General features: G+C 38.0%; 4 protein-coding genes across 10 annotated transcripts in view; all 4 read left to right on the forward strand.

Annotated features, from left to right (window-relative positions):
• Positions 1–9,945, forward strand: part of jam3b (junctional adhesion molecule 3b) — a 34,531-nt gene extending 24,586 nt beyond the window's left edge. Inside the window, exons 2-9 of the mRNA XM_046868395.1 lie at positions 1,836–1,904; positions 2,004–2,117; positions 2,213–2,365; positions 4,328–4,530; positions 5,516–5,615; positions 5,747–5,876; positions 7,438–7,492; positions 7,578–9,945. Coding sequence (XP_046724351.1) covers positions 1,836–1,904; positions 2,004–2,117; positions 2,213–2,365; positions 4,328–4,530; positions 5,516–5,615; positions 5,747–5,876; positions 7,438–7,492; positions 7,578–7,613 — 860 coding nt within the window. The 3' untranslated portion in view covers positions 7,614–9,945. The remainder of the gene's footprint in view (positions 1–1,835; positions 1,905–2,003; positions 2,118–2,212; positions 2,366–4,327; positions 4,531–5,515; positions 5,616–5,746; positions 5,877–7,437; positions 7,493–7,577) is intronic.
• Positions 9,946–17,182: 7,237 nt separating this feature from the next.
• On the forward strand, positions 17,183–27,464 carry zgc:171740 (uncharacterized protein LOC795694 homolog). Its single transcript, XM_046868330.1, has 6 exons — positions 17,183–17,236; positions 18,675–18,839; positions 20,089–20,541; positions 20,738–20,948; positions 23,655–23,684; positions 23,791–27,464. The coding sequence occupies exons 1-6, from the start codon at positions 17,183–17,185 to the stop codon at positions 23,973–23,975; spliced, it is 1,098 nt and encodes a 365-aa protein (XP_046724286.1). The 3' UTR covers positions 23,976–27,464.
• Positions 27,465–31,933: 4,469 nt separating this feature from the next.
• On the forward strand, positions 31,934–69,858 carry dixdc1b (DIX domain containing 1b). Of its 6 annotated transcripts, none has more exons than XM_046867892.1 (22): positions 31,934–32,147; positions 33,029–33,068; positions 46,076–46,205; positions 47,055–47,180; positions 47,272–47,524; positions 49,346–49,462; positions 61,235–61,332; positions 61,413–61,558; positions 61,979–62,062; positions 62,469–62,522; positions 62,769–62,819; positions 63,108–63,212; positions 63,311–63,364; positions 63,764–63,856; positions 63,948–64,019; positions 64,102–64,176; positions 64,404–64,565; positions 64,689–64,755; positions 65,118–65,226; positions 65,769–65,877; positions 66,148–66,227; positions 67,236–69,858. In XM_046867892.1, exons 2-22 carry the CDS (start codon positions 33,039–33,041, stop codon positions 67,240–67,242), a joined length of 2,022 nt encoding a protein of 673 aa, XP_046723848.1. In that variant the 5' UTR covers positions 31,934–32,147; positions 33,029–33,038; the 3' UTR covers positions 67,243–69,858. The 6 variants fall into 6 exon arrangements, with proteins under 6 accessions (XP_046723848.1, XP_046723850.1, XP_046723852.1 ...); XM_046867894.1 differs by having other exon boundaries at positions 31,940–32,079; XM_046867896.1 differs by lacking the exons at positions 31,934–32,147; positions 33,029–33,068 and adding an exon at positions 34,348–34,454.
• A 2,899-nt stretch (positions 69,859–72,757) lies between these two features.
• On the forward strand, positions 72,758–108,361 carry ddx10 (DEAD (Asp-Glu-Ala-Asp) box polypeptide 10). Of its 2 annotated transcripts, none has more exons than XM_046868255.1 (18): positions 72,758–73,034; positions 75,389–75,449; positions 75,548–75,678; positions 75,775–75,933; positions 76,391–76,511; positions 76,672–76,861; positions 77,393–77,519; positions 77,736–77,898; positions 78,944–79,028; positions 81,903–82,004; positions 84,273–84,360; positions 84,849–84,937; positions 85,753–86,131; positions 89,612–89,719; positions 90,119–90,286; positions 93,448–93,504; positions 102,856–103,025; positions 107,924–108,361. In XM_046868255.1, exons 1-18 carry the CDS (start codon positions 72,858–72,860, stop codon positions 108,120–108,122), a joined length of 2,574 nt encoding a protein of 857 aa, XP_046724211.1. In that variant the 5' UTR covers positions 72,758–72,857; the 3' UTR covers positions 108,123–108,361. The 2 variants fall into 2 exon arrangements, with proteins under 2 accessions (XP_046724211.1, XP_046724212.1); XM_046868256.1 differs by having other exon boundaries at positions 107,927–108,361.
• Positions 108,362–112,857: the final 4,496 nt, after the last annotated feature.

A 112,857-nucleotide genomic window follows, 5' to 3' on the forward strand; every position in this document is an offset into this window, starting at 1 on the left:
ACAAGGAAGAAAACACACTGGTGTCGTGGTATAGTTTAATGAAGTGCTATTGTGTGTATTTGTTTGCTAACTTCAGACAGTAGCACTGGATCAGGTGATCAGTTCGCTCGCGAAGTAGCGATGGATTCAATTAAACCGGTGCGAACAAAACACTAAATCTTAAAGCAGCAAATAACAACAGCAGTTAAATGATTCTATTTTTAGACACTGTTTTGGTTTTCGGGGGGAACGCTTATGCACTTGTGCATCAGTGCATATTCTTTTCTTTCTTTTTATCAAGCTTGTTAGCTACATTTCTCTGTTCCATTCCCTTTTCATTGTCTACAACTGATTATATATTCTGGATGCTTCAATCTTCACGAATGAAAAAAATGTGTTGGTTTTTTTTATTATATTTTATATAGGGTTTTTTTAGGCATGAAAAATGTCGATTTACACAAATTGCTTCGCCTTGCATACTCAAATGCTTTTTATTCTTTTTTTTTTTTTTTTTGCATGCAATAAAAAATATATTTTTTGATCTGATTAATCATTAAAAAAATATAAATAATTGCCCGATTAATCGATTATCAAAATAATCGTCAGTTGCAGCCCTATATTATTATTATTATTATTTATATTATTATATGGAATAATATCAATAATTTGCTGTATTATGATTACAAATGAGACCAACAAGCAACAGCCAATCGGCTTTCTGGTATTGATGTGACTCTCTCTTGAATTGTACCACAGATGAAAAAAATATATATTTTACCTATAGGGAAGTACAAGTTTAGCGATTGGAAACATGTATTGAGGGTTTGGGTAAGGCCAGTTGCTAACAACGGATTTGTGTGTGTGTTTTTGATGTTGTAAAACAGGTTCAAGCCTCGGTATCGCCAAGCTGCCAATCTCGGGGTGCTTGAGCAAGGCCTGTAAGGGGCGCTGTTTTACGTCGCTGGGATTTCACTGTGAACGAATTCCACAGTGCTGTAATGCACTTTTTATTTTTAAGCTCTAGTTGGCATAATACTGCTACTGTAGCCTGATGACAAAATGAAATAGAAAATCTTTGAAGTCAGTGTTAGCATAGCAGCATTTGGGCTAATAAAAACCTGGGCATTTGGATACTAAATAAAAAAAATTTGAGCTTCAAACAAACAAAATAAACTGAGATTTACAGTAGTGCCATACAGTGGATCTGGCAACGGTTTTATTTTTCTCCTTCTGTCCCATATCCAACTTCTGTTTGCATATAAATGAGGTTCAGATTGGGGGGGGACTAAGAATGCTAGGCAGCTCCTTTTTTAGAATCTCATTTAATTCTTTAAACACCGAAGGAAATGTAGCAGAAGCACAACAAACACCACATTAGAAACCGTAACACTAATAGAACGAAGACTTAGCAGCGGATTAATAACATACATTTAGGTGCACTCACAAAGTGATTTTCTTTCTTTAAGCAGGCAGATTTGACACTCACGTGTAAAGGTATCTGATAACGCGATCAGGTCACGTGGCCTCAAGTACAGTCAACATGGTTTGAACCAAAAGTTGACATGTTTGTCAGAGTTAAACTAAAAATGGCCTGTAACAGATCTGGCAGCAGGACACAGAGATGTAAAGAATGTGTGAGGGTGGGGTGCAGGCTCTTAGCATTGGGGGCTGAGCGTTAATTAAGTTTCAGGAATTTTCTGGACGAGTCAACCAAGTACATACGTCTTGGATAGCACTAAGCTCCAGTGATGGCAGCCTGAATGATTTCGCCTCCCATGTGCACATGACCTTGTGTTATAGAGTAAAAGTGGACCTTACAGTGTTGTGAATTTCTCCTTTTCTCTTTTTCATTGCAGGCTATGCCAGCATCCTTGCAGTGGTACTGAAAAGTGCGAATACTTCACCACGGGCCAATGAGTTTGAATGTAAGCAAGATTTGTTCTGCAAATGAATGGTTTTACGATGTTGAGGCGTTTTGTTCAAATGCACAGACTTTCTTTTTTCTTTGTCGTTTCTTTGTGCAGCAATTGAACTGTCCTGTCTGATAGAGTCGATCGCCACGACTGGTCCCAGGATTGAATGGAAGAAGATTAGGAATGGGAAAACCAGTTATGTCTATTTTAAAAACAAAGTATCAGGTGAGTCCCTGATGTTTCAGTATAATTGTTATTGTTATGCACATGAAGTTCCAGTCCATCAAAATGTACTGAAAAATGGCTTTTGTTTTCATCAGGCGACTTGGAGAACAGAGCACAGATTCGCGAGCCGGCAACTTTAGTCATTCTGAACGCGACAAGGCAAGACACTGCGTCGTACCGCTGTGAAGTCACAGCCCATGATGACCTCAAAAACTTCGATGAGATTGTGATCGAACTCGCCATCCGAGGTGACACACTTCACCATCATTCACACACCAACTAGACCAGTGTGTTAAAGGGCGGTTCAGTGCAAATTCACAGAATCCACTGAAATTATCCACTGAAGCACTTTTTAAAAGGGATACATTTTTAGGGCCTTGAGCAGAAAGTAAATGTGATGAAAAGATGATGAAAAGCATTTTTCATAGTCGTGTGTTAGGATCAGGCACAAGCATCACACTATTTGTGTTTTTGCTGTTTCAGAAGCCCAATTTTAGCTCTGAGTCTCTCTCCTTTTTATCTGCAGCACCAGACACTGAAACAGAGCACACAGAATAATCTCATCAGTTACAGGTGTGATTCATACCCTCGTTTCACTCAGCTCCACCAGCCGCTTGCGAACCGGCACTCATCCACGCACCCACTGCCATATATATATTACCAGGATATTTTAACTAAAAACCTGATGGCCTCTGCCAGAAAGCTGAAGATGGGTCGTCATTGGGTCTTTCAGCAGGATAATGATCCAAAACATGTGGCAAAATCTACACAAAAGTGGTTCAGCAGTCACAAACTCAAGGTCCTCCCATGGCCATCTCAGTCCCCAGACCTCAACCCAATCGAAAACCTGTGGGGCGAGCTAAAGAGAAGAGTGCATAAGAGAGGACCCAGGACACTGGATGATCTAGAAAGATTGTGCAAAGAAGAATGGTCAAAAATCCCTTTCTCAGTGTTCTCCAATCTTGTGAAATGTTATAGGAGGAGATTAAGTGCTGTCTTGTTGGCAAAAGGAGGTTGTACAAAGTATTAACATCAGGGTGCCAATAATTGTGGCACACATGATTTCAAGTTTTTTTTTTCTAAATGTGTGATTTTTTTACCACCAAAGTAATGTACTTAAATAAAAGGTTGGATTTTTCTCTTTTTTGCATTTGGGTTCTATGTTGTTTTAAAAAAAAGTCCATGACCACATCTTAAACAGGGGTGCCAATAATTGTGGAGGGCACTGTATATATATATATATATATATATATATATATATATATATATATATATATATATATATATATATTTTCAAGTTACAAAGGGGTCATTGAAACGCTCATCACCATCATAAGTCCGGGACGTACATTGTCGTAACATTGTCGTACACTGTCATTAGAGTGCAAGTGGTCTCGCTATGAAAGGATGACAAAAAAGGATAGCAAGCCATCTTTCAGGGCCTCCTAGGACATTAATTGTCCCATTAATCTCCCTCCAAAATCTCAAGTGACTGCATGAGAGAGAGAGGCATTGATAGCATCTAGACATTCCAGTCTAACAAAACTTTATTGTCCATGAGATATGCCTGATATTTGACAAAATTCTTGATCAAACAAAGTTGTTTTTGAACTACATTTCAAGGGAAAAGGGAAAAACTCTTTCATAGAAAACCAGTATCTTTTGTTCGAGGCAGAATTTGGCCATTTTTATAACCTTAATGCACCTATAAAAGGGCAGTTCATATCAAAGAGCCACACAGTAACTGTTATTAAATGTAATGTGTAATATTTAAATTTGTTTACATTATATATGTAATTTATCGTAGTGCATTTTATAGCAAGGCCTCATGTCAGCCCTCGAAAAACGTTTCTCTACTGTAATTGCTTGAATCTCCACCACTAGCATTTAATGGGACGATGTTTGCTTTCTCAGAAAAGATGTTGTTAGCATTCGTCGAGCTGCGCTGCTGTAAGTTGAGCTCAGGCACACTACCCTTCCAGCCGTTGCTGCACATTTGAGGATGCTTTCTGGCCTGCCTCAGGCTCGGGCGTGTCCATGGCTAAATAGGGGAAATTCTGAAAGTGCATCTGAGTTTAATCAGACTTCTAAAAGGGGAAAGCGCTCAACGCATGGCCTTAATGCTGATAGATCAGACTTCTCACACTCTTCATTTAATTTAAGGTTGCAGATTGTGTGTCTGACTTGGTTATTTGCTTCCTGTTTTGCAGTAAAGCCAGTGGCTCCTCGTTGCTCCGTGCCTGCGTCTGTGCCAGTTGGGAAGTCAGCCGAGCTGACGTGTGTGGAGGACGAGGGCTTCCCCAAGTCCCAATACCAGTGGTTTCGCAACAAAGAGGAGATTCCCATGGACCCCAAGAGCAGCCCTAAGTTCTTCAACTCATCCTATGTGCTGAACAGCGAAACCGGCGTGCTGGTGAGCACTGGGAGGAATGGGAGAAGGGATATTTTAGGGAGCCAGTTGATGTGTGATGGCTCCAGCCATGAAGGGAATCTGCTTTAGTCACTTGCACTTTCCGCAGTGCCACACTCTGCCATTCACACTTGGTGGCCCAGCCCGGTCACTCAACCTTCCCAGTGCCCTTTAAATCCGGTCCTGGCTGTCAAAATCCTACATTGTCCATTGGAGGACAGCGAGCGTGCTGGGCATGACTGAGGGTCGATTTACATGTGCAGAATTTAGTCTGTTTAAATTGGTAAGGTTTTTTTTTTTAATCTGTGCAGTTTGTTCAGGCAGGTGTCACACTCGAGTGTAGCCCAAAACAACTGGCCTGAGACCATCCTCCGATTGCACTGGGAACACAGTTCAGCCATCTGCAGTAGATGAACTAAATGTGTGCACTGCATTATGGGTTGTAGATGACAGTTCTTGACATGAGAGCTGCTAATCTGACATATGATATGAGCCAGACAGAGCTGGAGTGCTGTAGATGTGCAATATGTTTTGAAAACCTTAGTGAAATAACACAAAGGGGCTGGATACAATTCACAAAATATCTGGTTTTAATTTGTTTATTTGTATTGCTTAATTTATTTCCAGCTCATTGTTCTGTGTGCTTAGTTGTGCTTGCCAAAGATTTTCATAGATTTGCATAGCTTTTGTCCAGTTTGAAAGAGTTACCATTCCAGCACCTATCAGTACATACCTCAGTTATATATATATAAGCAACTTGCTGTTGGTTAGGTTTCAAATGATGAGACCCCCAAAATTTCTGAGCCGCAAGTTTTGAATCTGGGATTATTGGGGGTTGACTGTTTATTATAGAGTACTGAAGAATGGGGCTGTAATTACAATATTCTGTGTTTGAATATTAACATATTTATATTAATCAGAATATGTGAGCCCTTTATACCCCATTAATAGCCAGGTAATGAAAGATGTGTTATTTATCATCCTGCAGAAATTCAGTTCCGTGAAAAAAGAGGATGCCGGGCAGTACTATTGCAGAGCCCGGAATGAGGCAGGAGTCGCAGAGTGCAACCCGCAGACGATGGAAGTCTGTAAGTCATCGTCTCACCAGACTTATGCCTTATTCTCATGTCATAACTGAATCACAGTTGGTGTAAATGATGGTGTACATTTTCCGCTTAACTGCCACATACCCACATGCTGATTGTCTTGTTATTTCCAGATGACCTGAACATTGTTGGCATCGTTCTGGGTGTACTGGTGGTTGTGCTGGTGCTGTTGTGCATAGTAGTGGGCATCTGCTGCGCATACAGGAGGGGTCTCTTTGCCACTGAGAAGCAAACGGGAAGCAAGTAAGTAACAAAGGAAGAGAGTCTTTCCTGCTGATTTCATCCTGAGTCACAGACAAATCCCACAGCTGTTTATTGCTCTTTGACTCCGTTTTATAAATCAGGTCTGATTTTGTCCTGTTTCCGAAAGCATTTACACACTCAGCTGTTTTACAAGGAGAGAGCAGGACAGGATGAGAATCACAAACATATCAGTGTGATAAGTAAATGAACTCATCTACGTATCCAAGATTTGGCAGATTTGGCTCTTATCCTGCACTACAGCAACGAGGTAGTGCAAACACGAAGCTGCTGGAAGTCAGTTTTAATAAGAGCTGGCAAATTTGGATTGTTGTAGGTGTTTTTTTCCCGAATAAAAGAAACATTGTCCTCTCTGTTCCTATCAAGTTTTTTGGTAGCATCCAAATACTTAGCATACTCATTTGCATGTTCATTTCTGCTCACAGCTGCCGTGCAGCTGCTGTGTCAGTGATGTTCGCTCTTCAGTCACGAGTTTTTCCCAAAACAGAACAGCGTCAGTGTTTTCACGATTCTATTTCCATACATCAGATCTGCCAAACAGCAGATGTAGAGCAAGCATTGATTTTGTCTTTCTGACATTACTATGTATAGTGATGCAGTGTATAGCATCTATACCCAAGCATTTCCTTTCAGAATTTTTATTTTCAGTGCGAAAACATCTCGTGATCAGGTGGATGGTTTTATATATGATCTTTAGCTGTAACAAGAGACATCATGGAAACCATCAGTAAACTAAAAATAGGAATGTAAGCTGAGTGGCACAAGGCAAAAAAAAAAACATGCTGCATGAGCACAACATTATAGATGTGCTTTGTTGCTTCCTTGGGAAATAAAATCGTTAGATACTTACGAGACATTAACAAGCTGAGGGCAAGACAGGAGATTGATGTCAGTGCATATATGAATTTGTACCTCTACAGGTTTCAAAAACAACAGTTTTTTTTTTTTTATCACGGAAAACTATTTACCAACTCAATTTGAATCACATTATTTACAGTAAAAAATATCTTTTTTTAGGTTGTATACAATGTTTTTTTGTAAATGAGTATAGTGCTTTTAGTTTCCGCTCCATGCTTTCAGAAATATTTGGAATCTAAAGACACTCAGACATGGAGATGTAGAACTTCAGATCACATGTAACGCTCAGCAAGAGTCTGTAAAGCTGAAGAGAGACTGTTGTGTAAAAGTAGAATAATACTTTTCAAAATGATAAAAAGCTTGGAACATTTATTACAAGCCATCAGTCATTACTACGTTCCACACTGAACCCTATGACACACAGTTTGCGAAAATACACATGGAATCCAGCTGTCAGTGGTAGATTGTTTTAATAGGTGTTAGACACAGTAGTGTACCATGGAGTACTGTGGGGCCGTCATCCCCTCCTAAACCCTTTCCAGCACATCATGAGGGCTGAACTTCCACAGAAACTCAGAAACTCCACCCACAGAAACCTATACACTCCTTGATAGGAGAAGAGTATAACAGAAAAAAAACCCTGTCTACAACTACAACTCTTTTTGTTTGTTTGTTTTTGGTCTAGTTACAAAGCACCAGGAAAGCCCGATGGAGTCGATTACATCCGAACAGATGATGAGGTGAACCTGATTAATTATTTCCGAACACATTACAATGTAGGATCCCTCTCGCACCATTTGCTCACTGTGACCTCCTCTGTTTCAGGGCGATTTCAAACACAAATCATCTTTTGTCATCTAAAGCCGAGGGCGAGACGAGGAGACACCCCGAAACACATTGGATTCATTAGCGCAGAACCTTGCAGATAATGAGGGACAACCACACACAAACACACAGAGGAAAAAGACTCTTGGCCGTGCCAGGACGTGGTTCGCGGATCACGTAGATCTCAGCACATTTCACTGCAACACAATTCGTATTTGCCAAAGCGGGCAAAAGTCTCGTTTCCGCCTAGAAGCATTAATCTCCATAAGACCACTGATTTTTTTTCCCACTTTAAACCAACTGACCCATTTCTCCACTCTGCTTTCTTTTTAGTCACAGCTTCATAACCGTTTTGCTTTAAATCGCTTGTATAACTTTTGTTTTGTACCGGCTAATTGTGTCAGAATATTATTTTTTTTTGATAGAATATATTTTGAAATGCTTTAGAGGTTTACTTAAAAAAAAAAAAGTGTAAATTACTAACATGGAAGCCAGTATATTTTTTATAGACCAATTTGATTTGAACGTAGATAATCACTTTTGAACAGTTTGCAGTTTTCCGTCAATAAATCATCTCTAAATTTCTAATTACGATCTCATTTTGAGTTTGAAATCAGAACCAGATTTAGAGGGGGGGGCGGGGTGCTGGGATGAGCACATTTTTTTGTAAGATCCCATTACAAAATTCATTAATTAGATTCATTACAGATTACATTATTAAATACATAATGCATTAATTAAAGCACATGCCAAATGAAAATGCCCCAGGGAAAAAAACTCAACCTGCTGCCTTGATTCATACAGCTGGGATGAAGTTCTGAAATATCGAACAGCCTTAGATTACGATACCCTTGTGTTGCTATATATATATATATATATACTGTATATATAGTCAAAAATAAATAAATAATTTGATTAGGGACTGAGAAAGGAGCAAGCCTGATCGTAGAAGACTGTCAACATTTTTTGAGCACACCCTAATCCAGAGTTAATCCGGCACATTTGTGAAATTTTGTGTCATATAGGATGATAACATTGTCAAAGGTCTTACCTACTTAATTTACTGTTACAGGCTTAATAGTTGTTTTTATAGGGTTCCATGTTGGTTTTTGTAGATAGTCTTAGAGAGCAACCTTTTCTTTTTTTTTTTTTTTGTAAGCCAGGAAAAACACTGTAAACAGCCCGAGCTGCGTATCCTTGAGTTTAAGTGTCCTTGCTGATCATGTATATAGTGTCCAGGTAGTATTCTTATTTTCATTTTTGGTCTTTTACATTTTGAGAAGTAGTTTCAATATTTTTTTAATAAAACAGGGTTTTTGTGTTTGGCTAACAATGGTTTTATGCTGACTCATTTTGTACCTAAAAAAAACTACAATTCTAGATTAAACGAGGCAAATATGACACTCTTTTCACAATTTCAGGTGAAGTAATCATGTGAGAGAGAGGATCTGCCTTTACGGGCCGCATTCGATTCCAGTATGAGAATGACCTACAATTCACACAAAAAATGTCAGGTTTATATCCTAAGTACAATCGCAGCGAATACAGCCAGATGTGGTTCACAAGTACCGGAAACCATTTTGTATTTTAGTTTCTTTTCGTTTTTCTTGCCGTATTTGAGTTGATTACTTGCTCTGAGAAACGTTCTAATCATTCCTCTTGAGTGCCTTGCAGTGTGGACGTAGAATAAAAATAATGTTTATTGTGTTCTAAATAAATAGTGACTTGTTATATACTGTGACATCTACTTGGACACATCACTGTTCAAACTGACTGATTTTCTAATCAATTTTATAACATTTGTATAAATCACTACAGGTGTTTGAGAGGAATGATAGGTTGTTCTGATATACAGCACATATCCAATTTTTTATTTGTAAATAGAATTGAATTTTGTTGTGTGCTGATTTAATGACAACCTTTTTTTTTTTGTCAGTGAAGTTGAAAAAGCTTGGATATTGTATTAGAGCCGAAATATAGAGTGAATTGGTGTTCCAAGAAGACACTATTATTTCCACAAGCATTTGGTAAAGGCAGTTTAAAAAACGTGTATTACATTCGAAAGGTGTTTAACGCAGTGTTGAGCTGATAACAGGAAGTGCGCGAGGTGAGATTATGTTTATATGGTGTACAAAGCTTAACCACGTACTAACCGAATAAGGACATTTCCTTCACTCTTTGTAATTTTCTGCTCCAAGTTTACAACAGAGGAGATTGAATTGTCTGTTGAAGTTGGATTTACATATTGTGCCCTTTTCAGTGCTGAAACACAATGTTCATCTCGCATTGATTTTAGGTTGATACGACTCCTGTGTGAATTTTTGAATTGTAGCTTACGTTTGTAATGAATAAAACTGACTTCTTTCAATTTGTTGTTGTTCTTATTTTCTGGTGGACTGAATTACAAAAAACATCGATTTACATTTATGTCGATGTTTATGTACTAGGAATGTGCATGTCCGTACCTGAGGCTGATGCGATTCACACCTCAGACATACATTAAAGAAACGTGAAGCAGCTACCGATGCGATGGGATTCGATTTACCCCTATTATGATGCAGTGTGATCCGATTTAGATTTAATTCAACACAATTTGATTAAATGCAACTGAAAAAAATATGATGCTATGCAATTTAATATGGTACAGATAGTTTCATTTTATTTCTTTGGTTCAGACAGACAGCAAATCATAATTCACTTAAGTGCCTTCTGATTTCTAAAGCATAGCGCTTTCACAAATACGCCTTTGTAGTGTAAGAAAGAATAAATAAAGCCAGATCTTCTTTTTCCATTCTGTCTCCAGGAAGATGCAGCTCTACCTCTGCCATGTTAATCTATATTCTTTGTGACTCTCAGGACACGCCTCAGTCTCCGTAGTGTTGTGATACATCATATTCACATAGCAGCAGTGTTGCTGAGAAAAAGATTAAGAAACTACATACAGTATAAAATATCGGCCACAAATTATTGGTCACTTTGTAAATATTAAAAGTATAGCGCATCTTCGAATCACTTTCTTTCGGCTTCTCCTGTTAGGGGTCGCCACAGCGGACCATCCGCATGTTTGATTTAGCACGTTTTTACGCTGGATGCCCTTCCTAATGCAACCCTCCCTATTTATCCGGGCTTGGGAGCGGCACTAAGGCTTGTGCAACCCTAATGGCTGGGGTTGGTTCCCTGACCGGGGATCGAACCTGGGCCGCAGCGGGCCACTAGACCACCAGGGGACTTTCTTATATAGCGCATCTTTAAATAATTATATAAAAAGAAATCTTTGCATCTTTTTTAAATGGATGCATCACATTGTTTATTTTTTATGCCGATGCGACTGTGTGAATCCTTTGTGAAACAAAGTTTGCGTATTTCAGCATCTGGTGTTCTGAACTTTTCATGCACATCACTTGATCTGAATGTTGAGAAAAGACAACAAGCATCCCCTGAGTGAGACTTCTGCTGTCAGAGATTCTTTGTTGTCAGAGGAAAGTATCCACGATGGTACAGAAAGACAAAAACACAAGAACTTTTTAGGACCATGGTGAGCAGAAAAGCATCTCAAAGCAACACAGTTTAATAAACCACAGAAGACCACATCATTTAAAATTGAAGATTTTTCCAGTCTTAAAAAATATTTTTGGTTTATATTTTGTCAAATAGAACCAAATAAATCAAAATGAAACCGTCCCACACACATCTCTGTTTTAGATCCACTGTCCGCTATACGGGAATATTATGATTGATGTTGCTGAAATTAAAGAAATTCCGCTTGTGTGTTCCAGCACTTCTGGAGACATAGTCCTGGGGGTCATTTTTTATGTAGAACTTCCGGTTTAGGCCACAACTAGATGAGGTTTAACTTCAGGAAATATATAAGAAAATTCAGAAAATGTAAGTGATAAATTTACAGTTGCAGATGATGGCATGGTGTTACACCCCTAATAACTACAGAAAGGATTGCGTGTTACTATCTGGTATCAACATCTACCTCATAGCTCTAATTAAATATTGAGTTTTTACTACAATAGAATAAATCAGGGTTGCATGATGGTTCACGGGAGAGCATTCCCAGCTCACAGCTTCAGTTTGATACTAGCTTGGATTGCTGTCTCTGTGGACTTGCTCAGGGTTCTTTATTTTCCTCCCATTTCCAAGAAACATGCCAGTAGGTGGATTAACTATGTAAAGTTGTTGTTAGGTGTGCATGTGTGTGCACAACGCCCTGCAATAGACTAGTGTCCCATCTTTAGAAGGGTGCGTCCAGTGTTCTCAGAAGAAGATCCAGTATGAGTCTGATGAGTGATTGATTTTAACCAAATCATTCATCTAATCAAGAATTTCCTTATGTTAACTCTCAAAGTTTGATCTACATCAGAATAAATGTACAGACCTGGGCATAAATATGGGGCATGGCCATAATGGCACAGTATTAAGTTTGAATAATCTTTAAAATTTTATGTAATTGTAATTTAAATAATGCACAAAATGAGCAAAAATAAATAAATTACTGACTGTGCTGTCAAAAGCAGTGAAATTCATGTAGAGTATATATTGTACTTATATTTAAAGTTGAAATCATGATTGATTTAATCATATATAAATCTATCAATAAATCTCGTTTTTCTGGAGACAAACTCTCTGTCCACAAGTTTATCGGTGAAGTTTTAAAGTGTAAAAAAAATCAACGGCAAACACTTTCTCATGCTAATTTCATTGGTGGACAGTAATGAAATATTTGTAATTAATTACTGCACTTAAGCAGCTTGTTCCCGTATCTGTACATTACTTAAGCAAATTTAATTTGGGAAACTTTAAAGCTCTTACTTTTTACTTAACTACGTTTTGTGAAATTCATTATTCCTTTTTATTTGGGTCGAAAAATGTAACTGGTCAAAGCCACCAATCAGTGTTGAGAGCTTGCTCTGTTTTGAACTGGTTTTGATTGGCGCTTGATGGTATTTACTTATCACCAACATACAGTTCAACATCAGTACAACAGCAAGCAGAACATTTTGAGAGGAATAAATGATGGAAGAAACTCCTGACTCGGACTCGCCACATCACTCATGGCCTCATTTGTGTGATTTTTTAAGTAGTTAAAAACAAGGTTTTGGGCTCATGATCATTTTAATAGATATCAATCAGTGTTTGACTCATTAATATCATTCTATTTATAGACTGGTGTCCTAAGAGTAACATTAGAGTCTTTTCACATATTAAGAAGGAGTCTTGGGGCAAAAATGATTATAGGACACTTTTTGGACATAATAAATCTTAGTACTTTGGATACTTAATACGTACATTTGAAGGCAAATACTTTTGTATTTTTACTCGAGTGAAGATTTAAATGGAGCACTTTTACTTTGAGTAAAATTTTACCTACTTTAACTCAAGTACATGGTTTATGTACTTCATTCACCACTGGGTAATTTACATGTTATGTTGAATTCTTGTTTATTTCCTGGCCAATGATTTATTGTTCAGACCATTCATAGTTCATATATTTCACCATACTGGGTTTGGCCCATTTGTTTGCTCAGGAATGTAATGAATTTGACCACTGACCATTGGTCACTGAGAGGAAGAGTGTAATGGACTGTTATAAAAGCCTACACGCTGAGTCTATATTAGTCTTGATGCTGCCTTGCCTTTTTCTTGCCGACAAATGTTAGCTCAAGTGTAGCTCCAGGGCCTTATTTGACCACAGGAATGCTGCATAGATTCCATCACACGGTCAAACTGCAAGCATGCAACAGCACCTGCGTCACTACAAAACACAATTGTTTAAATGTGGATGGATGTGACTCATGAGGAAACCGCTAAAGAAAGAGAGAGAATTATGTACATACACTTCCAAAAGAAAAGGGTCTGTCCAGGTGTTATGAGGCACCAGTTTTACCCTCCTTTAATAATAATGTAAGGGGAATCAGCACAACATTTAGAAGCAGTCTGCATGGTCAGAAGGAATTGAGGCCTTGCAGCTGCCTCATGGTCGACTCAGCTGGACACTGCTGTCTCGTTTATAGAGTCTCTCTAGTTCTTTATCAACATCTGCAAGCTGGACTCCAGGTCAGGTCCCAGTTGCCTGTCTTTCCCTTTCAGTGGCGCAATTCTGTGTGCCAGACAGACCAAACCGCCAACATCCAACAGCAGCAGCCAGCTGGATTTGCTCTCTCTGGGTAATTTCATTAGCTTGCTATCTCCAGAGAGAGAGCAGCACGTGCAAAAGCTTTGAAGGAACCTCTGAGGTTATTAACCTCTGCCTTTTTGACCTCCCATGAGCCAAAGCATTGGGTTACTTTTTAAACAACAATGGCTGGGGATCATAGATTTTTGACTGCTATTAACTAGTGAATTTATTTCACTTTCCTCGCTTGTGAGTCTCTGACAGACGAAGAAATATCATCAACCTGGGTTGCAGAGGTTTAATAGGATTTTAGCAAAAAGAAGATCTAAAAAACCAGCCTAAACTTTTTTTGTTAATTGTAAAAGGGAATTTTATATATATAAATATTGTTAGAAATGGTTTATAAAAAGCAACCATTCTATTTAAAGACTATTTTAAATGAATTTACTGTTGCCATGATTGAAATCAAGTAAACTTAAAATATATAATATATATATAATGTATAAGGCAAGGCAACTACAGCAGTAAATGTCTATAAAGTCCAATTTAGTGTCACTCATATCTAGTCTCTGTTTATTCTCTAAAGTTTAAGAGCAAACAGCACACCCTGGTGGTGATAAACACACAGTCAACTAGAGCAGGGGTCTTCAACGTTTTTCCGGTCAAGGACACCTTATGCGATAGAGACATGGAAAGGCGCTTCACTTTTTCCACATTTTATGTTACAGCATTATTCCAAAATAGATTAAATTCATAATTTTCCTCAAAATTCTACAAGCAATGCCAAATAACGACAGAAAAAAGTGTGTTTGAAAAAAACAAAGATCACGTATCACATAGCCTCTGCTCAATACTTTGTTGAAGCTCCTTTGGCACCAGTTACAGCCACAAGTCTTTTTGAGTATTACACTATTTATATATATATATATATATATATATATATATATATACACACACACACACACACACACACACACACACACACACACACACGCACTTCTGCCCCTCTTGTAAATAAATCTTGTTTTTTTTTTTTTATTGTTTAATGTTTAATGTTTCATATTGCTGTAGTTTGCTGGAGTCTCAATTTAGAATTTCATTGTGCAAACTGTCTTTGACATAAAACTTAATACTTGAAACTCAATGTAGCCCTATGACATGTGGTTCTACTTGGCCAGGTGATTGTTGAATGAAAGCCTGTGCTATACATTATATTAATGAAATCTTCTGTCATGTTATGCTTGTTTGAATTCAATTATTCAATATCGAAATCTCCACATACTGTATAAACATAATCTTTTGTAATGTTTTTGAAAAATAAACATTTTTTTCTGTTCATTCAGATACACATCCGTGTCCTTCATTCGTCTTCCCTGTTTCAACAGCTCGATTTCTTCTGCTTTCTGTTAGTAAAGCGAATGATTATGGTTGGTTTATCTGTTTCATATCTCCGTAGGACAGAATGACCCGCCTCAATGTTTCTCCTGTCCAACTCAATCCCCTTTGAATGAAAGAGATAGCGTCTCGTTTTCTTAACAACACAGTTTGGGGAAAAAACACATATGAGTGAAAGAGTCAGGTGTCACAAATCATTTGTCCATATAGTGTATATGTGCTTTGTTGTTTGTTTTTTTTACATTCTTTTCCAGATTTGGTTCACTTTTTTCACTCTTCTGTGAAGGCTTTCCACTGGATTTTTGGGGTGTAGCTGTGGTGATTAGAGCTTGTTACTGAGGCCAGACACTGATATCAGGTGCCATCTGCATTGCACTATATTTAATCTAGATAGCTGTTTGCTTTGAACATTGTGAACCAACTGTGACACACATATGGGTGTGATAGTCAGGTGACCACACACTTTTAAACATTTAGTGTAATTATATGCAGTGAAATGCAGTTTTAAGATTTAGTTTTTGCCATCATATAAGACTATCTTCAACTCACTAGCCACAGCACACATATGTTAATCCTTATAGAACAATATACACTGAGACTGAAGTATACATTCAGGAGACAAAATTCAACAAGTTGCATAATGTTTTACAGATTTACCAACTTTCCTTTTCTTTAAATTATAAAAAGCTATTTGTTCCTTTTATAAAACTAGTGGTTTCCATAAATGAGTACATGCAGAAAAAGTTAGAATAGAAGCTAGATAGAAACAGATCGAAGATATAATACAGATCGATGTGCTTTCCTTTTCTTTAAATAATAAAAAGTATATCATTGCAATTTGTAAAAATAGTGTTATGGTACAGACAAACATTGGAGAATTTTCAGAAATCGATGCAAAAAGTAAGAATAAATGATGAATAGAAATAGATAGAAAATAGAATACAGATTTATGTATTTTCTTTATTTAATACAAAATACAGTTTTCATATTTATAAAAAAAAAATAGAATGTTACCGTAGAATTTTTTTAGAAATACAGGCAAGACAGAAGATAACTACTAGGAGAAAAAGGGAAAGAAAAAAAGAATAGTTTACTTGTAATAAACCCTGGTTGATCAGGGGTTAAGTATTTCACTGTATTTCCATCACCTTGTTATTTCATGTCTGTCCAGTAGGTGGCAGTGTTCTCACACATCAAGGCACGAAACCTCGTTCTCTGTCGCGGGAACTAGTGACCACGAGCCGCTGTCCGAGTGCTCTCATTTCATAACGCTCTATTTAATATACATTCAAAGCAAATACCCTGTAATACAGAACATGCGATACACCTGGAACGGAAGAACGAGATGACTGGCACTGAAACGAGTTGCACATCGGCTTTTCGGTAAGACATTTATTTCATTTAGCATCACACGAGCTAGCTAAGTCATTGTAGCGCAGCCGGCTGGTTGCGGCATTACTAAGGCCGAGTCCTAAACCGCTCTTTGATGGTTATGTAGGGGACTAGATAGGGCGCAGAGAAGTCATTATATTATAAATTATGTAGTGCGCCTAGGTAGGGAGTATAAAGTCATGTAGGATACAGCCGAATAATTTATTCGATGGGAAATTCGCTGCGTATCATTTGTGTTATTTAATCATAATATTAATAATAATAATAACAGAAAGAAAATATTTAATAATTTTAAACATATTTTTCTTTCTAATGTCTCTCTGGCTGGTTTTATATTTGATAAATATGATAAATATTACACATCTTGATACCAGTAAGCGAATTAGCCCATACATCTGGATATTATATGGTCCAGATGTGCATAATTATTATATCTATATATTTGTGTATGCGTGTGTGTATGTGTGTGTGTGTGTGTGTGTGATAGGAATAATATAATATATGGAATAATATAATATATATGTATTCCTTTAAGGAGCACACAGGTGTAATAAAGTGGATCTGAGCTTATACACTTTATACTGGTCTGTATATGACATAAGCTGTAATAAACCCTGAGCTGATTTATGAGGGGGAAAAGTGTCTCCTACCCTCAGGAGTGTAAAACTGCCCCAGCTGTCTCACTCTAACTGTAGCTATGAGCAGTGTAAATGCAGCAGTACCCAGTCCAGGGTGTGTACACACAACACAAGTTAGTGGAGACTCCAGTGCCAAGACCACCTCATCTCTAACAAGTCCAAAAAAAGGATTCTGTTGGCTTAGACACAGATAGTGATAATATCTTTTACAGAAACAACATGAATAATAATAATAATAATAATAATAATAATAATAATAATAATAAATAGTATTAATACTACTACCACCACTACTACTAATAATAATAATAATTCAAAAAAGATAATGGCATTACTATTATTAATAGTAGTAATAATAATAAGCAGTAGAAAAAAATGTATAAAACCAATAAGAATAAAAATGATAATGGCATTACTACCAATACTACTATTACTATTACCATCGCTACTAATAATTAAAAAGATAATATTGTTACTTTTACTACTACTACTATAATAATAATTAATTAATAATTAATAATGTTATTAATATTGATATTAATATTGTGGATTATGTCTGTTATGGGTTTTTTTTTTTGTATGATTGTTTGTTTGTTTACACTGCATTGTCTGTGTTTATGGACCATGTGTGTCCTTCATAAAGTAAAAAAAAATAAAAAATTATAATTCTACTAGCACTACTACTTCTAATAATAAAAGTGATAATGGCATTACCATTACTGCTACTGTTGGTTATACTGATAATAATAAAAAAAAATAATAATAATAATAATAATAATAATTCTATCAATACTACTAGCATTATTACTAATAAAAATGATAATGGCATTACTACTGCTACTACTACTACTAATAACAACAACGATATTACTATTACTATTTTACTATGTTACATAAATAGTTTATTATTTTATAGGAAATAAAACTAATATAAATATTACTTTGTTATCCAAAAACATTTTTAATTTTAATTTGTCAAAAGTTTTTATTTTAAAATATGAAACATTTTTCTGTTGTTATTTAATATCTGGACAACATTTACAGTATGGGGTGGCTTTTGTGGGTTTTTTTGGTTGCTGTGAAACATGTTTTAAATGATATCTGCACTGAAACTTCAATTGACATAAAAGAAATCTTAAATCATTACATTGAAATTGTGGATACGTGCAGAAACTCTGCGATGTTACAGTAGATTGCATAAAAAGCCTGAAAATCATGTAAATCAAACATTATAATATTGAAATATGAAACTGTTTTGTGGATAAAGACAGAACAGGATAAGCAGTGTGATGAGAGATCTAATGCAGGATATAGCCAAAGCCAGAAAAAAGCTGTAAAAGCTGTTTAATGATTGTTTTTATATTTTATTCTGCTTCAGTCAGTCAGAATCAGAATATTAATTTCTACTGTGGTGAAATTGGTTAAAATATACACGTTGTGTTGTTATACCAAGCTCTAGCAGATCTGGCATCTCTGTGTGTGTTTTGTGTGTGTGTATGGTTTTCTATAGTTTTTTCTCTGTTTCTGATTGGTCAGGAAGCAGTGTGAGAGCCTGATGTTGATGTAACTGGCTCTGTGTGGAAAACGACCGCCACCGTGGAAGAAACCAGCAGCACATGGCACCAGGCCTACACAAACTCGGGCTTCAGCCCAGCTCCATCGTCACCCGAACACTTGTGCAGGGCCTGCGGAGGCCAGGTCGACTCGGCAAGCAGGGTGAACCAGACACACATGCATATACACACACACACACACACACACACACACACACACACACACACACATTATCATATTTAGTGTTGTATGAATAATGAAAGGCAGTTAATTACCAAAAGTCAGAGGTAAAACTGTTTCTTTATATATGCAACGTTTTCCTCATGCAGTTTCTTTTTAATAAGACAATAGATTTTAAATGTTTGCAGCTGCTATAACGCAAGTGAAAACTGAAAGTAACATGTTTATATATATATATATATATATATATATATATATATATATATAGCTGAAATACTAGTAAAAGATCAGCGTTAGAACATTCTCATTCATACAACAGAGCACCTGTGGGGTTAAGGGCCTTGCTCAGGGGCCCAGCAGTGGCTGCTTGGTGTAGCTGGGATTTCAACTTTCGATCATTGAAGCCAAAGTCCATTGTCTTAACCACTGAGCTACCAGTAACTCTGTCATGTGGGCCACATCGATTCATGTGATGTGATTCACTCTGTCATGTGGCCATCAATTATCTACTTATTATCTATTCACCACCATATTGTTAAAAATAATATTTTTTCAATTTCCTTTTCCTGGGTATTCCTCAAGTAAACAAGAATGGCACAGTGCTGACTTTAAGATGCACAACAGTAACAGTGCAGTGTGGCTTGTATGGGAAGTGGAGCTCAATTGTTAAGTCTTTGAGTTACTGATCAGAAGGTTAAGGGTTTAAGTCACAGCGTTTCCAAGCTACCACTGTTGGGCCGTTGAGCACAGACATTAACCTTCTCTTCCTTTGACACAGCAGTGCTTTAGGGGGGCTGTATCTTACTAACATGGTGGGATATGTGAGGCAAGAATTTCACTGTATTGTCATTTGTGACAAGTAAAAGCCTTACTTCTTTTCTTGTTCTATTATTGACATGTTTGAATCTGTTTTACACTTTTAGGGTTAGGGATGTAATTAACCGGTGAATCTTTCCGAGCATTGCACAGCAGAGGCTTGTTTTTGTTTAGAGAGCTTTTGTGGCAATATTCTTGCAAATATTATGAATAATTACATCGGAAATTGCAGTGAGAAGTGTGTAATAATTGCGACACACCCGGAACAGGTCTCAGATGAGTCCGGAAAGTAAAGTGCTGCATTGCAGGTAGCGAAGAGGCCGTCGAATATCATCCGATCCGATTATGGTAATTAGCGGCTCAGCATATCGGCAGGCTTCAACTGATCACTGATGTCATGGTTCTTCTGATACAGAATGTGTGTGTAGACTGCAAGAAGCACTTCTGCAGCCGCTGCTGGGTGGAGCCCGAGCTCAGGCCGGCGCTGTGCCAGACGTGTCGGCGCTTCCTCGGCACTCGGTTCGAGCGGAGCCAGCTGATGGGGCTGAAAGTGAAGGAGCTGCGAGACTACCTGCACCTGCATGACATTCCGACTCACATGTGCCGCGAGAAGGAAGAGTTGGTGGAGCTCGTGCTGGACCAAAACACACCCAGCAGCAGCAGCAACAGTCGGAGCAGCAGCAGCAGCAGTAACGGTTGCAGCAACTCAGCGCCTCCGCCAGCTGCTTCAGATGTCCCACAGTCCCACACACCTTTATCCCAGGCAGCCGAGGAGCCAGGGTCTCTTACAGAGGAGGACGAAGAGGAAGAAGAGGAGGAGGAGGGAGAAGATGAGGATGAAGATGACGACGATGACGACGATGATGAGGTGAAAGCGTTTGCCGAACACCAAGTTCCTTTTATTGTCTTATTAAGTATCAAACGTTTTATACTTGTTTATAAAGTAGGTGTAAGATAACAGGACGTAGCAAACGTAGCTTTACGTATAAAGGGATACAATTGTATGAAGAATAATAAATAAAATCAGCTGATCGTAATAAACATCAAGCGTTTGTGTGTGTTAGTCAACAGACAGCAGGGAGACGTTGGTGCACAGTCGCAGGGCGTCTCTGTCCGATCTGAGGAGCGTGGAGGACGTTGAGGGTCTTACAGTGCGCCAGCTGAAGGAAATCCTGGCACGCAACTTTGTGAACTTTCAAGGCTGCTGTGAGAAGTGGGAGCTGATGGAAAGAGTTACACGTCTCTTTAATGACCAGAAAGATCTCCACAACCTGGGTAAGTCACTCCACATCAACACGATATCATATCCCTCACACACTGCAGCTTTAGCTTTGGTTTGTATCTTTGTCTATCTATATCCTTTTTTTTGTCATTTTTTTTATAGATTCAATTAGAATCATTTCAGAATGATTTGGGAAGTAATTAATAACTATTAACCACAAAATAAAATATATATCCAGATCCACACGTGATCTACACATAATAAAAATTAATTAATCAACAGAAATATAATCTATTCCTATTAACCAGCCATGGATAGACTGTTTCAAACATAATGATTAATAAAACACTAACGATGGCTAAACTGTAATATTTCATAACACACCACAGACAAATAAATCATTATTGTATCAGGTTCATTTTTTCACCTTTGCTATTTTCTACTGTGACCACATTTTAGATGCTCACAGGGTGACTTCAGCATACAGTATACAGTGCATAATATAAACACAAATTGACCACACCTGACTATCAGACCCATACAGTATATGGATGTTCTGTAATCTTAGCTGCTATGAAGTTGGAAGCACACAGCTGTAGGGGCAGGGGTCCCCAAACTACAGCCCACGGGCTGAATACAGCCAGACCCTCCGAACAATGCCAGAGACATAGTTAGAAAATGTTATTTAAATATGTTTTATCATATCTGTATTTAATAATAAAGTTGGCTTTCAAACTAAAATGTTTAGTTATCGTGGCACCGATAGCTGATGGCGGGAACTGCTGCAAAAATCCAAACCGATAGTTTTTCCGGCTTCCGGTCCGCTGTCATTACAAGAGCGGCCTCTAGAGACGAATTACTGACACCACGTGCTGTTTGTTTTTACACGTGAGACGGCACGCTGCATGGAGAGCAGGGCTGCTGCTATCGAATATTTTAAGATTATTCCATAGATTAATCAAGTAATTGGTTAAAAAGTACTTTTTCTTTATTAAACAGCAATACTAAATAGAGAGAAAATGAGACTTTTTAATGACACTCCTTAAAATGAACAAGTAATTTGTTTTTCTTATTAGAAAAATGTACATTTTTATGGCTGAAATTGCTTACAAGAATATCTGTGAAAACTAAACCCATTTAGTACATTTTCATTGGCCATATTACATCAAAATACAAATACATTGTAGGTCACATAGATTATTCTCACTGGTTTATTTAATAAATCTCGCACAGTATCACAATGTGGTTTTCTTGTCTCCAGAAAATTGTGTTTTCCACGCGTCAATTTTCAGCTAAATCCATGTATTAATCACCAGCTTTACAAACGTGCTTCACTACCTGCACCGAGGAGGGACTTTTTAATTTCTTAAAAAAAACGCAAACTGCACTGTACGCTGTTTTCTTTATGTTTTAGTTTAAAATTATCCCAAACCTTTTGAAACTTTTCTTAAACTTTCTGGCATTTTCTTTGGCCTGAATCTTTTCCTTGCCTCTCGTTGTTTTTCCCTGTTCCTCCATTATTTTCATTCTGAGGCGTCTTCTGTGTTCCCTGTCCAGAGCGCTACAGAGTTTAGCGGTGGTACATCAGTAATAATGATATGGGGGTAACAAAGTGCTCCATGTTTAGTTAAATGGACTAAACGAAACAGGGAAATAATTTACCTTGATTAATTTTTGTAATTGAATTATTTGAGTTAATTGAGAAATCGTTACAGCCCTAATGAAGCGCACGTTATTATATTTGTTTTATAATTTATGAATATATAATAATATTTATTAATTTATATATTCATATTCATTTCCTTTAGCACATTTCCCTGATTTAGTACTGTATATTTGTAAGAAAGTTCAGAACTATTTTATATGACGTGTTATGTTTGCTTGCTTGTTTGTTTGTTTTTTGTTCAGTATTCATTTGAAAAACTATCGGTTGAATAATTGGTTATCTGCGGGTGCGATCCAACCCAGCTATCAGTATCGGTAAATCTACTATTCTACTATTATCAGCATTGCCTAATTATCTGTTAGATTCACCCACCAACCATATGCATATACATGCATATATAAGTAAAAAAATGTCATTATGATAGTAATAATTCTCTTTTGATAGGCTCTGTATCTCTTAAAAAGTAATGCTTGTTTGTTTGTACGGTGCAGAACAAAATAATAATCTAATCTAGCATTAGGACGCATAATAAATACATTTCAAATCGTAGTAAAATCTCCACAGTAATACTGGTAGTCACGCTGGCCCATGTAATTTACTCTTACAGAACGACCTGAACCCCCCTTTAAAGAAAGGAATAATTATGTGGCCCTCACAGAAAAAAAGTATGGGGACCCCTGCTTTACAGTTTCCTTATATGCTGTAGTATTACAATTTCCCTTCACTTCGTCATACACTGTTCAATTTCTGTGTGTTTTTGCCTTTTACCGCTTGTGGTGCATAAAAACAAAAGGAGCATGGAAGTGTCTCATAAAGGACTCTGTGTTTCCAAACCTCTACCTTCTTGCTGTACTTTAACTTGTCCATTCGCACAGAGGACAGATGGACACTTCGGGCAGACGCTAAACTGAATAAATCTTTTGATTATCTTGCTTGAACTGCTATATCACACATTTATCATAAAAACACTATGAACTATATCCATGTTAGTTAGGCTGCTTTAATAATCTCTTACTATCCAGAAAGTGTGCTAGTAGTAGTAATTTTGGTGATTGATAAACTGCTTACTTGCTTGTTGCTTGTTTATTTGCAGTTTCAAACACTAAAAACGAATCAGGCACAGGTATGTGTTACTTGTTTAACCAGCGCATAGTTACTACACCCCATGTGGAATAAAGTATATAACGAGGCGTGTATGTAGTAAAGCATGTGCGTTTCTGTGTCGGTAGCAGAACCAGCCGAGCCGAGCGGTCAGGAGGAGAACCTGTGTAAGATCTGCATGGACTCACCCATCGACTGCGTGCTGCTGGAATGTGGCCACATGGTGACCTGTAGCAAGTGCGGCAAACGCATGAGCGAGTGTCCCATCTGTAGACAGTACGTGGTGCGTGCCGTTCACGTCTTCAGATCCTGATGGGGGGGGCAAAGCGGAGAGCCAGAGTACCTGAAGAACACTCCTTTAATACCCACACACATTCCATCTACCGTTCCTGTATGGAGGCCCAGAGAGATGTGAGGCTCAGTCACCGTTCTTTGATCCTCCTTATTGTTTCTGATTAAACTTTTTTTGTGGGGGTTTATTCTAGGGATGCGTATCCCTTTCCGCATTATCCTCCATTATCACAATGGTGTGATGTTTGACTGTGAACGAGCACGCCTGGTTTGCTAGCTAGTTATTTGGGTAACATTCAGAAACATGTATCATAAAATAACATATCATTAAATATCTGAAGTTATGAGGGACAATCAAGCTTATCTGATCTAGCAGCTGAATCTTCACTGTTGTAGTGTCTTTGGTAAGATAGTAATCAGAGCAAACATTGATGAGCAATGATGCCTTTTTCAGCTCCAGGGAAGACGGAGCTGTACGCAATTTGTTTACCATCTACAATGCTTTCCAGCGTGTGTGCTTTCCAGTGACTGAGTTATCGAGCAATTTGTTTTCTCTTCACTGCATGTCATGCTTTTGTTCGATTTTTTTTTTCTCTTTGTGCTTTTATTGCACACCGAGTGTAATACAGGTAATGGACGTTTATACCACAGCATTGTTGAATTCTCAATTCTAATCAGTTGATTAAGAGCAGCTCTGTGCAGCACGTTACAGGTTCATATTAACACGCGTGTTTTGATACGTATGATTGACAAGTACAAGTGGTCCATGCAATCCAAGACTTAAAAGTAAAAAAAATAATAATTGTTGCGATGTTTATTTAACATTTAGTCAGTTTTTGTAAGTCACTAAAAATAAAAGAGAGAGAGAGATGTGCAGGTGAGGGAATAACGCTTTATTGCTGCTATATAGTAATCTATAACAGGAACTAACCTATCTCATGGATGTTTTGCAACATTTAATGCAACTCTAAGCAGCGCATAGTTCTTCAATTAAAAAAAAAATGTGATTGCTGTGGTATAAGAGGAATAAAACGCACTGTTGATTATTGTCCTATTGCAGCACATCTGTTTGATAACTGCATGTCTTTTCATGCCATTAATGGAATACTTTGTTAAATACACTGTGGTTTAACAGCTCGAGTTATCACGGACTGTAGCTGCGTGAGAAAACTTTTGCGCTTCAGATGGAAAGCTGAAGTGTAGGCTGCATGCGCATGTCTATAATCAGGTGCTACTTTTACATATTCGCTTTTTTTCACCAGCCTTATCAGTGTAGTTCTTTTCTTGTCAGACCTCATCATATACATCATAAATAGCACGATGAAGTAATGCAAATTGTGCAAACGACAAGCGTTCTACCCAGAGCGTATTCCTCCACTTCACCCGCTGTTATCCTCAGGATTCCCAATGACAAAGACAAATGAAACAAAGATGAATCGAAGGATATATTTCCAGTTCTATATATTACAATTAGAAAGCTGTTTGTGTCTCTACATGTTCATGAAGCAATAATGAATCAGAATTTGCATAGTCATATTTTTTATTTTACTATGGTAATTGACCATTGGTTGCCCTGGTTTCAATTTAATTATGATTGGCTTTATTGGGTGGAGAAGGTGGGGCTTACACACACACACACAAAAATTTATTCACAAACAGTGTTGTTTGTGGTGATTTTGGGACTGCATTCACGTATGATGACTTTCGACAAGAAAATAACTCTCATAGCTTTTTTTTTTTTTTACACTAAATCTCCACGATGCATTATTTTTTTTAAACGAGCCACGTGCTGTTCACCGTGTGGTGAAGGTACACTTTACAACCTCATCGCCATCTTATTTCTTATGCACAGTAGACCGTTGTGCTGAGCTGGTGGTTTTTCGGACGGTTCCATGGTCTTCCTTCAGATGCGTGCAGCTGTAACACTAGCCTTGGTTTGTGTTAGTCACATGGTGCTCTTATTACTGCCCACGCGTCCATTTAGCGCTCTGCACCAGAGAGCTTTTTAACACACTCGTGGATTTATTACACCAGGGGTTCTCAAACGTCAAACCAGGGACCTTTTAGTTGTGAGAAAAGTCCACTAACTGCCTCAGTTCATGTTTATAATAAAATTCTAATATTAACCTCATTATTTAGATGTGTACAATAACATTTTAGCGATTTTTTTGGAAACATGGTGCTTTTTTTTTTTTCTTTTTTTTTACAAATAACAAACTGTTATTTGTTTGTATTTTAGCGTTATTTATTATCTATAGATCTAGTTGGTAAGGAGTTACTAAAGTTTTAATTAAACTTGCTGTTTCAGCATGAAAACAAAGAAAAGTAATCGCATACAACCCCCCCCAAAAAAATAAAAATAAATAAAAAAATAAAAAAGGTTCCTGGATCCCACTTTGAGAATCGGTGTTACACCAATGCAACATCGTCTGAGGCTCCAGTCAAATGTATTTATAGCTATAACTGTAAATAAGCTGTTTTGTTACCACTGACTTTACATTTAATCAATTGCCACACAACTTTGACCGTAGGTGTTATTAAAGGCTTCTGTTTGTTTGATTTTTTTTTTTCCATATTCTGAATGTACTATAGCTTCACTTCTGGGCCAATCAGGGCACCGGTAAACAAATGTAGTACCGTATGCCATATTTAGTTCTACTGTAGGATTTAGTCAAAACCAATTTCTGTCTATTTAGAGGGAAAAGTAATTATATAAAAATCATATCATTTTCACTATCCAGGGAAATTTCATTTTCAGAAATAAAGGTACCAAAATGTATGGAACCATCAAGAGGACATGTTTTGTGCCTGGAAATGCAAGTATAATATTAAAGTGCATAAATCAACCTTGAGGACCACTAATATACTTTTAAGCTTTACTCTACATTAATAAAAAAATGCAATCTAAAGGTACAAACAATACACACTTGATTTATACGTGTATGATTTGACCATCAAACGTCAAAGCAGCATTTTTCACCCAGCCACACTGCACTGTATCAACAGAGGGTAAACGGCAAATTTCTCATAACTATTCATGTGTGTTTTTGTCTGTAGTATTTATCAAAATGTATAGTGTGGCATATAATGATGCATCCAGATCTTTCATAAACCGCTATAAATCTGTAGTGTGTACATGAGTATCTCACATTTGAATATTACTCTGTGTTTTTTTTTTTTTTCTTGATTAGCTGTTATGTAATCGTCTCACTGAGGTTAAGCTTGTTCTGGCATGTAACAGTATCCGAACAATATTGTCCTGAAAAGATGGATTTTTATCATAATCAGATATATAAAGAAATGCCCCTTCTGATCCACTAATATCTGTTTCAGTCTCACGAAACTCTTTACATGTTAAAATTTCAAAATACATTATTTTATTTGGTTACACTGTAATGCAGGAGCAATTTGAACATTTTTTTGACAAAACTTTCTTTCGGCTTCTCCCGTTAGGGGTCGCCACAGCAGATCATCCGCATGTTTGATTTGGCACATGTTTTTACGCTGGATGTCCTTCTAATGCAACCCTTCCCATTTATCCGGGCTTGGGACCGGCACTAAGAGTGGCTGGGGTTGGTTCCCTGACCGGGGATCGAACCCGGGCCGCAGCGGTGAGAGCGCCGCATTCTAACCCCTAGACCACCAGGGAACCTTGACATTTTTTTGACATGCCTACATCTAATTGGCAGACAATCTCAATTTTGGCTTGAACTACCAACTGACATTTTTGTAAGTGGGCTGGTGGGGAAAAATCTGAATCTCTTGGGATTTTCAGACACCACGATCTCTAGAGTTTACACAGAATGGTGCAAAAAACATCCAGCAAGAGTTTCCCAGTAGATTAAAAAGCTTAGAGTAACTCAAAAAAGAGCAAAAAAGCATCTCGGAAAGCATAGCAGGAGACTACATTGCTTTCTACTCCTGTTAGACAAGAATAGAAATCTAAGGTGACAGTGGATACTGATTCAGTCAAATTGAACAGATGAAGATGTAACTTTTGCTGTTGTTATCAGTCCATCCTGAGGTTTGACATGTGTGTTCTGAGGTATGCTTTTCTGCACAACGTGGTTATAAAGAGTTATTTAAGTTCTTGAAACCTTAAACCAGTCTGGCTGTTTTTCTCTGCTCTGCCTCATTAAGACTTTTTGTGTTAAAAATATCAGATCCTCGGTTTTTGAAATGCTTAGACCAACCTGTCTGGCAAACAACCTTCATTCCAAAGTCAATATTACCAATAGCTCCATTCTGATACTTGACGTGAACAAACCTGAAGCCCTTTGCCTGCATCTGTTCACACATGCCACATGATTGGTTGAGTGAACGATTTCTTGAATGAGCAGGTGTTCCTAATGCAATTGTATGTAATTGTATACGTTTATCCATGCTGTGATTACATTCGATACGGAATGAAAGTGAGGATTATTTAGCATTTGAACGAAATCAATAGCAAGCGACGCATTATCACAGCAACACCATCCAATGAAACTGCTTTGAGGTTTGGCTGATACCTGGCTGTGAACTCAGTGCTTCCCTATATGTGAGACCATAACACATTAATGACACTTTTATTATATATTGTACTGCCATATAATTTTTTTTTTCAGGTCGGTTCTGAAGCCACATTAGAGAATGAGGCATGACTGGGCCTCGGGTCTTACACTTAAAATTGATCGATTTTTGCATTCATACATATAACGATTCGCCGGAATCTAGAGCCTTTGGCGCATTAGCTATCAGTGAGTAAATGTGAGAATAAGTAGCAGTGTTTGTTAACATCACTACTGATCACTGCATAATCTTCTACTGGAAGGTCAGCTTCTGTGTGTAACCAGTGTTAGTGAAATAAACAACTGATTGAATACAATTTAAAAAGATGTGCAATGTATATGGCACTTATGTGGATAATTGTTCTTTTGACTACGTGAATTAGGTGATCGAAAAATTGTCCATGTCTATGCCGAGTTGTTCTCTCTAACTAGAAACCTAAACATTTTTGTGAATCTGGATGTGAACCAAATCGAGTGACACAAAAGTCAAACGTCTTAGTATATCGGAAATGAGAAAAAAAAAACCGTAACGCCGTATTTGGAAAGAATCTTTTTTTTAAATGCTATATCTATGTGGACGACATAATAAGAACAAAAAAGAAGCAGTGTTTTAATATCTTATCGGATGTCTATCCTGACTAATATAATCATGAAAAATGAAGAGCTCTCCTTTCGCTGAACAATGATATGTGGTATGTTGATCGGTACCTAGAATTGTACTGAATATGCTTGAAAATGTTGAATTCTAAATATACATTTTATTTTCTGTGCCTGTGTGTGCGTGTGTTTAAAAAAAACAAACCTGTAAAACACTTTCAGCCGACACAAATTCGATCGTCTTGGATGTTTTCGCTTTACATTTATCATATAACTCGCATGTGAAATCGACAGTGTTGTCGTGAACCGACTAAGCAGTGAGGCGAATGTGCTAAATGCTGAATTTATTCGACACACCACAAAATCTTCTGGGGTTTATAAACTACGTAAAATGCTATATTTTTAGAATTTTGTTACTATACACTGTTGTTCTTGTGCAGATATTTGGTTTGACAGTTTTGTATCAATAAATGAACGTATCCGTTCTGAATGCCAACTGTCCTTATGAGTGTCCGTCCTCTTTATCCTCATCACTCACCTTACAATTTGCAATACGATGATGATGTGTTTGTTTGTTTGTTTGTTTTTTTCTCAAAAGGTTCACTATTAATGAAATAACAGCAAAACTTGTCAAATGTTAGGCTCATTATTGAAATATTTTGACCACTGTAGAGATTTACATTTCTTAAGTGTAAATAGTTTACATGTACATGTGTACTTTTTGTCATAGTCTCTGCCTAAAGGAACTACATTTGTTCAATAGCAAGAACGTTCCCCTTAGATGCCCCTAAGGTAGACAAAAGAAATAAAATGACGTCCTGAATGCGCTTAAATTGGAGAAACTGTGATTGTCATTATAGTTCTAATGTGCCCTCTACGGTGCTACTCTCTGTGAGAAAAACAAGCACTCTTTAGGTCTGTGCAAGAAAATAAAATGCCCTCTAGAATGTCTTCCAGTAGAGACAATTACAAGAAGTGCCAACTTGTTCTTAAAAGCAAGAGATGCATTTTTTTTCTATTTTTTTTCTAATTTTTATGAACTGCCTTTTAGGTCTTATGTGCAAGAAAAAGAAATGACTTCTAGGCTGCCTTTTCAGTGAGAAATGGGATGAAGTGCCCTTTAGGTCTCATGTGCAAGAAAATGAGATGCCCTCTATGGTGCATTTTCAGTGGAGAAAATGAGATGAGGTGCCCTTTAGGTCTCATGTGCAAGAAAATGAGATGTTTTCTAGGGTGCTGTTACTGTGAGAAATGAGATGAAGTGCTATTTAGGTCCCATGTACAAGAAAATGAGATGCCCTGTAGGGTGCTGTGTGAGATCTTTTGGTTCCAGACTGGAAGAAAGACAAGACAGGACAAGACAGTGCCACAGTCTCAGTCACAGTCACTATCTCTCCCCAAAGCTGTTGTCTTTCTCCTTTTTATTGGTGTCCCTGGACTGAAACACCACACTGATTAGTCTCATAAGCTACAGGTGTAGAATATGCTTATGTGCTAGAAAATGAGATGCCCCCTAGAGTGCCTTTTTCAGTGGAGAAAATTTGATGAAATGTCCTTTAGGTCTCGTGCAAGAAAATTAGATGCCCTGTAGAGTTTGTTACAATTAATGAAAATCTGATGAAGTGCCCTTTAGGTCTCATGTGCGAGAAAACAAGATGCCCTCTCAGGTGCCTTTCTAGTGGAGAAAATGAGATGAAGTGCCCATTAGGTCTTATGTGCAAGAACATTAGATGCCCTCTCAGGTGTCTTTCTAGTGGAGAAAATAAGATTAAGTGCCCATTGGGTCTCATGTGCAAGAAAATAAAATGACCCCTAGGGCACCTTTCCAGTGGAGAAAATGAGATTAAGTGCCGTTTATATCTCGTGCAAGAAAATGAGATCTCTCTAAGGTGCCTTTCCAGTGAAGAAAATGAGATGATGTGCCATTCAAGTCGTATGCAAACGAATAAAATGCCCTGTATGGTTCCTTTTCATGGATGAAAATGAGATAAAGTGGCATGTAACAGAAAATGACATGCGTTCTCTACCAGTGGAGAAAATGGAATGAAGTGCCCTTTAGGTCTCATGCGCAAGAAAATTAAATGCCCTCAAGTGCACCATTCCAGTGGAGAAAATGAGATGAAATGACCTTTAGGTTTCATGTGCAAGAAAACAAGATGCCCTGTAGGGTTCCTTTCCATGCATGAAAAAAGATGCCCAGTATGGTGCCTTTTCAGTGAAGAAAAAGGTGAAGTGCTCCGTAGGTGCTCCTAAGTGTGAGAAAATATGCTCCAGTAGGAGGTGCACTTGTTCTCTTTTTCAACCTTGCCCCTCAGTCAGCCTGTGTCTGCCCCTGTTGTTAGGATAATCAACAGCTAATTATGTATTCACACTCAGCCATATGTTATGCCACCATGTTTCAGTCTCCTGTAATGATTTAATAAATGTAGCACAGTTTGTGTTTGAGGAAAATATATATTATACACTCGAATACAATACATAGACAGTGTTCACATTTTACCAGCAGGGGGAGTTAAAGGGGCGCAAACATCCATACTAACTAGTACACTAGAGTAGTACTTATGTAACTAAGACATTAATACTTACCATACTACACAGTCCTGCAGTATGCGCTCTGGGCTGTACCAGTTATATAAGAGCACCTCCTTTTATAATTGTACCGATTTACGATTATATTTTAGGTTTCTTCATTTTTTTTCCACGACATTGTTATTTAAATTATATATCTTTAAAAATGTCTTTAAATATATTCTAAAAACGTATAGAGATAATTGTAATGGTCTTTTCAACCCTAAACCCACGTGCTAGTGTTTCTGGTAACCATAGTAACGGCGGGGCGAATGTGCTGAGATTTGATTTGGTGGGAATGCGTGAAGACATTAATGGAAAAGTTTATAAATAATACATCATCTACATCCATATAAACTTCAGAGAGAGAACAGAGCTGAGAGCTGATCCAGGAGGAGATTCATCAGTAACTCGGTGAGAAAACCAGCTTTGTTTTTGCGAGTTCACCAGGATACAAGCGGATTCTCGCTGTTAGCCACTGAGTAAGTTCACAGAGTTTTCTGGATTTTTTTAGTTCTCTGTGCTCTTTGAGTTTTTTGTGTTTTTTTGGATTTGTTTTTTTGTTCTCTGGGTTTTCTGGGTTCTACGTTTTGTTTGTTTATGTTCTGGGTTCTCTGATGGCTTTGGGTTCTTTGTGTTCTTTTTAGTTCTCTGGATTCTCTATTCTATAGTTCTTTGAATTCAGTGAGTTTTCGGGGTTTTCTGAGTTTTCAAAAGTTTTTTGGGTTCTCTGCATTTTCTAGATTATTTTTCCTAGTTCTTTGGGTTATCTGAGCTCTCTGTGTTTTTGGTGTTTTTGATTTCTTTTTTTTTTTTAGTTCTCTGGGTTCTTTGTGTTCTCTGGGTTCTGATGTTTTTTGTTTTAGTTCCCTAGGTTTTCTGGGTTTTTATTTGTTTGTTTTCTAGGTTCTCTGGATTTTTTTTTTTAGTTCTTTGGGCCTCTCTGAGTTCTGAGTTCTTTGGGTTTTCTGGTTTCTCTGGGCTCTCTAAGATCTCTGGGTTTTCTGGATATTTTGGGTTCTCTGTGTTTCCTTGTTTCTCTGGGTTCTCTAAGTTTCCTGAGTTCTCTGGGTTTTTTTTTTTTAGTTCTCTGGGTTCTTTGGCTTCTCTGCATTTTTTAGTTCTCTAGGTTCTCTGCTTTCTCTGGGTCTTTTGGGTTCTTTTCTGGATTCTCTGGTGTGGCTCAAGTTGATGATCGTTCGCCGGACACAGTGGATCTTTACAGTGAAAGTCAGTTCCTCCTATGGAGAGAGAAAACGCCAAACCTGTTATATAATTTCTCTAACTTTAGTGGTTATAGTGCACCAATTAACCTTTTAATATGTTTATTGTTTATTATATTTTAGCTCTGTTTAAATTTCAGGTCAGAAAAGATGCCGCGCTCCTCAGCTGTGGAAGGATCTGTAAGTCTGCTTACTGTCATTCATCATCATCATTATCATCACAATCACAATTACAGTCAACATCATCATCACAATCATCAATATAACCACCCACTCACATAAAGGCTCTATAAAAAAAATATATATATATATTTTATTGTTTATTTTATTCTTTACTGCTTACTTTTAATAATATTATTAATAATAATAATAATAATAATGAAATACACTCTCACATAGATTCATTATTTACAAAATTGTAAAAATAATGATGATTAACAATACTACTATTAATATTTATTTATTTTTATCATTATAATTTACTGCTTACTGTCAATGATAGATAGATAGATAGATAGATAGATAGATAGATAGATAGATAGATAGATAGATAGATAGATAGATGTGTCTGATATATGACAGCAAAAAATTTGATGTGGAATTGGATATTCAAAAAAGTATGTAAGAATCTTATGGTCAAGTGTCTACAATCTTTTGTCCATATAGTGTATAATGTAGCTAATAATGTGGTGACCACTAAATTAATTAATAAATATACTGGAAATAGTTTACACACAAATATTTATGTTACATATATAACGATCAGGCATAACTTTATGACCACCTGCCTAATATTGTGTTGGTCCCCATTTTGCTGCCAAAACAGTTCTGACCTGTCAAGCATTAACAGCATTAACTTTTTCAGTCTGTTGGATCAGACCAGTAACACTCCACAAGAGCTGTGGTTTTGGTGATGCACTGGCCTAGTCATCTAGCCATCACGATTTGGCCCTTGTCAAACTTGCTTAAATTCCTACACTTGCCCATTTTTTCTTCTTCTAACACGTCAACTTTGAGGACAAAATATTCATTTGCTGCCTAATATTTCCCACCCGCTAACAGGTGCCATGATGAAGAGATAATCAGTGTTATTCACTTCACTGGTCAGAATGTTATAATGTCATAATGTTATGCCTGATCTGTGTATACGAATTTATACAACCTTTATATGCGTCACAAGGTGAAGTGAGCTGTTTATGAATGAATCATTCTGTTTTAAAGAAGTGATGTGTTCATTTTTGATGGAGCTGCAGATCCATTACAGTGAATTTTAACTTTTGAAGCAGAAACATGTTCATTACTATCTACAGGGATTCACATAGGACAGATCTGTTTTCAATGCTTGTGATTGAGTCTGAATTTTGCACGACTTACAGTAGGTTATAGCCTGAATCAGGAAGTTTAAAGCTGGCAGGAAGGATGTGGTCTAGCGAAGCTGTATGCAGCACACCCGTGCACAGGACAGGGCACGGTTTAGTAATCGTATTGTTGTGTGCATTTTGTTCATGTTCACTGTGAGAGGACCTCCAGTGCTAATGTGAGAAGGTGATATTTGGAGAAAAAAAGGTTAGTTGACTGATCAAATTATTTTGATTTAATGGGGTATAATATGGCATGCTGTTAAAGGAACAAAATCAACAGTGGTGTTGTAGGATTCGGCCCTGCAAACAAAAAAAAACAAAAAAAAACGTGTTGATCATTTTTCTGTAATAAAACATCCCAAAATAGATTATTCTACTTATATTGCAAATATTGATTAGCCAGTGATTAAATATTAATTAAAGAAAGTGTAAAAAATTAGTTTCTGTTACTATTTACATTATAGAAGTTGCTCTAGATGTAGTGTTGTTCCTGCTATCGCTTATGTTATAGCCGTGCTGAACAGACAATCTCTCATCTGTCTCTCTTTTCTTTCATTTATTCTTTGATTAGTATTTTTTAATGACAATCAATACATACCCCTGGGCATTGGTCATAACCATAGGCATAATCATAAGCACATTAATATGAACCCTAATTAATCATGATAGGACCGAGAGCACATCCCAAGGCACCTTATTCAATTCAATTCAATTTAATTCATTTTTATTTGTATAGCGCTTTTAACAATGAACATCGTCTCAAAGCAGCTTTACACAGATAATGTGGTGATTAAACGTAAATATGTTCTTTGTAAGTATGTTTGTCCCTGATGAGCAACTGTGGCAAGGAAAAACTCCCCGAGATGGCATAAGGAAGAAACCTTGAGAGGAACCAGACCCAAGAGGGAACCCATCCTCATCTGGGTTGCACCAAATGTCCATTTGAAGCAGATATACAATGCTGCGGGGTACAGTGATGGCGATCAGAAGCAAACTGCACTCCCGAGTCAGTGTAGCAGACCGCCGACACCAACTACAGTCCAATCCATCCTCAAAAGCACCTGTTCTACTCCGGAATTACATGGAACCACCCAAGGTGTTGATGAGAGACCGTCCCAAGCTGCACAGAAGTGTGAAGATCCACGGAGGAGAGGGGCAGGAACAGTGGTCACTGGAGCCTCAGGAGCATGTTTAACTCGACCGAGAGAGAGAGAGAGAGAGAGAGAGAGAGAGAGAGGGTGACGGAAAGAGAAGGATATGGATTATTAAGTGTCCCTATTGGTGTATGAAAGTTAATGTCACTGTGCAGTTTGGACTCGCAAGACTCGCTATGGCAGCATAACTAAAAGGGAGAACCAGAAGGTAACACAGACATGAGGGATCTCTGGGATAAGAGACGACCCACCACACCACCGTCAACAAACCTGAGTGAGCGTGTGAATGTGAGGGGCGACAGCATACAAATATACCAGTTCACCAAACACTCTATATCCATGCTCCTCCAGATCTGAGCCTTTACCTAAGAAAATCTACTGATAAAAGGCTTGACTAAATAAATAATTTTTCAACCTCAACTTGAACACTGAGACTGTGTCTGAGTCCCGAACACTGATTGGAAGGCTGTTCCATAACTGTGGGGCTTTATAAGAGAAAGATCTGCCCCTGCTGTAGTCTTCATTATTTGAGGAACCAACAGATAGCAGCACCTTTTGATCTAAGTAGGCGTGGAGGATCATACTGGTACAGAAGTTCACTCAGATACTGCGGTGCGAGACCGTTAAGTGCTTTATCGTCAGTAGTAATATTTTATAATCAATGTGAGATTTGATTGGGAGCAGTGTAGATTGATTAAAACAGGGGTGATGTGGTCATATTTCCTAGATCTAGTGAGGACTCTTGCTGCTGCATTCTGAACTAACTGAAGCTTATTTATGCACTTACTCACACACCCAGACAGTAAAGCGTTACAGTAGTCTAATCTAGAAGTAACAAAAGCATGAACTAGTTTTTCTGCATCCTGTAACGACATCATATTTCTAATTTTAGCAATATTTCTAAGGTGAAAGAAGGCGATCCTGGTGATATTATTCACGTGAGACTCAAAGGAAAGACTCGGTTCAATAATCACACCAAGGTATTTGACAGCCGTACATGCTGAAACAGAAACACCATCCAGAGATGCTACGTAATCGGAAAGTTTACTTCTAGCTGCATGTGGTCCTAGTAAAAGTACTTCCGTCTTATCTGAGTTGAGCAGAAGAAAGTTATTAAGCATGTTCCCTTTATTCCAACAACGTTCTCAAGTCTAGCAAGCAGTATGGTGTGATCAATGGTGTCAAAAGCTGCACTAAGGTCGAGCAAAACAAGTAAGGAGACAAAACCCTGATCAGAGGCCAATAACAGGTCATTTACCACCTTAACTAGTGCCGTCTCTGTGCTATGATGAGGCCGAAATCCTGACTGATACATTTTAAAAATGTTAGTAGGTGTGAGCATAACAACTGACATGGGTCAAGGTCAGGTTTCTTAATAAGGGGGTGGATAACTGCCAGTTTGAAGGATTTAGGTACATAACCAGTGCTAATGGAAGAGTTAATTATTTTTAAAACAGGTTCAATTACCTCTGGAGTTATCTGTTTAAAGAAACTTGTAGGCAAGGGATCGAGAATGCAGGTTGATGATTTTGATGAGGAAATTAATGAAATTAAGTCATTCTCATGAATAGGAGTGAAGCTTTGTAGTTGATTGTCTGCTATAATTACACTGCTGTCTACAGGGTTACTTGTAAAATAATTTGGATTTATATTAACCGTCTGGATTTCTTGCCTGATGTTTTCAATTTTATTATTATAAGAAAATCACACAGTCGAGGGTGGCAAACTTGTCGGTCAATACAGTATGTATTAATAGTAGAATTTATATAATATAATACTTAATTTATCAGTATGCGATGGGTTTTCCTCACACACACACACACAAGGAAAAAACACTGATTTGGGCCACTTTGTATTAGTGTGTTGCAATTTTCACTGCGATTTTCAGTGTTTATTCTTAAGTTTTTCTGTTTGGAAGAGTTCTAATTGTTGATTATGTGTATTATGTGTATTATTATGTGCTATGCTCTGAGGTAAAGTGTGTTTCCGTGTCTCTGAACTGTGTGCTGCTGCATCCTGGTCTATCGCCATAACGACAGCTGCGCGTTCGCGATGTGCGCATGCGCGTTCCAGTCTCGCTAGCTCGGGCTACCTCGGATACTGTTTCTGCGTGCAAACTAACGGTGTGTGTGTGTGTGTGTGTGTGTGTGTGTGTGTGTGTTCGTGTTAGCACATATGGCCATCACACGAGCTTGAGTCGGTGTTTGTACAGTTTCTTTGTTTGGCCCACGGTGCAGCCATGCACGATTAATACGATTCAGTGAGGAACAGGACCAGCGGGATCATCTCCCCTCTCCTCTCTTCTCTCTTCTTCTCTCTTCTCTTCTCGTCTCATCTTATCTCTTCTCCACTTCTTTTTCTGAGAAGGCAGAAGAATGATCGCATCCTTATCTAAAGGGAATGTCCTCGATGTGCTGCAGGAGGGATCTAATGAGGTACATGACCCAAAGAACTTTTAGTGTGTTTTCTGTTTAAGCGTTTCCGCATCATGTTTGTGGATAAACACGGCGCTGTTACAGTCCTCAGTAACTCTGGAGTGTCAAGTTGGCGAGGAAGTGAACGAAAAACTAGTGCTGTATCACGTTAGAACAGCTGAAGTGGTGTGAATATGCAGTACTGTGAATATATTCCATACTGTGTGTGTGTGTGTGTGTGTGTGTGTGCAATTGTTTTGCTTTAGAGATGCACCGATTCTATATTGAGTATCGATCGGATCGATATTATTAGTTTGGAATGCAGACTCGGTATTGCATGTGTACGTTTACACACACGTACACTACACCCAGTATACACACACACACACACACACACACACACACACACACACACAAACACATTACTTACTGAGTCAGCATTTCCAGCTAATATTATTAATAATGATCTGATAGCGTCTCGGTATCTATTCAATGCATCTCTAAAGCAAAACACTTGCACATATGGTGATAGTTATATGAGTGTGTGTGTGTGTGTGTGTGTGTGTGTATAATATGTAAACTATTATGTGTATCCTGTATGGTCCCATACAGTATGGCTCAGTGTAGCCATTTTACCACCAGTTGCTGTACTAATTTTTTTCAGTGTGTGATATGAATTAACATTGAGCCTTTGGCAAATCAGGAGATAAGTTGTGCTCTCCAGAGTCTGCCCTCCCATTGGTCGCCATTTCTACACCAAGTAGTTCCATATTTGCGTAAACCACTCTTAACTGTGTTACATCACAGGACACGGCCACATCTTCTCACCGAAGGGTCGTTGTGTGTCATGTAGCCAGATGTCGCCAGCCCTCGATGATGTATGTACGAACGTATTTAACAAATCCATGAGCAGACTGGCCATGTCAGAAATAATAAATCTGGATGCCAGGATAATGAAAATACTAAACATGGTCACATGGTCCGAGATGATGGAGAACAGTTCAGATAAATGATTAGTCCTACGCAAATGTAACAGAAGTGTAACAGAATGTAATAGAATCTTTATAACTTAGCCGGTATTAAAGCACATCTGGATGCATGCCAGATTACAATACTGTACTAAACAGTAAGTAATAACATTAGTATACACTAGGGATGGTAAGATTTACAGAGTCACATTGGTGTGACATGATGCATTTATTTAAAAGTAAAATATTTGGCTTGGTAAAAACCAATTGATTTCAATATATTAATTAGTAGATGCACTATACTTTTATTGTTTAGAAAGTGGCCAGTAATTTATGACTGATATTTTATTGCTGCTACACGAATAGGACATATCTCAACACTACGAAGACCGAGTTAAAGTCACATAGAATATATATTATATATATATATATATATATATATATATATATATATATATATATATATATATTATATATTAACATGGCAGAGGTAGAGCTGCATCTTCCTGGAGACCGAACAGGAAAAGTTACATCCTTTTTAAATCTTTTTTTTGTTTATTTATTGCACTACAAAGCCCTGTTTGTGAAAGTGCCATGCGTTAGAAGTTAGAAGGCACTTTATGATTTGTTGTCTGTCTGAACCAAAGAGATAAAAACAAACTATCTGTTCTATATTGAATTGCATAGCATCATATTTTTTCCATTGCATCATATTGCTTTGAATCGCATTGTGTTGAATCAAATCGATTTAGGATCGCACTGCGTCGTAACGGGGCGACTCGTATCGCATCGCATCGGTAGCTGCTCCATATGTGTCTTTAATTTAATGTATCGTATCGTTGTTTTCAGTCTGTAGCCATAATGTTGTTAGTCAGTATGAATGATCTCTCTTTTGTACTGTGAACTTCATACAGTATCTGATTGTCCTAAACCTCTAGACATCCAGGCTTCTTTCTCATGTTCTTTAGGTTAAAACCGTATATAGTACAGTGGAACCCGGTTATGTCAAAATCCTAGGGGGTCGCCCAAAAGCATCGAGATAACCAATGATCGAGATAAACGAAAATCAAAATGGCGGCAATATATTAACGTGCTTGAAATTTCTTTATGTACATGATGTGCGTTAATAAATGAGAATGTGCATGCACGTGTTATTGAAGGTTTCTTTTACACAACAGCGTTGCCGCGATTTGTTTGATGAAGGCATGCTATAAAAATACATACAGTACATGTTTATCTGTCAGGAATCCACCTGCCACGTCCCCTTCGGCAGGTGCTTTCTCGGCCGCTTTCTCTGAAGCTCCCGGCTTCAATCGCGCACATATGGTGCTCGTTTAGCATCATCACCAGCTCCTATTTAAACTTCCACACTCTCACCGTCCGTTATTGTTGGTATATGTTGGTTTCACGGCGGTCGTTGTTATCGCTCATGCGTATCCCGGTACGTGTCTTCCCACCGGCACTCTCTCAACGGCTGCTCTTTTCTTCCCAAAGCGCACCGCGGATTCCCCCCGATCCTGCCGGTGTTCATTCTATGCTTTTGCTGCTCATCCCACGTTCTCCCGTGTGCTGTTCAGCGCCGTGCTTCTACTTTCGCCTCCCGTTCATCGCATAACATTTAACAACAAAAGGCATATGTGCACTAACTAACAGCAGAGAATCACCAGTATACAATACAACACCTGTAGCAGCTGTAATGCTTGATTTTTCTGACACTTTCGCGAGTTCTTCTGCGGCTGCACCGAGATAACCGACGTTAAATGGCAAATTTTCCCCCCTTTGTGCTCGAGATATCAGGGTTCAGCGACATAAAAAAGTCAACATAACCGATAAAAAATGTTTAGACAAAGCGAGAATTTGGCGGTTCCACTTGAAAAACGTCGACTTAATAGGGTTGTCGAGGTAACCGAGGGCGAGATAAGTGGGTTCCACTGTATATAGTCATAATTGCTCCTTATTCTGGAGCTCAGTGACAAAGTGAATGTAAAAACGTTCTGAATCTTGTCTGATCCACAGCTGTATGTTTGTTTCTTGTACTTTTATTCCAATTATGCGTTTAGATTATAATTTAAGTGTAGTGTAATAACAGTTAAACAGTATTTCTGTCACAAAAAGAAGTCTGGATGGTTATTTTATTTTATTAAAACATATGTTTATGTAAGAGTTAAGACAGGAATTATCTTAATGTCAGAAGCACATTAGAGCTCAGTGCAATTTCCCCAATAATAAGCCTTTTTTTTTTTAAAAACACTTGATTTGTTCAGCACCTGTCAAATTGTGTTTCTCTCAGCTGCCCTTCTGTGTGACCATAAAGCAGTCTAGTGATTTGTTCTGCTCCCCAGCTGCCCTCGTGCAGCCGAAACAGGAAACAGCAGGAAGGAGTGACACAGCAGTAATGTTCTCAGTCTGCTTGGTCACTGAGAGAACAGATCGCACGCTTAGCTTCACGCCTGGCTGCACCGAGAGGGCGACACATTCCGGCTGTCCAGCACGGTCAGCAGCTAACACTGCCTCGACTGTGAATGCTCCCTGTGTTCGGCATCCTCTCTCGAGAAGGAAGCCGGTCTGGACCACTCTGAGCTTTTAGTGAGACAGATATGCTCCAGACAAGGCAGTCATTGTGCTAGCAAGCCCAAACCATGCCAAATATTCTCACTGTTTTTAGAGGCTGATTCAGTTTGGCTGCTGAAATATTTCTCATAATGATATCAGTTTACAGACTATGGACTACGCAGGATTGCTTTTTTAACGTTCGCTTGGCTTTTTATTCATCCCAATGCATTGGAGTTCTGGACCTGACTTCTTAGTAGGGCTCCCAACTTTCTGTAAGAGCTTCATCTGGGGAATTTGGGAAATATTACAAGGAAATGGAAATTATTTATACATTTGGGGAAATGTATATAAATCGTATCCTAAACAAACGTAAAGATAAACATTTTGTTTGGTCGTAAGCTGACGTGCATGCAAACTGATACAGATAAACCTTTTTTTTTTTTTTTTATGTTTTTAACATACATTTATTAATATTTAATTTATATGAATACTTGTCAAGATGGGCATTTTTTTAATGTTATTTTCTATTGATGAATGTCCAGGGTAAAAATTCAACTAAAACTGCATTAAATCTAGCTCTTTTAACCAAGTTTTTAAATTCCCAGTTTATTCCCCTTTCATTCCTGTTAATTCCCATATATTCCCATAAATTCCCATTGAAAATTTCCAGAAATTTGCAACCATATACAACCTTGTGTTACTGAGTATGGACTAACACGACCGGGACTCCAGTGATAGAAAAATAATCACTAATATGGAGCTGTAGTATATATTTTTTCCTCTTATACCATTCCAATTGCTTATTTCTAATTAAAGAATGAACATCGTTCTTTTTATTCTTGTAATGAATTCATAAAGTCCTGGAGGAATGAAATCCTCCATCTTGTAGACTTACCCATGTTCGAAACATCTTCACATCTTTACAGCTTGAACTCTTACTAGAACTAGAGCTGCTGTTCTAGAAAATAAATCAACACCTACTGACCAATCAGAAGCCATTGTTGACCAACTATGCTTATTCGTTCCAAGCTATTAATTAGATTAGATTCAACTTTATTGTCATTGTGCAAGGTACATTTACATGCTAAACACTAAAATGCTGTTAGCATCTAAACAGGAGTGCATAAGTGGCCTATTTACATCAATAAATAATATATAAATATAGGGTGTGGGGTTTATATGTACAGGGGTGAGGGTGAATAATGTACAGAAGGTGCAGTAGGTAATAATAAATGTATATATAGTTATATACAATATACTGACAAAAGATTGTGCATAGATGTCGGGAGATAACATGGTCAAATGACATGATATAGGTATGTATGTATAGGTACAGTACAGACCAAAAGTTTGGACACACCTTCTCATTCAAAGAGTTTTCTTTATTTTCATGACTATGAAAATTCACACTGAAGGCATCAAAACTATGAATTAACACGTGGAATTATATATGGAATTATATACATAACAAAAAAGTGTGAAACAACTTGGCACTTGTTGGCCCTTTTGCCTTCACTCTGCGGTCCAGCTCACCCCTAAACCATCTCGATTGGGTTCAGGTCCGGTGACTGTGGAGGCCAGGTCATCTGGCGCAGCACCCCATCACTCTCCATCTTGGTCAAATAGCCCTTGATGCCTTTAGTGTGACTCTACAATTTTCATTGTCATGAAAATAAAGAAAACTCTTTGAATGAGAAGGTGTGTCCAAACTTTTGGTCTGTACTGTATATAAATGTTGTATGATACAGTTAAAGTGGGAGGTGAGAGGTATCTTTGTTAATCCCCCTCACCCTTTGCAGACAGTGTATTTTTGTGAATGTCCTCCAAGGTCCTCCTAGCTGAGTGCCAATGTTTGTCCAAATTGTGACATTTCCATAAAAAGCGTACCATATTTAAAAGAACTTGACTTAACCAATGGTTGGGGAGTTCCATCAAATCGATGGCAGTAAGTTACGACTGTGTACAAATACAGCTGAAGCATATTTTCACACTTTTCATTTCGCTTGTGAGTCTATAGGAAGTGGTCACCAGGCAAAAACACAAAAAATATGCACTAACATCTCTTTCTTTCTTTCTTTCTTTCTTTCTTTCTTTCTTTCTTTCTTTCTTTCTTTCTTTCTTAATTAATTTTTTTTTAAACTAGGGACATAAGATTAGAGTAAAGTACTTCGGACCTTCAAACCAATCAGGTTGCTTAATTGCACCATAGATAAATCTAATTTCCTTAGGTTGCATAGAAAATTTTTATTAGTAGTATGCATATCTTGTGAGACACTTGTTTTTCATATCAGCAGGAAAAGCACTCAGACTAGCACTTCTCTTTAAAAAAAACAAAACGTGTGAAGCCGCCGTAAAAGTTTTGTATAGCTTTGTAAAGGGAACATTTCGTTGCAGTTCAGAGTGGTGAATTTAATGCTTAAAAACAACACATTTCAACTCATTACATCGCGATGCATCAGTTCCCAGATTGTAGATTCCTAAAGTGATACACACTATATTGCCTTCTTTACATTCAACGAGCTGATGCGGCAAAATAAGCAATAAACCAGTCATGTATAATGTGAACATAAACCTTGTACAATTATGCACTCTAAAAATGACCTGAGAAACGATACTTTCTGTTAAAATATACAAGATATTACATAGCAGTTAAATAGCATATTTATTGGTGTTGAAATGCCTCATACAGAACCTTCAGCCCTTTTAGGGTTTTAATTAAGTCAGGTAGCAATAGCGTTGAGGTCAGAGCTCTATGGCAGGCTACTCAAGATCTTCCACTCTGACCCATGTAAAGCATGGAGCTTCATGGAGCTGGATCTGTGCACAGGAGCGTTGTCATGGAACAGGTTTGAGTCTCCTAGTTCAAGAGAAGGGAAAATCCAATGTTACCACCTGCAAACAACAATTTTGTGTTTCCAACTTTGTGGTAACAGTTTGTGGAAGAACCACAAACAAAAGCCACCTTATTAGGGCATGTCATTCCTGGAAGGGTATGCATTCACTGTCTGTGCTGCCTTTGTGTATTTGCTGCAGTCTAGAACGGGAGCTGAGCTGTCATTTTGTGATGAGGCAGTAAAACCGCAAAGTGGAGTAGTCTGGATCAGGCTTGAGTAAATGGAGAGGGATTATAGGAATCCGAAGCTGAGTCCGGTGCACTGAGTATAAAACCACATGGATGTGTTTGGTAAACTTTCCCTAGACGTACTAAAGGATGACTTCCATAACTTATTTAGTATTTGTTGCAGTATTATGACTAATACACTAGATGGTGCTAGACTGTCTGTAAATCATAATCAATGCGTTAAATTAATGATTATGTAAACCATCGATTTACTTTTTAATTTTTTATATATTTGTAAAAGTTTTTTTTTTTTTTTTTTTAAGGCAAGCCTAATTGCTGAAATCACACCAGTCAGATACGTGTCTGTAACCTTGGAAATGCAGATTTTCCAGATACCATGCATTTTTGTGACTCTACAGTTTGATATGTGAAGGACATAAAACATTGTATTGTATACTACAGCACTGTTGAATTCTCAATTCTAATCGGTCAAAAGCGCTAAAGCTCTAGTTTTAACACATTAACACTTGAACGTGTTTCTGAAAGGCGAGATGTTTATTTAGCATTTTTTAGCATTTTTTGAAAGGAGTCTCCAGTGTCAAAGCTAAGCAGAAAAGTGGTTCTGTAAGTTTTTAGATGTAAAGGACAGAGAGCTGTCCATTGTCTTTAGTATTAATTGTAATAATTACAAAATTTCCTAGTTATAAAAGGAATAGAATTTGTTAGTAAGTACTGTCTGGAGGGAAATTATTCATTTTCCTGTAAGAGTGTGATTATAAATACTTAAAAAAACAATGCAAACACCAGAGAGTGAGAACTACCATGAGTACTGGAGTGTGTGATTATGAGAAATGTCCCTTTCTAGAGTCTTATACACTCAGTTGACATTGTGGAACCAGGAGCTACTGAGCAACTCATAAATTAGCTCCACATCTGAGATCATCATAGATCCAACACCAACTCCTCCATGCCAGAGCCTTTAAACATTCAAAGTAATCCAATGTCCAAACTCTACATGAAGTGGGATCCATATGGCGCTGGTACGTCTATAGATGGTTTGGGATGTTTGCGGGGTAGATACTCCATACTCTTCATGAGGTGGGACACGACTGGAACCGCTGCAACCTCAGGATGCAGCAGGGATGGGTAGAGACAGAGATGGGGGGAATTAGTGTAGCTGCTGTTCGTATTATTAACAAGTACAAGTTGATAATGTTCATTTGATAAGATGTACTAGAGCACAAGTTTATGATATGTGTTAGATGTGTTAGACACTGTCAGGAAGGCTATTCTAAAGTTTAGGAGCTAAATGTGAGAATGCTCTACCACCTTTAGTGGACTTTTGCTATTCTAGGAACTACTCGAAGTCCAGAGTTTTGCGATCTTAAAGAGAACTGATGTTTTTCTGCTTAATAAAACACTCTTTTACTGTCCAGCTCTGTTCTTCAGTTCTCTCAGTTTTGTGCAGTGTTAAAACAAACAGCTGAAATGACACCAAACGCCAACCGACACTGCTCATTTTAGGGGCGTGTCTGAGAAGCTTGGTTGTAGCAGAGTCTGTACTAATCCCAGTGCGGAGTTCATTAGTCCACTAGAACCTCCTGCTGTAATGTAATAATGCATGTATAATCTATGCATGTTTTAATGTCATGTTTGATTGAAAATTGTGTTTTCAGCAACAACTGGTGGCATATGTATCGTGGGTAAATGCGCAGCTGAGGAAGAAGCCTGGTCTGAAGCCCGTGAGCGATCTGAGGCAGGATCTCCGAGACGGAGTTGTTCTCACACACCTCATTGAGATAGTGGGTAAGACGATCGAGTCATAAATGCCAACCTATTAATGATACAAATCATTCTTTCTGACCTGAGAATTCATAGTTACTGCATTGAATTTTTTACAATCTCGTTCATTTAATCATTTTGACGACATATTCGATGATCTTCAGTAGCTTATTACACATTCCTCAACAGTACTGCATAAGGTTTTTGGCAAACCTTCCTCTGCACTTTCTATTCTCCCGACAGTAATTATTTCTAATTTTAACCTAACACTGTGTTCTGTGATTCGGCTGCTGCTAAAAGACCTTGATCAGGTGGATCTGCTGAGTCGTGAGAAGCGTTAAGCTGCGCATAACTGATCGAAAGATTTTTATTTATTTGTTTGTTGTATGAAATTAATAAAATCCTAATTTTATCAGATTTAAATCACAATTTGTTAAATATAACAAGCTGTATTTTTGGCTTATTATCAGGTCACAAAAGAGGCTTTTAGCTTTTAATACATAATTAATATCAGAATGTGACTTGTTTCATTGATCTTCCTTAACATTTTTTAATTGTAAATGGATAAACAGTATGACCGTTAGCAGATTTTTGTTGCTTAAAAGAAATGACATTTGAAAACGTGTGTTGTTTTGGGAAAATAATCAAGTTGAAAACAGTAAGTCCACTTCACACCACTCCTGTAACAGCATGGCTGGAAGTTGTTGATTCTGTATTTGAGGCGTTTCTGGCATTGGTGTAAAACTAGATTTAAGACAGTTTATAAAGCTAAATCGAATACTTTGGGATCAAATTAATTAATCAACATTTAATAAATTAATTTTACTGTCGAATTATATTGGTTTTGACATGCCTTTCATTTTGTTCTGGTAGCTGGCGTGCTCCTCGAGGGTATTCACTATTCACCAAAGGACAATCAAGAGAAGAGAGAAAATGTGGAAAAGGTTCTGCAGTTCGTGTCCTCTAAGCGGATCCGCATGCCGCAGACTTCTGCCAGAGGTGAATGGCTAGCATGTAGACTAGCCTCTGTGTGTATTTAAACCCTCTCTGAAATACAGTTTCTTGTTAATCTTTATTTTACTTCTCACAGACATTGTGGAGGGGAACCTCAAATCTGCCATGAGGCTCATCCTGGCTCTAGCAGCACATTTTAAGCCATCTGCCTCAGCCAATTACAGAGCAGGAGCCGCTTCGGGTAGAAACTTGACCGGCTCCTCAGCCAATCACAGACCTCATTCCACTATGGCCATGGCCCAGAATGCAGCGGCGGCTCTAGCCGCTGCCCGAAACGATGCATCTCGCTCAGGACGCACCGTCCTTCAGCTCAGACAGGACTGGCAGAGGTCAGCTTTTATTCTCTGTTCTGTTGGCACAGTAGATACACACGCATGATCATAATGCTGCAAGCCATTTTGAGTTACGTAGTTCCATGGTGTTTGTTAGGGCTTCTGTTGTGTTTTTGTAAATTGCCTCCTATTGGCATTCAGTAAACAAATCGTAGTAAATACTAACACAATAATAATTGATACAAAAAGTCCCATCACACAATATGGAATACTTTATTGATCTCATAGGGAAATTGGTGGGCTGCAGCTCACAGTAAGATTAAAGTAAAGATTAAAGTGAAATAAAAAAAATGAAAAAATGTAAACAAACATATTGTTTTATATTCACTGAAATTAAATGTGTTGCAGCATAAAAAAAAATGTGAAGCACTAATCAAAAAAGATGGCAAAAAAAGCCAGAGTACAATGATTATTGCACATAATTGCCAAAGGTATTAACATTATATAAGTATGGCAAGTAAAAATAATAATAATATATATATATATATATATATATATATATATATATATATATATATATATATATTGTATTCTGCAAAAAGAGAGTGTGTAGTAAATACTAAAGTTGAGTGACTTAATGCTCAGGATTTAAAAGTATAAAGGGGATAAAGAATGGATCCTCCCTCTCGCTTTAAGAGGAGCTGTGTATGCTGTTTCCCTCTTCTGGTTATCAGCATGTACTACAGCTTTATTGCAAAAGGTGCACAAATTGAGCCACACACACACACACACACACACACATACATACACAAACTTAATTTCTAAGTGTTATTAGCAGCTTTTAAGGCTCTATAAATAATCCAGGACATGCTGCTGTAGTCACTCCTTGTTCTTGTTGGGACACATGGGACAGAACTATTTAAATTCTCTAAAAGTGAACTCACAGAAAATTATGTTTATAATATAGATTATATTAGAAATGAATCCAACACAAAAGTGGGCACAATATGTATGTCATTTTTATGCAACTTTTAACAGAATAATAATAATAGAAAGTTAAGAAAGATAGCATACAGTCACTTCTCAAATGTACATTAGATTGAAACTATTCCATAACTAACAGTTTGAGAAAACAGCAGCCCACGCCCTTCTTTTCATTAACCTACATCTCGTTGGTTGGCAAAGTTAATGGACATGCAGTGTTGTATGGAATAATTGTCAACAACAATTGGAACAATAATTGTCCAAGATCATTTTCTATTGTTGGCATATCTTTTTTGCCATTGAAGTAAACGTTTGGGGGGTTAAAACGTGTAGATTTGTTGAAATAGCTTCTATGCTATGCCAGAATTTATTTATTTTTTATGAACATTTTTGGCAAATCATGCAGGGTGAAATCGCAGACACGGTATCGCATTTGGTCAGAATAGCACCAGCTCCACAGCTCCCGATTTACACGGTGCAATGTCTTTTGGCGCACTGAGTTATGAAGGTCGGTGCTCCCTGTTACTGTGCATGCAGCCTTGTGCTGCCATCTATTGGCGTGTTACAAATCTAGTTTTAAAGCTTTTTTGATGCCACCTTGCAAGTTTGCTGGCGTTTTAGTATTATTGAGTATACTAGCTATTTGGAATGATTCCAGATATATATCCTGTGTGTAAAGTTTATCTAGTTTCCTCTAGAACGTTCCATTTTTGGTGACTTTTGTTCAAAATAGCTTTCAAAATTTGTTGATTTTCCTATATAGATTAGGACTATTAAAAAAAAAGTTTGTTTTTAGCCAGGAGTGATAGATTATTTGTTATGGCCTTCTAAACTTTCTTATGGTTTATTTATAAAACCCTCCAGGCTGATTGCCACCTTCTCTCTGCCCCTCAGGCAAAACTCCAGTGCTGATGAGGAGATCGAGAACCCATGCTGGAGCGTGCGGGCATTGGTACAGCAGTATGAGGGACAGGGAGTAGAAGTAGATGACACAGAGACAGGAGACCCGAGGTATGCCATTCAGATGAGGACGGCTTTTTCTTTCAAATCTGGTTTTTCCTTGCCACAATCAGCCCCGCCTCCATTATTAAGGATAAATTTATAAGGAACAAACTTGTAGGCCCAAAACTTTAAACCTCTTTATCTCTGTAAAGCTGCTTTGGGACAATAGTTAAAATTGCTATACAAATAAAACTGAATTAAACTGAATTGCTCCTGTGCCACTTGAACAATGCAAAATAGGTGCATTGTTACTCTCGACAATATCCGACTTTCAGAAACAAACATGAAATGCTGATGTCGGTGTAAATGGTCGCCCAGCTCCAGGATATTGTGACAGCACCCGCAGGCAGAGGTGTGCCACGTGCTCTGTAAAGAATGTAAACACTAAGGAGGCCTTCACGCGGCTTGTTTTGGCTCGTGATCTCATGTACAAACCTGTTCAAGTGTTCCATGTTAAGATGCATCTGCTGAGGTGCTTCTGCACCCAGGCAGGAGATGCGTAACAGCAGATGCATAGGGGTTGAAGGTTACAGCTGGCACGTCCGTCTCTATGTCATCTTTCGAGAACAATAGTGCCATTCTACATACTCCCTTCATTTTGCTCGGTGTCAGATCGGCTCACTGTCTCTGTTGTTTGTGTTGGAGCTCTGAAACGCACCCTGTGGATCCTGATTACAAACTCTTCATTCTTTTCCTAGCTAACAGAAGCAGCTGATAGTCAGGAGAAATGCAAGTTTGCTTTGATATGCATAGCTATTAAATTGAATTATAAATAATTATCTGAGATATTCAGTTATGCTCCGAGTGCCGTATGCTCGTCTTTTTTATTCTAGGAGTCCATAAGTCATCACTTCTAAGAAATTCCAGAACATTCACAAAAAAGTTCTCTCACCAGCTTTACACACTCACTGAGAACATGGTGATCCTCTTCCAGCTTGTTTCAGTCATAGAGTTATGTGCAAATAGGACAAATCGAGTTTTAATCCATACGAAAAGCCAGAGGCTATACAAGCACATACTCAACAAGAAATTAAGAGTGCAGGTGTGGAGGTCAATGAAAGACCAGTTCTGTCTTAACCCTTTGCTAGGCAGGAGGGTTTATTCCTAGAAGTCTTTTCAAAAAGAAAAGGTAACGCATGAGTTTGTAAATCTGACAGGAGACAGGAAAGTGGAAGTGGTCCACACTATAGTAGAATTCTTCTCTTACCAACTTTGGGAACAATAACCTATAAGATAAAAAAGTAAAAGGCAAACTAGGATTAGTAGCAAATAGCTAACAAAAAGCACACCATATAGCCCAGTTTATAAATGTCTCGTCATTACATTTACATCTAAGGCATTTAGCAGACGCTTTTATCCAGAGCGACGTACAAAAGTGATTTCATTGAATAAATCAACACTTGTTCACTAGGTTGCAGACTTAGGATAGCATTAGCCATCATACTTTTATCTATTTTTTTCTTTAATAGACAAAAAAATGGCAAAAAGTGCAAGTGAATTGTTTCAGGAAGAGGTAGGTCTTGCCTTTGTGGATAGGCAGTGATTCAGCTGTTTAGAAATCTAGAGGAAGTTCATTCCAGGACCTCAGTGCCAGAACAAAGAAGAGTCTTGATTTGTTGTATACCTCTTAACCTGAGAGAAGGTGGGACCAGTTTAGCAGTGCTAAAAGATCTGAGGGAGTGTGGGGCAGTGTGAAGAGTGATCAGAGCTTGAGGAAAAAGAGGGTGCTGCTCTACTTTTGGCTTTGTAGATTTGAACTTGTTCTAATCTAGAGTCCATTGCCTTGACGACTGAGCTACCATCTACCAGGACGATGTCTTTTTGCACACTGATTAATGAAGTTTGGTGCTTCCTGTGACTAACGGATCCATGTAGTTTTTTTCAAGTTTTAAAGACAAGAGCAAGAATGACAACAAGCAGTTAGAAGGAAAAGAGGAAGGCCAAGGAGGAAGTTTATGGATGTGGTGAGGGAAGACATGCAGGTAGTTGGTTTAAAAGAGGCAGATGTAGAGAACAGGGGGGTGTAGAGATGGATGATCCGCGGTGGCGACCCCTAATGGGAGCAGCCAAAAGAGGAAGAAGAAGAAGCTATCAAACTTCTCTTTCTCGCCGACGAGCTCAGCTGCTGATTCAACATACAGAATCAACCGAAAAACAGCTGACGTCATCCGAACAAAGCCAAAGGTGCAGGAAAAAACTAAATCTGACCAACACTCATAATATGTGGATATCAAATTTCTTGTTTTTTGCGTTTGACACTGGCACGAATGTTCTTTTAAATGACAAAGAAAACTAAATAGAGACATTGGAACATTAACATGCGTAAACCTTTTTTTGGGGGGCAGAAATAGACCTTTAAAAGTTTAAACTGTAACACCCTGAGCATGCTTCTAATCCCATACAAGTATTTTGGGGTATTTTGGGGCCCCAAGTAGGGAGCTGCCTACTCTGCTGCTCTTAGAGCTGCCCCTGTGAAGATTCCAATTACTGTAGGTCCCCTTGGCCTCAGCCCCACCACATCCATGCACTAATCCTGAAGTGGAGGGTGAGAGAGAAGAGTTTGTGGGAGGGACTGGGGAGATAGGAGGAGCAGAAGCAGAGGAAGACTGAGCCATGCCTGACATCTCAGCAGTGAGCGAAAGCAGTGCGAGAAAAGGCAAACAAGAGGAACCCCGGCTTTGTTCTGTGGCACTTGGCAATCTCTCTGGTTGTGGATAGTATGCAGTAAAAATGTGGAGAAGTTTACAAGAGAAGCAGTTTTATAGATAAAGGGCCACACAGAAAGAGATCCAGAGGACTGGGCAGGATGCAGCTGCCTTGGTGACAGAGTTGAGCTTCACTCCTCTATTATTTAAGCAAAACAGGATTTCCATATGTGCCACGTCGGGGGCAGCAGAACAGCGGATCACACACTCGAAAGCTTTTAACTGTTTCAGTGTTAGCATGGACTCTGGAGGTTTCTTCTCTGTGATGATAATTTGTTCTTTAGTGATTTTTCACTGGACAGCTTGGTAAGCCTTTGCTCCCATCTGCCTCTGTTTACTGTAAGTCTGTGGATGGGTCTCAGAATGAACCCTTTAGACCAGCGTGTGAGAGAGAAAGATGCTAGTAAATGGTTTTCTAGCTATTACTACATGGATGAGCAGGAGCAGCACAGTGGGATAGCGACTTAGACCAGCATGGGAGCAAAACAGATTAAATGGTAAGTGCTTTTTTTTTACTCTTTAATTTATAGGAACATGAGGATTATAATTATACTGCAAAGAAAACTTCAGACAGCACACACATCTTTCTGGTTAAGGAGAGATTTTCGTTTGCTTGTCAGCTTTTAACAGGCTGTTGAGGTGCTTCGGTCTGTATTGTGTGTATTGTGTGATATAATTACAATATTCCCATTTTTCCCAGAATGTTTTTACAGGAGCCATTCCAATCAAGCATTCCCATTTAGGTTATGGGAATGTCTGCCTTATACATCATAGCTACACTATCACAGCTTACACTTTCTCTTTGTTTGCCATAGCACATTTCTTGTGGAAAAAGATTGTACTTAATTTATATTTGCTTTATAAAAAAAGAACTTGGAGACGGCAGTTTGTTTTAAAACCAGCGATAAATAATTGCTGACTTGCTATGTCCATTCACAACCTTGTTCCAAAACTGCCCCAATTTGGTTTCAAATTGCGTCCATAATATTTCTACCCGGATAAAACCTGAACAAGTATAACAAATTATTCTCGTCATGTCAAATTAGTAGTTAAAAGCCGTGCTATTCATGTTCAGCTTTCAAAGGTTTTAGGTTTGGTGTTGCTCCAGATAAGTGGCATTGAGTATAAATGGTTTGTGTTTAGCCTCATCAAATAAAATAAAACCAGCTGTTAGCTTAAAGTAAGTCGAACATTAACGGGAATTTGATTGCTATCAGCAATTAAGCACAACACCCATTAAAAAAGAGAAGAAAAAATCTGTATGCCTCGATTTCTGTCTAAATATCTGTTTAAAATAATGCGAGTGATTCACAAAATATTGTAAAAAAAAATTGTTACATTTTGTTTTTTTGGTTTCCATGCATGGAACAATAAGAAATATTTTTTAACCATGTTGAGTATATAGTTTGGACATAAAATATGAGCAAGGTTACATCCTATAGAGCAGTGGTCCCCAACCCCCGTGGGTCAATTGGTATCGGGCCGCACAGAAAGAATACATAACTTACATTATATCTATTATCTGATTCTGAACGATGTTTTATGTTGGAAAATTACCAAATTCTCTCCACCACTTCTGTCTTTGACTCACTCTTGATGCATGTCATGATGCCTCGGTCACACGTCTTACCTCCATCCGCTACCTTCTTAAAGGGGCTGCTCCGGCCGCTAACTCATAATACATTACTGCTAAATTCAAACACCCAAGCTAGCAAAATGAACAAAAAACACTCAGTGGATTAACGTTTTTATTATTATATTTCGGAAATACCAGTTTTGGGGCCAGTCATATCATTTTATTTTGTTGCTTTTATCCGCCACACCTTAAAGTCCAGTCCGTGAAAATATTGTCCGAAATTAAACCGGTTTATGGTGCAAAAAGGTTGGGGACCACTGCTATAGAGTGTTCTCTAGAAATAATATGGCGGCTTTAATATGCAATAAAATGCATGCAGGTAATCCGGACCCTGCACAAAGTGACTCACGAGCGTCTCTGATTACTTTGGAAGAGCTATGTGGAGATGCCTCTGTGTATTTAAATTGGCTCTGCTTATAACTTTGGCTGCAATCCTTCAAAAATAAGCCGGCATTCTTTGGCATTAGGAAGTAACTGTCTGATGCATTCTGGCTAAAGTGCTCTGGCTGTTCTGTATATTCTGTATGAACTTTTGTTGTCATAAAACCCAACGTTGAGACTTGAATTACGTCAGATGCACGTGGAGAGAATAGTCTTCTAATACAATTATCAGAACAGTTTTTTCTTCTGTACTAACATGCGTATTTATCAGATTAGACAGCAATTGTCAGGCATTGGTCCGTTCCTTCCTTTCCTTTTCTTATTTTAGCCTCTCTTTTTTTTGTTGTTGTTAAAGCGTTTCATCAGAATCACCGTTTTGCTTTAGAGAACCACAAATTCCTGGGACTCGTGCCAAATTCCAAATGCTGAAATGTAAATACACTGGTTTTAATGGGCTTCCTGCCATTATATCTTATCATTAGTGTTTAATGTCGGGAATCGAATGAGGCCCCCATCCACGCTGTCGTATCAGATGCAGATTCTAGCAAGCACAAATCTAGAGATTAGGTTTTTCCTGATGGGACCCTCTAGCCTTCCCAGAGCTGCTTCCTACTGTATGGACACTTACATAATAGGAAATGCTTCATGCTTACATGAGCAGTTTATCTCATATGCCTCATCTGGGAAAATTTTATATACATTTACACGGGGCTGTGTTTTTTTTCCCCAAATGTCAGGAATGTCATACTTATTCAAACAGATCGTGTGTGTATGATGAAATAGGTATTTGTCTTTGAACCTGGATAACAATGTTATACAGAAAAGAACATATGGCTGAAATAAAGACAACGGCAAAACTAATATAGCATGTACTGTTCTCAGAATCAGGTTTATTGACATGCAAGGAATTTGGTTCCAGCTCCAAAAATACAGACAAAAATAACACTAAACATCAATCTTGTAGACAGGCTATACAAGGCAATACAGATTAAATAAGAATTTGTTCTGACATATAAGAATATGAATATGTTCTGACTAGTCCTAGTTGTGATGATCACATTTATTTGCTGACTATGAATTTTTACGATTCCAACCAAATTAATTGGAATTGTTTGACCTTTGATTTGGGCAACTGCTACGCCACATGTTCAGCCCATTAAGCAGCATTAAGGTCTATAGTTAAGCCTATACCTAGAAAGGTTGAATATCAGTTTTTAAATCTTGACAGGCATTCTCTATGACTTAACCAGTAAATCCATGTATGTATGGATGTGCTGCATATTGGATAATGTTCGTAAATGCCTAATATGTGCATTCATAAGTGTTTTCATTGTAGTGCAGCTGTTATAGGAAGGTTATGAAAAAAATACATTACTTTAAGCTTGACATACTATTGAAAAGCTGTGACAATGAGACATGATAAAACAAAAACTCAACTTAACATCACCAATGGAAGTTTCTAAAATGCTTTATTGTCCGTATGTGTCATGTGAATTGTAGTGTTTGATACATTCATGTATCTGGATGCACTATGTACAATGACATGTTTATGTGTTTGGTGTGTGGGATTTATAATTGCATTTTGTATTCTTTAGACACATCTAGTCTAAAAAAGCAGGGTACAGAAACCAGGCACTCATTTATCAGAGTGCATGTGACAAGTGTGAAATGATGTCTCATGATAAGTGTAGCATGTTCAAATTTTAGTTTGTGAGAAAGGTTTGCTTTGAGAGCACTCATGCTTAGAGCAAATATATGGAGCTTATTTTAAGCACTGGACTGGGATCCACTTTCACATGATGTGGTTTTGCTAGCCACAGGCAACACTTATTCATCTTCCAAGAACTTATTCATGTGTTTCGATTTTCCAAATAAAGACGCTGTTTTAAACATACGCTTTACCCTGATGTTCTGACATCCAGGCTTTTTTTAAATGGTCTGTACCTCAAGCCTATAGAAATGTCCTGCCATGCTGAACGTGTGTTCAAACCCTTCAGGAAATTAGCTTTTTTCTGTATGCGTTGTTTGAAAGGAGATGTTCTGATGATTGAGAGAGCTGAGGTGGATGTAGTTAGTAAAGGTCAACATCAATAGTTGATTGCTGGAACTATTGACTAATTGGGAAAAATCTATACGGATAGTTTTTCGTTCCACTGTCATTACGCCATGTGCTGTTTGGTTTTTACACGTGAGACTACGTGCTGCGTGGAGAGAGCTATATTATATATTTAATTAAAATGTATTGATTTTTTTTTACTATATTTATCAATTAATATATTCATATTTATTTTTATTAACACATTTTCATGAGTCAGTACCAGAACCTAGATACCAGAACCGGTGTTAGTAATCGGTTGACCTCTAGATCTTAGCAGTGTAGAATATATGCTGGCTATATTGTTGATCATGCTTATTCTATAAAGCAATATTTATATTGTTTATGCATATATCCATTCAGCCTATCATGGGATACAGGTCAAGAACATCAAACATGAGAATGGGGAAAATAATCACTCAATGACATTGACTGTGGCATGGTTATTGTTGCCAGGCAGGCTGGCTTGATCATTTCAGAAACTAGTGATCTGCTGGGATATTCACAAACAGCAGTCTTTTGCAAAGAATGGTACAAATGCAAACATCCATTGAGCAGAATGATTCCCTAACTCTGGAAATGCCTTGTTGATGAGAGAGGTCAGCAGAGAATGGCCAGACTGGTCTGGTGATTCAAATAAGCACTCATGGTGATCAGAAATGCATTTAAGGAAAAACAGCATGATTAACCTTGAGGCTGATTGGTTACAGCAGGCAGAAGACCACATTGGGTTCAGCCGAGACCAGCAACAATTGCAATTGGTTTCAGATTGGTTAGAGTAAATCATCTTTATGTCAGGCTGCAATACACCATCTTTGATTATTTCTCTGTAAGAACATGCTGTATTTTATTCCCTACAGCCTTAAAGCAAACGCAAGCATATTATCAATTATGAGAGTAAGGACGAAAACAAAGTGTTTGCAGCTCTGAAATAAGAGGGAGGCTGATATTTATCTAAGAATAAAGAGTTCCAGATTTCACGGGGCATGAAAACAAACAGGTCGCTTTCCTCCTCTCATTCTGTCTCATCTTAGTGGTGTACAGTGAGGCAGCACTTGATGACCTTAACACTGTATTTAGAACTGTCAGACTGCTTTCTAAATGGAGAAGCAATTAAGTATATGGCGTCAAGATTACTTTCCATGTCTTTTTTCGTACCACATCACGATGCTGTGCCCTGTTCCCAAATGTGGAGTGTGTACTGAGAAGTGAGGATATTTTAAAATCCTTCAGTGTCTATAGTATCCTGTATCTCAGTCCTAGACTTGCACAAAAACTTTCACAAAGCAGCAGCAATAAGAAACAGCTCGATCTTTGTTTCTTTGAGTAATTGTTGTAGTAAAAAAAAAAAAAAAAGATCAGCTCATGTATTTTCACTTGTCACTAACTGGAAGTGGTAGTCAAGTGGTTAATACTTTGGACCTCTGCTCGGAAGGTCATGAGTTCAAAATTTTCACTGCTGGGCCCTTTAACAGGCTCTTAACTTATCGAGACATGTGAGTATTGTTTGATTGCCGATACTGTGTCATAACATGTAATTAATCCAATTTTATGTTCATTTTCTAATATTTTAGCTGTAGCATACAAGCTTTTTTTAAAAAGTACTGGATGGATAGTTTTCTCAACCAGGTTGCAGAGTAGAATTGATATTTATAATCTCTTATACAGTCTCAAAAGGTCAGCTGATGAAAGACGTTCGTCCAAAATGTCTTGCTTCCCTAAAAACTGTGTAAACCATGCCACAAGTACTCCCATGGTACTCTCAGGAATCTTGTTTCTGTTTCACTTCTTAAAAAATAACGGACTCCATGTTATTGGTTGCTCGAGCGAGTCCCAAATTTTCAGTAAAAAAAAATGATAAGCCAGAGGGATGATTGGTCATAGTTGGATTTCTTTATGGAGCCCTGTTTCTCATCAAGGTCAGTCGCATCCTTGTTTGCTGGTTGTAATTTCCCAACCTTACCATTTCGAATAGATCAAATACCGTAGAAATGAAAGTGGAAGAGGAACAGAAAAAGGGCTAGTTGTGTTTATTCCGATCGAATGAAGTCGAAGCAGTGGAGTGCTTTCTAATGGTGGTTTTGTGGTGAAGAGGTAACATCTCTTCCATGAATGTCATTTCAGATTGCATATTGTTCTTATGTTATTTATAGCTGCATTATTATTTAAAGAGCCTGCCAAACACTACACATCAAAAGATCCCTGATTGAAGCAGGAAGCAGTGGTCAAACCATACCTTCAAAATAGTTAAGAGAATGGCACCTTTTAATAGGAGCTCCCTTTTCAGCAGGATCTGACACTCTCCAGAGGTGATTTAGCTCACTTGTTCTCTGAACGGCTCTTGGCAGACGTGTCTGCTTGGCTATGAAACGTTGTTAATCTCCCTGCACAGGGAATTAAGAGACGAGGACAGTATTGATCAAGGGAGCTCTTTTGTCCCGACGTTTTGAGTATGTGAGCAAGATGAATAAGGATCAGAGAGACTGCAAGAGAGATTTTCGACGGCTTTGATGTGGGCTGAGAGGCAGCTGGTCCATGGAGAACTGAGCAGAGATTAGACTGTAGTACTGTCTGGTCAGAACTGGGACACCATCTCTACTGCATAAATGCTAGTCGAGGCAGGACCTATTACTACAGTAGGTTGAATATTAGTAAGCTACTTGTTTATTTATGGAAACAGACAGAAGAGTGCACTTAAATATGTCACTTTTTAGGCTTCAAATCGCTATTGGGAATTTTTGCTCAATTCTTGCTGTACACCATCTATTCATCGAAAAACAACAACACTAGACTGCAAATCGGTGGATTATTCTCGACTTTTGATATCATATGCCATGTCACTGGAGAGTATGTTGGTACTATAGTGTGGTATGTGTGTTAAGTACCACAGCATCACTGGCACACTCTGTAGGATTGTTTTGTTTGTTTGATGAAAGCAGTCCACAAACCAAAAACATATCCAACTATCTGCTGATATAGGGCTAGATGACAGAGCTGGTGTCATATTAATGAAAAATGCAGTGAAGTAGTGAAAAATGCATTGCAGCTATGCACAAAGCTGAGTCACAGAAAAAAGAAGAAAGCTGTTATGCGATCAATGAGATAACAAACACAGTAGGGTTGATAGCTAAAGCACTGCTGCATCACTCTCTTCAGGTACAGAGGAAGCAAAGGTCACATCCCTCACACCAGTGTCATTAGGAAGTGGCATTGAGGGAAGGAAACCGTTGATCACAGAAAAAAAAAAGGAATGAAATGAAGAATTGTTGCCGGAGATTAGATGGTAATTTAAAAGTTCGTTATTGAAGTCACTCAGGGTGGATTTTTTAGATGACTGTTTTTAGTAATAGGTTCCTATTTGGCTGGTCAGTGGTGGACAGTAATGAAGTAAATGTAAATTGTTACTGTACTTAAGTAGCTTTTTTGCATGTCTGTACTTTACTGAAGTATTTCCATTTGGGAGACTTTTACTTTTACTTCACTACAATTCAAAGTAATTTTTTTTTTTTACTCAGCTAAATTTTTCTAAATCAGTTCCTTTTTATTTGTGTTTGATTTATTGATATCATTCTATTAATAGATTGATGTGCTAAGAGTTGATAAAATAAGAGTTTTGTGACAAAAATGTCAATAGAACATGAAACATGGAACATTATAGCCATAATAAATCCTAGTATTTGGATACTTAAGTATATTTGAAGGCAAATACTTTTGTACTTTTACTTAAGTGAAAGTTTAAATGGAGCACTTTTACTTTTACTGGATTAATACTTTACCTACTGTATCTCTACTTTAACTCAACTACATGGTTCGTGTATTTCGTCCACCACAGTTGCTGGTGTTTCTTATAATCTAGATGGCCCAGGGATGGGCAACTTTCAACTTTTCCGGCCATTTTATTAATCCAGACTAATATATTTCCAAAATTTCTCAATTGACTTTTTATTGAGGGAACTCAATATACAATTAATGCAATGAGTTTATAACCTATAAAACTCGTGCACTTATGCTCATTCAAATATTTAACTTTGTTAAATGACAAACAATTGTATACATCTTAATAAATGTACAAAGACCCCTTTTTGTTTAGTAGTCAAGAGTTTTAAACTACCCTCAGAGAACAGTTAAAAGTGCTATATAACACAATTAAAGGAATCACCCCCTTTAATAATAGTAATAACTTTAATTGGTTCACCCTCCAAAAAAAGACAATTCTGTCATCATTTATTCACCCATGTATTGTTCCAAACCTGTATGAGTTTTTTTATTCTGTTTGAAACTCAAAGAAACTTAAACAATATATTTGTGAGTAAATGATGACATAATTTTCTGTTTTGTGAACTATCCCTTTCAAATGAATTAAAATAGTAATAAAATATAAGAACAATTTAGTGAATACATTTTAACACTTTCATTTATAGATCATTTCAGACAAAATTCCTATTACCAAATAGTCTCAATGAGAAACTTGTGGCTTCAGTGTCAAAAGCCCCCTTAAACTTGGTAAAACGATGTTTCCCATTTTGCCTAGAAAACATGGTTTTTACTTTTTGCTGTCAATTTTTCCTTTATTTGTACTCTTCTTTATTTGTACTCCTTTTGGTAAACATTCTCAATAGCATGCATATCCATGTTTTGAATACTATGGTGACAGGCAGAAACCAGCGCCCTCTCCTGCTTGGAGAATTACCATCCTAATATGAAAGTGGGCTTTTTATTTTTCAGCGATCAGACTGACATGGTCCTGCTAGTATTCAAAGATACTGCTCTGATCTAGATAGTCTATATGTGTGCAATTAAAGGTTTGGAAATTGTTGCAGGAATAAATATGTGGCAAGGTGTTTGTATTTAGTGTATGCTGTAATTAAGCAAATAATGTATATGTTATTTTTTAACTTTGAGGCTCTAGTGAAGTTATATTTCCTCTGTGTAGTCTAACAGTAAGTTCTCTCTTCTTACTGTAGCTTGAGCACCTCAAGTCCAAACCATGTACCCAAAGACCCCACCAGTCTCTCAGAGGACAAGGGACAGCTTTTAAGTGTCCACTTAGAACACACCAAAGGTACCGCAGGGTTCTTGTTCTTGCACTTGTATTCTCAGTATTTCAGAGGTACTAATGTACAAAGTTTTCCTGCTTCTTAGACAATATTACAAGTGGCCCAGGAACTGTCCAGGAGCCTAATGGGAGGTGTGTGAATAATTGTGCCTGGGAAGAGCAACTGTGGGAGCAACAAGAGCAGTTAGAAAGAGAGATGGTGGAGGCCAGGAGAATGGTGTCCAGCCTACAGGTGAGCTGTGTTCTTCATATTTGTTAACTCTACATGAAAATACATAAATACCTAACTAGAAATGATAGTGACTCCAATGTCAGGTAGCTTTTACTTGTGGATCTTACAGAGTAGATCTTATGGATGCGGAGAAAAATAAGGAATGAAAGGAAGCAGATAGTGTATTTCCTGGGGCACATCTTTAAAATGTATTGCTTAATACACATTTTAAATCTATACTTCAGAGCTCGCTATTGGTAGTGTTCAGTTCAATTCTTGTTCCTGGATCCTTGTTTAGTAGCATAATTCATGTATTTAGTGTGATGGATTAACCCGTGTCTGACGTGTGTGTGTGTGTGTGTGTGTGTGTGTGTGTGTGTGTGTGTGTGTGTGTGTGTGTGTGTGTGTGTGTGTGTGCGGGGGTGTGGGGTGGTTTTTTAGGCTTTGCTTCTCCATGGCTTGTTGCCTGATGATGAGCAGGAGGTTTCACTGGGAGAGGGAGTGGAAAATGCTGAGCAACAACTGGTTAGTTTTTTTTTTTTTTTTTTTTTTTAGGGTTTTTTTTTTTTAGGTTTTTTTTATCACAAAGCATTTTCTTCTCTGAAATCTTGCCATTTTTGTTTTGTTTTGCTCATTTGTTTCAGTCTTTTCATGTAAAACTCTTTACCTTCTATTTCTTTCTCCTTTACTTTTCCTTATACTTGCTTATTCGCGCTCTGTCCCGCTCAGTTTCAGCAGGTTAGATCAGGTTACTGTGTAGTGAGTTCTGCTTTGTCTGGGTGTAAGGAGCAAGTATCTGTTTACCTTCTGCTCTGTTCACCTGGTTATCTCTCCAGTTCAGTTTCTACCTCATTTCGTCTACTGCCCGATTGGCTTTTTCCCCACAGTGTGTTTAGTCTGCAAGGAGGTTCATCTTCTGTGGTTTTTACAGGTTATAATCCGGAGTCGTCTTGACCTGAGCATGGAGGAGAATCTGGAGTTAAAGGTAGACTTATATTGTTCTTTCATTGCAGTTGTATTGTAATATGATGCTTGTGTTTACGGACATTTCCTTTTTATGTCCTATAAAAATTACTACTTGAGATCTATCACTACATATTCTTTCTGTAAATATAGTGTCATTCTAGAATAAATCAGCACATAATTATTGTGGTCTTTTATGCATGTGTGCTCATTAACATTGTTTTTTTTTCATATCTTGTTGTTCTCATGACATCTGGTCGTCCTGTAGAGGGAGCTGTTGAAGTACAAGCAAGAGGCTCGTAACCTACAAGGAGTCAAAGTGAGTTGAGCAAAAGCTGAACAACCCTTTTGTCATTACAGTTGTGAGTGTAGCTATACTTACAAATCAGCACATACATATGATGTAATCCTCTGAACTGTGGTTCTGGCACAATTATTATTGACATAAAAAATAGTGTGGGGAAAAAACTTAATTATTATTAATTTGTATACACTTTGGCTACTTTTAGTGAAAATAATACATATAAACATTTGATTAAACATTGTATATGAGTGTATGAGCTTCAGATACAGAACAGTATGTGGTGATGGTGTGCTGTGTGTACAGGATGCTCTCCAGCAGCGCATGACTGCACAGGAGTCGTCTGTGTTACAGCTCAAACAGGAGCTCTTGCGAACCAGCATGGACCGCGATGAACTGGAAGGACAAAATGTGAGTGTGTGGGCGGGTACATGTGTGTTTAGAATGTATTTAAATTATCGTACTATTTGTGGGTTTTTGTGGTAATCACTGTGTGTTTGGATCCTCAGGCAGAGTTTCATAAGAAGCTAGAAGAAAGAAACAGGATTCTCAGTGAATATAAGGTACACCAAATACAATGACAGTCAAAGGCTTCTAATGGATATGATAAAGAAATGCTTAAAAACACATGATGCTGAGTAAAAGGGGCATGGTTATGTAACTGTGTTATATTTATATACAGTGTATATAAAAAGTCTACACAATCTTATGAAAATGCAGGTTTTTAAAATATAAGACAGAAATAAAAACGTCAATGTAAAGACTTACTTCTTTTATGCATCTTCCAACATACAAAAATTCTGAGAGAAAAAATAAATATTAAATAACTAGGAGCAATTTAAATAAAAAAAAGTCTGAACACCCCTCCCAACTAGTACTTTGTGGAAAGCACATATATATATATATATATATATATATATATATATATATATATATATATATATCTTGCTCTGTCTATGCAGAAAGAGTTAAGTCAGAAGGATCGCCTGCTTCAGCAACAGCAGTTTAAACTGGATGAAGCTTTACGCAAGCTGACAGGTAGCAACATCCAGAAGGTATGTCCTTTTGCAAAACAAACTGTTGTGAGACGTCACACAATTCTCTGCAAGCTTCAGCTGTTGTTATTCATCTTTACATAAAACTCAGGCTGACCTGCAGAGGGAGCTGGAGCACAAGCAGAGCATTCTTCAGGAGCTGACTGATCGTGCCGAAGATGAGGTGAGACCATAGCAACTAACAAACACTTTCAACCTGCTCTTTAAGCAATTAGGGGCTTTAAGGTTTTTCGTTGTTGTTTCAGCTACCTGGATCTCCAAGCAATGGCTACACACATCCAGCAGTTCCAGATCTCAGCACATCACGAGCACACAAAGGAGTGAGTAGCCAAGAAACATTTCAAGTCCAACAACAAACTTGATTATTTAATTTTTTATTGTGTATTTTATGTTATGATCCTCAAACAATTTATTATGCGAATCTAATAAATGTGAAATAAAAAATATAGATATTTCTTCAAAATAAAATGTTTATAAACACAAATGTTTATAGCTAGATTGCAAAGTTTACATGGAGCTTATGATGTCCTTTAACTGATTCTGGCAGATGGAGGAGCTGCAGTTGGTACGGGATGCTTTGCGCAGTTTAAGGAACAGCTTTGGAGGCCACGACCCTCAGCATCACACACTGGACACACTGGAGCAGGGCATGGCCAGCCTCATTGACCGCCTTTACACACTGGAGTCACAAACCAGACAGGAGAGGAAGGTTGGGGAGCGTTTCCAAAACTGTGCCCTACATACATAAAGTAGTTGCATGATTTGATTTTATGACTTTACAAAATATAAATATTAATGCCGGACTGAAGTGACTTTTTCCAACTGTTTCCAGGCAGGGCCGAGGTCTCCAGGACACAAGGCCACTCATACAGACAGGGACTCCTGGCCTTCCAGCACTAGTAAGTGTCCCTTACAAGAAAAAGAGCACACACTTGGTCAGTTAATGAAGAGAGCAAAGGGGGGAAATCGCTGACATCTCTAAACACTAATTCCATCCCCAGCAGCTTTTCACTCCTATTTTATTTAGTTAATAAGATGCGACTGCCTCGCAACTGTTTCATGTCAGAAAACGTGACTCTTGACACTGACACTGTCGACTCTATACAAAGGTGTCCATTAGAATCGAGAATTGAACAGCATTGTGGTATTATAAGCTGTAGCATATCCGCCTGTTATAAATGCAGTCATTTGGATTTGCTCTGAAGGTGCTGTTGCTTCTCAAAGGAATTGTATTGTTTAAGCCATTTGTGCTTTGCTGCAGAAATGGTCCACTCGCAAAGCAGCCCAATGCTTAACTCCTCATCTTCCACCAAAGTCCTGTATTTTACAGACCGCTCGCTCACACCCTTCATGATCAACATCCCTAAGAGGTGAGTAAATGTGACTGAAACACGTGATATTGCCTTAGTATACCTGTAAAATGTAGCCTCTGTGGTTCAGGAGGAGACTCTGTTGTATAGAAATAAACAAGTTAAAAGGGAATTGGAGTCAAAAGTGACAGGTATGCAAATGCTGAAGATGTAGGTTGTAGAACTGGGATATTTATTTCAAAGCAAACATAAATGCACCTATAATTACTAAGTATAATCTTATAAAAAGTGGATTAATCAATAAGACAGGCAGGGAAGTGGTATGGAGGTGGGAGCTCAGAGGTTAAGATGATGATTTGTGTTAAAATCCAAGCATCACCAAGCTGTTTTTATATAATATACAGGTGTTTTTATTATACTTTTTTTTTTACTTTATACAATTTACAAATGAAAGCAACATATGATTTGGTTTGCAGTATTGCAGTATTGCAGTTTTCTCTTTTCTACCAGATCTCAAAGGTTTATTTCTACGTGTGTGTGTGTGTGTGTGTGTGTGTGTGTGTGTGTGTGTGTGTGTGTGTGTGTGTGTGTGTTGATGCCAGGTTGGGAGAAATTACCCTTCGAGATTTTAAATTGGCTATAGACCGAGAGGGCAATTACAGATACCATTTTAAAGCTCTGGACCCAGAGTTCGGCACTGTGAAAGAGGAGGTATATATATATATATATATTTTTTTTCCCAAAAGTTATTTTTCTATATTTCTTGACATTTTGCACAGATACAACATCTTATATGTTCAAATACTAGTAATTCAGTTCAGTTTAGTTCTGCTTTACATCCCACCCCCAATCCCCCATCTCCTCTACACTTAACATCAAGCAGAGGTATATTTATTTATTCACCAACATGATGCCGACACTTTAAGTGATAGGGATTAAAATATTAACGTATGAATATTTATTATTGACCGTGTTTCTCAGGTGTTCCAGGATGAGGCGGTGGTGCCTGGCTGGGAGGGTAAGATCGTGGCATGGGTTGAGGAGGATCATGGTGATGGAAGGTAAAGCAATTGACATAAATATACTTTAATATAATTTTCAGTTTTCCTGTAAACACCACCACCATGTGTTTTAGCGTCTTATATATAGTATAGTGGTGCAGCAGGTAATCAGCAGCTCTAGGCTTCCTGGTTTGATCATGAGTTCATCCCATATGGCTTGCTTTTGGGTTCTTCAGTTTCTAACTAACATACAGATACACTATGTGGACAAAAGTATTGGGACACCTACTTTTCCAGCCATGTGTGGTTCTTCCCTGAACTGCTACCACAAAGTTGGAGGCAAATGATCAATTTGGATGCAGTACCATTAACTTTACAATTCAATTGTCTAGGATATCCAAACCTGTTCAAACCTGCATGACGATGTCCCCGAGTACAAAGCCGGCTCCGTTCTATAAAGCTCAGGCCTCAACTCTGCTGAACACCTTTGGGATAAATTGGAATGCTGACTGCACCCCAGGCCTCCTCGCCCCACATCAGTACCAGATTTTACTAACACCCTTGTGGCTGAATGAGCACAAATCTGCACAAGCACACTCCAAAAATCTAGTGGAACACCTTCCAAGAAGTGTGGAGAAAATTATAAGAGCAAATTGGGACTAAACGTGGAATGGGATGTTCAAAAAGCACATACCATACTTATGAGTAGGTGTCCAGAAACGTTTCCCAATATAGTGTATAGTGGGAATATGTGTGTGAATGTGTGTATGCATGGTACCCTGCGATGGACTGCTGTCCTGTCCTGGCTTCATTTCTTCCTAACAACGAGTGTTCTGGGGATAAGCATCAGCTCAACTGTGATCCTGTCCAAAATAATTCGAATGAATAAAAGCTTCTTCTTTTTTTATCTTTACAATTTTTCACATTATACTCAGTAAAAGGTGAAATTAATCACAGACTTATTATAACATAACTTGCAGCTAGGTATATTTTTAAAGCAGTCTGCAGTACAGTACACTACATAGTGTTTCACACTGTTTTACACTGCTGTTTTTGTCTCCTTAATAGGATTTAACAGGAAGCCTAAGAAAAGCCCTGCTGGGATCAGATGTGATGGGAAGGATGATCTGTGCCAATCTGTCAGAATGAATGTGCTTGTGCCGGATGTACAGATGCTCGGCTCTCTCGCGGAATTCCAAAACCCCTCCTGTTCTGTGTCCCTCTGTCTTTCCATGCGAGATTGAAACCAGGACAACAACAACCGGGACACCTGGGGGGTTAATTAGATGTCCAGAACGTGCTCCTGACCATTTTGTTTTTCAGAACAGCTGTTTACAGAGAAACAGGCTCCTCGCCAATGACTAATCCGAGGATATGTTCCGTGATGAGTCGCCGTACTGCAAACATCTGTAGTGTCAAATTAGTGTTTCACTGTGACCGTAAGAACTTCCGTTCAGACTTTTTTTTTTAAGAGTTTAGTGTCTTAAATTCTATATTTTATAGATGCACAGTCAGAGATTTGATACTTTGTTTTGCAGAGGAAAAAGTTTATGAGCAGGTGCGAGTGTGTTATTATGGCTTGAGTAAGTGAATACAGGGGCGCGTGATACGTTTCGATTTTTAGACGGCTGTGTGTAATTTTTCCGCCTTAAATTAATTGACTATTTTTAAACACAAACCCATTTCACATAATACAGCTATGGTTATTGTTCACTATTGACACTGTAGTCACGTGACAAAGACACCAGCTGCCTACAGCATAACGCTGTGAAATTATTTTTCATACACCTGTAGTTTGATGCCAGCAAAACTGACTGATAGCATGATAATAGAGGTGTGTAAAGTTATACAGTGCCTTCAGTGAAGGCCAGACCCACACCAGCAATTTAGCTAATTTTCATCCTCTTTATCGGTTACATTTTTCTGGACCAATGTATGTTCAAATTAAGGCTAACCAAGATTCTAATTACAGAGGAATAACTTATATTGTTTATATATATATATATATATATATATATATATATATATATATATATATATATATATATATACACACACACACACACACACACACACACAGCCCCAAAGTTCGCTGGACCAAAGTGAGGTTAGAATAATACACATTCTAGTGTAATTCTGTATACATAAGGTGTAGTCTGAGTGTTTCTCAATACCAAGCGTATGTAAAATGTCCGTAGGATTTGACTTTTAAGAATGTATTTGCAAGGACACAAGAAGAAAAATCAGAGATGAGTGATATGTGAGAATAATACACTTGGGGATTAACTGTTGATTATCTTAGTGGGGTTTTATTCCTGTTATACTGCAGCAATTTTCAGCAAATTATTACTATTTTTTTATTTATTAAGGACAGGCGTACTTTTGTCCATTTACAGTTACATTTAATGTTGTTTGAACATCAGAGAGTTATCAAGCTTACACTTACAGTACGTAAGCTATAACTAACGGTATATCCGCTCCTCACTTTTTTTTAATATGTTAATCTAAGTCAATGTAAAACAGTTTTAACTCTGACTGTTACTAAACACTGACATTAAAGACTCCTTCCATACATTTTAAATTTTCCCAGAAAGATTCAACATTATACACTTTTGCTTTGTCAGATAAAAGGCATGTTTTGAATCGATATTGGGTACTAGGCTTATATTTTATGCAATAGCTTGTGAACGAGCTGGAAACCAACATGCAGCCGAAGGAGCGCATTAATAGAAACATGTTGTGACATCATATTTTTTTTTTTTTAGCATTTTGACGGCACCATCATATTACACAACTCTAACAGAGAATACGAAGTGATCCATAGTTAGCTTAGCTGCATCTACAGTAATTAGCTAGATCTATCACAGGAATTTGTTCTTAGGCTGTTAATTGGACACACAGGCAGAAGAGAAAATCAGAAAAACTTTCTAAGCAGTACGTTTATTGACAGCAATTATTCTATTACTATGTGTCACATCTTTTGCCTCACATTTTTTAATCGGTTATTACTACCTAGTTAAAAGAGTTGAATCGTGATGCCTCCTGTGTGCGTTGAATTGGTCTTCGAGTTATACTGGTATACTTAAACATAGGCAGTTAAAAGAGGACAGCAACAAGTGTACAGGAATGACATAGCAAAATAAAGCACACATTAAGATACACCTATCTGAAGATTGCCTTGAGACTAACAATGAATGGCACAAATAAAGTGGAACAGCTTATTATGTATAACCCTCATCTGTGTTTTTTGCAGTTGCATCATCTTGTGAGTGATAGTGCAGAGCCGCAATTACACTGCACTGCTTTAGAAACTAGGGCAGAGTTTACAGAGAAAGAACCCGGTCGTGCCTGGAGTAAATGATACCTGAAGCGTTAAAAGCGCCAGTTATATAAGATTTGTATTTGCTTTTACATTTTAAATGTGTATGTAAATATATATGTTTATATTGCAGAAAGAGAGGCTTGATAAGATTTTATATGATCAGTATTTTATGAATGATGAATGTTTAAAAGAAATGTTTGCGCTCGTGAAGAGGCTTTAACATTTTTTGCTGCAAGTTGTTTTTTTTTTTAGATATGATTGAAGGTACTGTTTAGTGTCGCAGTGGAAACCTTAGTCACGGCCTACTAGCGATTGTTACTTGCAGTTGGATTTTGGATTGCAAATAAACAAAGTGAATATCAACGTTCAGTTCCACTGTATCCGTGTAGTGTTTTTTTACAATTTGTTATCACAGAGCACCTTTGCAGACACCTAAATGTACAATATTTGGGGAAAGAAAGCTTGTGGACAAGAATTGTATGTGCATTTTGAACATCCTTTTCCATATTAATGCCAATTTGCTGTTTAAATAATCTCCACTATTCAGGGAAGAAGTTTCCACTAGATTTTGGAGCGTGCTTGTGTTGATCACTCAGCCTCAAGGGTGTTGGTAAAGTCAGGATGTAGAGTGAGGAGACCTGGGGTCTGGGATAGATATGTCAAGATCTTCCACTCCAACCTATGTAATCCTGATCTTCATAGAGCAGGCTTTGTGCATAGAGGCATTGTCATGCTGAAACAGGTTTAGGTGTCCTAGTTCAAGTGAAGGGAAAGTGTAATGCTCCAACAGCCAAAAACATCCTATTCGACTCAATAACACCACATATGGCTGGAACTACAATTGTCCATATTTTGTATATTTAAGCCAGAGGTAACAGTAAGAAACTGCCTGAAATAGCAAGAAGAAGAAGAAGAAACTTGACATAAAACAAGTGCGAAAAGTAAAGCTATCCTCTTCTAGATGATGCACAGTGGTAAGATTACAACTCAATATGTTGAACAGTTGTAAAATAGTAAAAGCAAACAATTGTAAAGGTGTTTGTATTGTGAATAAATATGGGATGAGCACAGGACAGTCTATGAATAGAGCAACATTTTTAAGTAAAAGTCTACAGTTTTCAGATGAGATTATCCACGCAAACAATGGTGATACTTGCCATAAATAGTGAAATCTTTTAAAAATCCAAAACAAATCGATTTGTGTGTAATTATTTTGATTTTCTAGATTATTTAAAATACATTTCTCTCAAAGAATTTTCCAGAATACTTATTTTAAAAGCTCATATGGGTCTTTGTGATGCTGTTTGCACTCTAAAGAACTCTGGGGCCTTCCAGAAACAGATTCAAATTTAAATGACCTGTCAGTTTTACATACACACCGATTTATTCCATTTAACGTGATTCTGATCCATCTAATGATCCAAGCTCTTATCACTCCTCACACAGCTCCATGTTTCTTTAGCTCTTCTAACACTTCTCGACTGGTCCCACACTGTCTCTCAGGGTAGGAGGTAGATCTTCATCAAGACTCTTTTCTGTTCTGAGGTGGTAGAATAAACTTCCCCCAAATGTGAGAACAGCCGAGTCACTGCCTATCTTCAAACAGTGGGTAAAGACCTACCTCTTCCTACAAACACTTACATTTACATTTACAACATTTAGCTGACCTACTTATACAGAGCGTCATACAAAAGTGATTTGGGTTTCTATCCAATTAATAAATCTCATTTAAATTAGCACTTATTTTTCTTGTTTATATTGTCTTTAGGTTAAAAATTAAATTAAATGCTATAATTGTTCCCAATAGAGTTTAGGCTGGTAGTATTCTAAGTTTGCAACCTAGTGAACCAGTGTTCATTTATTCGTTGATAGAGACTTCAAAACATTTTTGCATGTCGCTCTGGATAAAGGCGTCTGCTAAATGCCGTGAAAGTAAATCTCTTGAAAGAAAGAAATCTCTTGCCGGGTTCCGGGTTGTTCAGATGGTTGCATGGCCCATACCCCTCTGTGCTCCAGGGGTGCTGTATCATGGCTGACCCTGTGCTCTGACCCCAGCTTCTCAACATCGTTGGATATGTGAAGAAAGAATTAGTAATTTGATGCAAGTAATTGCATCTATTCTTCCATCTACAAAATGTGGAAAGTTCAGTGAGTGTGAATACTTATGCAGGGCATTGTATATACATATCACAAATCATCTGTCTGGACAACAAGGCAAGTAACAAAAGTAGAATCAAATTCCCAGTTTCACAATCTCCCACCACCTGGTTGAGGTTTTACTCTGGATTTTCAGGTTCCCTTCCACTATCCAGTGGTGGACAGTAATTAAGTAAATGCAAATCGTTACTGTACTCAAGTAGCTTTTTTTTTTTTTTTGCGTATCTGTACTTTACAGAAGTATTTTCATTTGGGGAGACTTTTACGTAAATTCTATTACATTTTAAAGTCTAACTTTTTCCTTAACTACATTTTGCGAAATCAGTTTATTTATGAGCGGGTAAAAACTCAATTGCTCAAACATGCAGGAAGCCACTAATCAGGGTCGAGCGCTCACTCTGTTTTGAACTTGTTTTGATTGCCGCTTGATGGTATCTACTTATCACCAGCATACAGTTCAGCATCATTTTGAGAGGAATAAATGATGGAAGAAACTTCTGACTCGAAATCGCCACAACACCCGTGGCCTCATTTGCGTGTTTTTTTTAAGTAGTTTGAAGGAAATTACTTAATGGGGTCTTGATATTTGTTAGAGATATCAATAAGTGTTTGACTCATTAAAATAATTCTATTAATAGGTTGTTGTGCTGAGAGTAACATTCAAGTCTTTTCTCATAAACTGGTGTTGATTAAAGAGGAATCTTGTGACAAAAATGACATTATAGCCATAATAAATCATAGTACTTTGGATACTTAAGTACATCTGAAGGCAGATATTTTTGTACTTTTACTAAAGTAGAAGTGACTGTAAAGTTTAAATGGAGCACTTTTACTGGAGTAATATTTTACCTACTTTAATATAAGTACATAGTTTGTGTACTTCGTCCACCAATGCAGGTGGGTGGACTGGTTACGATAAATGACTCATAAATGTGTAAATGTGTCCCATCTGGAATATATTGTCCAGCACTGTGAGTTTTGACCAGGATAAAGCTATTATTGCAGATAAATTGTTTATCAGATTAATTGCAGATTAATGATCCTATCGAGTATTTTACTCCAAACCGACATGGGGCGCTAATAAGCTGTTCGTCCAGTCCACAGCGTTCACACCAGAGTTCACGAAGAACAGAACAACGTTTCCTCCACATGCTGGATCGTATGAAGTGTCTTCACCAGTTGAGTGTTTACGTAGATTCATTGCGAAGAAAATGCGAGTAAAGAAGGGCAAAGAGAAGAAAAATCTTCCTGAGGACCCGGTGAAGAATTTTGAGAAGTGGAGGAAGAGGCATGACAAAAGCAAGAAACAAACTAAACGGCCGACAAAAAAACGCGACTGGGAGATAGAGAGAGAAAACATTCAGAAGCTGGTCGCCAAATACACAGAGGCAAGTTAACTTCCACTTCTGTCCATCCTGATGTGCACACTATTGTACTAGATAGAATAAGAGAAAATGACACAACCAGGGATCAGCATTCTGAGTATATATCAGATAGTATGCACAGAGAATGGGCTTTGCTGCTTCTATACTGTTTCAGGTTCATTCTATTATTGTTTGTTGTACAGATCGGATTAAAATCTCACACTACTAATATGATGCAATGCTGATATTTAGGAAAAAGTGTTTCTGGGTTACTGATCATAATGTTGTGGGTTCGAGCCCCAGCGCTGACAAGCTGCCACTGTTGGGCCCTTGATCCAGGCGCTTGATCCTCTGTGCTCCAGGGCTGCTGTAACATGGCTGGCCCTAGCTTCCTGACAAGCTGAGATCTGGGTAGCTCAGTGGTTCTGGATTACTGATCTGAAGGTTGGTGGAAGGTCCAAGCCTTAGTATGGCCAAGCTACCACACTTGGGGCCCTTGAGCAAGGCCCTTAACACTCTGTGGTCCAGGGCCTTTGTATCATGGCTCCTAACATCACTGGGATATGCAAAGGATGATTTTCTTTTTGCTGTAATGCACATGTGACAAGTATAAAGCAAATTTGTCTGTCTGTCTTTGTCTGTCTATCTATCTGTCTATCTATCTATCAGTCTGTCTATAATGCATGGCTCAACCGGGTGGAAGGTGCCGTGTTTCATATTTGGGTTTCCTGTGAAATATATTTTTAATATAAACTCTACACACATTTAAATCAGACTCATCTTCTGCTCATTTTCTCCCCATTTCAGTTTTTAAAATTTTTGTTTATTTTTTATAATTTTTAAATGACACTTTTGGTGGCAAATCACTTCATTTGTTTTAGTTTCATAAAGTGAGAGCGCAGAATTCGGAAAAAAAAAATAGCCAAACAAGTCTGTAATCAAATTTACATGTAAACCTGGCATCTACTGCAACACTATATGGTACTGTCAATTTGAAACATAAAATTGTGTATTCGAACAAGATTAGTGATGCAGCATGAAAAGCAGTTTATATGATGATGTTGACACGTTAGCTGTCACTCTTCCTGATATAATAATGTTGAGCTTTTAATGATAAGGAAACAGTGATCCATTTTCTGTAAAAAAAAAAAATAATAATAATTAAAACACTTGAAGAATCTTGATAGATTTGTAGTCAATTCCCCCCAACAGCTAGTAGCTTTTGCCACCTCCTGACTCCAGCGTCCTGTTTTAAACCTGTGATTGCGCTACTGTGTGCGGGGAGGAATTGTATAATGTGAGAGCCACTGGGAGCAAAGATCTCCTGTGGGTTTCTGTATTACTCAACCGCAGTCCGAGTCTCTGGTTGATGGTGTTGCTGTGACTGCGTACTGTGTTATTGAGTGGTTGCTGGTTCCTTCCGCAAATCTGACCTAATGCCTAATATGCTTACCAGCAGATTGTGTATGGTAGTGTGAAGCTTTGATTTCACTTCTTCAGAGTCCTGATGTGATCCATAACTTGGGTTACTGGCTGTATGGAGTTTCACATGTTTTTGCGCCTGTATGGGTATTTTCTTAGTGCTCTGGTTATTTCTACCTCCCAACAGTGGCAGTAGGTGAACTGATGACTCAGAATAGCCCCTAGGTACAATTGTGTGTATTCATGGACCCCTGTGGGTTGCTGTCCTATTAAGGGTGTAGTAATTAGGGCTGGGCGATTTATTCCATCATTTGCGACACAGACAACAAGCTGAATCTGAAGGATGCTCAAAATTTGAGATGTCATTAGCGGTATCATGCGTTTTCAATGATGCTTTTCAAGTTTTTCTCCTCCTCTACTAGCAGTTGTTGACTGATTAATACGTCCCACATGAACACGACTGTTGTGTGTAGTTACGAAATTACTTAAAAAGCAATATCGACAGGAAAATAAACTTCTTTCTTTCTGGGGTCGTAAAAAAAAATAAGATTAATCCACAAGTTGAAAAAATTTGCAATTAAAAATGCGGATTGCACATGGAAAAAAAAAAAAAACTTAACCATGAATATACCATATATCTTTTTTTCCCCCCATTTCGCCCAGCCCTAGTAATTATTATTCCCGCGTTATGTTACGGATCCACTCCAGCACTGAGGAAAACAAAGTGGTACCTGGTTGATTATCCTAGTGTTGGAGTTATTACTCCAAACTATGTGTCGAGTTGAAGTTTCTTAATTGTATTTTGGACAATAAAAGTGTAAAACCAGTAAACAAAAAAAACAAAAAATCCTGTTGTGGCTTGTGAAATGCATGCTTTTATTCTGTGTTTGCTTTTTGAGAACCACCAGTTCTTTGATCATTTAAAAAATTGAGCGTCTATTATTTTTGTCTCGCAGATAAATGCGAAAGAAGCCATCAAGTTCTCTGATTTTCCGCTATCAAAGAAGACCCTGAGAGGTACTGAACATTTTCGTCATTTTATGTCAATGCTGGGTTTTCATTTTCTAGATTTCTACCAGTACAACTACTGTGTTTGTGTGTTCTCATTTTGCCAGGTCTATTAGAGGCTCAGTATCGGCAGCCCACAGAGATCCAGAGACAGACCATTAGCTTCACTCTGCAGGGAAAAGATGTCTTGGGTGCTGCAAAAACCGGCTCTGGAAAAACTCTCGCGTTCCTCATTCCAGTAAGCGATTACTGTTGAATGACCGGGAAAAACTCTATGATGTTCGATCCATAAGGCAACATGCATAAATTAATGTTGTTGTTTTTTTCTTGCAAGGTGTTGGAATGTCTGTACCGTAACCAGTGGACGGCCATGGATGGTCTCGGCGCTCTTATCATCTCTCCCACACGAGAGCTGGCTTATCAGACTTTCGAGGTCCTGAGGAAAGTGGGGAAGAACCATGAATTTTCAGCTGGACTTGTTATTGGTGGAAAGGTGTGTGTTTAAGAGAAATATTGTGCTGAAACTGGTACGTCAGTGGTTGTACAGTAAGAAGAGAGGACATAGGAATAAATATTGGGAATTATTAAAGGTTTGATGGACATTTTTGAATGCGGGTTATGATATTAAGTATCGGATCAATCCATCCTTAGAATCATAGCTGTTCCTTTTCCCTACATGATCTATGAATAATGTAAATAAAAGTTTTCATAATGTTTAGCCTGATTGTGTATGACATATGTTTTTGGTCTCCCTGTTCGTCCAAGGTTTTTCTCATTGCGATATCTCTTTAATGAGTGCTTGGATAAATAGAAGTTTGATATGGAATTATGATTGAAACTAGATTTTTTTAATTGACCTGTATGACAAGGTTTTCTGTCTTCAGAATGATTTACTTTCCACAAATTGCAGTACCTGTGATTAATGCTTATTAAAAATGTATCTTGGCCAGGACCTCAAGGACGAATCCCTGAAGATTCATCGCACAAACATCATCATCTGCACGCCCGGACGCCTGCTGCAGCACATGGATGAAAACTCCAGCTTCCATGCCTCAGACCTGCACATGCTCGGTACATACTTGCTCAGGGTCACGTAACTGATTTGGATTTTCTTATAGCACTTGACCTTGTTCAAACTATTATATTGTGCTTTTACATGATCACTGGAATAATCTGTCGCCATTGTTAGATGATTTCATTAGATAATGTTCGCATGTGTTTTCTCTGGCAGTGTTGGATGAGGCCGATCGAATTTTAGACATGGGCTTCGCTGACACGCTTAACGCCATTGTGGAGAACCTTCCAAAAACCAGACAAACGCTGCTGTTCTCTGCCACACAGACCAAGTCTGTTAAGGACCTGGCCAGACTCAGCCTGAAGAACCCAGAGTATGTATGGGTTCATGAGCAGGCTAAATTCAGGTACGACCACCGACTGCTTCTATTATCACTTTTACACCAATGAGTTATAGTGCAGCCAGAGAAGATTCAGACACCTTTATATGTATGCAGCATTGTGAAAATTCTTGTATATATTTGTTTAACATGAGTCCACAATCTCATAATGACAAAGAAAAACACCTGCTCAGGAGAAGGTTCCATTTGGTTGCTCACATGATCTCTGGATCTCCACCAGACTTACCATCAGGTTCATGCAATAGTATTATTCAAGTAATGAATAAAACATTGGTGTTATTGGTAAATGTTGAACAGTTTTGAATTAGTGAATGAAGCTGTACATCCTAGGAAGCATTATAATATGATATAAAAAAAAAATGGCCATGTGCACACAGTCACTGCAGAAAGCAGAACCTTTAATGGTACAGTCCTGTGAATTTCCGGTTCGAATAAATAAGCCTATATAAAATGTAAAAGAAAACAATTCAGTCTTTTTTTTCTTCTTCAATCATTATTTAGACCGAAAGCTGTTTTGTTGATTATTGTGCTCCTCAGCACTCCTGCTACTCTGGAGCAGAGCTACGTTGTGTGTGAACTGCACGAGAAGGTCAACATGCTCTTCTCTTTCTTGAAGAGTCACCTGCAGAAGAAGATTATTGTCTTTTTCGCTTGCTGCAAAGAGGTACATGTTTTGCACAGCACAGTTATTCCAGTAAAAGAAAAAAACCTGCCATAATGCAATAATAAAACTCATACGGGTTTGAACTAAGCTCAGATTGTGAATGCTGTGAAGCTCGATGATGTTAGTTGATAACATTTTCAAATAATTCTAATAATTATTATTTGAATACTTATTAACTTCTTTATAAAATACTCTGCCACCTGTGTACTGTTCCAGGTGCAGTTTTTGTTTCGCATGTTCTGCCGGCTGCGTCCCGGTATCTCGGTTTTGGCCCTGCACGGAAAGCAGCCACAAATGAAGAGGGTGGAAGTCTACAACGACTTTGTACGCAAGAAAGCTGCTGTTCTCTTCGCCACAGACATCGCTGCAAGAGGACTTGGTAACTGAATCTCTTATGTCCTACTTTTAGCATGTGGGTGCAAAAAGACTATTATACAATTTGCAAGTGTAAAAAAAACCCTCTTCTGTTGTTGCACTGGTTTGTGTATTCAACAGGAGAAGTGAGAGGGGGGTGGGGGTGTTGTCATATTTTGCTACTTATTTAGGATGTATAATTTGGGGAACAAACAGCAGAAAAATATGAATATATTAATAATATTGCATTTAAATGACTAAAATGTTACCTTTTTGTTTATGATTTTTTTTTATAAATTAGAATTATGTACTACACAAAGAAAGAAAGAAAAGAAAAAACATTATTACATTTTATAATCTAATACCAGAGATTGTAGTTGGCTTAACAAATGTGATGTCAGTGATATCAAGAAAAAAACTAATACAGACATTTCATATAATGTATTGCGATCAATTCTCCACTGTCATTTTGCTCAGCTTTGCGTTATGTATAAACTAAAGAAGAAACAAAAAACTTTTTTCTGTCCCAGTGTGATTTTCTCAAGATTTACAACACTTTTTTTTTACATTGGTTAAATTAGAAGAACGAAAACCCAAACATTTATAATCTTGTAGCACCTATAGCATACACAGTGTGACACAGTGCACTTCGAGCAGGGTTTTTTCTTTAGAATACGACAATCAGACAAAAAAATATTTGTGCATGTATCTATTATTTTGGTGCCATCAATTTATTCTTCTGTAACAAAACATAGTGTTGATTATATACTTAATAATTATATGTAATATATTTTCCCATAGCTGCAAGGGGTGCAAAAAAGATAGATAGATAGATGATGTTTTATTATTTATGTTCAAGCTGAGATTTGTATCTCAGTACTGGGAAACGAGCCAAAACTCATGTTCTGTTAATCTCACGTACACTGCCAGTGCAGATTAGGTAATGAGAAATGGGAAATCTTCAGTAAAATCACATAATTGGGCAAAACAGCACTGTTTTGATATAAGTGCAAAATGGATGAGTGATTTGAGCTTTAATCCATATGTGGTGTGTGTCTGTACGTGTATAGACTTTCCTGCTGTGAACTGGGTGCTTCAGTTTGACTGCCCTGAGGATGCCAACACATACATCCACAGAGTCGGCAGGACTGCCAGGTATTAAGCAATGTGGGCTTGTTCTATCTAGTTTCTAGTTAATAATAGTAACACATTTCGAAGACATCTCAGTAGATGGCAGTATTACTCAGCTCCTTATCGCTCCAGGTCAGTGATGTGTCCACCGCCTTTATTTATACTTTTGTTATTGTTGTTTGCCTCACCTAGTTTTATATGCACTTTTTTTTCAACACAGGCATTTGATTTGTTGCATGCATGCATGTATGTATGTATTTATATATTTATTTAGCATTTTTTTGCACATCAAACCTAAATCAAGCATTAAAGTGAAACATTGAGCTGGGAGCTGGGTAAGGGCAAAAACAAACAGTGGAGGTCTAATCTTGCAAGCTTTTTTCCCTCCAGGGATAATATACTGCCTTAAAAATGGTAAACTGGCACCTGGAAAAACATAGGCTTGAAAGTATCGGGAGAACATCAGATTGCAACCCTGATGATCCTGATCCTTGTGACCTGAATGGTGGAAGAAAAACATTAACTACATCTTGAACTACATACTATATGCTCTACTTCAGGCACTGTGTTTTAAGAGTTTGTCTCCTTTACAGCAAACAGTCTGTTATACCATACAATACATGTATTCCTCTGTGAATCCCCACAGCAGCCTATAAGATAAGGACATTAGGAAAAAAAGCTACAGTAAAGAAACAGATTGGTTGTTTTTCATGTTTGTGAAAGAGGATGTGTGTGCGCAAACTGTGCAGAGGTAGTTTGTGATGCTATTTATTTTATGTCACACTAAACAATCAATATTTTATTTAAACAAAATTAGTTTTTTTTTTGAGGTGCCAAATGTCAACAAATTATCAATTACTTGGCTCAGACACAGACTTTTTTTTTTTCTTGGAAGAAAATAAACTTCTTATATAGTATCTTGGGTCAAATCTGCATCAGAGCACAATATTCATTTGGAAGTATTAGTTCTCAATATTCAATTAAAAATATTTGAAATTAAATATATATATTGTTTATAGTTCCACTGAAATTCAGAAATGTGTGGTTTTCATTTTTATATAATTGAAATCAGGACACTTTAAATGAGAAATCACACAAAAGTGTAAAAGTGTAGTTTTAGGCTGGAATATTTTAATGGATTTTCATTCACTATCCAGCATCTTTTTCAGCGTGAAAGTGATGTTCAATCAAAATGCATGGACGTGTTTGTAGTACGTGCATGAAAAATGTCTCAAACAGGCGCTGCTCTGTAGTTGGAGCCTTATTTAATACGCTTGGCCCCTTGTGTGTTTCTGTCCCATTTAACAACAGTGAGTGATAGAGATAGAGTTTGAGTTTGAGCCTGGCACACGATCATGCCGTTCACCTGCTGTTGAGTAAATAGTGTGTGTGTGTGTGTGTGTGTGTGTGTGTGTGTGTGATGCCTGACTGAGCTTGTTCAGGGCCTCTGGCTGAACACTGACATCAGTTTTTTCTTTTTGCTGGGTCTTGGCAGCAGTATAGCAGCTGGAACACGTTTCTGTATTTAGACACTTTTGTATTGAGGGTCACAGGAGTTTCTTTTTCACTCAAGTGCACAAAGCTTTTAAAAAGCTTCTTCATCAGCCAGGTCTTATGCAATGAAATCTAGTGGGCATGAATCTAATTTAAGAAATGCAGAAATGTAAGCAGCACCACTGTGCACACTGTAACAACACGGTTATGACTCCTACCTCGTATAGTCTAGACTTTAGTCTATCTTACTTTCTAAAACGAATCCAACTCAAGCAGCTTGTGTGACTTGATACTGATGCAGTGGCATGTCACAGCGCATACTGCTTATTATCCCCAAATTAGACATTGTTTATTATTAGGTGTTTCTATTTTAAGTTGCATTGCAACATTTGAATACTGGCACTGAAATCTTTTCCGTATGCCGTAAACCTGTTACTAACTCGACTAATTTCATCAAGATTGCTAATTTTTTGGCTTGCTCCTAGATCAATGACCTCATTTCATCAGACATACAAAAGTGCATAATTAGGCATGAAATGTTCATTGATAAATGAGGAAAAAATACATCAAAATGTGAAGGAGCAAAGTTTTTATGCCATTTAGGGTGCTTTAAAACCTCCAAGATTGTCTAATCTTCAAATAAGCCTCTATCCACTGTAACCTCAGGTTCCTGTCCCTGGCTGACTGTTGTGGAAGCGGATGCAGCTGCTATACCACCCGTGCCCACCTAAAGTTTGAGGCTTTGTATGAGAGACATTTCTGCTCACCACAGCGTAGTCATTTGAGTGACCATATCCTTCCTGTTAGCTCAAACTCATCTGGCCATTTTCATCTGATCTTTTTGGTCAACAAGATGTTTCCATCTGCAAATCTGATGCTCACGGGTTGGTCCTTTTTTTCACACAGTTCTGTGTGAACTGTTGTGTGTGAAAGTCTCAAGACATTAGCAGTTTCTGAAATACTCAGTACAGCCAGTCTGGCACCAAAATATGTGTGATGTTCCAAGTCACTGAGCTCATTGTTCCTGATTCTGATGTTTGATGTGATCATTAAGTGAAGCACTTTTCCCCACATTGCACAGCTGCCAAATGATTTCCACAGGGATACAAGTTAGTCTGGATGACAGAAAGTCACTCTGCCCTAAAACGCAACAGGACCTCTGTGTGAACGAGACACAGTTCTATAGTAATAATATGAAAAGATTTTGGAAACATAGACCAATAACTTCATATCCCCCAGTGCAACAAAACAAGCAATCATTTGACACCGAACATATGTTTGCCGATGAAATACATTTGGTGTATTTGGAAAAGCATTACAGGTTCAATCATTGAGCAAAATATTCCATTGAAAGGGATGAATTAGGAGCTGTTGTCTTTAATAATCTCTGCTCCCTGTGTACAGGTATAAGGAGGGCGGAGAGGCCCTGCTCATACTTCTACCTTCAGAGGAGAAGGGCATGATTGCTCAGCTCCAGGAGAAAAAAGTCCCCATCAACAAAATTCAGTAAGTGTCCTGCTCTACATGTTAATGAGTGGTAATTTGTAATTAGAGTGTAATATGCACATGGAGGTTTTAAACTCATTTTGGGGGTTCAGGTGCACCTATAATAGTAAGAATGCAAATGGGGCTTGACTGGGTGCCCAAAAGATTGGGAAATGCTAAAAACTTAAAAAACTTTGGGAACTAGAGTTTTTTTTTTTTAAATAGGTTTACATCTAAATAAATCAACTAAGCCAGGTTTCATGTCTAAAGTTTTCTCTACAGTGCTGTACAGGACTAACTGAGATAATTCGGTGTTGGCAACATGGCAGAATAGGTCTGAATTAAATAAAACTGAACCTCCTAATTAAATTAATTTGATCATCCTCAAGGCTATTCAGGGTTTCCTAATTTTAAACTGGTCCTAATTTTCCGATGTCCATGTAACATCTGAGGTTTATTGAAATGCACCTGCAGCACTTGAATGTTTTTTATTTGTTAGTTTCTGTGGTGTTGTAGTTCTTTCTTTCTTTAGTCCAAATATAATTTGCTGTATTACTACTACAAATGAGACCAACATTTAACAGCGAATCAGCTTTCTGTTGCTGGTGTAAATCTGTCAAGATTTGATTTTTTAGCAATGGGGAAGTGTAAGTTTAGCAAAACTTGGCTTGAAAATAAATGTATTTAGGTCGTGGTTAAGGCCAGTTGCTAACGTATTTGTGTGCATGTTTTTGATGTCGTGATATAGGTCTTAAATTTCATTCTTAATGGTCATAAAAGAGGTATTAAAAAGTCTGTACTTGGTAATACCTGCAGTAACCCTGCCAAAACTAATCAGCAACGGCTCGATGCTAAGCAAAGTTATTTTTGCCATCCTGAAGCTGAAACAGCACGTATACATTTATGACAATCATGATTTGCCCTTTTAATAGTTGTGGAACTTCAATGACACAAGTTGGTTCCTGTTTTAACATACAATATATGGACAAAAGTATTGGGGCACCTGACATTTTTCCAGCCATATGTGGTTCTTCCCCAAACTGTGTCTGAGGCACACAATTCTATAAAATGTCAATTGGATGCAGTAGAATTATATTGACACCTGGAATGACAATGTCTCTGTGCACAAATTGAGCTCCATGAAGATATGCGTTACATGGGTGTACTAAAAGACCTTATCTGGCCTTCTGTAGAGCTTTGGGATAAATTGGAATGCACCCCAGGCCTCCTCATCCCACATCAGTGCTTGATTTTACGAACACCCTTGTATCTGAATTATCACCAATCTCCACAAGCTCATTCCAAAATCTACTGGAACATCGTCCTTTAAGAGTGAAGATTATATAACTGCAAATTGGCTAAATGTGAAATGGGATGTTTAGAAAGGACATACAAATCTTATGCTCTTTTGGAATGTATAATGATGCAGCTTTCCCCTTTAAATGTTGTGCTGTACGTTGGAGACTCGTTACAAAAAATAATAAAAAGCTTTACAAGATGAGTAGTGATACTAAATAACACATTTTCAATCTACTTGCTCTTTACCATAACACTGAATGCAATGACTTAATTTTACTCAAAAGATTTTTTTACAAGCTTGGATTTCTTATCTTTTAATTTGAATAGTAATGAAACTGCAGTTTGTTGCTAATGGGGGAAAAAGCTGATGTTATTCATATTCTACTTTCCATTGACAGCACTGTTTGTACAGGAAACTTAGTGTAACTTTTCACACATTTTTGTGTGCTTTTATCATCATGATGCAACTGGAATTCAGTGTTAAAGCGTGCACCAGACACCAAACTGGAAACAGAAATCCTGCTCGTGCCTGGGTGTGTAGAACAGGCATGTGGTCCAGCTGGCTGCTGTGCCTGAGTGCTGTGGATTATCAGCAGGCAGCAGTGCTCAGTACCGTTGTGTGAGGACAGAAGATGGCCACATGCAGCCGTCAAACCTGACAATAAACACCGGCAGATTCAGTTTCAGGCCAGTGCACATTTGGCTCTCTGCTGCATACGTATCAGTGTTGGATCAATAGTGTTTCAAATGAATATGCAGTTTGATAGAACCTGCAAAAGAATTGAGCAGGCAAACTGCAAAAAGGGGGAAAAACGCTTCAGTCGTTATTTGTAGCGTATTAGCATAATCACTGATGGCAAAGTCTGAAATGGAGCTACAACAATGATCCTCTCTGCACCGTCGGTTTAATGCATATTAATGAGTTGTGAGAGAAAAGTGATTTATGAGCTTTTAGCGGTGAATGTGATCAGGCGCTACTGTGCTGTGCAGGGTGAACCCAGAGAAGCTGACGTGTGTGCAGCAGAAGCTGGAGGCCTTCCTGGCCCAGGAGAAGGAGCAGAAGGAGCGAGCTCAGCGGGTGAGTGCTGGTCCCACTCTGTCTCTGATTTATCTGTCTTTAATCTGCTTCATTATGCTGCAGTAATGGCACGCCTGTTAGGGATTTGAGGCGAAGCTTTTGTGCCTTGTGGCCGTCACTTGAGGAATGTCTTGCTAATCTTGATTTCAGAGAGCATGTTATGTAAATTGGGATAAAACCAAACACAGACGTGTTTGAATTTAGTTTTGGTGACTTACTGCTCGTACCCGGTGCTGCTATTTGCTTATATGTATGTATTTGTCTGTGTGTGTCTGTGTGTGTCTGTGTGTGTCTGTGTGTGTCTGTGTGTGTCTGTGTGTGTCTGTGTGTCTGTGTGTGTGTGTGTGTGTGTCCTGTGTGTGTGTGTCTGTGTGTGTCTGTGTGTGTGTGTGTATATTATATAGTATATACTAATCTATACACAGTGAAAGTATGTATGTGACTTTTCTCTTCTTTTTTTTTTTTTTTTTTTTTTTGTTCGTCTGCAGTGTTTTGTGTCTTACCTTCGCTCAATCTTTCTAATGAAGAACAAGGACGTCTTTGATGTGTTTCAGCTGAAGCTCCCAGAATATGCCACGTGAGTAGATTCTTAAAAGAAAATGATGTACATCGTATCCTTTTTTTCCATTGACATGAAGCAGGTGTTGGTTTCAGACAACCTTCTAACAACCAACATGATTGGAAAACTTTGTCCCAATCTTGTCAGTTTACAATTAGGACAGGATACAACTGAGTTGTTGAGGGTTAGAGGCCCTGCTCCAGGGTCCAACTGTGGCAGCTTGGCAAAGCTAAGATTTGAACTCATGACCCTCTTATAAGTGGTCAAAAGTTTGAACCACTAAGCCAGCAGTGCCTTTAAAACATAACCATTACTGTGTCAGGGGAGAAAACTACTCTAAACCTGATGTTCCTGACCTGCTGTAAGTAGCCATAATCATCCTATATAAATACCTCTCTGTCACAGGGAGACCATGCATACTTTTTTTAACCGTCAACAGAAAAAGCTTTTCTCCTTAAACTGACACACTTATGGGTTTCAGAGGTGTTTATGTAGAGCATTTGTCATATAAGCCCCTGCAAATGAGATGTTACTATAGAAACTACAATGTATTAGAATGAGCCCATTAATATAAAACTGTTCTTTGCCTTGCAGCCAGAATTACTGTCAGAGCTGCTGTTACAGAAAATTAATCTGCACCTTCTAGCCGATCAGAATCAAGAATTCAAAAGTGCGGAATAGGGTTATATTGAGGAATAGGGTCTGTTAATTGTGTTTCCATTGTACTTTGTTCTTGTACAATACACTGCGCTGTAGTTAAGCAGCACCTTTTCCGTACACTTGCCTTTAGTATGTGGAATAAGTGAGTTTTTTATTTTTTATTTTTTTTTTAGGTCTCTGGGTCTGGCTGTTCCCCCACGGGTGCGTTTTCTAAATAAGGCCCTGAAACAGAATGGCGAGGTAACGCAGGAGGTCAGCGCTGCAGCTGAGACTGACTCTGATGATGAGCTAAAGAGCTTTAAAGCCCATTTCAGAAAAGACCAAGGTACCAACCCTGACTCTGAGTCTGAAGAGGATGATGATGATGATGATGATGATGAGGAGGAGAGTGATGAGAAAGAAGAGGTGGTGAAGTCTGGAGGCCAGCTCTGTGGTGCTGTTGATGATGATGATGATGATGATGATGATGATGATAAAGATCTGGGTCTGCTGACAGTGAAACGGAAAGATGTGTTTAATGTCATTGAAGACCAGGAGGAGGACGATGACGAGGTAAATGACCTCATGTCATGTAACAAATAGAAATAGATTAAGCAAAATACACACAAACATGATACAGATACAGATAACATCTAAAAAGTGAGGATAAACATGTAGAGTATTGGTTGTAGATAGTAAATATAAACTGCATATGTCTAGTTGTACTAATTGGTCACCGTTTGGTCGTCATTTAGATCAAAATTCTTTCCCAGATCATACGATTTTAGTTGGAATAGTTTAGTTTGCATCTTAATTAGTGCTGATGCTTGTATTGTGTACCTTTCCTTTTACTGTTAATGTGTACTCCAGTTCCTCATTATGGTTCAGAAAAAAATAAACTCTAATCAGCATCTATCTCTCTCTCTCTCTCTCTCTCTCTCTCTCTCTCTCTTATTACAAGCTAATCAGTTTTCAGAAAAAAGACCAGTAATGTAGCCACAAGAAAACAAGTTTTCAAAAACATTGTTTATTGTTATTAAAAAAGTATGGATTTTGATTTCGATTATTTCCAGGTTTGGAAATAAAGAATGTATCGAAGGGTTTGTGTTAAAAATGTTTCTGCTTTCAAAATTTAATTTTAAGGTAATTAGGACGTTGTGCATTTTGGTTCTAGTGGTTAGGATGCGGCGCTCTCACCGCCGCGGCCCGGGTTCGATCCCCGGTCAGAGAACCAACCCCAGCCATTAGGGTTGCACAAGCCGGTCCCAAGCCCGGATAAATGGGGAGGGTTGCGTTAGGAAGGGCATCCAGCGTAAAACATGCCAAATCAAACATGTGGATCATTAATACGGATGATCTGCTGTGGCGACCCCTAATGGGAGAAGCTGAAAGAAAGTTTTTAGGACGTTGTGGATTTTATTTCACTTCCCTTACTTATTTATTTATTTATTTTTTTACCAACATATCCCTTTAATTAGATGTTTTTAAATATTTAGTGTCTTCTTCTTTTGGCTGCCCCCATTAGGGGTCGCCACAGCGGATCATCCGTCTCCATACCACCCTGTCCTCTACATCTGCCTCTTTCACACCAACTACCTGCATGTCTTCCCTCACCACATCCATGAACCTCCTCCTTGGCCTTCCTCTTTTCCTCCTACCTGGTGGCTCCATCCTCAGCATTCTCCTACCAATATAACTCATGTCCCTCCTCTGCACATGTTTAAACCATCTCAATCTCGCCTCCCTCACCTTGTCATCAAAACGTCCTACATGTGCTGTCCCTCTAATAAACTAATTTCTAATCTTATCCATCCTCGTCACTCCCAACGAAAACCTTAACATCTTCAGCTCTGCTACCTCCAGCTCCACCTCCTGTCTTCTACTCAATGCCACTGTCTCTAATCCATACATCACAGGTCTCACCACAGTCCTATAAACTTTCCCTTTCATTCTTGCAGATACGCTGCTATCACAAATCACTCCTGCCACTCTTCTCCACCCACTCCCTGCCTGCACTCTTTTCACTTCTCTAACACACTCTCCTTTACTTTGCAATGTTGACCCCAGGTACCTAAACTCCTCCACCTTCTCCACCTCTTCTCCCTGCAACTGCACCACTCTACTGCCCTCCCGCTCATTCACACACACGTACTCTGTCTTACTCAGAAAACCAATTGATGACTTTTGAGATTGAGGCTATGATGGTCTCTGTAGTAAATTAAACATTAAAAAAAAAATGCTCACCTCATTCTCATATACAGTATATTGTCTGTAAGTTTAAGGTGGGCATTGAAGACATTGTTGTACTTGCTGGCAGTGGGTGCTCCAAAACAAATAAAAAGAAGTGAGAAAGTAAATGCAATTACACTTGCATTTAATGAATGTATTACAAAAATATATTAAATGAAAACTAGAAAAGAAAAAAAAAAAGAAATATTTTTTCGTACAAAATTAACACTAAACCCAAGTTGATGTAGATTTAATTGCAATTAAAAAGAGAAATGGAAATTTCATTGATTTTTACCTATTTTATAATCATTACATTAAAGGAAGTCAGATGTCTAGTCTACTATATAGAAATATTATAAAAGAAAACTATTGTGACCCGTGTTCACAATTGTGGTTATATTGCCATATTGCTGAGCACTATCATAAACTAAGCAATATATGTACCTTTTCAAGCCTTTGTTCTTTATATTGACTTGCTTCCTATTTTAGTAGACCCTCTAGACATGACAAATTATGTAAACACGCCTCAGTTTACCTCCAACACAGCACATGGGGCGCATCTCCACCCCTGCAAGTCTTTCAAGTTTGGAACAGAGTCAAAACAATGAGTCATAAACGTCTGAGACATGCAGGATTGCAGCGCAAAACCCAAAACACCGTTCTTTGTTGTTGCAGTCGCAATGGCTGCCTGTTGCTTTGTGTTTCTTTTTCATACACTATAGGTTTTAGGCAGATTTTTAAGGTATGAGCAAGTGTGTATGCATTGTTGCGGCTGTTCTAAGCCATGATTGAAGAAGGCTGAATGCTCCCTGCAGGTAATAATGTTATCTCTGCGCATGAGCTGAGGAACTGCTGCAGAAGTATTGACTAAGGAAAAAAAATTCCATTCGTCTTGTAGCTTTGCTCCACGTGAGATCAGGATGTACGGTACACTGTGAGTCAGGCGATATCGCAAATGCACAATTTAACAATAACCAGCTTTACCCTTTCATGTTGTCACAAATCGGATTTGCTTTTCAAATCGGTCTGCTTAAATGCATTATGCAAGTAAGTTAGGATCATCCATCTAATTTGTGTTTTATAAATGTGCTTACTATAAGTAAGCTTATTCATTTCAACCATCTCAGACTGTCCTCTCATTTATTGTGCCTTAAATCCCAAGGGTTTTCAACTTTTGGCAGACAGGCACTTCTTTTAAACGTGAAATAAATTCCATTCGCCCCCTTTACTTATTCTGAATATATTCTGAATATACCGTAATACTACATCTGTTGCTAAAAATATTATGCACATATTTAAATGTATGCAGTAATGTTCTAGCTATTTATTTATTTTCTGTGCATTTTACTAATAGAATGCATTCGGTTCTAGACAAAGTTCTCAGTTTACAAGACTAGATCCAGTTCAAATCTAAAACGGAAATGGTTAAACCATTATCGGTGTGGGAAATTGATTCACACTGCAATCAATGTGTACGCTCCCTGGCACGCACATGTATATAGATTCCCAAGTTAACAGTTAGGAAATGCATCAGTTTAACAAAAGCTCAGCAGTTAATTTTTTTTATTGGTTTTATTTATGTAAAGAATTCGCGTTTTCTCTTTCAGAACCTAACTAACAGCAAGTGACGTAACGGGCTATCACTACTTCTATTAGTATTGCTATTAAAAATTTAATAATATAATCAGTTAATTAATTGAAAAATTATTATTAATCATAATAATTTTAAACGTGGTTGATTGTGATTTCCACTGTTTGCCTCCAGACACCATTTTATAAATCTCTGTTTCATCTTGTGCATTTTTTTCTTCCCCTATCCTGTAGAATCCCATGGACAAGAGCAAAAAAGTATCCAAGTTTAAAGAAGCAAAGAAAACTCAGAAAAGAAACTTCATGGTGAACACCAAGAAAGTCTTCACTGAGGATGGAGAGGTTTGTGTGATGATCTGTTAGGTGTTCATTTCAAATCAAGTCAAGAAGCTTTTTATTGGCATTTTAACCACATGTTGCTGATGCAGTACAACGTTCCTCCAGAACCCTGTCATCAGTCATCAAACGAGCATGTCGCACACATAAATATTAGGACACATTACATTCCTAGCATTTATTTATTTTCTTTTTATGCAAAAATTAGACACCTGATTAAGTAAATAAAATAAAAGACTAGTATCTCTGCATTCATTTCAAAGGTGAAACCTGTATAGCTTAAGAATTGCATTGATTTGGTATTAGTTTGGTGCCATCTTTAACTCTTACACACACTTAAGTAAAAGAAAATTTAGGAGCTTGATCAAATTATCTAGAGTCGTTTTTTTTTTCTTTTGGCTACAGGCAGTGCAGCAGTGGCCTCCGCTACAGAGGACCGTAGTGCAAGATGATGAGGAAGGCGACGAGGACACAGCAGGCATTAACATTGAAGCGGCCAAGGAGCGACTGCGCAGGGAGGACCAAGAGGTTGACAAGAAGGAATACAGCAGGAAGATTAAAGAGAGGCACCGGGTACGCCTTAATGCATTCGTGTTTATTACCTTTACAGTTGCAATCTCCTGTCTGATTGCATGGCTTGTTCTAAGCAATTTAAGGAATAGGTTCATTTGTCATATTTACGTTTCTGCTGTAAGGCAGGTCTGATTTACAGTGAGTTCTGACTCCTTCACATTTCAGTCTTGCTTTAAAATTGATTCAATTACTTTTTCTTCCTCAATCCGTGGATGAAACACTCGTTAAAAAGCATAAGCATAAATGGGTATTCAGACCAATTGGTCCGATTGTGTTGAAGGACCTTGGCAGTGATTAAATAGAGCTTTAAATCTTCTTTGGTTAGATGCAATAAACGAACCACTTCTGGATTTAGAGATCTTTTCCCATTGCTCTCAGCAGAACGAAAGCTCAGTCAGATTGGAAGTGAAGCTATCAGTTGTATAGCTATTTTCAGGATTCTCTCACATTGTGTGTGTGTGTGTGTGTGTGTGTGTGTGTGTGTGTGTGTGTGTGTGTGTGTGTGTGTGTGTGTGTATATATATATATATATATATATATATATATATATAATATATATATATATATATATATATATATAAATATGTGTAGATATATATGTTAACGCAAATTAACAGCATTAATTTTGTTTACGAGCGATTAATGCAGTGAGCATTCTTTGTGAGCATTTTTATAAAAATTTAAATAAAGAGATATAAAAGAGGCGAAATTACTTTATATACGGCATCCTTTTCGTCCAGCGTAACATAATTGTTTATCTCTAAACATTTGTTTTACTGATGTGCCAAGTTTTAAATCAAGCTAATTAACATGCATTTGCATAAAACATTCATATTTGTCCATCCCATGTTGATTAGAGTATTAAAACTTGATAAGCATTTGGAAAAGTAATTTCAGGTTAAAAATAGAACATCTCTCTATCTCTCTATCTCTCTATCTCTCTATCTCTCTATCTATCTATCTCTATCTATCTATCTATCTATCTATCTATCTATCTATCTATCTATCTAATATATGTATATAAAACATATTCGTCCCTAGTTGAACTGCAAGAGTAATTAGTTGCCAAATACTGCTTGAAAATGCTGATTATGGAATTGCAATATAATAATTACTTTCATACTATAGAAATGTATAACTACTCAGACTCTTGCCGTTGGCACAATCACCTGGTTTGAAAAACCGCGCTACCCAGCACTTTCCTCACACTCATTATGTGGGGCTTTATTTTTTTGAAAGAGAGCCAGTTTGATTTAGCCACTGGGTAAGCTAAAAGGAGCCCTTCTGTGTGTGGTGATCACATGTTGAGGCAGATAGGAATAGCTGAGATGCCTGTGTAGGGTGCGCAGCATTGAGCTTCAGGCACTGTAATGGAAGCAGGCTCTTGAGTTATTACTGCAGATGCAGCTTTATGATGAGTTTTTAAATTATTTCTTTCCAGCAAGTTCGTACAATTTGTGCCATTCTGAAGAAAGTATGTGTTTTTTTCTTTCTTTTTTTTTTCCTTCCTCCTTTACTTCAGCATCAGCAATTCTCTTCAGGTATCCAGGAGAGCACCCAATTTATGTCCACCAGCGGAATTCACATTTTGTTATTGATCTCTAAAGAAGTTCTGCAGTGAAGAGGCATGAAACAGTGGCTTGTGAAATTATTTAATAAAAAGCCCACGAACTTTAAATTCATCAGTCCAATTTGCCACAGTCCCCATCCATTTTCTCGAAAAAAATAAAACCTCTTGGTCAGTCTAATTCTGAAATAAATTGCTGTGAAGAAATACAGTTCCCATTCATTCTGCTTACATCATTCCTGACCCTGGCAGACATGAAGAATGGCTCAGAGAATAGCCTTTCTGAATGGAGTCACAGGTGCATCTCCTGCATGGCAATTAAAATATCAGTCTTGCCTAAACAATTTGCTCTCCATGGTGCTTGCTTTTTCTTCCTGAACAGAGTCACTCTTTTCTTTACACCTGACAATTTTTTTTAATCATCTAATTAATGCGAATTGAAAAACAAAGAAGCAACAACAAGATCTAGTACTGTTTATATGATCAGTGTTGACCAATTTCTAAATTTTCCGTTCCGCTTTATGTTCCGCTTTAGAATGTCACAGGACATGCTGGAATATATAATGTATGTGTGTGATTTGTGTATATATTTCCATAAGCACTAAGCAATTTGTATCTGAAGCAGTACACAGTATCCGTCAATAATAAAGCCAGTCTAAATATCATTTACACTGTGGCGCACTAATCCAGTAATTACCAATTCATACACAATCATATCAGATCCACTCGACTTGTTTGTCTGCAGTCTAGTGTTGCATTTTTTTGTCTCACTGCTCCTCCAGCAAGCTCCTTGATGAAGTGCACAACTTGATAAAACATGCACCCATTTTTCAGCCGTCACATATCCAAACAACATCACATGATTTCAAGCTAATCCAAGTCGCTTTTATAACACTGATCCAATTGCTTTGTAGCTGCGTCTTTTAATCCACAATGCACCAAGAGCATCACAAATCAGGTATTTATGAATGCACATTCTCTCAGACTAAAAGCTTTTTCATCACTCTGTGTATTGGATATGCATAACTATATATCCGCGTTCCCTGGTCCAAAAACCAAGATTTATGATGAGTGTCATTAGAAAGTTGTACCTATACTTACATCATTCTCATCCCAAATGGGTTTGGGTATATCATGACTGATAGAGTTGATTTCTCAGCGACTGAGGTGCTTTATGTTTTTAAAGAAATTAAAAGCTCATGAAATACAATCCATTTCTTTTCAGCACTTCAGTCGTTATTGTGTTTGTGTTTTTAATATTCTGTTTACCTTAAAGCCTACTGCAAAAAAGAAGGCAGTTAACTTTTGTTTGTCTCCTCCTTTTTGAAGGACATGTACAATGTCCATCAGTCAACCCGTGCCCTGTCTGCTCTTTCCCCGAGACTTTCTATCACTCCCCACCTTTCTCCTTTGTTCGTCCTTTTCCCCTGTCTCTTCATCCTGCACAGCTGCATGTCGCTTTGCTCTTTAGTGTGACTGATGATATGTTTGCTTTCGTATCATGCTCGGCTTACGTAAGGGCACTAGGGTGCAAAGCTTGTGTTGGCTTCCGCTTCAGTGCAGTTTATCAATCTGTTTTGTGTGTCCCAAACAGGAGAAAAGGCTGAAGGAGAAGGCAGCACGAAGAGAAGCAAGCAAACTGGCTAAAGAGGTAAGTTGGAGCTTCCTCATTCTCATCATTCTCGAACGCTCTAAACTGATTGTTCCTTCAGTTTGAGATTGAAATGGACTACTCAACTGTGCTTTAACTAAAATCTTCTAAAGCCATGTTTCTCACACTCCAATGCTGACATGGGAAAAGAGGTTATCAGGTCTTAAACCTAACATTTTCCCTGCGTGAGTAACAGTGTAAGAGCCACACCAATATAGGGGGTGTCCTTAGTATGCAGCCTGTGAACAGACAGCCCATAATTCTGCACTGGCAGCTGTCGTGTGACCACTCTTCCTCCCACTTGGGGATATCTCAGTCTGCATCCATATGGAAATGCAGCTGCTCATTCAATTGTCTTCTGATCAATGCTGAGACCTGTCCAAGGGCGGTTCATTATTCATCTCCACCCCAAACAGAGAATTCCCCTGGCCCGGTACTCGTCCAAGCCCGGAACAATGTCAAATCCCTACCTGCCTCAGCGTTCAGTATGCTCGTCAAATCGTTCTGCTTCTAAGCGCGGGGATCATTACACCTGTAAAATGATGTCACTACAAGAATAGCAAGGGAGAGATTCAGTTTAATTTTGAGCTCTGCTATAAATCGGAATTATAAGATTTTTATTTGATGGTATACATTACAGTGCACACAGTTTAAGGGAAATTAAAAATAAAGGTTAAATAGTTTATGATGTGCATTTAGATTAACCAAGTCTTTAAGACTTCATATTCAAATAGTTATGATTTTATAAAATATTTAAAAGCCACTATAAAAGGATTTCCATCCAACTCTTGCAAGCTGAATTTTACAAATGCAAATGAAGTCTGAAATTGCTGAATTGAAAAGTCTGAGATAAAAAAAGAAATTGTAAATATTGCAAGAAAAGGTAAAGGTTTGCTGAAAGGGAAAATTTGGTGCATCTATTACAGAATACCATGTATTAGCGCTGTACCGAGATTTTTTGGGCAATAGGCATTGATTTAATCAATGATTGCTACTTACACTCTTTGGCTAAAAGTATTTGGACACAATGACTTTTTCAGCCATATGTGGTTCTTCACTAAACTGTTATCACAAAGTTGGAGGTATACAATTGTATAGGATATGTTTGGATGTGGTGGCATTACATATTTACTAGGGATGCACCGAAATGAAAATTCTTGGCCGAAACCGAAAACCGAAAAAGAGGAAAGCAAGGCTGAAAACCGAAACACCGAAAGAAATTATGCCAATTATTATTACCATTGCATTTATGTCTAAGACTGTGTACTAACCTTACTAAAATCAAGGCATTTCAATTGCATAAATTAATATTAAAGTTTTAAAGAATAAATCAATTACAAATTATGAAAATATTTATTTATAGCACATTGCAACAATGCACAGGATAAAATAAAATAAAATTCAAACTTAAATGTTTAACTTAAATGCACTCATGTGTACTTTAAATAATAATGTACAGGCCCTCTGGCCTGCTGAAAGGTTGTACAATTAAATATGTTCTTTCATAAAAACAAAGTGCATTCAGAACAAGTGCAACTGCTTAAAGATACAATACAACACCATCACTGGGAAACTTCCTGCCTTTTCAAAAACGTCCCCCACAGACGGAGTGCGCATGCTCGGAGGGGTTTTGCTTTTCTGTGCTGGGTTCCTCTCATATTCAGCATAGCGATCGGGATGTTTGGATTTCAAATTAAACCCGACGTGGAGAAAGTCTTTGCAGACGAAATTTCGTTATTACATGTTTTGCAAATCGCTATCCGTGGGTCTTTCTCAGATATACTGAAATACGTCCACACCGCAGACACGTTGCTTTAGACATGCACGTGCGGGCCGCGGTTTCTGTTTGGGTCATCACAACAAACTGTTTCGGCCGTGTTTTTTCGGTGATCAAAGTCTTTCGGCCGAAAACCGAAAATGCACTTTTGGGCCATTTTCGGCCGAAATTTTTTGGTGGCCGAATATTCTGTGCATCCCTAATATTTACTTCACTTAAACCAGGAGACCCAAATCTGATTCAGCATGACAATGCCCCTGTGCACACAGCCAGCTTCATTTAAATATAGTTTACATGGGTTGGAGTAAAAGATTTTAAATGGCTCTGAACTCAACCTTATTAAACACCTTTGTTTTGAACTGTAATGCCGACTCAGCTCACCCGATATCAGTACCTGACTTTACTACTACAATTTTGGCTGAATGAGCACAAATCTTCACAAGATTCTAGGTTCCAAAATCGAATGAACATCTTCCCAGAAGAGTGGAGGGTATACTAATGAATAGGGACTAAATGTGAAATGGGATGTTCAAAAAAGCACTTTGGATCTTATAGTCAGTTGTCCACACTCTTTTACCCTGGCTAGCATAAAGCCATTCTGGCCAATTAATTATGAAAGAATAAACATTGAAAATCAAATATATTCATTACCTTGCTGTTCCCTACACAAATTATTCCCTTTTTGCCTAATGTTTGCCTAAATGACAAAATACTTTAATGGGTACCCAGATATTATCTGTGACAAATTATGTTCTGCTTCCAACACCTCAGCATCCTTCACTATGCACAGTATTAAATCCAGTGAGAAAAGAAAAATATCACTTGCAAACAGGTAAAGATGATGTAGATATTGGAACTTTTTAGGGTTGCCTGGATGGGTTATAAATGTATTAAAATGTCTTAAATTTGTCCATTTAAAATGTTTTGGATTATTTATTTGCACCCTTATTTAACTGGAATGATGCAAACAAGAGAACAAATATTTAGTTTATAGTCACCAATAAAGAGGTATTGGGGTGGGAAAAAAAAACCTAACCAGTCAGACAGCACTACAATACACTTAATGTTCATAAAGTAGCACGTTTACAAGGTTCACTTTGTTTTTTTGCGAGTAGTAGCTGGGCCTTTTAAGCTATTAAAAAACGTCGTACTTTCTGTCCATTTATAATCATAATTAATGCTGCAGTATGTCTGAAGCTAGATACTTCCCTCAACAACCCTGAAGTTAATAAATAGAAAATACAACCACCAAGGAATTGCTAAGTGCAAAATTCTACTCCACTGGAGACTTTCATTTTAGGAACAGCTTTTACTTTTACTGTTACAAATCTGTGACACTCTAAAACTAGAACATTTCTGACAGTGGAGACTCATATAAAGAGTAAAACATTTAAAACACTACATGTGCAATAATCACATTTTATAATTGACCCAATTGTGTGGCGCATCCAAAATCGAAGGAGTTGTTGCATAAAAACGATAACGCATTAGAACGAGGCATAAATATAAACCTGATTTGAAATATAGCTGACGTTCTTGACAGAGCCACTGTTTTAGAAAATCAAGACTTTTGACTAGTCAGATTAAAGAATTTTTAATAAATATAGCCTTATTTCTGGTGTACAGCTCACACTGGGATGAAAAGTTAATTATTTTCTTCTTCCTAAGCTCTTCCATTGTCCTCAACAGCAAGTGAAATCTTGCGAAATGATCGAAGTCTCGCTGAACAAAGATGGCTGATGGAAATTTTTAATTAACGACAGGATGTAATGATTACACATGGGCATGCAATGTACTAAGTCAACATGTTCCCATTGAAATTCTCATTGAAATAAATTGGTTGTGATGTTTTTCTTAGCAGATAATAAAGTCATGAAGGTCACAGGCACTTAAATGAATCGGGGCACTTCAATTTCCAATTTATTTACCAGTGTGTGTGACTGTTTATGATGATTACTGTGTAGGTAATGACTCTTTTAACACAGGCACACATAATCAGCCTGAAACACAAACAACCTCATTTTCCTTGTGGCCTGTGAAGTGTGAGCTTGCTATGGCCTCAAGGGACTTTATAATGTAGTGCGCTTAAGAATGATGAATGGTGTTTTGGGGCAAGATCGGCTGATTAATTGGTTTATGTAAACGTGCAGCTTTAAACCAGAAGCTTATGCTTGTAGGGTCAGTGGCAAGAACCCTATTTCCCTCTGAATCATATATGTATAGAAAGGAGTATTGCACCAGAAATTAGGAACTTTCCATGGACTTTAGGCTGCAAGAAAAAATGCCCGGTTGTTTAATCACATTTGCATCACAATGAAAACCTGCTGGCCATTTAACTGGGTTTATTCTCCTATTAAAGTTGGGATGCAGATAAGATGCTTCAAAACGCAGCAGAGTGTGAAATTTTAATACCAAAGAGAGTAAGGATGCCATCGTACTTTTTTTTTCTCGCAGTAACACCCAGTGCACATTTTACGTGTAATACTGCAGGAAGAGTCTGCAAGGCAGATGGAATGATGCTGGTTTTTAAAAGTGCTGCCATCTGTGTGGCTTTTTTGTTGTTGTGACTGATGAGCTTCTAAAATTGACTGAAGTCAAACTTTTTACCAAAGGACTTGGGAGGTTTTTTTCCTTCCAACAATCAGGTAGCAAGAAAAGAAAATCATAAATTGATAAAAATGAATGAATGAATGAATGATTTTATATATATATACACAGTGAGGAAAATAAGTATTTGAACACCCTGCTATTTTGCAAGTTCTCCCACTTAGAAATCATGGAGGGGTCTGAAATTGTCATCGTAGGTGCATGTCCACTGTGAGAGACATAATCTAAAAAAAAATAAATCCAGAAATCACAATATATGATTTTTATAACTATTTATTTGTATGATACAGCTGCAAATAAGTATTTGAACACCTGAGAAAGTCAATGTTAATATTTGGTACAGTAGCCTTTGTTTGCAATTACAGAGGTCAAACGTTTCCTGTAGTTTTTCACCAGGTTTGCACACACTGCAGGAGGGATTTTGGCCCACTCCTCCACACAGATCTTCTTTAGATCAGTCAGGTTTCTGGCCTGTCGCTGAGAAACACGGAGTTTGAGCTCCCTCCAAAGATTCTCTATTGGGTTTAGATCTGGAGACTGGCTAGGCCACGCCAGAACCTTGATATGCTTCTTACAGAGCCACTCCTTGGTTATCCTGGCTGTGTGCTTGGTCATTGTCATGTTGGAAGACCCAGCCTCGACCCATCTTCAATGCTCTAACTGAGGGAAGGAGGTTGTTCCCCAAAATCTCGCAATACATGGCCCCGGTCATCCTCTCCTTAATACAGTGCAGTCGCCCTGTCCCATGTGCAGAAAAACACCCCCAAAGCATGATGCTACCACCCCATGCTTCACAGTAGGGATGGTGTTCTTGGGATGGTACTCATCATTCTTCTTCCTCCAAACCCGTTTAGTGGAATTATGACCCAAAAGTTATATTTTGGTCTCATCTGACCACATGACTTTCTCCCATGACTCCTTTGGATCATCCAAATGGTCATTGGCAAACTTAAGACGTGCCTGGACATGTGCTGGTTTAAGCAGGGGAACCTTCTGTGCCATGCATGATTTCAAACCATGACGTCTTAGTGTATTACCAACAGTAACCTTGGAAACGGTGGTCCCAGCTCTTTTCAGGTCATTGACCAGCTCCTCCCATGTAGTTCTGGGCTGATTTCTCAGCTTTCTTAGGATCATTGAGACCCCACGAGGTGAGATCTTGCATGAAGCCCCAGTCTGAGGGAGATTGCCAGTCATATTTAGCTTTTTCCATTTTTTAATGATTGCTCCAACAGTGGACCTTTTTTCACCAAGCTGCTTGCCTATTTCCCCATAGCCCTTTCCAGCCTTGTGGAGGTGTACAATTTTGTCTCTAGTGTCTTTGGACAGCTCTTTGGTCTTGGCCATGTTAGTAGTTGGATTCTTACTGATTGTATGGGGTGGACAGGTGTCTTTATGCAGCTAACGACCTCAAACAGGTGCATCTAATTTAGGATAATAAATGTAGTGGAGGTGGACATTTTAAAGGCAGACTAACAGGTCTTTGAGGGTCAGAATTCTAGCTGATAGACAGGTTTTCAAATACTTATTTGCAGCTGTATCATACAAATAAATAGTTTAAAAATCATATATTGTGATTTCTGGATTTTTTTATTTTTTTAGATTATGTCTCTCACAGTGGACATGCACCTACGATGACAATTTCAGACCCCTCCATGATTTCTAAGTGGGAGAACTTGCAAAATAGCAGGGTGTTCAAATACTTATTTTCCTCACTGTATATAATATAAAATATTATATATAAAATTATTTATTTATATATATATATATATATATATATATATATATATATATATATATATATATATATATATATATATACACACACAGTACAGACCAAAAGTTTGGACACACCTTCTCATTCAAAGAGTTTTCTTTATTTTCATGACTATGAAAATTGTAGATTCACACTAAAGGGATCAAAACTATGAATTAACACATGTGGAATTATATATGGAATTATATACATAAAAAAGTGTGAAACAACTGAAAAATGTCATATTGTAGGTTTTTCAAAGTAGCCACCTTTTGCTTTGATTACTGCTTTGCACACTCTTGGCATTCTCTTGATGAGCTTCAAGAGGTAGTCACCTGAAATGGTCTTCCAACAGTCTTGAAGGAGTTCCCCGAGAGATGCTTGGCACTTGTCGGCCCTTTTGCCTTCACTCTGCGGTCCAGCTCACCCCTAAACCATCTCGATTGGGTTCAGGTCCGGTGACTGTGGAGGCCAGGTCATCTGGCGCAGCACCCCATCACTCTCCTTCTTGGTCAAATAGCCCTTGATGCCTTCAGTGTGACTCTACAATTTTCATAGTCATGAAAATAAAGAAAACTCTTTGAATGAGAAGGTGTGTCCAAACCTTTGGTCTGTACTGTGTATATGTATATATATATATATATATATATATATATATATATATATATATATATATATATATATAATATCATAACGAAATGAATGCAATTTAAATAAAAATGTCTATTCAGAAAGAGGCAGAGAGGGGATTGGAAAGATGGCCAGCCACTATAGATGCTTTTTTGGAAAGACACTGAGAGAGAGAGCGGGATAGAGAGAGAGAGAGATGGGTAGATAGGGAGGTGGGCAGAGACACAGGCATATAGAGTAAGTGACAGACAGGTAAAAGAAAGAGAGCTAGAGAAACTACAAGAGTTAGGCTGACAGGAATAGAGAAACAGGTAGAGAGAGAGAGATGGGCAGAGAAAGTCAATGAGATAGGGGAAAAGAAAAGAAAGCCAGAGACTAAAAGAAAGTAAAAAGGAAATCAGAGAGAGACAAAGACTGAGAAAGAGAACCCAATAACATTTACATTTACATTTGCAGGATTTAGCAGACGTCCTTATAAGAGGAAGACGAAGATAGACTTAGGGATATAGAGTAAGGCAGGAATAATACACTGGTTTAATGATTATTATAAAATGCTGTTCCAGTATTGCTGCTTTTGCCATGTGATTTATGTCAATTTATTTATGATTGTGATGTGAGGAGTTAATTAGAGCCATCAGCCATGCTGTCATTGTGGAAATGATGAACGTGCAGGATAACTTTTGCTTGTTAATCCAGGTTTGGTAATATTTTTATTTTTTATTTTTTACAAAAGTTTGTTACACTAAATGTGACCTGCAAAGATGAGACTCTTGAAATCCAGGAGATCAATACTGAAAATTCTGACATGGCTCTGATGAGGCCATAAAATACAAAATGGTTACCTTTTTTTCCTTCCCTTTCATTCAGTTATTCATGTTCCGACACCGGCTGTGTGGTGCAATTGCTTTTGGACTTGTGTATGTGCGTACATGACGTTTATACACACAAGAACCGATGAGATGTGCTCTCCGGGATAGATGACATGAATTTCAAGTAGTTGCAAGCTGAAGATGTTTTTAGGAAATGATTTCCTGGGCTGAAGTGATGCTGTGGATTTTGGGGAGGGTGAGATTGAGGAGTTATTTAAAGCAGGGAGCAAGTGATGAATGTGTAAATGAGAACGCGTTCGGTGTCGTGACGGGTGAGGCGGGCGTCTAGGCCGAGTTCAGCAGGTAAAAAAAAGACCACGCTGCATGCTCACCTAATGCATTCTAATCACACCTTACTAACAGTAAGTGTGCAGCCATTTATATCCTGAGTTATTGGCTGGGTTTTTTATTTTTTTTGTCATATTGTGCTTTGTTTGCGCTTCCTAGCCAATCCCTTTCTCACACTCCTCCTGCTTTGTCTCTCATCAGTCATTTCAAATCATCAGAGCTTTGCACATGTGGACCGAGTTTTGAAACCACAAGTGTGTCAGCAGAATTTGTAATGAATCTTGCACACAGCGCAGGATCTCTCTCTCTCTCTCTCTCTCTCTCTCTCTCTCTCTCTCTCTCTCTCTCTCTCTCTCTCTCTCTCTCAATCCCTCAATATGCACAAATCTACATCCAAACATCCAGGGACGAAAAATAAGTTTTTAAATTAGCGAGATTTTTGCACTATATTAATATTCTGATTGTTGATCATGATCACAGCAGCCTTATCTTTCTCACCTTGAAAAAAGTAAGGGATTAAACATGACGCAGTGTTGTTATTTCAAATAAAACCAATAGGTCCAATTACACCATGTCTGAAAGTCTTTTGTTACTTCTAATCTGCTAATAATCTGCCATCAGATACATACATTCATTTGTAATTTAGTAAAAAAAAAAAAAAAAAAAACAAGGCACATATTTTTAAGCAAGCTGGCATCGCTTTCAGTGTTAGGAACCCTAAGTCTCCTCCAAATGCACTATGTGGACAAAAAGTATGGCTGGTTTTTTTTTTTTTAACCTTTTATTTTTTTCTTTTCTCCAAAAGTTACACAAAGACACACATAATTGCATAGACTTTCACTTGATGCATTCAGGAGCACTACAAGTCCCAAACTGGTTCTAGTATGACAATGGACCTGTGCACAAAAAGAGCTTTTTAAAGATATGGTTACTGTAGCGCTATAAAGCTCTGACCTCAACCCTACTAAACACTTTTGGGATGAATTGGCTCTCTGACTGCACCACAGGCCTCCTCACCCTACTGTTTATCAGTACCTGATTGTCCACACAACTTTGTCCATATAGTGTACTGTAATTGTAGCTGGGCCGTTTCCTTATATTGAGTTTCATATTAATTTCATGTGATTTTGCGCAGTTAAAAGCGAATGTGTAAAGATTAAATGGGCCAGAAAATTAAACAGGGAACTTGTTAAGCAGCATCATTTAATGAGACTCTTCACACTACTCAAGTTCACCAACTATGGAGAAGCAGGTCTAGGTTTTCTCCTGATCACTTTAAACAGATAAAAAGAGTCATGTCTAGCACACCATGCTGCATTTGCCTGAGATGTATCTCAAGACTCGTATATCTTGTATCTTGTATGTTTTTTCCTCACAATGATGCTGCAGATATAGATATAAATGATGTCTTTTGTTTTAAACAGGAGAAGGAGAAGAAAAAGAAGGCTGCCATTGGGGATGGGGATGAAGATGAAGATGATGATGAGGAGGAAGTGGTGGCGTACCTGTCAGGCGCTGATGATGAAGAGTTTGACCCCAGCACACTCCCCGACCCTGACAAAGTGTGCAATTCTGAGGATGAAGAGGATAAAAGGTAAGGATCTTATAAAAAGCTTAAAATTAAAGATTTTCATATTGCTTATTGCTTCATATTTCTTTTTCTCAGTGTAAAACCTGCACATCATTGCAGTGCTGCTGTGCTTTTTTTTCTCCTTCTTTTCCTCATGCAGGGCTTCTCTTTATTGCTTCCTGTCTTTAAATTCTATCGACAATCTACATGGATTTCTACAGCCTCATAAGGATTACAATTCAGTTTAATTGAATTGTCTGGCACTTTAAACAATATCCATTGTCACAAGCCTTACAGACATCCGATTTCCATAATTAAAACTAAGAATAGAAGTCCTAAGTTGAGTGTGAGACAGGTTTTTAGGAAGTGCAAGTCGACAGAGTGAGATTCTTCACTGCAGCACAAAGAAGGGTGTTGGACATAAACTGTGGAGTGATTTGTATGTCGCAGTCAAAAGAAAGCAATTTAGGAGCCAAATGGCTGCACTGAACCTCTAAACTGCAAGTTTTGTCATCTTTAATGAACCCATAACTTTTTCCCTTTACCATTGTGCCTTATTGTTAAAAGTTTGCATCCCCTGTTGTTTTTGGCTAAGAGGGAAAAGAAAAATGCTGCTCTATTGTACAATTTATCAGCAAAAAAAAAGCACAAAAGGGCTCGTTAAATTGGTTGATGTGGATAAACATCAAGTGAGCGAATATCTTCTGGAAGGAACGTGTGTAATTTTCACCACCAGTTCCACAGACTTGTAGAATCGAGGCAAAGACAATTTATGTTGATTTTGTCACCTCATCTTCATCACCCATAACACAAAATACGCCTTTGACTCAGTAGTACCTTCTATGTACTATGCAGTCTCTTTATTGATGAACAGCCTGCAAGATATTTTTAAGATGAAACCTCAAAAATGGCAGAAAGTGCACCATAGTCAGTAAAACGTGATCCTCAATTCAAGGCAATTATGCTAACCACTAGGCTAACCAATTCCACAATCATCTGCACTTAGTTCATGCAGGAAAACAAAATCATAGCATTGCTCAACAATCCAGTTGCCTTTTTCCTTCTTCTTTCCTCTACAGTGTGGATATATCAAGTGCTTGTTTTTCTGCCTTGTTACTTTTGTGTAATGTGCTGAGACATACAGTAAATCAGAAGCATTCCATACCAAAGCGAAGCAGAACATCGAATCATAAGCCTCTAATTATCTCAAAATAAAAAATTGATTCTTGTTGTATTTAATTACTGCAGAGACCCTTGCCGAGTCTGTTGGTTCCACACTTTGATTAGGTTTGCAGCACAGTCACTTCTGTGCCCATCAGCCTCAGACTGCACTGCATAATTGCTTCTCAGAAGCAGTTATTCCCTTATAGATGAACAAGATTCATTTATTATTGGCGCTGTAACGCATTGATCCCTGTGCTGGCGGTGGACTGTCTATAAAATGTGTAATTACATTCAGATTTAAAGCAGGAGATCCAGTGAGGGAGGCAGTACATCTGAAAAATACTGTATACAAGCAGGGTCGTGCGCTTTGTTCAAATTTGTTCTCCTTATTTTTAATGCATGTGAAATTTAAACTTTGGATCACTTGGACGAGACCAGATTTAGAGCTGTGCAGCTGAACGACTCCATCATTTTGCTTACTAGATAAACAAAAGTCTATTGATTTTAAAAAGCTTTTGACACGGCAGTCGGCTCTCTGCTCCGCATGTCTCCGCTTCATGTATAAAAGGTCAGAATTTCCTGCTCAGCACAGCTTTTCATACTGCAGGTGAAAAAACGCTCACATCTCTCTTGTCAAATACTGGTTTAAGCTTCATGTAGCAACAAATCCAAAGACATGGGCATGCTCTCAGCTGTTTGTCCTCGCGCAAGCATGGAGCAGCTTTTTGACCATGAATAGGAGACTAGCAGTTTTTGGCACCATTTGCACACCTCATGATAACATAGCACATCACATGTGGCTCTTCATACATTACTGGTAATCACGCCATCATTTCACATCTAATGCTGATTTGTGAAATGTGTGCAAAACTGCTAAAGATGTTCAACAATTAAGTTAGAATCAAAAACAAGAATTTAGCATCACTGATGTCCTATTAATGATCTGATGAGTACTTTTTATTGCTAAAAAATCCTTCATGGTCTCACTACCAGGTGCTTAAACATCCTGCAAGCTGCTCCATCACAAGGCAATTAGAAAAATCTCAAACATCTATTAATCAATTTATTGAAGTAATAAGGAAGCTGGAAAATAACATCCACCAGCTGTAATTAGCCGCAGACAAAGCATGCCCTTTTTTTTTTCTTTTCTTTTCTTTTTTTTTTTTTTTTGGGATGGATGGATTTTAACATCATCTCACTACACTGCCTTTTCTCTCTGTTCAGAAAATTACATGAGCCTTAGAAAACAAATCTGACAGTAAAAAAAAACCTAACTTAGTTTTTCATTACTCTTTTTTTTATCTTTTATATTATTTTCTTTAATTATCTATTCATTTTATTTATATTCTTATTTTATTTATTCCTTTTCTCAGTCTGTCCTTCCTACATTTCCCCCTCTTCAGTTTATTATTTTTTCTGCTGTTCTTTCATCCCTTTTATTTTCTTCCTTATTACCTTTACTTCTCTTTTTTTCCCTTTCTTTCCTTTAATTTTTCCTTTCACTTTTCTTTGTTTCTGAAATGTTCCTCTTTTCCCATTCCATTCTTTCCTTCCTCCACTTCTTTCTTCCCTCCTCTTCATATTCCTCTTGTGTTGTTCTGTTTCTCTGGGTTTCCTATTGTGAATCTATTCATTAATTAATTCACTCATTCATCTTCAGTAAGCTCTTTATCCTGGTCAGAATAACAGTGGATCCAGTTTTCTGCACTTCTCTTCACTGGTGTGTATTAGATATTGAGGCAGGTGATCTGGGCTACGCTCCATGCCTCAGAGAGCAGCTCTGACTCTGATTAATGCCCGTTGGCTGGCTGTTTACTGCATGGCTACACTTGCCGAATGCAGGAGAGGCTTTTGGCGCTGTAAATCTGAGCAACACGCTCTCTGCCTCCCCTTTCACAATCCAGCTTCAACTCGGGGAGCAGGCGCTGTCGCGTTACGCCTGGGCCCAGCGCCAGGTCCTGCACTACAGCCCTGGCTCATTGATGTGTGCTACCTGTTCTCTCTGCTCGCTCTACTGCTCTCACACACCACCTGTCAGTGACTGCATTCTCCTGGCTCCACTCCATATCCTCCCACCTCTGGCGCGGAGCTGCTTTATCCCCTGTCTACCTGCATTACTCGCATCTTAAAATATATTGTTTCGAGCTTCAGCCTGTTCTTTTGCGGATGGCTCCGTCGATGCCTCTTGTTCAGAGCGGCGCAGAGCCAGTGCTTCCTGTCCATATTGATATTCAGCAGCGTGTCTCGGTGCTGTTAGGAACTGGCCAGTGATTTATGGGAGTGAGTGGAAGTCGACATGCCTTAAAAGGCTAATGATGTGTGCTTGCTGACTGTTAAACAGATTGAATGACATTTAATGCCCTTTCATGCAAGTCTCGGGGCCTGCACGGTTGTATGTTAGAACGCACATTCTGTATGAGAGAATCAGCCACTGTGAAGCTTCAACCATGTTTACATGCAGTATAGTATGTCAGTAATCCACTTTTCTTTTACTGGACTAAACTACCGGATCAAAATATAGATGGAAAAAGTTCAAATTCACACATCACTATTGAGTAAACAGACTAAAATTCATTTTCTTTACATCTAATATTAATAAGGATCATTTGTTTTGAGATTTGTTAAACAGAAGAACAGAAGAAGAGTGTTGCAGGACACAATTGTTTCCTTTCACTTAGAATTTAATAAATGTTCCTCATTTAGCGTATGCTTTACTGAGGTTTGATATAATTTGAGATTTGTTGATGGCAAATTCTAATGAAAATCACCAAAACGTCATTTAAATCAAATTAAATATGCAAATTTTTTATTATTAAGTTATTTGTTTATTTCTGAATAGCTTCGTGGTCTAAGTTTTATTAATGTGCATATGATCAATGATTGTGTGTTAATGAGGGTTTAAAGATGTCAAATTATTAATAAAGTGTTTCAGACAAAACCAGACAAATGATTAAAAAAAAAAACACAAAAATAATGTGTGGGTTTAAAGAATTTTTATTTTTTGTAAAGCATCACATGAATAACATATGTTTACCACTTTGCAATTCATCATCAACTGTAGTATTGGAAAGGTTTTTTTTCCCTCTATTTTGGTTTATTTATGTGAGCTGTGAGTGAAAAGCCATTAATAATGAATTATAATTTATGTGGTGTTATGGCCTGCGGTTTATGGAGGTTCATATTTTTCTCTGCATGAAGATATTTAGGGGCAGGCAAACACCATAAATAAGAAGAGACGAAATAAAAAAAAGTGAAATGACGCAACAAAAAAAAAAGCCATTATTTGCCTTGGCTTCATGCTAATGCTTCATTATGAAATAGTGAAACAATGATTGAGGGGCGTTTAGATAAGAGGCTTAAATAATTCAGCAGCAGGCCTAGTTGAGCTCATTTAGTGGGATGATGCACGGGTGTGCTCATGCATGCACGTCCCTCATCACACAGGAGCTGGCAAGCTGTTTAATGTCATCAGGAGTGGCGAGGGATTGCTTACGGCAGAGCTTTGAGGAAATTACAGATATGCGATTCGAGTTCATGCTGCTCACACGGCCTGAAGGAGCCTGCGGAGAGAACCTAATTTGATCCGATAAGAAAACACACACAGCTTTTACAGGATCTTATAAGAGACATGGCGCAACCCCACCCCGCCAAACATGTTGATTGGGGTTGCTGTGCTAAATACTACACCAGCTGTTCATTAGAGACTGCTCTGTTCCCTGCAGGACCATGTTAATCTTTTATATTTGCCTTTTGTAAAGCAGTGATGGCTCCGAGTGTGCAGCCAGGAAGAGGGGCCACAGCGGTAGTGAAGATGATGATGATGATGATGATGGACACTGGGGAACAGGGAGGAAAAAGGCCAAGCGGAACAGCTTCGAGCCCGAGCCTCTGGACACCGGTCTCTCACTGGCTGAGGATGAAGAGTTGGTGCTTCATTTGCTGGGAGGCATGAGTTAGTTCCTTATTCAGTATTATGTGATAAGGACCACAGCCTTCCTCATGTTATGAACTGTAATTCTGCAATGTTTCTCTCATGCATTTATACTTTGTTGGGTTAGATTGTTTGTTTTGTGAATAAATAAAATGAGTCATGACCAAATTTTTTTTTAGATCTAATTGAAATTTGCTGAACCGTCCTTCACTATCTCTGTATAACAGCTAGTCTTTGTCCACCAGAGATAAAAGTCGAAATTGAACTCTCATGTGGATTTGTGTGATCTATCAAGTGTCAGTGGGATTCACAGATAAACGCACTGCTGATGGCAATCTTGCAGCCCCTGGAATATTAAAGCCTTGATTGCTTTTTTAGGTCAATATTGGTCTCGTGAGCACAAGCGGCATGAATATTTGCTGAGTTTTGTTAAATTTGCACATATTTAACCAGAACAGCTTCTCTTCGTATGTAAAGCAGGAGGGGATATGTTAAGAATAAAAGAATGGGGCAAGTTTTATTCTTCTCAAATACAGCCTATACTTTTATGTTCATACAAATGACTGTAGCTGCTACTACAGAACACATCAAAATAAGCCTGAGATTTTGTCTAGCAGCTGCTGTTTTTGACCAAACAGAATGGAGCATTCATGAGTCCGTATGAGAAGCATGCAGCTATGGCACAATGCAAAAGGTAATCTACCATCAAGCGGCAATCAAAACGAGTTCAAAACAGAGCAAGCGCTCGACCCTGATTGGTGGCTTATCCGCTCATAATTAAAAAGGAACAACAATTTTGCAAAATGCAGTTGCGTAAAAAGTAAGATATTTAAGTTTGAAATGTATTGAAGTAAAAGTCTCCCCAAATGGAAATTCCTCAGTAAAATACAGATACGTGAAAAAGCTACTTAACTACAATACCAAATTACATTTACTTCATTACTGTCCACCAGTGATTTAAAAGGAATTTTGAGCAAATTAGGCATATTTGTGGAGGACACGTTCTTGTCAATGCCAGGGGTGCCAACGTGGTGAAGATATGATTTGTGACTTTGGCTAGCGTAGCTACAGTTAAGCAGTGTGCAATGAAGTGTATAACTATATCACACACGCTGCACAAATCAGGCAGAATTATTTCAGGTTATTTTCTGCTTCATATCCAATGTTTGTAAGGTTAGACTCTGGATCTGCCATGACCCAGACCAGGACAAAGTCTTTCCTGGTTTTGACCAATCAGAAATCAAGCACTCACGCCTCTGTTTAAACAGCATGCAGCTATGCCACTATGCAACAGGTAATCTTATTAAATTTTCACTTTGTCAAATTGAACGGTATTTAAAAGCAAACAAATTAGTAAAAAAAAAAACCTAGGCATGTTTGTGGAGGATACATTCCTATAAATGCCAGGGGTGATTCTGCTCAGGTGATGTTTTATATCCTGACCAATCAGGTCACAGTGTAGAGGTTAATTGAGAAAATTAAAGACTGATGATAAAGTACTGCTGGAAAATGCTTATTGATGTGCAGATATGAGGTTTGAGATTCCATTACTTTTATTGCAGTCTTGCAGTGAAACAACAAAAATTATATTTTTTATAATATTTACGTTATTAAATGCCACCTCTTACTTTAAATGCATATAGCTGTGTGTAGTCACATAACCAAATCTACTGCAAAGGCAAACAATCCTCATCATCAAGTTTATTACTGATAATAAACCTACTATTTAAAGCTAGGCTGCTGAAAGTAGCTGTATAGACTGTTTTGGTTTGTGTGCATGTTGTTACCTGGGTGTATCCCAGGATATCCGAAATTGTGTTCAAAATTCCTGTGCTGTTTTTTCCCCTTAGTGGTCTGTAGGGCCACACTCATTAAGACACAAGACAAGTTCACCAAGCCCTGTTTGTATTTCATTTTCATTGTACTCCTAATTTCAACTTTGCTGAATGTTTATTATAAGTTTGGTGTACTTTCAACTTTTAATATTCTGCGCTGGGATGGAAAAAAAAAAAACACATTTAAGTACCATCTGTATCTTCTTGTGTTTTGACTGCTCTCGTTATTTTTTTATGCACAACATTGTGCATCTGTCCGATCTCAGGCCCCTTCCATTTGGCATGCACGGGCTTCATTTCCCCCATTCTGCTTGCTGAGTTTAAATAGAAATGTCTAGAAGGGAAAAAATGGCTTGTTATTCTGCATCAAAGCACAAAGGCCATCTGCTGAAGTATTTGTTGATCAGCATTCACCCAGCTCATCTCTGGAGGGTTTGTTCTTTGGCTCTTTGAGAAGAATTGACTCTCTGCCATGGTTTAACACACGCGAGACTTTTGAAGTAGCAGACACGTGAGTCGTAGGATTTGTGCCACGGAGGACTTTATTAGAATTTGTCTTAGTTGTGTCTTTTTGATTACCGCGTCTTGTTAAAATACGCCATGGCTCTTTGTTTGTCGTGTCAGTTTGGGGTGCTAATTTCTGCTCATTATCCAGCCAGGCCAGAATCTGTAATGGGGCAGATGGTCTTGCGAAATAGCAAGACGAAACACGGTTGCCAAATAGTTTTATCTCGACTCAAAAGCGATTTGTTGACACAGTAGATAAGGAAAGTAAGATTCATACGATCCTGCATGTGAAAGTTGTTGACGTGGCCGGCACGTGTTGATGAATTATGTCTTTTTTTTTGCAGCTGCACGTCCATCGCATCCTGCCTGGAGAGCTGTTTCCTCCCGCTTTCTATGCTTTAATAAACCATTTCGGCTCAGAAAGACATGAAAAGGTTCAATTCCGTGCCCGGGCCATTTCTGAATAACAATAGAGCAGAAGCACAATGGGAAGACGATCGTTAGAGCTAATGCGCAGATCATAGGCGCTCTCTCATAGATTGAAAACGCAATGCTTGCTGCATGTAAATTCCAGCCTCCTAGGCCGCAGGAGCATTGCATTTATATATTTATTATTTTTTAAAGAAGAGACTGACCACCACAGTTAAAAAAAAAAAAAAAAAAAAAAGGCTGGAGTGTGGAATGATCTGATTTTCATGCATGCTTTTTATTGCATAGTGCAAAGCTGTTCTACACAGGATTGGATTTGTGCCTTGGCATAGGATACACCATTTATTGACGTAGGTAATTACAGTATATGGATCCATGCCCATGCCTCCTGGGAGAGAAGATGTGCTTGCTTGTCACAGTCCAATGGGCCAACACGGATTTATCGTATTTGGATCCTCTCCCTCGGTGACTCACTCGCAAGGTGTGAGAGCAGCTCCTAAAACCGAGGGGCTTTGTGAACGTCTGCGTTAACGAGTTGGCCTGGGGGAGGCTTTGTGTTTTATTCACTCCTCACTTCTATGCGTCGCGTATGGGTTTTTTCTTTAGGCTCGCAAAGATGCATTGAATTGTGTTAAATAACTAGTGTTCAAGTTTAAACAGAAATGTCATGCAGTTTTCCACTTCACCCTGAACACAGTTAAATCGTAAAGATATGATGCGTGTCTTCGACAAGCGTCACTACAGTTAAGCGGTGTGCAATTAGGTGTATAACTACACAATCACGCACGCACCTCAAATCATTGGGAATTATCTCAAGTATTATCCTTTTTTATAGAAATGGACAAAATGATTCTGTGAAGATCAAAAGAGCGGCATAAAATAGTTTTACATCCCATAACATGCAGGTTGTTTAATCAGCTACAGTAGAGTTGAGTGTGCACAGGGTGCATTTGTGTGTGTGCATTCCTTCTTTATTCCCACTGTTTATAGGGTTAGACTCTGGATCCACCATGAGCCAGATCAGGATAAAGTCCTTCCTGGAGATGAGTGAAAATTATTTGGTAGCTTCACTGATGCAAAACTGATAGCTATACTATAATGTTTGCTCACTTTTTCAGGAATGACTTCTGAATCTTCACTATAAAACTAAATAAGAACGTCAAGTCAAGTTTATTTGTATAGCACTTTTCACAACAGACATTGTCTCAAAGCAGCTTTACAGAAATCAACAGTTAAGGTGAATGGTGTGTGTTTATCCCTGATGAGCAGCCGTGGCGACTGTGGCAAGGAAAAACTCCCTTAGATGTTATGAGGAAGAAACCTTGAGAGGAACCAGACTCAAAAGAAACCCATCCTCATCTGGGTGTCATCAAGAGTTTGATCATAAATCTTGCAACAATACAGAACACTGGAGAGTGAGAACTAACATGAGTACTGGAGTATAAGATTATAATAAATGTAAATGTTCTTTCTACAGTCTTTGGTATAAAAGTAGGAGCTACTGAGCTCAACAGTTGTGATCATCACAGATCCAGCAACAGCTTCTCCATGCCAGAGCCTTTAAACACTCCAGGAGGTCCAATGTCAAAACTCCACACATGTAGCGGGATCCAATTGGCACTGTACGTCTCTAGATGGTTCAGGATGTTTGCGAGTTCGGCATCTACTTCTTTAAAGTCCATAATCTTCACGAGGTGGGACGTGACTGGAGCTAACCAAACCAAAGTCTGGTCTAAGGACAATTTTTGGACATAAATTAAAAATATATATTTTTTCACATATACAGGTTTTACAAAATCACCAAAACAATAGTAGAATGTAAATGTGGTTTTTAATATAAAGTTCTGAAAAAGAAAAACTGAAACTTCTGCCGAATACATTTAGTAAGAGAATTGTGTCCAAGTGACTAGAGGGTGAAATTGCTGGAGTTCAGTTTGCTGGTAAGCGCCGTCGGGCTTCAGGCTCGGACAGTTCTGGATTGACAGGACCC

Source organism: Silurus meridionalis, chromosome 15, assembly GCF_014805685.1.
Source record: "Silurus meridionalis isolate SWU-2019-XX chromosome 15, ASM1480568v1, whole genome shotgun sequence".
Lineage (NCBI taxonomy): Eukaryota > Metazoa > Chordata > Actinopteri > Siluriformes > Siluridae > Silurus > Silurus meridionalis.

What these genes read in the sequence shown, in the direction of transcription:
- ddx10 (XM_046868255.1), top strand. Translation starts at nt 72,858, where the DNA reads ATGCGAGTAAAGAAGGGCAAAGAGAAGAAAAATCTTCCTGAGGACCCG. An exon ending in CATGAGCAGGCTAAATTCAG is followed by an intron (nt 76,862 to 77,392) that starts GTACGACCACCG and finishes TGTGCTCCTCAG; the next exon opens with CACTCCTGCTACTCTGGAGC. An exon ending in CATCGCTGCAAGAGGACTTG is followed by an intron (nt 77,899 to 78,943) that starts GTAACTGAATCT and finishes GTACGTGTATAG; the next exon opens with ACTTTCCTGCTGTGAACTGG.
- dixdc1b (XM_046867890.1), top strand. Translation starts at nt 37,779, where the DNA reads ATGATCGCATCCTTATCTAAAGGGAATGTCCTCGATGTGCTGCAGGAG. An exon ending in ACACCTCATTGAGATAGTGG is followed by an intron (nt 46,206 to 47,054) that starts GTAAGACGATCG and finishes TTGTTCTGGTAG; the next exon opens with CTGGCGTGCTCCTCGAGGGT. An exon ending in CAGGTAGCAACATCCAGAAG is followed by an intron (nt 63,857 to 63,947) that starts GTATGTCCTTTT and finishes CATAAAACTCAG; the next exon opens with GCTGACCTGCAGAGGGAGCT.
- zgc:171740 (XM_046868330.1), top strand. Translation starts at nt 17,183, where the DNA reads ATGAGCAGTGTAAATGCAGCAGTACCCAGTCCAGGGTGTGTACACACA. An exon ending in ACGATGACGACGATGATGAG is followed by an intron (nt 20,542 to 20,737) that starts GTGAAAGCGTTT and finishes TGTGTGTGTTAG; the next exon opens with TCAACAGACAGCAGGGAGAC. An exon ending in TAAAAACGAATCAGGCACAG is followed by an intron (nt 23,685 to 23,790) that starts GTATGTGTTACT and finishes CTGTGTCGGTAG; the next exon opens with CAGAACCAGCCGAGCCGAGC.